The following is a 144179-nucleotide window of genomic DNA, read 5'->3' as shown; positions in this document are numbered from 1 at the left end:
GATCACAGTATCATAGTGTAGCCAATTCAGAGATTGAAGGTTCTGTGTGATGTGGCCTCTTTTTTCTGATCCTGTGATGAGCCTAGCTGCTGCATTCAGTGTGGCCTTCAGCAGTGCAAGTTGTGTTTTTGGCAGGCCTGCAAGGGTAGAGTTACCGTAGTCTAGTTTCGGTAGTACAAGAATCTGAACTGCTGTTTTGAGGTCTGTAGGGGGAAGGAAAGGTTTAAGTGTTGCAAGAAGATGAAACTGATGGTTAGCTTCCGTGGTGGCAGCACTGATGTGTTTAGCATGAAGAGTGCTTTGTCCAAGGTTATACCTAGGGATTTAGTAGAGTCAACGATTTGTGAGGTGCAGTTAAAAGCAGTAAGGTGTGGAAGCCAGTCTTTTATATTAGGGGCACTCAAAGCGGTATGGTACCACAAAATAAACTATCCAAACAGTAAGGACTTGTAAGGAGCACTGTTCTTGTTTATTGTAGAGAGTAAACAAACAGATAGTCTTCTGATACAGATGAGATACAAATTAGTGTTCTTTGTGGATGAACAGCCAACACGTGTTTCGTCACTTCATGACTTTTTCAAGGCTTTTCAGAATGCATGTAGGTATTCATTCCTTTGCAAACAGCATAGTCCAAGGGTAAATTGTCCAATGGCCAAAGTCGGTTTAAGAGGAAATCATGATTGATAGTGTCACATGCTGCTGACCGGTCAAGGAGAATTAGGAGGCATGATTCATTCTGGTCAAGTGAACGTAGGGCTTCGTCGACAAAGTGTATTAAGTTGGTCTCGGTGCTATGGCCTGGTTGAAAACCAGATCGACGCTGGTCAAGGAGTTGGAATTGCACAATGTGATTTCAAAGCTGTAAGTGTACACATTTTTCTAAGAATTTGGCCAAAGTTGGGATGTTGGTGATAGGGGGGTAATTATTGGGATCAGACTGGTCTGAGTTGGGTTTTTTTGGGGGATAGGAGAAACCTGGCCACTTTTTAGGCAGCTGGGTAGGGAACCTTGAGTGAGTGAAGCATCGATTATCATGGTCCATAATGGGAGAAGTAGGTGAGTTAACTTATCGTGGAATGTGGAAGGAAGAGGATCGTTGAAGTGGTTCGAGTATTTCAGAGAAGTCAGAAGATTGAATATGTTGTTTTTGTCAAAGGTTTTAAAGCTGGACCAGATGGCATTATTTTTACGTAGGGGTTGGGGGGGTGTTTCTCAGGCATACTTCCTGATCGAGAAATGTGGGGAATAGGTTGGGTTCATGTGGTAAGAATTTCAAATTGTTCTGGATATTGGTGGTTTTCTCTGCGAAAAAGGAGGCACATGTTTCACAGATTGAAAGTTTTTTGTTGTCTGAGGAGATGGATTTTCTTTTTAGGATCAACTATTTTTTGATTATCTCAAACTGTTTTTTTGGTCGGTCTGTGGTCGAGTCTGATTAATTTTTGAAGAAAGTTGCTTTGGCTATGCTAATGTACCTATTGTAGGTGCTGCATCTTTGTCTTAGGAGTTTAAGATTGGGCAGAGAAAGGGCATGTCTCCAAGCTCTTTCTGCGAGTCTGCGGTGTCGATGTTCTTCATTAAGGTTACGATTGAACCAAGGGTTGGCACTTTTTGACTGGATTCTCTTAAGTTGTTTGGGGGCAAGGGTGTCCATGGTATTAGACTTGGAATTAATGTAATGACCAATGAGGTCCTGAGCATCTTGCATGCAGGGGGTCGGGAACAGGATGTCGTTACTAAGAGCTGGCAAGGAGGGTGAGTTGATGTTACGGGTGTCACAGACCCAATGTTTGGCTTTCACAGGTTGGCTCTTAAATATAGTTGTTTGTTCTGAGAGAAGGAAGGTGATGAGATGATGGTTAGTCCAGTCACAGGGAACGATGGATTCAATTTGTACTTTATTCTCTTTGACAATGACTAAGTCTAGTTTGGTGTGGGTTGGACTGTTGAAGATTTGGATATGGCTGAAGTCTTGGAGAAAGGATTTAAAACTGTTCACAATACGGTTGGTGAAGTTGCTAAGAAACATCTAGTTGTTAAAGCCCTCATTGTTGGAAAATATAACCTCCATGATCTGTTCGATGAACTTGTGGTTAACTCTAGGGGGGTGGTAGAACATGTGAAGGGAGCAACTTGAATTATCATTGGTAGTGATGTTGACCCTGATGTATTTGCAGGAGTGGAGTGACAGCCTGTGTGATTGTTTTATTGAAAGTGGGGACCTGTATATGTAGGCTAGGCCGCTTTCAGAACGACTTGAGCGGCCAAGTCTGATGATATTGTGACTGGGGGAAACTGATAAGTCAAGAGTTGGAGCTGAAGAATCGTTCATCCAGGTTTCTGTGAGAATGAGGATGTCCAGGTCGTGGTTAAGTATAAGAGCGCATTTGTCGGCAGCTTGTTTAACAGCTGAGCAGTAGTTACATGGATGTGTTGTAATATAGCTATTGATTACACGAGGAGACCAACCTAAAATCAATTTCCATGTTCTCAATGTGGTGATATCATAGAAATATATAAACATTTCTTTAATGGAAATGAAAATTAATACATTATATATCTCCGGGATCGCAACTGAAATAAATAGCTTCAATTCGGGAATGCAGTGTAAGCCAAGTTAGGGCCTTTAACCAAAAATTCCTCACAGCCAGAGTAGGTTCATAAAAGTGGCTCATACTGGATGATTAAAGTATGGAATCCCATCTGGAGTTCTAGAGTCAGTGATAGTCTTTTAAAATATGTTGAGTTCAACCTTCATACATACATGTACTTATCACGCCTAGTATGAAACAGACATTAGCTGACAAAGCATTACAACTCTTCTTCAGACTTTGTGTTTAGTGTAATTGGCATGCACAGCAGATTTCCTTTACGTTCATGAAGTAATGTGACCATATTTTGGATATAGTTAAACAGAAGGAGTGACTGAAAATCTCACAAGATCAAATAATACTGTTTTTCTGAGTAGCATTCTTGCATTGCTAAATGCCAAGTCCTGGACGTGATTGGAATCAACTATTTTGTGATTAAATCTAGTGCCTTTTCTACTATTCATGAAACTCCAAGGCCTATGTTATAATTCTGGCTTTGGCAGAGTACCAAAAATATTTTGATTTGGGTTAAATCACTTTCCCTCCCTGTGACTCATCATATATATATATATATATATATATATATATATATTCACTGAAAAAACCATAGGTTTCACACATGTTATAGTTAGTGGAAATTTTACTGATAAAAAACCAATGAAATTGCCCCGTTATAGTTAGCGCAGGCAACTATAACTCACGCGACCACAATCCTCTGCTGATGCTAATACAGTATTTAGACACTTATTTGCCCATGTCTTCTTCCATACATTTTTAGCTATACATATATTACAAATATTTTTTTTTCATAAAGACACATATGTCATCAGCAGAGGATTGCGGTCGCGTGAGTTATAGTTGCCTGCGCTAACTATAACGGGGCAATTTCATTGGTTTTTTATCAGTAAAATTTCCACTAACTATAACATGTGTGAAACCTATGGTTTTTTCAGTGAATTTGCAAGGTTTTTTAAATGCTAATTCCTAACTATAACGTGTGTGAAACCTATGGTTTTTTCAGTGAATTAGTACGGTTTTTTAAATGCTAAGTTTTTTTCCCTTATAATAAGCCCTGTACATTTGGTGGCCTACGGCCACCAAAAGCACAGGGGGTGGGGTAAGTGTGGATAGTGTTTTTTTCCATTGTAATAAGCCCAGCACATTTGGTGGCCTTCGGCCACCAAAAGCACAGGGGGCACGCCAAGGACAACACAATATACCTTTATTGTGTCACACAAACAGAACTACGCGTTTCGGCGAAGCCTTTGTCAAGTTACTGACCTGTGCCCAAATTCCCCTAGAAATACAGGTCACGGTTCATAGACATAGAAGAAAATAAACTTCACGAACGCTCTGTTCGAAATGAAAATGTCAAATACATTCATAAATCGTGACTTGTCTATATACAATTGGAATTACCACTTCATAGTAATACTGTGCAATTTTAGTACCGATTAACACAATAAACCTAAATTTAAATATAATTATAATTGTTTTAAGGCAAGTGCCTGAGCCATTCATTATTGCACATATTTTTTTAAGGAGACACAGAGCCATTTCGTGATCCATTTGATTATAAGAAAATTCGAGATGAACCTAAATGTAAGGCACCAAAGAATTCATGTCAAATACAGAACTATAGACAATGAATAATTGTTATTATCTGTAAAGGTAATGTACCCACAATAAACAATGTCTAAATTCAGTAGCAGCGAGAAAATCCTGAGGGTAATGTACCCGTACAATATGCATACAATCAAAAATGATCATGGTGCATCGAGCTATTAACAAGTTCAAGTATAGACCCAAACTCCAATTAATAGGACGTAGGGACGCGTGCATAAAATTTAGGTGCCAAACAAGCTCATATGATTTCCCAAGTTATATCGGGGGAAGGTACAAGTGGGCAGATATGTCAGTTGCTGTTGGTGAAGTGTGAGGGACGACCCTAATTAACCCAATAACTAATAAAAGAAAACTAAGTGAAAAAATTAAATTAGTAATAGAAATAAAATGAAATAAAATAAAATAGAGATAGGTACAGAAGGTCTCTACTGCTATGCTAAGCCTAGCTAATAGTTAAGAGAGACTGCCAGTATTCATCGATCAGGACACTAATCTCGTGCCATCCTAAGTCTGTTTACTCTATGATATCAATTAAAATGATAGTGATATTAAAAAAGAAGAACACTCAGTGTGGTAGTACAGAGAGGAAGCGGATAGCACTATCCTGAGTCAGTTAACCAATATGGGTTGCTAATTCCTCCCCATAATTCATCCCGTTAGGAATTTTTGCATTAAGTTCAATAATGTACTTTGACTCTGTAATCCTTAAGAGTTTTTCCCGATCCCCTCCTCTAGGAAGGGGTAGGATTCTATCAATGCCAAAGAATTTGATCAAGTCAGCATTGCTTTGATGTTTTTCCTGATAGTGCCTCGCTACGGGGTAGTTCATATCCATGTTGGTTACAGCCCTCATATGCTGTAATATACGGGTTTTTAGCTGCAGTTTAGTACTACCCACGTAGTTTAGCCCGCAAGGGCATTCCAGGACATAGATAGTATAGTCACTGGTGCAGGTGATGAATTTCTTGATAGGCTTTTTCAATGCTATGTTCTTTCCAACAGTATAGCTATCCCGATTATTGCTGTGTTTACACGCCTTGCAGGAACCACATTTTTTAAAACCCTTGGCTGTTCCTAACCAGTTTGTGCTGTTAGATGCGTTTTGATAACTATGTACCAGTTGGTCTCTCAACGATTTAGATTTTCTCTATGTTATCGCTGGTGTTACGCCTATTTCCGAGCCTATTATGGGGTCCGATTCCAGCAAACCCCAATGTTTGTTTATCAGGTACCTTAGGGTATTGGATCTACGGTTATATGTTGTAATTAATCTGGGTATCCCTTTGTTTTTCCCTTCTTTTTTGTTAGATGAAAAAAGTACCTCGGCTCTAGGCATGTTTTCCACTTTTTGACTGGCAGTGGCAATCACCTTGGATGCATAGCCTCTTTGTTCAAATCTCCTCTCCATAACCCGTTTTTCATTTAGGAAACCTTCTTTGGTGTTACAATTCCTACGAGCTCGTAGGAATTCCCCATAGGGGATACTGTTCAATAAGGGTGTAGGGTGATTACTAGTTGCGTGTAGCAACGTATTCCCCGCGGTCTCCTTTCGAAAAAGGGTGGTCACTATTTGATTATTTACTATGTCAATGGAGATATCCAGGAATTCGCAGTGGGAGTTGCTGATAGAATGTGTGAAGGTGAGGTTGAGATCATTTTGTCCCAGAATATTGATGAATTCCTGTGCTAAATCCAGGGGTCCATCCCAAATCAGGAACAGGTCATCAATATACCTGATCCAGATTGGGATGTGTTGTACAAATCTTTCATTCTCCTCCACCCACACCACACACTCCTCCCACCATCCTAGGAACAGGTTGGCTAGGCTAGGTGCAAAGGAAGTTCCCATCGCCGTGCCGGACTTTTGGCGATACAGTGTTTTATCAAAAACGAATATGTTTTCCTCTAGGCAATACAGCATCATCTTTTTCAGCATCAGAGTATGTTCCCATAGTGACATGTGTCTTTCTTTTAGGAAATGCATGCACGCCTCCACACCTTTTTGTTGTTCTATACAGGTGTATAGGGAACAGACATCTAATGATATCATGTGGTAATTACTTTCCCATGTGATATCATGGATTCTTCGCAAGAAGTCAGTGCTATCCTTGCAAAATGATCTTAATTTGAAGACAAAAGGTGCCAAAAACAGGTCTAAGAATATCGATGTGTTTTCTAGAAGTCCACCGTTGGAAGACACAATAGGTCTCCCCGGTGGTCTAGTAGGATGTTTGTGTACTTTGGGGAGCAGATAGAAACAAGGGACCCGTGGATTTTCATTCTTAAGCCATAAGAACTCATCTTTAGATAACAAACCATCCACCCTCCAGCTTTCCAACAGTGTATGATACTTGGTAATTGAGGCCCTGTAGCTTTCCCAACTTATCTCCTCATAACATGACGTATCCTGTAGTTGTCTTAGAGCCTCACGATTGTACTGGGAAACATCCATGACAACTACATTCCCCCCTTTATCAGAGGGTTTAATGATTATGTTGGTATCACTACTTAACGCTCTTAGTGCTTCCCTTTGTGTCTTGGTTAGATTATCTTTATATTTTCCAGTTTTCTGTTCCTTTAGTTTATTGATTTCCCAAATCATAGTCTGATTAAAAGTCTCACTGTTGTCATGCGGCACATTAGGATTAAACTTGGACTTGGGTTTTAGTCCTGTGCAACAAGTTGCATCGGTCTGATATCCCAGGTTCATCAATATTTCACTTTTTTCCTTCATAGACATTCCGGTCACATCTTGCTCCATGTAATGTAAATTCATGATCAGATTTGCATCCTCAATATTCAAATTGTAATTGTCTTCTCCCAGCATTCCGTTTGTTCTTGGTTTAGTTTTTGAATTCATTTTGAAAATCTTCATCAATTTCAATTTACGAATATACAGGAATAGATCGATACGTGTATTGACAAAATCCATATCCATTGAGGGACAGAAGGAGAGTCCTAATTGCAATAGTGATATTTCCTCCGATGTTAGGATCCTAGAGGACAGGTTGATTACTGATTTGTTGTTCTGCTCCTCCGTTGTGGGTATGCGCAGTCTTGAGTTCGTTCTGCCACCTCGTCTTTTCCTTAATCTGATTCTTTTCTTGTTCCTGTTCCTCTCCCTCTTTTTGCGCCTCTTCCTCTTCCCCTTCCTCTCTTGGATTGTGGTCTTTCCTCTTGATCCTTTCTCTGTTTCAAAATCTGAAACTCGTGTAGGAAGGTTAATGGTCGTGCTCCTAAAGGGACACTTGGAGCCTCTGTGTCGGAAATTAATTCGGAACTGGAACCAGTTGATATCAGTTCTTGTTGTCTCTGTCTCTGGATGGTATGTAGATTTCTCTGTGCCCAGTCAAAGCGTTTAGCATATGTGAGGATACGACCCTCAGCGTAATCCTTCTTATCCCGTAGGAATTTCCTCTGTTTTTTGGCCTTAATGGTATCTTCATAAGATTTTAAGTTATTTTCCAGCTGTTTCAAAAAATCTATGACAATCTTTTCAGTCTTGAATTTATCCAGTTCTTGTCTTAACTCCGATAACTCCTTCCTGGTTGTTTCTAGATCGATTTTGGCATACTTAACCAACATTTCCAACATGCCTTTGCAGGTTTTGGCCATAAAAAGGGACCATTCTTTCAGTAATTCCGGATTTGGATTTTCGTATGTTGGGATAATGGCAATCCTGAGTCCTCTAGGCACTCTATTCACTTCAATATAGTTGGTTAAAGATGTTATCTCCCACCATTTATTGATCTCTCGCTTTGATAACTTTTCAAGTTGGGATAATTTCTGTTTTAGTGATGGTTCCGTTGTATTACCACTGATACTCGTCGCTGTTGGGACATTTATATTGTCCAAGCCTTCATCAAATAAGGATAGAGCTTCGTTCCTTCTCTGAGTTTCCCATTCATTCATGTTATATACTTATTGTATATTTGTATCCAAAGTCCATTCACAAAACAAGTCCTACGGCACCCTGTGTAGGATTATGTGCAAGGGTGCTGCGTCTGCTTCCCAATTGTTGCAATATCGGTAGCTTAGGCGGAAACCTATATATATATATATATATGTACCTAAAAGTCATCTCACCAACAGACATAGAGCTCCTGAGCCTAACACTAGCAAAAATAGAATCATGGCTGTCCCAACATCACCTCAAACTGAACCCACAAAAGACAGACTTTTTTTACTGATCTCAGCCCCAACAGCATTATACCATCCAAACTTGGCTGAAAGCCAGCAATATCTTCACCTGCCACCAATCTATTGTAGACTCCACAAAATCACTCAGTTTCTACTTGGACAAAAACCTTCACCTCCAAGTGCATATAAACAACATAGCCAAAGGAGCACAACTTCAAGTCCGATTACTTCAAGGAGTCAAACCCTTCTTTCGGACTTAGACTACGGAAATGCTCTTCTAACTGGGATACCTAAACCCCATTTATGCCCATAAAAGCTGCCCTCCACTTTGCTTCTAGACTTGCATCAAATGTAAGAAGATTTGATTACATCACATGCATCCTGATTTCACTAATATGGCTAACGATTGAAGTCAGACGTATCCTGCAACTGACGTGCATTGTTTACAAAGCCCTTCACACAAAGACCCTGATCTACTTAGATGGAAAACTGACCATTTCTGGAGGCCAGTGCCTCCTGCAGAGCAACAAGAACCTCCTACTGGAAATACCACCCTGTAAAAGAAAAATAACCTTCAAACAAGCCTTCTCTGGATGCGCCCCCAGCATCTGGATCAACATTCCCATTTTAATCAGAATCCATACCTCTTTTAAAGTCTTCACAGTGGAGATGAACAAAATACTCATCCAACAGTTTCTCCTGAATGACCTCACTACTTTCCTGCAGTAGCATATGCTCTGGATAAATCAAAACTAAACAAAGGACCACCCCTATATAAAAATTAACTGAACAACTGAGCAAATATAGATAAACTTAAAATCCTATCCTATATCCCACCTGCACATGTCAGCCTTAGGATTGTCTTCTCCTAAACTTTTTTCGTTCCTCCTCCATTTTTGCTGATCTTGTTTTGCTGGCCTTATTACTCTACGCACTTTACCACTACTAACCAGTGCTAAAGTGCATGTGCTCCCTTCTTAAAACATGGCAACAATGGTTCATCTCCAATTCATGTTTGGTGTTGTTAGAAATGGGATTTCTGGTTGGCCAGGGCTTGTGCCTAAGCCAGGCAGAAACCACCACTCTAGTCAGGGCAAGGGAGCTACACGCCGAAGATAACCCCTGAAAGTGTTTGCGCAACACACACATACACAGCAACAACACACTAGGCACACTACAAAAGAAACTCCACACAAGGTTATATAAACAAAATAGCCTTTGTATTATCGAAAACACATTAGAATCATAATCATGCAATATACACTGTGCCAACTGGCACCAGGCAGAAATTCACAGGGGATTATATACATGACCGGGCCAATCGGGCCACGGTCAGAACCATTAGAAAGCACACAGAGCAAAAATAAAATAACCAGTAACTATTGGCAAAATACTGTACTCAGCATTAGCAACATAAACGCATTATGTCTGCATCACAATAGGCATAAAACACATTATGCATAAATCACATTTAGGAGTGCACCGTAGTAACACTCCCTAGGTGCATACATCACCTTCAGCATAAACACATTATGCAATCGCATTCATTTAGGGCCTTGCGCCCTACCAGTACACACAAGTACCCAAAATGTCTCCAGGCCGACTGGCAATTTTCTGGGGCTCAAATGCCCTCTGTCCCAAATGTCAGGGCTTGCAATTATAGGGCCTCTCAAGTAGCCTTATGGCTGCCAAAGCAGCAAATCCAATGTGCGCAATGCACTGGGGGCGGGGGAGTGTATCTCACTCCTTCCTTTGCTCTCAAAATAAACATGCCCCTGTCGTTGCAGCTGCCCGCTCTCTTGCAGTGCAGCTGTGAAGCAATTAGCGCCAACAGGGCCTCTAGCTGCCTCTGCAACTACGATGATGTGCGCAATGCACCGGGAGCTGGGGGGTGCATTTCATCCCTTCCTTATCACCAAAAGAAATGCCCCTTCGTTGCAGCTGCCCTCCAACAGGCGGTGCAGATGTGGTCTTCCCAACCTGGCACCAAAGTTGCCCAATTGGAGCCCCACTCACCAGGGCTGTTCTCCCGCAGCATGCAGCCTTCATCCGGGACTTCTCCTTGTCCCTCGGGCCACAGCAGAGGCAAGTCCACGAGGCTCGGCTCCCTCTCGCGGTTGGAGCACCGTCCCCAACCAAGCCGGATCTTGCCTGGCTTCCCCTTCTGGTTGCCCAGGGAGCCCGCGAGGCTCCGTCTCGCTTCTCGTTGGCCCTCGGACTTCCTCCTCTCGCAGCAGTATGCAGGGCTTTCTGTCTTCTGAGCAGAGCCCCGCCCAATGTCAGGCCTTCCACTGCCTGACTTCTGGTCAACTGGATCGGCACCTTCCAGCGCAGGGTAGACTCCTACCTGGATTCTCCTTCGGTTCTGGGGTATTCAGTCCACACCCCAACCAGGCACAGCCGCCTGGCTTCCTCTTTTGCCGGCCGTGCTTCTCTTCTCCGGCTCAAAAGTGCGCGGTAGGCTCCCGCCTTTACATAAACACAAATGCAGGGTGGGCTCCCACTCCACCAAGCATCGGCAGTGTGGGGTGGGCTCCCGCTCTACATCTGGGAATCACCACAATGCGGGGCAGGCTCCCGCTTTACCAGGAAGCACGGGGGAATCCCCACGCCAGGATTCCCTCCAGACACGTCGCAGCCTCGTGCTGCAGGCCACCCACGCTTCTCCCGCCCTGGGAGAAAGATATAGCGCTCATGAGGCGCTCAGTCCAGAAAGCAGAGCTGGGCCCAGGCAGGCCTGCTCGTGGCAGTTCCTCCTCGGGCCCAGCAGTTCCAGTACCCAACACAGCACAAGGAAGCACACCTTCATGGGGTCACAGCCCCAATATTTATACATTTGCTATTTGTTCTGCCCTGGCACAGGGCTTGGGGGAACCAGCCTCAACTGGTTCTGGGGGTGTTGAAGCACTCTGTTTACCAGGTTTCCACCCTCCTTTGTCAGATGGGGCTCGGTCACACCACAGGGGGGCGGAGCCAGCATTCACCTAGGCAGGCACAGTCCTATTCAAGGACTACTACTCCCACTACTCCAAATGCAGATCTGCCCATTCAGCCTAACGCTGACTCACCCTGCCCTCCCTGGAGCCACACACCTCACCAGCCCCTGTCACTCTAGAGCCAGACATGCAATATATATCAGGTAGGTAGACACAAAGCACGCATAAATGCCAACTTCTAAAAGTTGCATTTCTAAAATAGTGATAATAAATCTGCGCACACCATTGCGCAGCATTTATTATTACTATTCCAAACATACCAAACTTGACCACGCTGCTCCTCTCATATCAGGAATTACCACTGAAACACTTATCAGGGAATCCCCAATGCATTCCTACGAGAGGGCAGCCTCACAGCAGTGAGAAACCAAAATGGCTGTTTGTCACTACCAGGAAATGTCACACATTTAAGGTACATCTCCTACCTTTTACCTACAATGCACTCTGCCCATGGGGCTAGTAGGGCCTACCTTACGGGTGACTGACATGCAGTAAAAGGGGGTCACAGACGTGGCACACACTTTAGGTGCCATGTCACAGTGGCAGTAAGACTGCGCGCACAGGCCCTGCAATGGCAGAGGCCTGAAACAGGTTTGAAAGGCTACTTTGGTGGGTGGCACAATCAGCGCTGCAAGCCCACAAGTAGCATTTGATTTACTGGCCCTGGGTATTGAACAAAGCCAACGCTGACCCTGCCCAACCATCCAACTTTAGGCCTATCTCCCTACTTCCGATATATTCCAAAATTTTGGAGAAGCATATTAATTCTCAACTCACACAGTTTGTTGAATCCTCCAATTTCCTACATAGCTCCCAGTCCGGATTTAGAACTGGTTTCTCAATAGAGACAACCCTACTGGGTGTTACGGAAATGCTGAGACATCACTTGGATATGGGGGGCACAGCAGCCCTCATATTACTCGACTTAAGCGCCGCTTTTGACACGTTGTCTCACACTGTGTTAATAAAATCTCTCCAATCCCTCAGTATTTCTGGCTCAGCACTGCACTGGTTGACATCTTTTCTTACCAATCGCACTTTTCAAATTTTTTCTTCTGCTGCCAACTCCAAACCTCACTTTTCCCCCTACGGGGTGCCTCAGGGTTCTATTCTCAGCCCGCTGCTTTTCAATATCTATGTCAAACCACTGGCGACCATTACAGAGGAGGCCGGGTTGTCCCCTTTCTCATACGCGGATGACACCCAGATTATCTTCTCGCTTTCTACTGAGAAGGTGTCTGGTCCATCAGTTCTTCAGGACGGCCTAGGAAAAATTGCAGCATGGATGCAATTTAACATGCTCAAACTTAATGGCGATAAGACTGAGGTCCTAATTTTGGGGGAAAATAAAGATCTATGGGGTCCCCAGCATTGGCCTACTGAAATGGAAGCCCCACCCCTGCCCACCCAACAAGTCAGTAATTTGGGCTTTATTCTTGATGATCAGCTGTCTATGAGACAGCAAGCAGTAAAGGTTGCGGCCACCTGCTTCACTGTATTAAAATGGCTGAAAAAAATTGTCTGGATGATTCCTTGCTCCACCCAAAGAACTGTGGTTCAGGCTCTTGTGACCTCAAGAATAGACTACCATAATATCCTCTATTTAGGGGCTAACAAAGATGTATTACGGAGGCTACAGATGATCAAGAATGCTGCGGCCAGACTACTATGTCGAATCCCCAAAGCTACTTCCATATCTAGCTATCTACGCGATCTTCACTGGCTGAAAGTGGAAAGCCGTGTCAAGTTCAAAGCCTTGAGCTTTCTATTTAAGATCAAGTTTGGCACTGCTCTCCATTATCTGCAAGCCTTAGCACAGCCTTACCAACCTTCATGCTCCACAACCCAAGAAAAGTTTCTGGTTCCCAGGGTCAGACTTTCAAGGATGGGCGGTCGCTCGTTTGCCTTTCTTGTCCCTACCTTGTGGAACACTCTTCCCGCACCCCTTCGTCACTAAACAAGCTTTGCAAACTTTCGCAAAGGTTTAAAGACATGGCTGTTCAACTAATAATACCATCACTTTCTTTTCCACTCTTCAGGCTGGCACTGGGAAACCATTTTTGGGTAGCTGTGCACCTTATAAAAATAATTTAACATAACATATCTGAGATACCACTTTACAAGGGACTGACGGGTAAATTAAATACGCCAAACAGGTGCAGACCAATCTTACCATGTTTACCACAGAGAGCACACACACTTTATACTGGACAGAAGTGCTAAAGTGCCCAGAGTCCTAAAACCACCAAAAAGGCTAGGAGGAAGGCAACAAGTTTTACTAATTAAAACAAACTAAACCTATTTACAAATTATAGTCAAGGTCTTGTGTGCACCTAGTAAGGGGCTCTGCCGGTCACCTGATTCATAAGTGAACAATCAAAGTCCCAGAAGTGTATCCAGGAATGCCAAGTGCACTACTTACAAGTCACTGAAATAGTGTACAGAAAGTTGACAAAAATTATTAAACATTTTTGTCAACTTTGTGTACACTATTTCAGTGACTTGTAAGTAGTGCACTTGGCATTCCTGGATACGCTTCTGTGATTTTGATTGTTCACTTTTAGAAAGTTGACATTTTCCTGCCTAAGCCATTTAGTGCTTGTCGCTTGTCGAAAGTCTTGGGTGTAGCTGACAGCTGGGCTTCGTGTACTCCCTCTAGAGGGCCACACACAATACAGAACTTAGGTGTGCTAGGATGGGCCATCACTGGCAGTATGGGAGGGCGGAGCTGGAGCCAGCCCTACTTACACTTAAATAGGCTGTGTCCTGCCTCCACACAAAGGGCTGCATACCTCCTGTAGTTAGGCTGGAGCAAGGGCAGGGAATGCAGGATGCCTGGGGAATTAAAATGGAAACCTCTAGAAGCTTTTACTCCCACTTCAAAGGCACAACTGGGTATAAATAATGAACCTCATACACCAACTTTTCAGTACAAGTCTGGACCTGTGGATACTCTGCCAGGAAGAAGGATTGCTATGCTGCTAAATGACTGCCACTCTGCTGGACTGCTGCCTTACTGGACTGCTGTATTGCTGTGCTGACCTGCTGCCCTCTTGCCTGGGTGAGAAGAACTGGACCCGCACCTCTAGAACCCAGGACCCCCAAGGTAACTCCAAGAGCTAGTGTGCAGCCCTTCTGTTCTGAGCCACAGGGACATAACTGGCTCCCAATCACCTGAATCAGCACCCAGGTCCAGCTTGGGTAAGCCACTGACCCCCCATGTGGCCCTGGAGACCGTTGGTGTGGTCTTAGAGAGGTTGAAGTGAAGTTTTGGGCTGTTTATGTCCATGAATGTCCCCTGTGGTGCTGAATCCTTGTCACTCACACACCCCAGCAACGCAAAGTTCCATCAGCCCGACTCTTTGCAATACAGCATCGACTGCTCACATGTAGCGACACCGTGAAGCACCGGCCTGACCCTCTGTAACGCCAACAGGATCTTCGAGCTACAGTGACGACCACCTGCGACGCCTTGCCTGCTTTTCTCACTGCATCGATGACTGCCCACGCTGCTTCCCTGCTCCTCACTGCCTCTTCCACTGCCAATCTGACTCTTGGTGCTGGACTGTGAAGGTAACTTTTCAGCGAGGCTAACCTGGTCCCTGTATCCGACCCATGCTCCATCACGGACATCTTGAACTTGTGACTTTCTCCCGGCCTCACACGATCAGTTAGCTGCAGTTAGAGATTTGTGCTTTCTGGCACTATTTCACCCTAAAATATTTACAAATTCAAAATTTCTCTTCTACTGATTAGATTTTTATTGTTTTGGTCTTGTATTATTTATTAAACTTTGCTCTATTTTTCTAAACTGTTGTAGGATCCTTTTGTGGAGTGTCTTCACTGTGTTACTGTTTGAAGTGTTGCACAATTACTTTCACATTGCCTCCCGGTAAGGCCTGACTGCTCTGTTCCAAGCTACCAGAGGTCTGAGCACAGGTTTATTTGGTGGTTGCTTGTGACTTCACCCTGACAAGGATTGTGGTTGCTACTTGACCAGGGCTCACACCCCAGTTAATCAACAGCCCAATTTCTTACAATGACCCTAGCATAAAATTAGCACAAAAACAAACTGAAGACCTACCGACCTCAGGGTACTGCTAGAACAATGATGACCTCTTAACACTAGAATGGCACAAACATGGATTTATGAACCTTGGGGCTCCAAATTGAACAACCAAGACAAACCACATCTGACCACCCAACCACATACTGCAACAGATCACACTTCAACACATCCACCTAACTATACCGTAACTTATAGACTTTTGCTGTCCTCAAAACCTTTCTGGCCTATGTTTCTCACAGAAAACGGAAAACTATGTTGTTTTTAGAATAGTACGCTTGCTCTTAGAATACTATGCAACTCTGACACAAGCCCCCCAACTCCAGCACAGCAATGAAAATATATTTTGACACTCATACAATTGCCTCTATATGACTAACAAAAGAAATGTTTTTGTATTTTTTATGGAGTTTTATATAGCTCAAACTTGGCCCGAAGGTATCGGGTATCAGAGCGCTTTACACGAGCGCCAGTTGCGTTACATGAGGACACATTCATTTTTGATAGGCACGGAGAGATTAGGTGATTTGCCCAGAATCACAGGCTGTTCGGTCCTTGCCGAGACTCGAACCCGGTTCCCTAAATGTTGTATAACCTCCCTTGTATTTGTAAAGCGCTCTGACACCTCATACGGCGTAATAGTCCACACTATATAACAATTCTCAAATAAATAAATACACACACACACATATATATATATATATATATATATATATATATATATTCACCATACAATTTCCTCCTTGGAAATAAATCAGCACGCACTCACGGGTTCTGAAATTAATATCCCAAATTTCCTTTATTCAGCCTTAAGCATCCAAAATTGAGGGACAACCAACGCGTTTCGCTATTAGCCGATAGCTTGGTCACGGTCAGTGAACCTAATTCAAATCACCCAATAAAAACAAGGTAATGCAGTCACGTGGTTGGATGATGTCACATCTCTGTTTCCCATGGACCTATGGTCCTCGTAGTTTGCACATCTAGGTTATTTTTACGCCAATTCCTAATGTATTTAACAAGTACTGTCTTTCTATCATAATACATTTGTTATCAATCCTTTGTGAGGAACACATCCGAAATATTATGTTTGAAAAACACAACCATGTTGTTAACATTCTAAACCATTATACTCTGATTAGCGAGAAATTCTACCCATCTCCGTATAATATGTGTTTATGTCAATGTTCGGATTTATACCTGTGTGCATCTTAAACCCAAAGAGTCTGTTGCCCATATTTTATAAAACATTGTTGGTTTCTGTTTATTGTTTTAAATTATCCGGTGGTGATTTAATTTTTGTTCGTATGAACAGTGGTCCATATGTTAGTAATTCCACTCCATGAAGGAGGGGATCGGAGCTCCGATTTTTATATGGCCGACACCATATGCGGTATCAGGTGATGGTGTGAGTACACTTTCACCGATTGTAAGCCCAGTTACAGTTATATTGATTCGCCCTCTGGTGGGCTTTCCCTAACTGTATATTGTAGGGGCTAATTCCAACCCAGACTTGTAATTGATTAGTTGTGGGACAACATGAGTTATTAAAGAATTGATGCGTTAATAATGTGGCGACTGTGATGTGCATACTACTACTTATCATTCTGACAGTTTAACATCTACACCGCCTCACTTTCTTCATACAGGGCAACTGTATAATCTGAATACACACATCATCATATTAAAATCTTACAGATGAACATATAATTCTTCACTTTGGTGTAGGCCCCATGGGGTATAGGTCCTAAAGTTCAGAATTTGTCGTGACTCTCGGCGTCTTAAGTTTTTTTCGCGATCTCCACCTCTCTCATGTGCAGGGATTGTCTCTAGAGCATAAAAACAGAGTAATTTCCAGTCACCTCCATGATGGCTGTCCATATGTTTAGCAACAGCGTTGCTCCTATCCTTGTTGACCGTCGCTCTTACGTGTTCTAGGATCCTCTTTTTCAGCTCACACCTGGTACTGCCAATGTATTTCAGTGAACATGGACATTCAATCACATAAACTACGAACTGGCTTTTGCAAGTGACGAGTTCTTTTATTTGCCATTTTTTGTTTTCCGGAAGTGAGACCTCTGTCATGTTTCTCGCAATTTGGCAGACCTTACATGAGTGGCACTTCTTGAAACCCTTGGTTATTAACCATTGTGTTGCCTTCTTTTTAGTGTTGTCCTGATGGTGACTGTGCACGAATTTATCTCTTAAGTTTTTGGCTCGACGGAACGTGATGTTGGGATGTTTGCCCATGATTTCACTTACCACTGGGTCTAGTTGCAAAAGCTTCCAATTCTTGCGTAGGATATCTCCTATTTGTTTTGCTTCTTTAGAATGATCCAAAATTAGTCTCACAGGGGTCGATTGGTTGGTCTCTGCGTTCTTTCCTTTATAATTTGGGTCCAGGATAGTGAGTCTCTTCTTATCATTTGCACGCCTCCAGCATCTTTGGATGATACCTTTTTTGTATCCACGATGTTCAAATCTCATTGCTGAATTTTTGCTATGTTGTTCCCACTCATGTTGTTCCGAGCAAATACGGCGTAGCCTCAAAAATTCTCCATATGGAATGTTGTCCTTAACTGATGTTTTGTGGAAGCTATTTGCATGTAAAGTTGAATTAGTGGATGTTTCCTTTCTGTGTAGCGTGGTTTCCAACTTGTTGTTTGCGACATAAATCTCTGTGTCGAGGAAAACAATTCTTTCGTTGCTGATGTTATACGTGAATTTGATTTTCGCATCCGTGGAATTGAGAATTTTAAAGTATTCCTCGAACTCTTGTGCCGTGCCATCCCACACTATCAACAGGTCGTCGATGTATCGCAACCACTTCATCATTTTTTCCACATATTTATCATTGTTTGTATGCCATGCTACCTGTTGCTCCCACCATCCCATAGTGAGGCAGGCATATCCTGGGCTGAAGGAAAAACCCATCGCGCATCCCTTTATTTGTAGATAGATTTCTTCTCCAAATAGAAACACATTTGGATCATGTCTATCAACATTTGATTATGATGTTTGAGTTTAATGTCTCTTTCTTTTAGGAAATAGCTACATGCCATCAGACCAATATCGTTCTCAATGTTCGTGTACAGTGATATCACGTCCATCGTGATTAACATGTAAGATGATTGCCAAGGTAATTCTTGCAGGTGTCTCAGGAGATCGGTTGTATCTTTCAGATATGAGTTCAAGATGAGCACAAAGGGCATCAAAAAATGGTCTATATAACTGGCTACAGGTTCCAACAGTGATCCCTTTGCGGACACTATCGGTTGGCCTGGTGGTTTCAGGGGTTTTTTATGCACTTTGGGTAGGAAATATATTGTCGCTGTAATTGGATGTTCGGTGACCAAGAATTTTCTCTCATCCTCATCAATTAAATTCTGTTTTTGCCATTTATAAATTTCTTTATCAAGATTTTGGTGTCCGCTGTACTCATTTTCGCCCTCTGCCTCTTCCTTTGGGCCTTGAAATTGGTTTTGATTTTGTTCCCAGAATCTTTGTTGTAGGACCAATCTCATGTCCCCTAAAAAATTCCTCGTGGTTTGTTCCTCACTCGATTCTCCATCTATATCACTTGCTCCTGTTGATGTCAATGATGTGAGACTCGTCGTTCTTTGTATTCCCATTTCTACTTGGCCTCGTTCCTTGAAAATGTCAAATGTAATATGCGTCCCTGTGCGTAATCCTCCTTGTCCCTCTGAAATTTGGACTGTTTTCTGGTTTTTACCACCTCCTCATGTTTGTCGACATATTTATCTAAGTCCTCTTTTAGTTTGGCTATTTCAGGATTCATTTCCATTGTAGCCAGTTCTTTCTCTAAATTTGTTAGCTCCTCTTTAATTTTCGCTAATGATATTTCAATGTGCTTTACCAGAATGGCTATCAAGCCCAATGAGGAGTTTAACACGTAATCCCCCCATTCTTGTAGCAGTTCATTGCTGGCATCCTGTTGGCTGGGCATTAGAGATATTCGGAGTCCTCTTGGGACCCTCCGTACCTTCAGATATTTGTTTAATGTTGTGAGTTCCCACCATTTATTGATTTCCTTCTTACTCAACTTTTCCCACATTTTGAGTTTACTTTGTATGTCCGTTTTTTTATTAGTTTCTGTGTTTCGTTCTTTACGATTAGTGCCCTTTGATGATGTGTCCTGGTTGAAGAAAGAGGCCAGGTGTTCGTTGCGTTTAGCATCACGTTTTTCCATCTTTTATTCCCTCAAATTGATTGGAGCTACAAACCGTTCTGGCTGTTGCTACCTACGTCAAAAAATATTTTGTTTTTCAGAGCGGTAACAATGTTATGGGATTTCCGAATCCGTCCATGAGAAAGAATCCTCTGCTCCTGATTTGAAATATCCGCTACTCCTACTTGGTGTATAACATTGCGGTACTTTAGCCAGTGCAGTCAAATTTGATTCTCTCTTGAAACGGGAATAACCAGTGATGAGGACGATTGTGTCCTACTTAAACTAAGTGGATTGCTGAAACCAGCGTGCCGCATGCAGCATAGAAAGCTTACCTCCACCCTACGATGTCGGGTCGCCGTCTTCCGCTGCTACGGCTCTGAAGGTTTTCATCCGCAATTCCACCCCAAAAGGATAATCCAAACTGGCGTTCACCGGGTCCTATACCCCATGGGGCCGAAACCAAAGTGAAGAATTATATGTTCATCTGTAAGATTTTAATATGATGATTTGTGTATTCAGATTATACAGTTGCCCTGTATGAAGAAAGTGAGGACGGTGTAGATGTTAGAATGTCAGAATGATAAGTAGTAGTATGCACATCACAGTCGCCACATTATTAACGCATCAATTCTTTAATAACTCATGTTGTCCCACAACTAATCAATTACAAGTCTGGGTTGGAATTAGCCCCTACAATATACAGTTAGGGAAAGCCCACCGGAGGGCGAATCAATATAACTGTAACTGGGCTTACAATCGGTGAAAGTGTACTCACACCATCACCTGATACCGCATAAGGTGTCGGCCATATAAAAATCGGAGCTCCGATCCCCTCCTTCATGGAGTGGAATTACTAACATATGGACCACTGTTCATACGAACAAAAATTAAATCACCACCGGATAATTTAAAACAATAAACAGAAACCAACAATGTTTTATAAAATATGGGCAACAGACTCTTTGGGTTTAAGATGCACACAGGTATAAATCCGAACATTGACATAAACACATATTATACGGAGACAGGTAGAATTTCTCGCTAATCAGAGTATAATGGTTTAGAATGTTAACAACACGGTTGTATTTTTCAAACATAATGTTTCGGATGTTTTCCTCACAAAGGATTGATAACAAATGTATTATGATAGAAAGACAGTACTTGTTAAATACATTAGGAATTGGCGTAAAAATAACCTAGATGTGCAAACTACGAGGACCATAAGTACATGGGAAACAGAGATGTGACATCATCTAACCACGTGACTGCATTACCTTGTTTTTATTGGGTGATTTGAATTAGGTTCACTGACCGTGACCAAGCTATCGGCTGATAGCGAAACGCGTTGGTTGCCCCTCAATTTTGGATGCTTAAGGCTGAATAAAGGAAATTTGGGATATTAATTTCAGAACCCGTGAGTGCGTGCCGATTATTTCCAAGGAGGAAATTGTATGGTGAATTCGTGACAGCTTGGCTTTGCTGGGTTTCGCACCGGAAAATAGAAGCACCAGGGGTCCATAACATGGAGCCAGTTTTGTGCAAACATATATATATATATATATCCTTCGACAGCTCGCAAACTCCTTTTCTCCTGCAAGCACGAGCCACACGAATCCAGTTAACGTAATATTTCATTTATTTCACGGGCAAAACAAAGACGCGTTTCGAGCACACTAGCTCTTGGTCACATGACCGTAAGTTCCGGGTTCAGTCCATTTAAAGTAAACAAAAGACATAAACAACAGACTTGTAATTACATTGAGTCTCCCAATTCAATGAAGAGAAATCTGAAGACAAAAAAAAAGAACAATATTCACTTCAATTGCTGCACAATAGCGTAAGGTCGGATCAACATGATCTTAATTTTCTTAAAGCAGAAATTATCTGTACAGTTCACAGTCACAGTGTTCATATTGGAATGGAATGCATATAAAGTTAACATTTCTCATTCTACCGTTTTTTTCAAACTTATAGTAAGTATAATAGTTCAAAGACTTTATCCTGAAGAAATATTCATTCAAATTAGAAGAAACCATCAATTTCATTGCTCCAAAGTCCCAAGATATTCGTGGTATAGTACCCTGTCATACTGAGCTTATTCAGAGTAAAAGGAAGAAAGAAGAATTAATATCATATATCTAAGTGCCTACCCGATTATCCCCACTATGTATTCACACAAAATCTATAAAGGTAAATGTGCACATATCATTAATCATGAAAAATTATAATGAATAAGGATGACCCTTATAACCTGATAATGCAACAACAAAGGAGACGGTGGTTAAAGGAAAGCCACCAAAGACTCCGTGCTCGTATCAGTTAACGGTAACGATAGTGTTTGTAAGCTTCCAGGTCCAATCTAGAGTGAAAAAACAAAAATGGGGGATACAGATTAATGCATGTGGCAAAATTAAGAACAAATAGCAGAAATTCATGTTCCAATACCAAAATCCAAGGAAAAGGAGACTCGCTATATATATATTCACTGAAAAAAACATAGGTTTCAGGCCTGATATAGTTAGGAATTAGCATTTAAAAAACCTTTGAAATTCACTTAAAAAACAATAAGTTTTAGGGGTGTTATAGTTAGCTGGACATTTCACTCGAACAAAACCATTGAAATTCCTCCGATATAGTTAGAAGTACTAACTACATCTCGCGCACCCGAAATCCACTGCTGATGATGTCACATATTACATCATTCATGACATGGTCAGTGACCTCACTGATGACATCTCAAATTACATCACTGATGACATCATCCAGTGAATGTGGTTTATAAATATAAATATCTGGATGGAGGATTTAGTAGCAGTGTGATTGACTATTTACTTGACTAATTTATAGTGTCTCACTAAATATATTGGATAGTGACTAAACTGTGTGAATATCTGTATTACTTTGTCAGTTGTTGTGTAAACTGCTGCACTAGTTGGTTACTAGCTACGTGAAAGTCTATATTATTTATTGATTAGTTAACTGAGTATTTGTATGGGAGAGTGAATGTGTGTGTGGTTCGGTGGGGGGTGTGTGACTGCCCAAAGATGTGTGAATAGTTGATTCAGTAGGTATATGAAGTTAAAACTACATGTTATAACAGTTGTTTGGGTGAGTGAATATCTTTATGGGTGTGGCGATGAGCAAATATATGTCTCAATGGTACATGTCCATCAAACTAGAAAAATAAAAGCCAGTGTATGTGTCAGTTGTTGTATATAAATAAGTATACATAAGACTCAGTGATTGTATGAGTGACTGTATGGATAGATGTATAGTTGTAATAGTGATTTTAAAACACACCAAGTATGAGCTATTATCTATATGAATAGATGAAGTGGTGATTTTATAAGTGTATAACTAAGTAAAAGTAAGTATGATCCATTGTTTGAATAAGTGAGTAGGATGACTTCATAAGTGATTAGGATGTGTGCTGGTGTGTAATGTAGATATAGGTGTATAAGTATATTTGATAGTGTTCTATTGATCATTGACAGCATGTATGAGTGAGTCTATAGGTAAGTGATTAGATGTGTGTATAGATCTAGGAATCACTGAGTGAGTGTTTAGAAACTTGTATTGGTGTGTCAATGGTTTTAAATCTGGCACTCTCTATTTTACCGTGAGTGATGAAAGGTTATACTAGTGTATGATGAGGTGTATCTGATTGTCACGTGGATTATGTCATCAGTGATGTCATTTGAGATGTCATCAGTGATGTCACTGACCATGTCATGAATGATGTAATATGTGACATCATCAGCAGTGGATTGCGAGTGTGCGAGATGTAGTTAGTACAACTAACTATATCGGAGGAATTTCAATGGTTTTGTTCGAGTGAAATGTCCAGCTAACTATAACACCCCTAAAACCTATTGTTTTTTCAGTGAATTTCTAAGGTTTTTTAAATGCTAATTCCTAACTATATCAGGCCTGAAACCTATGGTTTTTTCAGTGAATTTCAAAGGTTTTTAAAATGCTAATTCCTAACTATATCAGGCCTGAAACCTATGGTTTTTTCAGTGAATTTCAAAGGTTTTGTAAATGACAATTTTAATGTATTAATTGTTATACTGATTTTTTTATACTGATTTACTACATTGTTTAAACTGTTTATTTTTAGATATTTTATTTTTGTAATTACATTATACATTACAATACAAAATATACTTTCTCAGAATGAATTACTTTAGTTTAAATAATTTGCAAATAGGCAATAAACTTTTAAGTACAGTAGTTACAGTTGTTGCAATGGGCAACACAATTTCAAACACAAAGCAACATTGAGCTCAATGTGAATTTCTAGTCAAATGCAATTAGTTACTTTATGGATTACTTTTCTAACCACAGGACTGGATGCTAGATTCAGTCCTTGGACATCTCCTGTAAAGTAAAAGCATTTTGGTTACAGTAGTGATTTTTAAGGATTATTATTGTATTCTAAAAGTTGACATAGAAACATTTTCACATAGAATCACCGATGTTATCCTATGGCAAAAACTTCCCTTAGCAGGTAAGTAGTGTTATTGTTATTTTTTCTTACTCAGTGGTGGATCCTGGATCCAGCACAGGTGAATCTCCTGTAAACAGTTGAAAGAATGTGTTTAAGTCATACAGACGATTTTTTAGGAATATTTTTAGTTTGTGAAAATAGACAGAAACTTTTCTAATTAAAAGCACACAATGGATTCCTATGGAAGGAAATACAAGTTACTGGTAAGTACTCTTAGAATTATTTTTCAGGGTCAGTGCTGGGCTAAAAGATGCAGCCCTGGGTTCTCTCCTGATAACAGGTGAGTAAATTGGAATTCGTAGTTTGGCTGATTTTAGAGATATATTTGTACGTTTCAAAAATGGACACTTAGAAAGTTTTCTGCTGAGAACCACACAATGGATTCCTATGGAAGGAAATACAAGTTACTGGTAAGTACGCTTAGAATTATTTTTCAGGGTCAGTGCTGGGCTAAAAGATGCAGCCCTGGGTTCTCTCCTAATAACAGGTGAGTAACTTGGAATTCGTAGTTCGGCCGATTTTAGAGGAATATTTGTACGTTTCAAAAATGGACACTTAAGAAACTTTTCTGCTGAAAACCACACAATGGATTCATACGGAAGGAAATACAAGTTACTAGTAAGTACGCTTAGAATTACTTTTCAGGGTTAGTGCTGGGCTAAAAGATGCAGCCCTGGGTTCTCTCCTGATAACAGGTGAGTAAATTGGAATTCGTAGTTCGGCTGATTTTAGAGATATATTTGTACGTTTCAAAAATGGACACTTAGAAACTTTTCTGCTGAGAACCACACAATGGATTCCTATGGAAGGAAATACAAGTTACTAGTAAGTACGCTTAGAATTACTTTTCAGGGTTAGTGCTGGGCTAAAAGATGCAGCCCTGGGCTCTCTCCTGATAACAGGTGAGTACATTGGAATTCGTAGTTCAGCTGATTTTAGAGGAATATTTGTACGTTTCAAAAATGGACACTTAGAAACTTTTCTGCTGAAAACCACACAATGGATTCCTATGGAAGGAAATACAAGTTACTGGTAAGTACGCTTAGAATTATTTTTCAGGGTCAGTGCTGGGCTAAAAGATGCAGCCCTGGGTTCTCTCCTAATAACAGGTGAGTAACTTGGAATTCGTAGTTCGGCTGATTTTAGAGGAATATTTGTACGTTTCAAAAATGGACACTTAAGAAACTTTTCTGCTGAAAACCACACAATGGATTCATACGGAAGGAAATACAAGTTACTAGTAAGTACGCTTAGAATTACTTTTCAGGGTTAGTGCTGGGCTAAAAGATGCAGACCTGGGCTCTCTCCTGAAAACAAGTGAGTAAATTGGAATTTGTAGTTCGGCTGATTTTAGAGGAATATTTGTATGTTTCAAAAATGGACACTTAGAAACTTTTCTGGTGAAGACCACACAATGAATTCCTATGGAAGTAAATACAAGTTACTGGTAAGTACGCTTAGAATTATTTTTCAAGGTCAGTGCTGGTCTAAAAGATGCAGCCCTGGGTTCTCTCCTGATAACAGGTGAGTAAATCGGAATTCGTAGTTCGGCTGATTTTAGAGGAATATTTGTACAATGGTAAAGGAAGGGGGCGGGGCCTGAGGTGACATGTGGAAACACGCCCTGTGGCGCGTTTTAAGTTGGGGAATTAATTCCTCTTCAATCCTGCAGTCCCCGGGGGGCCAACTAGCCCACCAGGTACTTCCAGTATGCATCAGGGAGCTGCGTTGCAGAGAGGTGTTCAGAGACCACGCCCCTTTTTACAACACTCTGCAACGCAGCTCCGTGGCGCTTCCTGGAGGTACCTGGTGGGCTAGTTGGCCCCTAGGGGACCTCTGGATTGAAGAGGAATTAATTCCACAACTTAAAACGTGCCACAGGGTGTGTTTGCACACATATCACCTCAGGCCCCGCCCCCTACCTTCACCACTGTGCAAACGCGCCCCGTGGCGTGTTTCAAGTTGGGGGATTAAGTTCCCTTGAATCCTGAGGTCCCCTGGCGGCCAACTTGCCCACCAGGTACCTCCAGTATGCGCCAGGGAGCAGCATTGCAGAGAGGTGTTCAGAGGCCATGCCCCTTTTTACAACACTCTGCAACGCAGCTCCGTGGCACTTCCTGGAGGCACCTGGTGGGCTAGTTGGCCCCTAGGGGACTTCTGGATTGAAGAGGAATTAATTCCCCAACTTAAAACGCGCCACAGGGCGTGTTTGCACAGTATCACCTCAGGCTCCGCCCCCTACCTTTACCACTGTGCAAACGCGCCCGTGGCACGTTTTAAGTTGGGGGATTAAGTCCCCTTGAATCCTGAGGTCCCCCAGCGGCCAACTAGGCCACCAGGTACCTCCAGTAAGCGCCACGGAGCTGCGTTGCAGAGAGGTGTAAAAAGGGGCGTGGCCTCATTAAACCTCTCTGCAACGCAGCCCCCTGGCGCATACTGGAGGTTCCTGGTGGACTAGTTGGCCCCCAGGGACCACCAGTATTCAAGGGGAATTAGTTCCCCCTCTGCAAACGCGCCAGGGGGCGTGTTTGCAGAGTGGTGTAAGGAGGGGGCGTGGCCTCCGGCCCGATCCCGTTTTTTTTTTCCTTCTTTTTTTTTTAGAAGGGGGGCTCTGTACCCCCCTTCTTTTTCTATTTTTTTGGCCCTGGGGACCCCATCCCCCAGGGCCTGACCCCAATTTTTATATATGAAAAAAAAAATCGGAAAGGGGGCCTCTTGGCCCCCCTTCCGAGGCCATAATTTGCCCCGGGGATCCCATCCCCTGGGGCATGGGCCTTTTTTTTTTAATGAAGGGGGGCTGCCTAGCTCCCCTCCTCTGGCCACTTTAAGGCCCCGGGGACCCCATCCCCCGGGGCCGGCCATTGTTTTATTTATTTATTTATTTTTTATTTAATGGGGGAGGGGGGCCACGTGACCTGGCCTCTCGCTGGAGACCGTGGGGGGGGGTCCCCAATCCCCCCACGGTCCCAGCCGGCTCCCCGCCTCCTGCGGGAGCCGGCATTGCTTTTCCACATGGGGAGCAGCTAACATGCTGCTCCCCATGTGGAAAAGCAATCTGCTTTGCTTCATTGAAGCGAGAGCAGGTTTCCCTGTTCTCACTTCAATGAAGCATTGCAGTTTGCAATGGTAGGGTGGGAGCCGCGAGACTCCCGCTCTGCCATTGCAAACAGACACTGCAGGAGCCAGCCTTGCGGGGTGGCGGTTCCCAGGGCCAATACAAGGCTCCAGGAGGGGTCCTATCCTCACTCATGGCACCCTAGTTTCAGTACTCTGGTTTCAACCAGGACCAACCCACCATATTTTTGCACCAGAGGCAGATAAATACAGATATTCTGTATAAAACTCTGTGCTCTCCTTGGAACTAGGTCTGTGCCGTATAGAATTACTGATAACAAAAAACATTACCTTTTCGAGATTCACTTTATATATAGAAAGCATTTAATTTAAAGTAACCCTTGTAAGTAATAGGAAACGTATCTTATCTTTCTAAAATTATCACAAATAAAAAAAAAAGAATCTAAACTACAAAAGCTCATTAAAATGGTTAAACAATAGGTATTTCTTTGACGTAAGCCTTTACGACGTTGGGGACCGGATCGTTTAACGACCCACGGTTAACAAGGTCTTGTTATTAGTGCGTTAGGGCTTCTTGACATTCCAGGGTTCCTATATAAAAATGTTAATATTGGGGATGCAGCTTTCCCTGTATGGAAAGCAGTGTGTACTATGTAGTTTATAATTCATTACTTATGTTTTAATGTATGATTGACTTTTAAATATTTATGTTTGAAAAGCTTTATTAAAGAAATTGATAATACAAAGATATCAGCAGGAGGTGAAAAAAGAATGAAAATAAAAGAAAATATAAAAATATTAATCAAGCCAATATCGGATACAAAGGGCAAAAGCAATTTGTAAAATTTTTGGGTAAAGGGACGAAGGGAGAAGAAGGGGAAGGGGGGAAATAAAGAAATAAAAGGGAAAAAAGAGGAAAAAGTTTAACAGAGCAATATAAAAACAGTACATTTATGGAATCAAATTAAATGCTGCAGATAAAGCAAAAACAATGTTCAATTCAAAAAGGAAATAATATGATCACAAAGAGGCCCTGTAAAGAAAGATAGAAGAGAGGGTAGAAGAATGGAAAAAAGATACATCTTCCTCAAGGCGGTTTAAAGTTTTCCGAGTTGACATGTGAGAAATTCTTAAAAGCCAGCCGATCCAAATATGAAGTAAGAGGTAACCAGAAGAGATCCCTGTTGTGAGTGGGACTGGAGGAGAAAGCAAAGGCAACATCAAGTCTGTGAAAGTGACATAAAGTATTCCACCAGTAACGTATGGAAAGCTTGGTAAGGGATTTCCAATTAGAAGAGATGTGTTGAAATGCAAGAGCAAGCATGAGATCAAAGAGACCATGAGAATGTGGAGGGAGATCTAAAGAATCAGATAAACTACCAAGAAAAAGGAGAGGAATAGAATATGGAACTAAGAAAGAGAATATACGAGAAATGTACAGCCAGACAGTACGCCAAAATTGAGAAACTACTGGACATAGAAAAAAGAGGTGAAAAAGATCAGCATTAGGAAAGCAACACGTCCAACAGTTAGAGTCGGGTAGGCAGAAAAGCGTGCTAGAGAAAGGGGGGAAAGATAAAGTCTATGATACAGAAAGAATAAAGACTGTGTGACTTTTAAATATTAATTTGCAATTTCTCTGCGTATTTGATTTTTTCCTGAATTTAAGCCACCGTGTGTCAGGCTCATAGTTGAAGTCTTCTTTCAATTTCCCTCCATAAATCTTCCAACTTACATCGTTCTGGACTGCACATTCATAAAGTGTGAATTGTTTACATCCAGGTTTCTTTTTTTTTGGTAGCTAAAAAAATCTTTCAGTATGTTTATTTTGCCCACTTTGTGTTCTTTTCATCCATCAGTTTGCCTATATTATGAAATACTATTGAGTGGGAGACCTTTCACACGTGACAATATCTGAATATGGTGTAGGCTTCCCTTTTCCTTAGCAAATGACCTGTTTGTTGACATGGATTAGATATTTCACTAAGTGGACGTTCGCAGTTTACAAATCCGCAAATCTTTATCTCAGGAAACACCCCCAGAAGCAATGAATAATATGATTGGGTAAAATGTGTTGCTAACAGGACACAGATCCCAGTGACAAATATTAAAAACACAAAATAGGATATATTAAACTGAGGAGCAGCACATGAAAAAGGTAGCGCGCAGAATGCCCAGTCCAGTTACGCCTTTTGGGAATTGTGGATGTAAATTATACAAGGACTTCAAGTTTTACTGCATGCCTCACATTTTGTTTTTTAAATCTGAGGCCAAAAAGGAATCACTAGCAGGGACACATTTCTAAACTTTAAAGCAGTAACCTATCTATACAATACTTGTAATATATATTTTAGTGGTTTTGGCCCTTTCCAGCCAGTTTCCATTAGGAATATTTAGTTCACATGAGCACATATCATCCATGTGTCCCAGACCGCACCCCACCACCATTTAGGAAAAACAAGAGTAAGGCAAATTGGCATAAAATTGGGCAGGCGAGGTGGTCCTGGCTGTCCTTATCTAACTTTAATTTATATGTTTCTATTAACTCTGTTTTCATTACATAATTCCCCATGTTTGTATCCCATAGTAATTGCATAATTTTTAGACACGGTATGTACCATATTTTTAAACCTCAGGGAATGGCATCTGTGTTTCCTTTGTTGCCACAATAACACAAGAACATTTTTTTCCTGGAGATGCATGCCGAGACTCAGAATGTTTCCTGCTCAGTTAACCATAAAAATAATTATTCCTATATGTAACTTACTTGCCATTCTGGTTGGCACATAGGTTTGTAGTTTATTTTTATGTAGAGTGTATACCCTACGCTTTTCTCCTTTCTGCTGTGAATATTAGGAGGCATTGTTCAGTTTGATTGTACTCAATGTGTGAAGCTCAAAAGAAATAAAGGCTGAGTTAAACCTTCAGAATTTGATTTAACACTTGCTGCTCATCCACAAATCTTTGCAACAAGGTATGTGGCTGTGGCTTCCTCAAATCGATTAGGCAATACTCATGCATAAGCATTGCTTGCATTTTGATGCTTTGGCTTGGCTCATGCACCATTTACAGCATATGCGTGTGTATGAAACAACACGTGCATGCCCACCAATGCAATACAAGAGTTCATGTATGTAAGAATACCTTCCCAGTTATAGCAGGGTAGGCTTAAACATACACATACTTTCTTAGGGCTCACATTTCCATTTGATATGAGGCCTGGGGAACCCGATAGTGACCAGAAAGGGAGAGATGGATGTCAGCATAGGTAAATATAGGGAGGACAGGTCATCCACTCACCTGCAAGCCTGCAAGCCTGCAATCCTTGAGCTAATTTTTATCGGAAATAAGAATAACCTTTGTTGTGGTACATATTGTGTGTAAAGTGTTCTTTGCGTTAATAAGTGTAGTTGTAGTGAATTGGATCGACGCAGGGGACAACACCTTTGTGTGTGAACCATCTGGATTTAGTTGTACTTCATCTGGGAGGGATGAACAGGTTGATAAATATTTGAGGGTTTCACATCAACCAGAGACACACAATCCATGCAAAATGAAAGGCTCAATGCTTCAGAAATTTGATTTTTTCGGCCACAGTAATGTTATAAGCAACACCGTTAAAGTGCTATTGCAGCAGCACTGAGAATCTGCAACCTGAGATAATCGAAGCAAAAGTGAAGCAGTATGTACGATACAACCTAAAGAACTTAACACCGCAAGCCTATTTTTGCCTTTTAAAAGTGAGTTTCAGTGATCCTGGAACTCAAGATGAAATCAGCCACCTCTGAGGAATTTGCCCATGTTGAGTACGTAGAACCTTTTTGTTTACTTGAGTACTCGATTCTTCATTGCATCTATATTTTGTTATAATGGAAGTCCAGTGGCCATAATGTAGATCATAAAAAGGTTTATTAGATCTTAGTTACAAGTAGGTAAATAGATAGCCCCACTACGAGCAGCATCCATGCTGCTCAACCTATATCTTCAACCGGCACTCAATCTCACTCAGACACTCTCAACATTCTCCATGACCTCACACACTGGCTGATCAGCAGGGACTTGGAACACCCTGGTAGGATGCATTATGCTACAACACCTCCCTATGCTGCCCTTGGACTGAATCACACAGTGATGCTATTTACATCTATCTAGATTTTATTTAGCCTCACAAATGAGGATTTGAAAAGCTACAAGGTATGTTCCTCTGCTCCCCATCAGCAGAACATGTGTCTACTGGTGCTGGGAGGTGCCACACAACAACAACAACTCATGGCAAAGGTCACCTCGCTGCTGTTGTTGAAGGGCGTAGCCACCTGCAGTGACTGCAGAGTCATAAAAACAAGCCAGCACCAGCCTCCATCTTGTGCCACCTAACATGGACCGCATAGCACGAGAATATCTCTCAAGCCCCAAATAGCGGTGGTTGTCGCCCATGAAGAGATAGACACTTCTACACCAGCAGTTCTCCACCAAGCTGTGGAGATGGTATGTTTTGCCACTCTGCTGCTCTGGCTTGTGGAGTGAAAAGGAGTGGGCGTGGCCAAGGTATGTGACTTGCAGGACCTGGCAATGATGGGAAGCAGCACCATGTGCTCACATTTATAGGCAACTTGAGGCTGCAGGTGGCGGTGCTAACCAAGTATATTTGATTGCATGATCTCCTTTGTACATGTGTGTACTACCTACCACATCACAAAATATGAAGCTGGACTTCTTCGCCTTTAGATGCTTGGTTCTGCTAGATGTGGAGTAAAAGGAAAGCAGGCAAAATGCAATTTTTCGGCATAACTGGCACTCTAATAAACAAATGGCTGTTCAATGGAAAGAGCCAAAAATGGGAATGGCACTTGCAAAAATGCAATGGGTCAAAGGGGGCTGCCCCGTAACAATGTTGTATGAATGGAGTTGGAATGAGACTCTGGCTGACGAATGCCGAAAGAGGCTGACCGAAAGCACCTTTATGTGAGACTGTTGTTATTACAGGAGGCTGGCAGACAGCTTTAGCTATCGCTATGCCAGACCTAAAAACCGTTCATTTTGAAAGAAACTTGACAGACCACCTCTCAGTCTATCGGAGACAGAACTATTACACCTACTGAACATAGTTTTTTGTTACATAAATTTACCCTGCTTTTGTGGCAGTCATATTTAGGGCCCATTTGTGCTTAAAGCCTTCTTTTTACATCTGAGTCCCATTTTTTGTCTCTTCTTCATCACCAAATATACTTTATTTGATCTTATAACGACCATAAAAGCTATGTACAGTTCAACACAAGAAAAGGATAAAAATGCAGTTAAATGATGGGCCAGAATTCACATCTCTGAATACCCATGGTGCATCCTTTAATGCCCCCGACATTGCTGGCAGGATGGGAGATGGTTTGGAGTAGGCCGGGCGCCTCCATGATGCCCGATTGAACACCCTGGAGGTCCTGTGGCAACAGTGGCTGTGAGAGATCCTGTGGTATGAGGCCATCTGGCCTTGCCAGACTGCCTGGGCTGCTTGCACTCCCTGCATGGCGTCTCAACGCCTGTCATCATGCTGACTGGAGCGGACCTGGTGCCACATTGAGGGACCATGCAATCACGTGGGTGGACTTGGAAGAACCGCTGCAACTACAGGGGCTGCCTGTGGTAGCCTAGATACACAGCCCAACTCTCCTGCTTGCCGGAACAAGAACACTGATGGATACTGGTAGGGCGCTATAACTCCTGCTGCTCCTGCCGCACTTTGGGCAGTGGCTGTCCTGTTATTGCGACTCAGGCCTGCCCTGGGGGCCTACTATACGTGCCTTGCCTTGTTGCCGCAGCCCCCAGCTTCTCGACCTCTCGTGCATTGGGGCTCCTGCTGCTCCCATGCACTTTGGACGGCTGCTGAACCAAAGCCTGCCTGGAGGGCTTATTGATCTGGCCTCACCGATGCGACCTGGGCTTGCCAAACCTACCTCTCCTGGCTCCATTCCTGGTTGAGACGGCTGCCGCATGGACTTCCTGGGCTTGATCAGGTCTAAATAAACCTGCGCTAGCTCTCCATCACTGGGCTGATTTGTGTGCCTCTTCCCTGCGGTTGATGGCTCTGGTTTGCGAGAGCCTGCCGGGCATGCAGCGCACCGATTCGAACACCCTTGGTGCTGACGATACCCCTCCTTTACTTGGTATGCCTAGCCACCGGGGACAGCCTGCCGGGGCACCCCTTCAGACATTGTGCACGGTGACCCAAAACAACGCAAGTTACCATTTGAAAAGCCCAAAGCCACTGACGCACCTGAGACTGTACCAGATATGGAGGCAGGTGCAGCTGGGGGTCCCGGTGCCGGGTAGCTGTCTGCCACTGATGCCATCTTGACGAAACTCCGAGCCAGCTTTCGCGCCATAGATGCCAGGTTTGACATCATCACTGGCCTACTTGATCATGTGGGGGTGCAACTGGACCATCAGAAATCTTAATTGGTCAACGGGGTACAAGACAAGGTTGTCCATGCTCTCCTTTATCATTTGCCCTTTACATACAGCCCCTGATAAGGAGAATCAAGGGCAATATAACAATTTTATTGGTCTGTTTTCAGGGATGGGAAACCAAAATCTTGGCATACGTTGATGACCTGGCAATTGTTACTCCTGATCCAGAAGGGGCTGTAAGGGAAATAGAGTTAGAGGCAAGGAAATTTGGCCATCTGTCGGGGTATCTATTAAATCAAAACAAAATGCAAATTGTTATCAATGGTAAGATACAACTGGAAGATAGGAGGGTGGTGTCGAATGCGGTTTACCTGGGGGTTAATGTTACATCAGATAAATACTTGAGAGTAATTTAGATCCATTGATTAGGAGAACGAAGATAGATCTTGGGAGAATGAAAATTCTCAGGCTTACCCTAATTGGGAGGAGTAATTTTGCTAAAATGCTATATTTCTTGAGGGCCATCCCCCGGGGTTTGAGGCTTACTGGTTCAAGGTCTTAGACCAGATGATCACAAGGTTCATATGAGCCTACTCTCGTCCCAGAAGGGCATTGGGCATTTGATACTCCCGAAGGAACATGGTGGATGGGCAGTACCAAATTTTCGATTGTATTATTGGGCCACTGCTCCCCAACAGATGCCTATAATGTTGTATGGTAAAGAAGAAAGAGGATTGGTAGCTGTTACCTCCTGACAATTTATGAATTATCGATAGGAGAAGAGGCTAGGGGGTTTCTCTTGCACCACCTAGACATTGGATATTTCAAGAGAGTAGGCTTTAAAACGCTTATTTGTGCATATAGAATATGGTCTGCGGTTCGTACGAAAGAGGGAATTGGCCATTTCAATTCAAATACTTAAAAAAATACCTTTACCTGACATTTTTAAGGATTCATATGTCAAACGCTGGAAAGAACGTGGCCCGTTTACTCTCTGAACATTTGTGTGGGATAGGGGTGTAATCATGTTTGAAGCCATTAAAAGAAATTTGATCTAGGACATAGGGAATTTTTCAACTATCAACAGATAAGGGATTGTTTAGGGAAGAAAAGGAGGGCTGTTAAGTGGGTTCTCCGGGGTTTATTTAGTGGATGAATTATAGAGCAAAACTCTGCAGTTGGTCTTATATATAGGAAGCTGGATAGCAGGATGGTCGATGGCATAGATAAACATACTAGACGTTGGCATGAGTCGTTGCAAGTCGAAATTAGGGAAAGTGAAAATTCACTAGGCCTCGCTCACTCAATTTTAATGTCTGCCGTTCTGCAAGCTCAGCATTTTAAAACGTGGTTTAATCTCTATATCACTCTGGGGCAGATTGTTAAATGAGGAGGGGTATCTAGTACGAACTGTTCTCGTTGCCAAGTTTATGGGGTGGATCGTATACATATGTTTGCAAGCTGTCCTTGTTTGGATGGATGAAAAAGAGACATCAGTAGAATCCTGGAGACGAAGATGGGTTCGCAGATTACAATTACTCCACAATTAATTGTATAAGGGGTTCAAGAGAGAGATGTTCCCCCATGCCAAGCCTTCATATTTCTTGTAATGGCAGTATTAAGGCTTTGTTTGGCTACAGCATGGCTCAACGCTGTGCCTCTTTCGTGCCAGCACTGGATGGCTCAACTACTATCTATCTATCATATAGAAATAGCAGACAACACTAGGAAAGGTAGAGCGGCAAAGAAAAAAGGTTTACAAGTCTGGGCACCGTTGAAGAAATGGATCGTGGCAATGTCGGAGAAAGGGAGGAATAGTGGAAGTGACGGTAATGAGTAGCTGGGTTAAACAGAGTAGTTGTGCAATATCTAGGAAATGTGAAGGAATGTACAGTGGCACTGTATTAGGAGTGGTAGTTATGAATTTGGGGCCAATTCTGAATTGTCATCTTTTATGCCAACTAAGATATATATGCACTTTATATTCTTACCAGTATTCAACTGATGATTGTATACTGATGAAGTTCTCTGCTTGGAAGGGGAGAATGGGGTTGGGGCATAGAGGTTGTATTTATAAAGTGAAGTCAATCACGATTGTTTAAAAAAAAAAGAAATCTCAATTGGACGGTGCGGAGGAACGCATATTTGGCCTAGAGGTTGGCGCCGCCACTACGGCTAAGCAACTGAAGAAACTGGAACTTCACCTCCAAAATGTAGCTATCAAGAATGAAGATTTGGAGGCACGCAGCTGCCACAAAAATATCCGCATACTTGGTGTGGCGGAATCCGCCAACACGGGGTTCCCCAACACATATATCCCTCAGCCCATGCCCTTCACCTGCGCACCTCCGCAGCCAATATTCGCCAGGCTCCTCAGCTTACGGGACCGCGATATTGCCCTAAGACTAGCACGTGATCGAAGGCCTACTCCAATACTAGCGATCTATGATCTCCCTTTTTCCAGACTTCACCATGGTGGTCCAGAGGCAACCCACAAATTTGCTGACGCCAAGTCAGTGCTTTGGAAGCTGTGACTGCTAAGGAATGCTTTATCTGGCCTGCCTTCAGGTGAGCGTTGATAGCAAAGCCCGCTCTTTCGACACTCTGGTGGAAACCCTTTCATTATGTAAACGGTACGACAAGGAACGCTCTCCTCCTAGACGCAACACGCCGGACCGCTCCCCTCCTGATCTGTACGTAACAGCTAGTATTGACTTATTCCTCTTGGATTGAAGCTACCATTTGGTCCTAGATCCTTATTTTTGGTCCCCTTGCATTGACTACTGTGCATACTGTGTGAGAAACCCCGCTGCTGTTCATGCTGCCGTATCCTGGATTGCACTTCACTGGTGACAATATATGGCCCATCTCTACCTCTGCTTCTTTAAAGACCATCGTGCAAGCGGGGCCAGTCTTCCGTAGCATTGCTCCCCCCTGAGGTGTACACCACCCTGGCGACTTTGAGGGGTTTTGTTTATTTGGGCACTTATACCAGAATTCGCTAGGCATGGTATCGCCTACTGTGGGTGGGAGCAGGGGGGCTGGTTGTTGGTGGGTTGTTTGCTTTTGTAAGTTTGCATCTTTTCAGTAGTAGAGGACACTGTGCGCACACAATGCTGACACTGAGTATACTATTAGATGGTAGTGACACGTGATACGTGACACTGGGAAGTCCATGGTGGACTTCACGTTCCTTTCAAGGAATATTAGAGGCCTCAACAAGCCCCACAAGGAAAAACAGGTATTGCAATACCTGGCTTGGCACAGCACACAGCTAGCCTTATTGCAAGAGACACACCTTCCCCCAGCGAACTCCCATGTCTTCGCTTCCTCGTGGGGCCCCCACCAATTTTTTTCCGGCTATAGCTCATACTCGTGCTGAGTCTGCACGTTAATGCAAAAGACTTCCTCTTCATTCCACTCACAGCTTCCTCAACGAGGACGGTAGATATGTTCTCATGGCTGGAACTCTGGCAGGACTGCGAGTAGTGTTGGTTAATGTATACACAACTGATAGAGCGTTACGTTATTCTGAAATTTGTAGGGGTGCATCATATTCACTGTTACTCCGCACCCACATATTAATCGACATAGTTTAGGTGTGCCATAGAAGTGTATTGTTAGAATTGTGTAACATAGGTGTGATTAGAGATGTAACCATGCTTTTCATGAAAAGTAATGCTGCAGATCATTGCGAATGTATTTTAGTAAACGCATAATGTTTGATTTTCATGTAATGCAATGTGTTAGATTAAACATGCGCCATGTTAAAGTTGCACGTGCAGTTTGCTTATTCACGTTTAAAGAGTAATGAGCTAATGCTTAGAGTGTGATTTAGTAATGTGTTTAACAGTGTAAAGGCCTGATCGCATATACGTTAAGAGAAAGGCCTGTTCATTTTCTTATGTTAGCTAAAAGTTGTAGGCCGAAAAATGATTTCCCTTGGTAAAGGCTTTGGGAGAATAGAAAATCTAAGAGAAGAGAAAAGTTTTTCGTTCCCATGTTTCTGTTGCAGGTGCAAGGACATTTAGCTTGTTAGAGAGACTAGGTCTTTGTTTTAGGAGTTAGGATGGTACGAGAAGCCAACAGGGGAGTACATTGGAATGTGCGGATGATACTTTCAGCAGAGAAGGTGCCTGGGACCCAAGGTCAAGCTAACCGTCGTTGGATGGAGTACAAGTTTCACTGGAAAAGTACTGGCTGAAGAGGTGTGCCGAAAGGCGTGTTCTACGTTTTTGGGATTTTGTATTAGGGACAGTGCCCCTTTGGGTTGGGCAGTTGAGGTCTAGATGGGAAGCTAGAAGGAGCATCTTAGAACGAGCTCTGACTAAGTGAATGTGCTTCTAAGGAAGTCTTCACTTCTGACACCTTTTTATTCTCTTGCCTGGGAGGGAAATGCTAAGTATGGATGTCACTTTAGAGATTGGACTAACCATTGTTTTAGTGATGCTTTTAGAATTGATTATCCTGTTTATTCTGAGTCGTATGAGACTCTTGCGTAGAATTTCCTTTGTATTAGTGCCTATTTATTTCCTTCACCTTGTATTGAGGTGTTTGTATGTGCATTTATTCCTGGTTGTAATAAAATCTTTCAAATTTAGATTCGGAGTCAGTGGTTCTTTGGAACGGAAATTTAATTTGGTTAATTATGTATTGAGATTTGAATTTTCCCCCCTCTACTCTATTTAGCAGATAAAAAGATCCTGGCGACCGGAGAGGATTCTTGGAGTTAACCAGGTAGGCAAGAATCCGGTCCTATCACCTCCAATATTGACACTCCTGATTTTTTTCAGTCACTCATATCCCTGATAGCGCACATATACGATGACAACATTATAGTGGGCGGTGACTTTAACATGCTACTTGATCTCCGGTTGGACACCACTGCTTCCGCACCAGTGGGTAAGCCACGTTCGCTGTGTATCCTCCGCAACCTCTGTGATACTTACATGCTCTGTGATTCCTGGAGTCTGCATCAATCCTCCACGCGGCAAACACATTTTACTCCACACCACATGATCCATGGACCCTCATTCACTATTGGCTTATCTCTGACACACTTGCACTGTAACTGGGCTTTGTTTCAAGCCTTGCGCACATGCTCTCTGATCCCTCTCCTGTCCAGATGGTGTTGCGCATTTCTATTGGAGGGGGCTTGGAAGGACAGTGGCACTTCAGATGCAAGGCCTTGCATAACGAGCTGTTCCATTCTGAACTCCACTCCACAGTTGTTGAATACTTTGAGTACCAATGCGGGTTAAGTCACTTTGCAGGCCACACTTTGGGAGGCTTCAAGGCAAATTTTCGCAGCATATGTATCTCTAAACACTCGTAGGTGCTGCGCGACATACGCAGGAGCCTGATCTATATAGAGGCTGAGTTGGCACAGCTAGACGGAGCAGACGCCCATCACAGGCTACAATTACACAGACGTACTACCCTGCTGGATGAATATCACAATTCTGCTGAGTGGGAGGCACACTTTTTGGGGAAATACGCCAGGGTCTGCCATTATGGGGAGGGGGAGTGGCTGGGCTGCACATTGGCTAGACTGCTTTGCCCACTTAGAGGTGCCTCCTACATCCCAGAGATGCAACTGGCTGATGGGACGTGGGTGACTGACAAAGGAGATGTTCTAGCTGCATGGCTTAGCTATTATACACACCTTTACACCTCCAATCTGGCTGGGGGCACTGCTGATCTGGCAGCATGACTCATGGAGATAGCAATGCTTTGGATCATGATACCCAGCAGCAGTTCCTTAGTGAGCCGATTTCGAGTGAGAAGATAGTGCTAGCAATCGATTTACTCGACAGGTCCCAGGCCTGGATCGACTCACCAAGATCTTTTATAAAAACATAAAGCACCTTTTGGCTCTCCACTTACGTGCCATGTATGTGAAATCAGTTGAGGCTGTGGTACTCCCCCGTCATTGCGAGAAGCGGTGATTACCTTGCTACTGAAACCAGGCAAGGATCCGCAGTCCAGCAGCTCCTAACAACCCTTGTTGCTGCTCAGTTTTGATAATAAGATACTAGCTAAGGTCCTTGCCAACTGCCTTTCTCTCCTGATGGATCAGATCATCTCCCCATCCAATCGGGTTTTGTCCTACACGGCTCCAAATCCTTTTACTTTTGCATGGTCTTCTTGGTGCTTAGTAGAATCTCCCACGACAACCCGGCCGCCGGAGCCCTGTTGGACGCAGAGAAGGCCTTTGATTCTTTGGAGTGGCCCTTCCTGCGAGCTACACTCCACAAACTGGGCATGTCGCGTGGTTTCATCTCACTGATCAAGCTCTTATATTCCCAAACTGTGTTCTGGATTCGGGCCAATGGCTCACTTATGGCCCCTTTTGCCGTTACTAGTGGTACCCAGCAGGATTGCCCATGTCCCCATTTCTCTTCATCATTGCCATTGACCCCCTGGTGTTAAATCTCCAGGAGAAACATATACATTATGATTTCAGTTCAAGTCTGGCCCCCTGCTGCTTTCGCTGCATGTGGAAGACATGTTGTTATTCGTACACAACCCTGCTGATAAGTTACCTCCAATGCGTCCACGAGATAATGAGATTTGGTGGCTTTTCCGACCTACATATCAATTGGGCCAAATCGGAATTGTTCTCTCTTACGAATGCCACCGCACCTTTGCAATGCGAGTTCCCCCTGATGTGGTGCAATGGTCCGGTTAAGTATTTGGACGTTTTTCTGCATCGCGACAAGGAGCAAGAAATATGGCTGAACTATGGCCCAGCCATGGATAAGTTAACCTCCCAGGTGGAATGGTGGCTCTGTCTTTCCCTCTCAATGGCGGGTTGTATTGCGGTCATAAAGATGTTTGTTATATCTTTTTTTAAACATGTCCATTGCACTTACCAATTCCTTCTTTGCTTCGCTGAAGAGTTTACTACTGAGACTTATTTGGGCTGGCCAGCATCCCTGGATTGGCTGTGACATTCTCGTAATCCCATATGAGCGCGGTGGGTTTGGCTTTCCGCACTTTCACTTATATTACCTTGCCACGCTGTGTCAATTCACCCACTATTGGTACCATGCAGATGTGCGCCTACCCTATTCCAAACCGAAAAGAGACCATGCTGCTCTGATGCCCCTATGCTCAATACTTCCGCACATGCTACCCTGGAGCCCACGGATAGCCAAACATTATCCACCACCAGCTGGGCTAGGAGGAAGCTTATCTGTTTATTGGGAGGAGGGCTTCTTTATTCCCAAGCACTGCCTTTATTTATTTATTTATGAAGTTTTATATAGAGCAAACAAGATCCCGAAAGATATCAGAGCGCTTTACAGTAGTATGAAAGAGAGGACATGAATGAGGTATCAACATCAATTGGGAAAGGAAAATAATACAGTAAAGTGATGAATTCAAACAACAAAAGGGGGCAAAAATATGCAGTAAAGAGGAGCCATATCAAATGGAGGTAACCCTGGTCATAGCAACAAATTCAAACAGTCAAGTGAGCCTAGCCACTTAAGGTAGGAATTGCTCATCAGAAATCTCTTAGCTTCCATTTTGAACTCCGTCGTCGAGGAGAGTCTGCGTACTTCCGGTGGGAGAGAGTTCCATATCTTTGGGGCAGCACCAGAGAAGGCTCGGTGACAAGTTCTCTTTTTGCTAAGGATGAGAGGTTTCAGGAGGTAAGTTGTGGTGCTTCTTGAAGCTCTCTCCCCACAGGATAGTTCAAGTTTTTGCGCCAGGTACCTGGGAGTCTTGAAGTGGATGGCTTTGTGGGCCAGAACTGCAATCTTTAGCAAAATTCATGCTTAAAAGGGTAGCCAATTGAGAGATTTTTAGACTGGGGATATGTACTTGTTTCGTTTGGAACCTGTCACCAGTCTAGCCGCAGTGTTCAGTGAGGCCCTTAATGGAGCCAAGGCGTATTTGGGAAGGCCACAGAGGGTAGCACCGTCATAGTCTAGCCTCGGCAAGACAAGCGCATGGACCACCTGCTTGAAATCACTTTGTGGAAGGAAAGGTTTGATATTTCTCAGAGTCCTCATTAGGTGATTTATTCCCTTACATACATTGCTGATATGAGTATTCATATTCAGGTGCTTGTCCAAGGTAACTCTGAGAGATTTGGCTGAGTCTATGATGATCGGCGTGCAGTTGAAGGCAGTGAGGTGAGTCAGCCAGAGATCTAGCTTGGGGAGGTGGTTCGGAGGGGAGATGAACAGGAACTCCGTTTTGGAGGTATTGAGCAGGAGATTGTTCTTGGTTAACCAATTTTGAGTAGACGTTAGGATAGTGTTGAGTGAGATGATGTTATCCTGGGATGAGATTTTCAAGTATAGTTGTGTGTCATCGACATACATGTGGAAAAAAATGTTCGTGGAGTATAGTGAGTTAGCAAAAGGTTCCAAGAAGAGGTTGAATAGGATAGGAGAAAGGGCGGACCCTTGGCGGACCCCCATGAGAACTGGAGAGGGCTGGGAGAGAGAGTGGTTTGCCTTGACTCTTTGTGTTCTGTGATGAAGAAAGGATGAGAACCATTGTAGCACCAGATCGGAGAAACCCATTCTGTTTTGCAGGATGGATAGGAGATTGACATGATTAACTGTGTTGAAAGCTGAGGACAGGTCAAGGAGGATAAGTAGACAGGATTCATTTTGGTCGAGCATTTTCAGAATGTCATCCATAATGTGTGAGAGGGCCGATTTGGTACTGTGCTCCTTCCGAAAACCGGATTGATGCTGGTCTAGAAGTTGATAGTTCTCTATGTGAGCACAGAGTTGAGATTGTACACATTTTTCTAGGAGTTTTGCTACGGTGGGGATGTTGGAGATGGGACGGAAATTATTGAGATCGGATTTATCAGCGTTGTTTTTTTTAAAAATAGGTGATACCTGAGCTGCTTTTAGGCAGTCAGGGATCATGCCTTGAGATAAGGAAGCGTTTACAATCCTAGTCCACTTGAGATACTAAGGCAAAGGTATTCACAGGAAGAAGGGGAAGAGGACTCCAAGTGAGAGATCGAGAGAGTATTTCTAAAGATACAGGCTAGGCCCTCACCCTACTTCAAGGCTATGTCTAGCCTGATTGTATCATGAGTGGGGGGTACTAGGACGTCTAAAATAGGAGTGGAAGCGGGATTAAGCCAAGTTTCAATGAGGATGATAATATCTTAATCATTGTGTTGGATGAGGTCGAAGATATCTGAGGAGTGTTTACTGGCTTATCTGCAATTTAGCAGAACACATTTGAGATGTAGTGGATTAGGGGGGGAAGGAGTCTGGGTGACGTTCATCCTGATGAGGTTGACAGTATTGCTGCATCTCAGATTGCGGGGAGGTTCTCTGTAAGGATTGGAAAGGATAGAATGAATTTGCCTCGTTGAGGTCGTGTTAATTTTAGAGCAGGTATTGCTAGAGTTGAGACTGTCATGGAGATCAGTGGACGCCGGGTGGGTCTCACTACTTTTGGGGCTGGGTGGGGAGTTTAGAGAGGGAATAGAATTCGAGATGGGGTTGGGAGGGAAGATAGGAGAGGGAATAGAATTAAAAAAGGATGGGGCTAACAACTGACTTCTGTGCTCGCTATCACAAGTAGTGGCTCTGGGCCAGTTTGTAGAGGTGAGGAGAGAGCTGATCATGGGGAAGAGATCATTTGAGAGGGCTTTCAGGTCATGTAGCTCCGAAGTGAGATGGCTCAGCTGTAGCGATATATCATCTAGGCGCGCCACCAGGTCTGAGTGTTGGGCGAGGGGTGTAAGGTGTGAAGGAGGGGCTACCAGCAAAGGGGGGAGATGGGGAAAGCCTGAGAGGTCCGCGATGGTGGTGGGTAATTCATGAGGAGGAAGATGAGCAGTAAGTATTAGAGGGTCTTGTAATGGTGAGGAAGGAACCTTAGCCCGGAGGGAGAGGTCAATGTGCTGAGCGTTGGTTAGAATAGGGGCCAAGGAGGAACGTTGCCAATATTTGATCGGCGAGGAGATTGAACCCAACTGACTATCAGCCGTCTGGCTTGGAGTTCTCGGGGGTTGACATAAACCAACCGGGGACGAGGCAACTCTGGGGTCATCTGTCAGGGAGGGGTTTGGGGAGAGTGGAGAACTCAAAACTGTTAAGGGGGGAGTACTGGATAAACCCAGCGAAGAGGTAGTGGTTGGGTAGGGGTCAGTGGGGTCAGTGGGGTTGCCGTAGACAGCTTTCCTGAGATTGGGGTACACAGTGGCCATCTTAGCTGGGTTGTCATTAGAGGCTTGTATTAAGATGATACCGTTATTGTAGAGGGTGATGGTGGTGGAGGCTTTGAGGAAGGGCGAGGGAGAAGTTGTTAGTTTGAGACCATGTGGGGTATTCTTAGCTCCAGTGATTCACAACCTGGAGTAGAGCACAGTTCGCCAGCAAGCCCGCTTTCTGATATAGAAGATGTGGTCATTAACCCGAGTACCCTTGTTAGTGCAGAAGTAGGGGTTGGATATCAGAGTTTCTGGACTGGCTTTGAGTATTCGATGTTTATGTTTTTTAGCCGCATTTTTCGAGAGGTTGGTTGGGTAATTGATGATGAAGGCGTTGAAGCCATTGGGATCAGGACTTATCTCCATATTGAAAAGGAATCCTAGTGAGAAAGATAGCTCGTAGGGGAGAAAATGGAAAGGAGAGGACGCGGTATCTCTCCTAGACCTCTCGGTAGGAAAAGGTGAGGGGGCGTGAGGGCAGAAAGTTGGGGGCGCAGAGATCTTGCTGTGCAAAGCCAAGGATAAAAGCAACCTAATCAGGACATTGGAGAGGTGGGATGCTCCTCATGTAAAGCAGGCATAGCATCGATACCGGTGTTGAAATCTGAGAGTGAAGCTAAAGCACCAGGTGGAAACCAGTTTTAACAACAGTTAAGGTCCTTAGAATGGTGGAGTGCGCCACATGAGGTGCAATTAGAGCATCCAGACCGTTTGTAATGCCTGAGAATGAGGCAGGTAGCCCCAGAATAAAGACCAGTAGTCAGTTCAGGGCTTCATCAACCAATTTGGACTTGTCACGAAACACTAGATAGCGAGGTACACAGACTGAGTAAAGTAACGGATCCACGGGCATCATCACAGCTGATTACCGGCCTGAGCAGCCACTCATACAAATTCAAAAGGGAGGGAAAAAAAAATCATGGTATCTGAATCGATGCCCTTTTAATGTCAGGCACTGCAAGGCGATTGTAGTGTCTTTATACCGCCGCCATTTTAGGGTCAGGTAGTGATCAGAAAGTGAGTCATAGATTATAGATCTCCTTCACTAAGGCAGAAAAAAATAGTGTCTCTAAAAATATAGTGCCTTTGTCGGATAACCATTGGCTCCCCATGACGCAGGAGAAATTGGTCCACCACACATTGACACAACACTCTTTACACACATTAGGTGACCTCTTTCCAGACGGTCACGTTCTTTCACAAGCTGATGATGGTCATTTCGCTAATGCCACCTATGTGGACCACTGCGTTTTGCGACCCCTTCACAGCGCCCTGCAAGCCCTGATCTCATTATATTCATTGGTCCCATAGGAGTTCATCCCCCTGACACCAGTTATCACTGACAGGGATGGTGGCAGGTTGGTCTCCAAGCTGTACCGTGCTTGTGTGGCTCTCCTGCTGATGGAAAACTTAAGGACACTTGGGAAGCCGAATTGGGGCACCCCCTAACCGACAAAATTTGGTTTGCTTGCCGACCCCAAACACACCTCATTTCACCCAACCACCTTCATAACCTCATACATTACAAATGTTTACGTATCGCCTATGTCACGCCTAGCGCTCTGGCGCACTTAGACCCCACAAGATCCTCTAGCTGGCCAAAGTGCCATATTGCTGGGACTGATTTTGCACATATGACATGGGCGTGCAGTCATATCGAGTCCTTTTGGTGTGCCATTTTCGCCCTACTAGCCCTGATGATTGATATTGAGCTTGAACTGGATCTGCTACTATCAATATTGGCCTGTATTCAGGATATTCTAAAGGGTGTCCAACGATTTACCGCTATTGCATTACTATTAGCTAAGCGTGAAATTGATCCCCTTTGGGAGAGTAGACATTTGCCACCTGCCAAAGCCTGGTTAAACAGCCTAATGTACTGTGACACTACCAGTGAACTGTGTGCCACACTTCAGCCTTAAACCGCCAGTGCAAAGGACATTTGGCAGCCCTTATGGGACTACCTGCAGGCGTCGGAGTCCGCAGAATTGAACTCTTGACCATAGGTGTTGTCTTTATGTGTCTTTTGTAGGACTTGTAGATCCACAACTGTGAATGCCTGATGTGGTCTGCTTTCCGACTTTGTCGGGTTCCTTGCCACGTGTAACTCTCATCCATGTACCTGGACTCTCTGTTATTATTGTATCACCCACCGTTACCAGTGTCCTCTATGGTGGTTTGCAATATTCCACGCACTGTAATACTCCCCATAATTTGGGGTTGTTGTTGGTTTTGTTTATGTCATGACAAAATGATAAATAAAGATTTTTAAAAAGTACAGAACAATTAATTTGATGGCATAATTTCTCAAAATATTCATGGACACAAAATGTCTGATTAATAAATATATAAAACAATCAGGAAGCTGCACCCACAGGTTTCTGACCTCTTATGGGTTCTTGATTTTCTCACCACTCCACACCACCACACCGCCCTCCACATTTTTTAAAGAAATTTGAGATCCACACTACCCAAATCTGACTGACTAAGCTAGGCCCCTCTCCAACTCGCAGCAATGTGTGGCTTTCATTTCTGTCAATCCAGAATGATTTCTGATGTCAAGTGCCTTCCAGTTAATTCTACAGTAGCTACAAGTCACGTCTGACTGCAGGTCTTCTGACCCACATTTCAGAACACACCTTGCAAGTAAAATTGCGGTTGAAGTGCCTCCTGGGTATTTCTGGTTTCTGGCACATAGTCACAACTTAAAGTGGCTCATTGGACATGATGGGCATTAGCATTCATTTCTGGAATGCTCACTTTACAGCAAAGCACGCCAGCTCCCAGCACAGTAAATCAAGTTTCTAGTTCAGTGTTCAGATGTTGAGCTTAGCAGACAGCAAATTGCATAAATATGGTTTGTTCCAGACTGTTCAACAAAATACTGTGTTGCCAAAATGTAGAAACAGAATAGTTTAGATATTATTTTATTTTCTTAGACGCAAAGTCTGAATTAATGCTGTACAGAGAGGGGCGTGGGCGTGGGCTTTGGCCTGAAAGAAGTGGCAGCATTAGAATAATATTTAACAGATTTCTGCATTCACTCTTAGGCTTTTATTTGATTTGAAAAAAGTTTTATATAGCGCTGACTAGACCCGGAGGTATCAGAGCGCTTTACATGAGGATCAGTGAGTTACAGGTTACAAAAATAACATCAGTTACAGTTACAAAAAGTACATCAGTTACAGTTATAAGAAATCACATCAGTTACAGTTACAAGTATAGGCATAGGAGAAGAACATGAGATGCACAATAACAAAAGGTTATTAGCGCGTAGTATATCCAAGACAACACATTTTATGAGGAATGGAAGGAAAAGGGGTAAAGGTAAACAGGGGAAGAAATGCTGATAGCCAGGTAGACCAGAAGGGGTAGAGTATTTCAGGGGAGACAAAGCAGTCAGAGCAAAAACAGAAACAGACAGACAAGACCATGAAGAACCGTTAAAAACAATGTGCGATGTCCGGCTGGGTAGGTGACGGCTGAGGGGTGAACCAAAGCCAGACTCCTCTATAGCTGCATAAGTCAGCTCCACTGGGTAACGGCCAATGATTCTCGGACTCCGCTGAACGCTAGCGCTGGCTAGACCCGGGGGTAAAAAAGCGGTTAACATAAGGAAGTTAAAACATTAAAACAGCGGTTACAAAATTACAATTAGATTCTGGACACGAAAATCAGGACCCAAAAAGACCAAGGAGATCTGGGAGTCCACATGAAGGAGACAGGAGCGGAGAAAACGATGAGACGAATGTCTGAAGTCTGGCTGGGTAGGTGACGGCCATAGCGGTGTGCCAGTGCCAATCTCCCCTATAGCTGTCGGTGCAGCTCCACCGGGAATCAGCCAAGTGGATTCGGGCTCCGCCGGAATAGAGTGAAGATAAATCAGCAATGCCATTTATCCTGGTAGTGCATCAGGACCCCCTTTATCTGATGGGACAACGTCCCTCACCGGTGGGAATACCTTGGCGGGCGCCATTTTAGGGTCAGGCTCAGAGAGTTCCAATGTAAAAAGTAGTTGCCAAGTTAAAATAGGGGATTAAATAAGGCACCAGAAGGTTCACAAAACCCACATTGATAGCCATTTTGGCCGAATTCAATTGGGACATTTTTAGCAGCACTAGAGATGTTCTATACAAATTATTTTATAAGCAAAATAATCTATGCAATTAAATAAATAAATAAACAGCATGTAGTTTATAGGACCAGAGTTTGTTTATTTTAGAACCAGAGATGCTTCATATTACACTATTATTATTAATATTAATATTAGTAAAATTGTTTAGTCTGTGCCACTCTAGCTATTGTTTCTTTATAGTGTTGTCAATAACACACACGCCTCAAAGATTAACTCATTGAGGTATTGTGGTGTTCTGCATATTGCATTTCTGTGTTCCTTCCTGTTGTACTCTTTATGGTATAGAATACTGGGATTGTTCTGTCCCTCTATTTAGTGTAATGTTGTTTTGGAATGTATGGGAACAGAGTATTAGAACACCAACTTCAGTTGTTGCCAATCCTCTGGGCCTGTTAGACCTATGTACCTGTTTCTGTAATTAAGCTCCTGTCTAACTTATCCTGCTGTGGACAGCGTCTTTTCATTTGGCAACTGGCATGGGATCTGGAGGTCTCCTATCTGGCAAGTGTCTTCCTACTCAAGTCCTGCTTCAATAAGGTACTGTGTTTTGTTTCCTCTTTCCAACGGGCCCAGGTATCGTTTTTTTTCTTTTTCCATCTCCTTCACTGCCTATGAGGACTCTAAACTATTTCCTCATTTTTGGACTGGCGCCCACTTTGTCCTCGCGCATGTGTCTTTATTCAAATCTCTTATGAGGAGCCTCATGAATGCATCCACACGCGCTAGTATTTGTGTTCAAACTTCACTGCGAGCAATCTCTCGAGCGCTTACACATGCGCTTTACCTTTCAGTGAGGCTGCCCTGACGTCACAAACTCTGGTTTCCTTGGACAACACAGCCCGACACAACAAACCCTGGTCTCCTGGGATACGCACTGCCTGTCTTTGACCGCTTGCATCGCCATTTTTCATCTCTCTCCATGCGTCCAGCCGTGGGAGACCGCTCCAGCATTGACACACTCTCTGTGACATTTTTTTTCTCCTGACTTACCTCCTTACAGCGCGTCATGCTGGACATTACGTTTGGATTCCCCAAACTCCGGACGCCTTCTCCACAACCAGCTCGCATTAACGACTGGGATATCGCTCCGGTCTTTCCTGTCATCTCGTTGTATCACTTCCTGTGTACAAGGTAGTGCACGCAACCTCTCTTCAGAACTTGTGGATTCAGTAATCCACACACTTCCTTTGTACATGTGCTCGGTTGCTTAGCATTCTACAGCTACAAGAACATTCCTGAGATAGCACCAGTCATTACTGCATCGTTTTCTTCTGCATCTCCAACATCTGTGAATTCTGTGATTCACACAACCGATCCAAGCCTCTAATTTGTCATCTTTCAAGTGTGTTTGTGAATTCAGTGATTCACTCACTTATTCTTGGGCTCATCACTTCGCACTGTTTCCATTATGCATATTTTGTGAATCCAGTGTCTCACGCATTTGTATCCAGTTTTTCTTTACTATTTTTCTACTGCTCCTCGTTCTTCCTTCCTTCACACTCATTTGCTTCTCTGTCTTTCTCCTCTTGCTTCGTTCTTTTTCTTCCTGAACTGTTTATCACTGCACCATGCAATCTGTTACTCCTCTGAGCTATTTCTTGCAGGATCCAGGTGAACCACCACTAAAGTGGAGGTTATGGTTCAGATCTTCAAATGCTTGCTTTGGAGCCATTGATGGCATGAAATTCAAACCCGATAGGAAACGCAGTCTTCTCTACTATTATTTAGGCGTAGAAGGCCAGAATGTTTTTGACCACCTGCCAATATATTCTGGTCACGACAGCGGTGACATGGGCGAATACCAACTAGCTCTCAAACAACTCAGTACTTATTTTGAAGGCAAAGTCAATTTAGTTGTGCACAGACACACGTTCTTCACCCGTGTCCAAAATCCAAATGAATCCATCGATACTTATGTCACCGCGTTAAAGGTTCTAGCCAGTTACTGTGATTTTGATGATTTTACCCCTCAACTAATAAGTGATCAAATTGTCTGCAGATGGTACTCCAAGAAAATCCAACAGAAACTTCTGTCTTGTGAGAATCCCTCCCTAGATGAAACGATTGACATTGCGAAGAGCATCGAATGCTCAGAATTGGATTCAAAACAGTTAGAGTCAAATACTTACTCCTCAGTCGCTGCCGCAAATTCCTTTAGTAGCGCTCGACAGCTTACCAGCGATGTCAAATCTAAAGCTAGTAAGGACCTAGTGGACAGAAATAATAAAAGTATGACTCCTGCACGGAACATATCTGGTTTCCAATGCTTCAGGTGTGGCTCTCTTTCTCACCTTTCCAATTACAGAAATTGCCCTGCCATTGCCCAAGAGTCCTGGAAGTGTAAGAAAACTGGCCATTTTGGGAAAGTTTGTAGGGGTGGCAAACGTTTTCCTATTAGAAGTGTTCAAGAGTTTGCTGTTACTGAGGGTCCTGAAAATTTAGAAAAAGGGTCGAGCAGTTGTCTTTATCTGTTGTTTCGGTTGAATTCTTGGAAAGCAATAATATACATACTGAAAAGAGATATGGTGATTCTTTTGTTCAAGTGTCCATCCAGATTCATGACATTCCTCTTCTCATTGACTCTGGAGCTAGAATCACCATTATTTCTATTGATAAATACAAACTTGGTCTCACATGGTTTTGCTACCCCCTGATGTCATCACTACTGCATTTGAGGGTAGCAGGATTGACCTTGCTGGTTACTTTTGGGCCGACATTTCTTTCCAAAACAAAACCATCTATGGTAAAGTTTATGTTGCCTTGAAAGGTATCAACGTTTTAGGATGGTGGCATCAAGCAGAATTCGGTATGATCATTAGACCAGGTCAGAAGAATCCTGTCTCCTTAATAAACTCGGTTTCCCATTCTACTCAATGGAAACATAAACTTGAACCGATTTTTGAAAATAAAATTGGAAAAATCAAGAACTTTACCCATTCCTTAAGGTCAAAGAAAGTGTTCCTCCTGTTAAGCACAAACTTAGAAATGTCCCACACAGTGTAAGGAACGACCTCTCCATAATGTTAAACAAAAAGCTCAATGATGGTATAATTGAACGTGTTGATGCCACTCTCTGGTTGTCTATCATCGTTTTGGCCAAAAAGAGGTCTGGGGAACTTTGCTTATGCATTGATTTAAGATCTCTCAACAAAGCCATTTGGGTGGAGAATTTTCCTTTCCCTCGCATTGACAATCTTATCACTGCCGTAGGTCGGTCCAAATGGTTTTCCAAACTGGATTTACGTTCAGCCTACCATCAGGTAGTTCTAGATGAACAATCTCGCCATCTAACATCATTTGTAACACCTGATGGAACATTTAAATTTTGCCGCATGCCATTTGGACTGGCCTCGGCAGCTTCTATGTTCCAGAAAGTAATGACAAAAATGTTTCCCAATGTTCCCAATGTTGTAATCTTCCAGGATGACATTCTAGTGCATACGGATACAGAGCTAGAACACAATCAAGTGTTAGATCTAGTCCTACAAACGCTCCAAGGTAATGGTGTGACTTTGAGAGAAGATAAATGTATCTTTTCAGTAAACAAAATTGAATACTTAGGTCATGTCCTTACCAAGGATGGAGTTAAACCCAAACCTAGTATTGTTAAGGGTATCGTCAATGCACCACATCCCGTGGACAAAGACCAATTACGCTCTTTCCTTGGTTTATATGAATTCTATTCCAAATTCATCAAGAATTTTTCCAGTCTCACTGAGTTTTTTAGGAATCTTTTAAAAAGAGGTTCAGAGTTCATTTGGACGGCCACTTGTCAGGAGCATTTTGTCCAAATCAAAGAATGCATCTTGTATGCTCCAGCTCTCCAATCCTATGTTGAGGGTCGTGATACCTTTATCACTGTAGATTCGAGTGCCTGGTATGGGTGCCTTCTTATCCCAAATGGATGGTGGAAAGGAAATCACTGTGGGGTTTGCATCTAGGAGGATCAAAGATGTAGAGTGGAGATAATCTGTGATAGAGAAAGAAATGCTGGCTGTGTGTGGGGCATTCAAAAGTTTAAGTCCTGTTTGGGGAATGAAGTTTTGGTTAAGGACTGACCTTAAACCTTTAGTGGACAGTCTCTCTGGCCTCAAGATAAAGAAATCTATGGCTAGACTGGCCAGGTTGTCTACCAAACTGCTGGAGTTATATTTTTCTGTGCTTCACATCTCCGGTGGAAAGTATGTTAAGGCGGACTTCCTGTCCAGGCTTCCTGAGAACAATTCTGAAATGAATCCCGATACACCTGAAGACATTGAGGAATGCATCATTGCCAATGTTGACGACACTGTCATTTACCCCGACATGTCACTTTAGCAGGATGCTCTAACCAATGATCCCATCTTGAGACAGGTCATAGATTTTGTTATCAAAGGTTGTCCCAAGGAGAGATCCCTATCCATTGATTTACAACCCTACTGTAAAATCTCTGACGAACTCTCTATTGAGAATGGTTTATTGGTTAGAGATAGCAAGCTTATTCCTCCTGCCATTTTCAGAGTAAGAATAATGTAAACTGTTCACTCTGGCCATTTGGGCATGAATGCCACCAAGCGCAGGATCAGAAATGACTTTTGGTGGCCCCGCATGGACCGACATTGATTATATTGTCCTGAATTGTGTCCAGTGCTCCTATGGTGACAAGCCTCTGACCACCAGTACGCCTGTACCCAAACCTGTCCCGTGTCCAGCTAGAGTTTGGCAAAGAGTTGCTGTCGACTTTCTTGGTCCTTTTCATGTCTTGCCCAACTACATGAGGTACTTTATTGTTCTAATTGATCATCTTTCTAGATGGTTAGAGGTAAGAAGTGTTTCTCAACCGAATTCCAAGTCTGTCATTCGTTTCCTGCAGGATGTCTTCTCTAGAGAGGGTGTCCCGAAGGAATTATTAACAGATAACGGGGCGCAATTTACCTCTGTTTCCATGCAAGAGTTTCTTGCCAAACTAGGAGTGAAACATCTACATACCCCCCTCTATCACCCTCAATCCAATGGAAAAGTTGAAAGGTTCCATAGGGTGCTGATTGAATGTGCGCAAAGCACTCTTAATAGCAATGGAGATTGTGAGACGGCTGTGATAAACATGATTTGGGCTTATGGGAATACTCCCCACTCAGTTTCTGGTGTGATTCCCTTTTAGTTGATGAGGGGCAGAAACGTTTCTTCTTCCCTGTGCCCCTTTTGGAAACTCAGAGCTATTGAGAGTGACTGACATGTATCCTCTGAGGCTTCTAGGGCTAAGATTACCTGTGACAATTTTAATCATACCAAATATGAAAAGATCTGTCACTCAGAGAAAAGGAGAGTGGTTAAGTTTGCTGTCAGGGTCAAAGATCCCTTGTTACTGCAAAAAGGAAAGTCCAAATTTAGTGAACCGTGCTGCATTGTGGAGATTAAGGGCCATGCTGTTCGTATTAACAGTGGTCAATGATGGAATGTTTCATGCCTAGCCAAGGTCACACAGTGTGGTAATGATTCAGGTTCGCAGCCTATGAATTCTTCTGATTCTAACTTACGGAGAAGTTGTAGGGCAAGAAGAGTTCCAAGCAAACTTCGTGATTAGTCACTGTTTCTCTTACTACATATTTTTTAAAAGGGGGAACTATGTGGTGTTCTGCATATTGCATTTCTGTGTTCCCTCCTGTTGTACTCTTAATGGTATAGAATGCTGGGATTGTTCTGTCCCTCTATCTAGTGCAATGTTGTGTTGGAATGTATGGGAACAGAGTATTAGAACACCAACTTCAGTTGTTGCCGATCCTCTGGGCCCGTTAGACCTATGTACCTGTTTCTGCAATAAAGCTCCTGTCTAACTTACCCTGCTGTGGACAGCGTCTTTTCAGGTATCTAACTGGATAGGTCATGTTGATCCATAACATGCTTAAGTCTGGGTGATAAACTCCGCTACGCTCGCAGAGTTTGCAGAGTTTTCCACACTCAGCATTACACAGAGTTCCCGGGGTGGAGTTTTTTTCCTCGCTCGTGTTCGTCAAAGTCAAGTTGGCGAGCGCGAGTGAGGAAAATCCACCTCCCGGCGAGATTTTTCCTCGTTAGCAACCGTCAACATCAAGTTGGCGAGCACAAGCGTTGAAAATCAACTTCCGAGAGAGATTTCTCAACGCAGGCGGTCAGATTTCTCATTGCCAGTGGTCGCGTATGCTCGCAACCGCTCGCGTCGAGAAACCGTCCCTTCCTGTTGAGAAAGCTGCTGCTCGACTAAAAATCTACATTTATAAAATTGTTCATATTATAGTTTGACTATACTCTTAATCATCATGTATTCGCTAATAGCATTATCTGTATACTATACTTTTTAAAAGCAACAGTTCAGTACCCACATGATTCCACTGACTTCTCCTATGAAGGCTTGCATTGATTATCGAGTTATTAATAATATTGTACATGCTGGAGTTCTTAATCCAAATTGATAACTCCTTGTCAAATAATGAAGTATAATGAGATCACAATCTTAATGGATAACTCACGGTGAAAATGACAAGGTTCAAAATAAAGTTTGTAATCTTAAGTGCTCTTGATTAAAACAAAGAATGTGAATAATAGAGTTTGTATCCTAATACATGGCAAGAAGTGTAACTCTATAAGAATTTAAACTTTTTAAAATAATATAATATTTATATAATGCAACAGCTGCCTCAAGGGGGAGTCCTGATGCTGAGTAAGAAACACAGCATTTTTGACAAGAATTAATCAGATTGAAATGCATGACAAAAACTAAACAGAGTGAAATAAAGAAATAAAAAGTTTTCAACAGTTTTTTTTAAAATTCAACTCAAATGGAATAGCCCTAAGTGCAAGAGGTAACACTTTCCCGAGTTTGGATACCAAGAACGCAAAATAATGCCCACCTTTTCTGTATCTGTGCACCTTGGGAATTTGCAGTAACACTGTTGGAGGAGTGCAAGGATTTGGTTGGACTGTGGTTGATGGATCTCTCTCTCTCAAATAGAGGGGATCTTTCTTATAGAATGCCCTGTATGTTATCACAAGACACTTAAATTGGATGCTATTGTGTACTGGCAACCAATAGAGTCTATTCAGCAGGAGGAAGAAGAAATGCCACTGAGGGATGTTAAGAACATATCTGGCTGCAGAGTTTTGGACCACCTGACACCAATGTATCGTGTTACCTGGAAGATCTAAATATAAGGCACTAGAGTAATCTTGGCAGTGATCTGTAAATGAACAATCATTTTACAGGTTTGATTAGGAATTTCTCCAGGATTTTCTTCAAACATCCAATGGAATGTATCGGTTGCATGAACTATGTATTATGATTTCCTAACAGCATGCCACAGACTAGGAGAGACAAAGTCTTGAGAGACTCTTATGACTCCATGTAGTTCTTCTTGCCTTTACTCAGGTGTTTAACATAGAGTGTCACTCTGATATGCAACACTTCTTTATAGATGGCACCCACAATCTGCATACCCCTCCACCCTCTTCTACTCTTGAAGGCATGCAAGTTCAGGAACTTTAGTGCAGGATCTAGTAGCCCCTTAAACAACAGATAAGAATGTAGCATATATACATCAGTGACATATTAGTCATTTAAAAAGACATGCAAAGTGAAGCTCAGGAGTTTCAACAATGGTTATGCACACATGTTCCACACGTAAAGGAAAGCATGTTCTTCACCGCAGCCCAACAACAAGCTACTCTAATGACATTGTCACTGTCAATCCCAGCATGGACAATGATTTGAACTTCTATCAATGGGGTCTATTCACAAAGGCATTGTGGAGTATGTAAACAAACTGAGCAGCTTGGTCAGTGATGATGTTAACAGGTAGCCCAATAAGTCAAAATATGTGTTCCAGAAAAGTGTTTGACTGTTCTAACGCTGTGGCCATTTTGTGTGGGGTAAGAAATGTCCCTGCTAGATTAAGACATTTACCACTACTAGTAAACTGCTGTCACCACATGAAATAGGGAGTTCCAGAATAAAATCAATGGAAATAATGGTCTAAGGCTGTTACAGAGTACGGGCGGGCTGCAACAATCCTACTGGTCTGGTGTAAGAACTCTTAGCATGAACACAGGTTGTGCACTGAGATATAAAGTTCGTCATCATTGAGACAAAAACAACTCTATCCTTTTCCACCTGCTTCCCCAGGGACTGCAGCAGGCAATGATGCTTGCCCAGCCCTCACCCATTGCAAATTATGTTATTTCACTTGTAGTTACCATCTGTGATGAGGACCAGAATCTTTTCTAGCCTTATAGCCCACCGTAGCGTGCTATATCGGCTATTAAAGGCCCGCTCTAGCGTTAAAGGCCCGAGCCGTAGGCGAGTGCCTTTAACAAGGGAGCGGAACTTTAATAGCCGGTATAGCCCAGCTACGAAGGTCTATAAGGCTATTAGAACATTCTGCCACTTGAGGGCAGAATGTTCTAATAAATAAAACAAAGGTGTCCTGGAGCCCGAGGGGGTTTAAGGCCTTTGTTCACAGCAATAGCTGTGAACAAAAGCAACAATGGAATGTCGCTCTGTGGGCCTTTACCGGCCCGTAGAAGCACGGAGCCCTCCATTGTATTCAATGGAGTGCTCCACATTCCAATGTTCTAATAAGGATTATAAACTATGATCCGAAGGTTAAAATAATGATAACATGCACTTTGGAATTATTCTATATGAATATTCTATAAGCGACTGCGTTACGGGTAATTACACGTTCTCAGTGATACAGTATTGCAACATCATAGGCTTATTAGATTCCTAATACATTGCCCCATATTAATACTCACAAAGAATTATTTCTAGTTTGAGGACCACATCTAAATCCAGGATCGGCTGTTCCTGTGCCCTCCGTATGGTGAATCTGTATATAAAACATTTTGAAACAGAAGTTATCTTTGACATTAGCAGCCCCTTTAAAGAACACACAAGAATGTGGCATAGATACACCAGTGATATATTAGTCATTTAAAAAGACATTGTAAGTGAAGCTTAGGAGTTTTGACAATGGTTATACAAACAAGTTCCACACTTTTGCATCACTTTAATCATGAAAAGCGAACAAACAATGCTCTGGACCTATCACTACAAGGTAGGGGTCCAACTAGTGTATTCACAATCTACTGCCAAAAACGACCTCCTAAGGGTTGAAAGCTATCACCAGTGGCATTTGCTAGAGAATCTACCAGTAGGACAACTCCTTTTGATAAGGAGGAATTGCTCTGATGTCAGGGGTCTCAATCTTTTCTGTAATAAGAGCTACATATGATCAATGAAAATCATCCTGAGCTACTAATACTAATAGTGTTATAATAGTGACCATACCTGGCAAGGTAACATTTGTAGCCGCACCATTCACAATTACTAGCTATGATCACCTCAGTGCATCAGGCAGGGTGGCGACAAGTAATGAAAAACAATTCTTTGTCAGATAGGAATGCCTTTACTTACATAGGTAATTCATAATAGCTATAGCTTGAATGGCCCTGGTCTCAAGGTAAGACAAGTGCTAAGCTTGAAATGTATTTTGGAATCCCACCATTTTTTCTCCAAACATCAGCTCATGAGTTCTGAAAATACACAAATTTTCGTCTAGAATACACAACTTACAATTTTGATGTACATGTATTAATTTAGCCAAGCAAAATCTGCTAATTTTGTAGGCTGGGTTAGAGACAGGAGAGCTACTTACAGGTAGGTGGAGAGCTATCAGTAGCTCGTGTGCTACCCGTTGTAGAAGCCTGATCTAGATTGATTTTAATTTGTTTATAAGACGGGATGATGTGTAAGGGACCAATATGTCAAGCAACACAACTCAACAAATGTTATTGGGAATGCTGCCTGTGATGCGGAACTCTCCCTGAGATACTTGCAGTACTTGTAAACAAATAAAACACACTAAGGTATGAGATCAGGACCAGATGTACGACCATACTAAATTGCGACTCGCAATTTGCACTCAATTGCGACTCGCAAATTGCGAGTTGCAATTTGGAAAGTACAACAGTGGCAGAGACACTGATTGCGATTCCCAATGGGGTCGCAAAATGCGAGGCTCATGAATATTAATGAGCCACTCGCAATTTGCGACCCCATTTGGAATGGCTGGCCCTCACAGGGATGGTGGCCTGATGGGCTCAGCAGACCTCCATGTCTGGGACTGCTTTTAAATAAAGCAGGTTTTTTTTGGTTAAAATGCAGCCCGTTTTCCTTAAAGGAAAACGGGACGCATTTAAAAAAGAAAAATGAATCATTTTCGTTAACTTTTTTAAGGGCAGGCAGTGGTCCCTGGGACCACTGCCTGCCCCTAAAAAATTGTTTCCCCTTACATTTGCAAAGGGGTTTTGCGAGTGCATTACCACCCTCTTAAGAGCATGGTAATTTGCGAGTGTTTTGTGACCGCAATTGCGGTCGCAAAAAATTCATACATGACTTTGGGGTCACTATTAGGAAGGGAACACCCCTTCCTAATAGTGACTCAGAAAACACTATTTTACGAGTCTCAATTTATTTGCGACTCGCAAAATAGTGTTTGTACATGGCCTACAAGGATTTAGCATGCGCAAACTGGTCACAAACCCATTAGGGCCAGATGTACGATGGGATTCAGCATGCGCAAACGGCTTTGTGACCCGTTTGCACATGCTAAATCCAGTCGTGCATCTGGCCCTAAATCCTCCCTGGCAGCAGCGTAGTGCATACCAACTGTAATAGTAATAATGTGAACTATATAATTACCTGCACGATTACATGCAATGTATGTTATATGTCAGTATAACAACCAGAAAGATTCCAAATTGAATCATAGCGATCAAAAGCGATATTAGGGGGGTGGAGGAGCCTAGCGCGCAACCAAGATGGCCGCGTAGGCACAGGGCTCCTGAGGGCCTCCGCAACCTCTCACGTCTATCCTGAATAAATCCTGATTCTATCGACGGGCTTCTACAGGCGAACATAAGCGGAGGTGATACCCGTTGTCCAAATTTAAATCGGACTTCAGGAACCGGGATAGCATTGGCTTCAAGTTGGCGGCCTGCTCCTGGCCTTGCCCCGGACTCGAATTGGCGTGGTGCCCGGGCGGAAAGTGAACAACAACGGCATGCAGGACCCGGGCTGGTGTGTACCCCGCACTTTCACTTTCGGTTTCGGGTCTCCTCGCTGAAACTGGCTGAGGGACCCTGGCTTGTCAGCGACACATCGATAGTGGGAAGATTGGGAATCCTGACTGGATCTTGGACACTAGTCTGGCCTACACTTCGTGATTGCCGAGGCTCATTAGATCGGATGTCCGGGGATTACTAATCGTGTTGGTGGACGACAACCTTGGTGGCCCTCAGACAATGGCGGCTAGATCAGACGGAGATAAACAAAAATCCAAGACGACTAGGCGGGGAGGTTATACCCAAGCTAATAACATGGACCGCTATGCTCAGTCAAAAGGATCCCCTGGTGGACTGCATAAGTCACCGGAGAGATCCAAGGATGGCCCGGGATCGTCCACAGAATTAACATTGCAGGATGTCATGGGTGCCATCGACGAGATGAAAGCTGCGGTTAGTCAGCAGTTAGACACCTTGGCCCATAAATTGGACACGGTTTTGATCGACGTTAATCTAGTCAGAGCGGACCTTTCAAAAACGAACAAAAAGGTCAAATCCTTGGATCTGAAAACGTCGAGCCTGACAACAGACGTGTCCGACCTGCAAACCGAGGTCCATAATTAGCGGACATCCAATGATTTATTTGTCCGTCGGCTGGAGGACTTTGAAAGTAGGGCTCGGCGGAATAATGTGCGCATAATAGGGGTGCCAGAAAAATCGGAGGTTCCTGCGGCCGACCTCTTCGTGGAAGACCTCGTCGACTTTCGCCAGACAATGTCTTTCTGCAGGAAACGCATCTAATTGGGAATTCTTGCCATGCTATGAATAGGTGGGGATATCGTCTCGCTGTTCACTCCGGTTTCACTTCTGGCTCGAGGGGGGTGGGCATCTTGGTTAGAGCCTCTCTCCCGCTGGAGGTGGACGATATAATCCATGATGACAGAGGGCGGTATGCTGCACTCGTAGGATGATGGGAGGACAGAACTGTCTCGCTGGTCTCTGTGTATGTCCCACCAGGATTGCAGACTGTAACATTTGCCGATTTAGGGTGCATGGTCCTGGGACTCCCGGGGGGGGTTCTGGTGCTGGGGGGCAATTTTAATTCTGTCGTATCCGGTAGAGCGGATCGTCACCCTCCCAGGGATCTCCCTGGGGCACAGACCTGGCTGAGTGGGTTTATAGATACCCTCGGACTGATAGACTGCTGGAGATTAATGCACCCGGGACAGGCGCAATACACTTTCCACTCAGGAGCTCATGGAAGTCTATCGAGACTTGATTATGTCCTCATGCCGGCGGCCCAAGCTGTGATGGTTAGGGAAGTAGGACATCTGGCCCGGGGTATTTCTGACCACTCCCCACTACTGTTGCACATGAAGGTCACCCCCGGGGCTGAGGGGAGGGTAGCGCCGATTAACCCTTGGTACCTGCGTAATCCTAAAATCCGGGCAGAACTGGTCAAGTCTCTCGAACACTATTTCAATGAAAATGTGGGGTCAGTATCATCTGCTGTCTCGTTGTGGGAAGCCTTCCAAACGGTGATCCGTGGGCAAGCCCTTTCCCTAATTTCCCACACCAAGAAAAGCAAGATTGAGGAGGTGGTTCGCCTTGAGAATGAAATAGCCGAGTTGGAAGGGGACCTGGAGCTGGGTGTTACGAATGATAAGTTGCACGTTCTCAGTCTCAAGCAGCTTGACTATAGAGCGTTGGTCACCGATGCCGCCAAAGTGATGAGTAGAGAACAACAAGGGCGCTTATACGATGTGGGGGATAAGGCTGGAAAGTTGATTGCATGGTTGGACAAGAAAGAGAGAGCGAGTCGAGTGGTACCGGTCATTGAGAGAGCGGATGGCGCGCGTGTGACTGACCCTGTGGAAATTGTTGAATGTTTTGCGGATTATTTCCGCGAAGTATATTCTCCAGTCTCGGATCGCCCTGAGGATGACTCTCATCTACTGCTGAGAGATATTGCGTTGCCGTCTTTGTCGGAGGAGGATAGGATACTGATGGATGCGACGTTGTCGCCTGATGAGATTGCTTTGGCCATTCGCTCGGTCGCTTCCGGCAAGGCCATGGGTCCTAATGTCCTTCCCATCGAACTGTATAAACTGCGTCCGGACAAGATGGCACCTCATCTACGTGAAATGTTTCTTGAAGCACGAGAAGTGGGCTCCCTCCCCTATGATCAGCGTCTTGCTACAATAGTCGTGATTCACAAGGAGGGGAAGCCGCGGGATCGATGTATCTCTTATAGACCCATCTCACTGTTAAACACTGAGCCCAAAATTCTACCTAAGGTTTTAGCTAATCGTCTGGTTAGGGTCGTTGGCGACTTGATCTATCTGGATCAGTCTGGTTTCATACCTCACCGTAACACGGCTCTGAACCTGAGGCGTCTCCATGGAGTGCTCGCCAGAGCGGCGTACATACGTGATCCGGACATTTTGGCGTCTCTGGATGCGACAATGGCGTTTGATACTCTAGAATGGCCTTATCTTTGGGCGGCGCTCGCGAAATTTGGTTTTGGCCCCGGGTTTATCGGTTGGGTAAAGTTGCTATATGATGAACCATTGGCTCAGGTGGTAGTGAATGGCAGAGTGTCGACACCCTTTGTGTTGGGAAGAGGCACGCGGCAGGGTTGTCCGTTGTCGCCTCTTCTCTTCGCACTTGCCTTGGAACCTCTGGCTGCCTGGCTCCGATGGGAGCCCTCATTGCGGGGCATCCGGTGGACGCCTGAATTTGAGGACCGCATCTCTCTTTATGCGGATGACACTCTCCTGTACCTCACATCTCCCCGGCAGTCTTTACTTGTATTAGTTGATGTTCTAAACTCATTTGGTCATAACTCCGGCTTGGTCATTAACTGGACTAAGTCATGCGTCTACGTTCTCTCAGGTGATGCTCCTCTCCTCCCGCGTGGCTGCACTATCCAGATTTCGCAGTCGGGGTTTAAATACTTGGGAGTCTTCATAACATTAGACCCTGTGGCCCGTTATGAGCGGAACTTACTCCCCCCACTTCAGCAACTAAAGGCCAACGTTTCGGATTGGCGACGGCTTCCGCTTCCGCCGCTCGGACGTGCGGCGTTGTTTAAAATGATGTCGCTACCACGATTCCTGTATGCACTGCAAAACACGCTTGACGTTATACCGGCCTGCTATTTCCGTGAGGTGGAGAGTTTGCAGAGGCAACTGTTCTGGGACGGGTGATTGCGTATCGCTCTCACAAAATTGACACTCCCTTGGTATGATGGGGGTATTGCACTCCCCGATATCAAGCGATATTATTGGGCATCCCAATTGGCGGCGGTGAATCACGGGATGTACGGACCGGCCCTGAACCCGGCGTTTGAGATGGATAAAATGTTATTGCCTGGTGGGGATTACAATAGGGCACTTTATTCGAAGTCTCCCGGTGTGCAGTGGACAGGCCCAACAAAGATAGCAGTACGTGTGTGGCATGCTGCGATGGGATGGAAGGACCGCCTGACTCGAGCGACTCCGCTGTATGCTTCAGAAAGGCTGGGCTGTTTGTGGAAAACAAAAGGATTTCAGAAATGGGATATGATTGGCATATGTAAGGTGAGTGATTTTGGGGGGAAAGGGAAGTTTAAAACGTTTGAAATGCTGAAAGTGGAATATAAGCTGAACAATAGGGAGTACTTCCGGTATGCTCAGGTCCGCCATGCGTTGTGTTCGGTTTTCCCTGATGTTGCTGCTATCCCGGAATATTCCCCATTGGAGGACAGGGTGCTAGATGGTTACGTGCCTGACAGCACAATCTCCTTGATTTATAAAAAGCTTATAAACGAACGGGCGGACCTGTTGACCCACCTGAGGGAGGTCTGGGTAGCTGACGGTTTGGAATTAGATGATGAGGACTGGGTATCGACGGTGGCCTCCCCGAGGAAGGTGGCAATTCCGGCCCGCCTTCGGCTCGTACAATTGAAGATACTCCATAGAGTGTATGTCACTGGATCCCGCCTGATGCGCATGGGTTTTTCCGTGGATGGACTGTGTAAGCGTGGCTGTGGTTCGCTGGGTACTTTCCTTCACGTCATATGGGAATGTCCTGAGGTGGCTCGCTTTTGGAATCGGGTGCATGCGGTAATGGAAGAGGTCACACATGTCGCTCTGTTACCAAAAGCTAGAAGGTGTCTGCTGAACGTGTGGGAGCCCAATGAATTATGATGTGGCACAGACGCAGTGGGCGACTTTGGGGAATATGGTGGCTAAACGCGACATCGCACAGTTATGGGGTTCTCAGAGGTCACCCACGATCTCGGTATGGAAGGAGAATATGGACTGGTGCATGTTTAGAGAAAAGACGGTGTATGTGGCGAGAGGCAAGCCTAGGAAATGGACTAAGGTGTGGGGTCCGTGGAATTCTTATTGCGGAGACATCTGTGCCCCTCCTCTGGCGATAGTCTTGGATGTTCCTTTGTCCCCCTAGCTGAACATTCCTAATTTGCTATGTTATGAGTATGTTACAGTTTGACTTTTTCTCTACGCCCGGGGCCCCCCCCCTCCTCTGTCACAGACCGTTCATGATTACTATATAAAGTGGACTTTCCTACCCCGGGAAGCACGTACTGATACTTATAATTCTTATTACCTTGTTTGTGTGAAATGTTTATAAGTTTTAAATTAAAAGAAGAAACCGTCTTAATACTGTTATTCGGATACAACCGCTGCCTTCACTCAGAGTGCGGATGGGCTAACGGGATCTCTTGATTGACATGTCTGTATAACGGTGAACTAACTCTTCTCGTACTACTTAGCGGCCGGCCCAAGTGGTTGTAGGCCCATGTCTGTAACTCTTTGAAGTCAAATAAAGGTTTCTTATAAAAAAATTAAAAAAAAAAAGCGATATTAGGTGTGCAAGATTAACAACAAATCTGGTCACATTCTTTAAATAACAAAAACAGAAATCAGAAGATGATTGTAGGAGGACAGTCATTGAGCAGAATAGAAATAAAGGTAATGACACAGCAAGGCAAAGCCTATCATTGGATAAAGAACAGAGATGGATCTATAAGCTGTCCTTAGATAGGAGGGGGCGAATGATAAAATCAAATGGCACACAGTTTCCCAACGCCATTAGTATTGTTGCAAATAAAGAACTTAACAAAATGTCATATTCAGAACTGAATCAAGGATTAAACATTTTAGTGGGTAATAGAAGGGCTATATTCACCAATACAGGCAAGCTAGAAAATGACACCTATACTTTGTTCCCAGCAATAGTTACCAGTGAGGTATACCAGTTTAAAAAAACCTGAAATGGTTCCAGAAGACAATAACACACGAGACAGAGCTTAAATTTATTGGAACATGATTATCACCATTGAAACACAGTGGGTTCTTCAAAAACAGTTGCATCTTATCTGTAGATAAAGGATCTCTTACAGTACATTTTTGGACTCCGAGGGGCTACACATACAAGCCCAGAGACTAAGAGGAGGGCTAATTGTTGCTAAAATAGGCTAGTTAGTGACACATTTATGTTTATAAATAGCCCAAGAAATGCTGCTGACCATACATCGTAGACTACCTTACACACAATAACTGTGGCAGATTTGGGTTGACAGCGTATGTGACAATGCTGTTGGTAAACATGATGAAGCAGCATGCTGACACTCCCCTGCGTGTGATGGTTCATTGATAAATCTACAGTCTGTGTGACTCTGAGACCGTGAGGGAAAACATGTTGTCTGGTGTTGCAAGCTTGAGGTACAAGGTACACTCTTACAGGGGACTACCAGGTAAGAACCTCTTGACAACTTGAGAAGGAGGACCTCTCGAACACTAAAACATGGCAAATTAATCTTCTGCCTTTCAACCTATAGTGAGGGTAATACCCACATGTAGCTTCTTCCCAATATCCCACCCCTAGACCCTTGGATGAACTAACCAAAACATAGACTAGGTAATAAAGCTAACACACTGCATGACATGTTTCATCACACGTTTGTAGTGTGGGGGATGTGTGATGGTAGCTAAAAGATAACACTCAGACAACATGGAACCAAAAATGAATGTTCCTTTTATAAGCATTGACAATATATGAATTATGTGTTGTGATTTTGAAATATTTGGAATTTGTGTTTTCCTTACAGTGTGTTTACTGATTTGTGATAATATTGTATACCATTTATACAACATACTTACAATTAGAAGAGCAATAGTGGGTAGAAGTGAAGGATAGGGGGTAGATTAGATCCTGAGGAATGCCTTTGGACTTAATGGGTGTTAGGAATGGTTAGAACCATGTTGACTACTTTCGCATAAGACAGGTAGAACCCTAATAGCTCAGTTCTGCAAGTTTCGAATCTTGTGATAGTGATAATGATTGGATATCCATTTTAGTTGCATAGAAATACTCCTGGAGGGTACATGCAAACATCAAACAAACAAAAAACAACAAGGAGTTTTTCTGAGCTTGCCTAGCCACATTCAGTCGCAGGTGAGGAGTGACGGAATTGGTGAAACATTCCACCTAATGTGGATGAAGGGTCAACATCCTTTTTAATTAAAACCTCTTAGACAGGCTGGCAGCCGATGAACATGGCCGCCGCCTAAGAGAGCTCCAAACCTCCAGAGGCTTCCTCGAACATCTGAGCACTCATCCGGACCTGAAACCACCTGCAAACGGCGGTGGAAGTATCGGAGCCTCCAAGGACCACGTTGAACTGCCCGCAATGCCGCAACTCGACAATCCGGCGAAGTTATGCCGAATGCGAGAGGTGCGGCCTCAGAGACACGCCGCCACCGGGGCCTTTATTAATACTTGAATCCACCGGGCATCAACAACATCGTGCTCTCTATGGTGCACTTAGGCGGAACGTGCTGCGACTTAATCCCGGAGTCCAGGACTTCCCAAAGGGGCCCTGCCGGCCGCAGGCCAGACCCGAGCCCCGAGGTGAGGCCCCACCCCACGGTGGGCAACGCAGAGACAGTGCACCGATCGCATCCCCCAGGCAAATTTAGAGGCGCTCACGCTCAGGCAAGAGCGTAAAGGCGGAACACAGCTGCCTCTGAATGGTAGGTCCTGCTACCAACGAACCACACCTACACTGAAACAAGGGCGCAGATGGTTACGCAGACCCCCTACTGACTGGCTGAAACGGGTCGCAGGGCCCGGTGTGGGGAGTGCCTGGCCAATAAAAAGCTTGTTAATGGTTGGCCGAGACCCGCCGGCAACCTCCATTACTGCATAGCAGGACGGTGTCCTCAGACGGGAACCTGCCCTGCAGCACAGAATCACTAACTCTGAGGTTCTGGTGCCCGGAGATACACCACACGACTGCTCCTCAGGGGGACCCAGTGACTCTATCAGTCCTCCCCACAGTGCCTGTAGGCCAAGATGAGAAAGTGCACCCACCTACATTGATGATACACCGCCGACGAAGATACAGTGGTGAAAGGCCCCCACACCACGGACCGTGCAGCCTCCGTTGCGGTGATGTCAACGCCATAACTAGCGGGTAGGAAACCCGACAGGCCGCGTGTAACACAGTGTTGCACTGGCAGGCAAATGTGAGTACTACCAGCTAGCGATCTACTACCAAATATCGTCACTACGAGATAAGACACAATGGGAGGCCGTGGCTAATGCGCGACCAATCAAAACAAACTTGAGAAATAAGCATACTCTAAACCCACTCAAGACCTTCAGGATCAAACCACTGTCGACGCGGCAGACAAGGGGCCCACGGCAGAAAAAGAAATCACGTTGCAGGACATAATGACCACCCCGAACAAAGTACACACGTCTTTGGAATCCTGCATAGACGCTGTCTCTACTGAACTCTCATTTATCTGCGCAGACTTTAGAAAACTTTGCTCGCGAGTGACAGAAGTGGAAGCGACTCTGTGTGTCAATACTACTTCCCTGCAGAAACAAATGAAACATCTCAAAATGAAAATAAATCCATGGCAGCAAAACTGGACGATTATAGAAGTCCGAATTGTGGGAGTGCCTGAGGGAACGGGAGGCCGCGCAGTGGACCTCTTCGTAGAATATCTGATCAAGAATCACTTGCAACCTCAGGGATTCTCCAACTATTTCTCAATCGAGCGGGCCCATCTTGTGCCAGGGGGCAGACCCAAACCGGGTGCGCCCCCTCGGCCCATACTGGCCCGCATTTTCAACTTTCGTGACGAAACCTAATTCTCCAGACAGCAAGAGCTGCCCCTCCAGTACGGTATCAACAAAGCACAATTTCCTTTTTCCCGGACTACATGGCGGCAGTAGCCAAACAAAGGCGGAGCTTCATTACTATAAAGCAAGAACTCCGAAACCGTGAACTTAAATACTAAATGATATTCCCTGCCAAGTTGAGAGTGGAGGCTGATGGGAAAACATGGTTCTTCACAACTTCGGAGGAGTCACAAGACTGGCTTGAAGAATGGCGACAGGTCTCGCATCGTGGAAGACCAGGAGGAAACACCAACCGAAATGCGACGGGGCCGGCCTCTTCAGAACTGGAGGAAACAACGGCTGCGACTGAGGTCCAGGACAAGGAGAACTGAATAGAAACAAGGCTTTTCCCTCATCAAAGGCTAACAGACAGTGACACATTCCTTAGTGGTGACATGTCACTAGTTAGAGGACTAAGAGATTACTATACCTAGTTATACGAATGCCGTGTCATAACGACCTGTGACGGAACACACACAGCTGCTCACTGCAATTGAGATACCTCCAGGAAATGGTCACAAGCAAATTACAAAAACTGCTTAGTATGCACCTGTGACATTCAGGCTTATTGCAATAACTTCCTGTGCAATCCTGATGTGGTATATGTGTTTAAGAGGTGGCCCTGGTGGGACCAACGAAGGAGCTCTCCCCCCCTACGAAGGGACTGGGTAATAAGAAATAGGCACTCTGCAAAGTTGGGGAGGCGGGTAGTTTTTAAACTTTCATGCAGGGAGGGGGAGGGAACGAGTGTTAATTTTGTACGTTTTTGTTTAATAATTTTTTTTGTTTTACACCTTGAGTCCACTTGTATAGATCCTACATTTGCGCACAAAAGTCCAGATCTCTTTGCATACATCTTTAACATCACCCATGACACTGCCCCCTGACCCAACTGCTTCTGCACCAGTGTGTACACAACACCTGCCTCTAAAATCCTTGAACATAAATGGTGTCTGGGATAAGCTGAAGAGGGGACTAGTCCTGCAATACCTAAAACGCAAAGCACCAGCAATAGTCCTACTACAAGAGACCCACCTAACTGGGACGACTTGCAAGGCACTTGATAGATGGGGCTTTAAATTAGTGGTCCATTCTGAGTTCATCTCGGGGTCACGAGGGGTAGGGATTTTTAATAAAAAACACAATACCCGATTATTATTAAACACATGTACATAGATGACCAGGACCGATTCGCTGCAATATCCTGTCAATGGGAATCGCGCGTGGTCAACATAGTGACAGTCTATATCCCCCCCGCACTTCACTCTTTGGCATTCCCAGCGCTCAGCGCGTTCCTGCTTCAGCTTCCACAAGGGGACCTAATCTTAGGAGGTGATTTTAATGCAACATTGGATGACACCCTAGACCGGACACCCCCTCTGCAACAACATCAGACACATTCCAACCTGGCAGACTTCCTTGACACAATAGGCCTGGTGGATATCTGGCGACTCCGATTTCCACAAACACGCCAATACACATATCATTCAGGCGTACATAATAGCCTTTCCAGAATAGATCACATACTGGCGCCGGCGGGTGGGGTAGGGACGTTCGCAGACGTGACGCACCTGCCAAGGGGCATTTCGGACCATTCACCTTTTTATATTATGTACACGTAGCATACATCAACACAACGCCGAATATTCCCTATATACCCCGGGTATCTCAAAAAATCCTAAGATCTGGAAAGGACTGACTGACACCACCAAACATTATTTCAGTGAGAACAAACCCTCGGTCTCCCCCCCAATTACTCTGTGAGAAGCATATAAAACTGTTCTTCGTGGACAAGCGATCTCACTCATAACAGACCACAAAAGAGAAAAGACTCAGACAGTAGTGACACTCAAACAGGAGGTGAGTGACCTGGAGAGGCTCCATGGGCAGGACCCCTCAGACGCAAACACGCATCAACTACACCTCACAAAACAAGAGTATAAAGACCACCTATGGGAGGAAGCGAGGGCGCGACTGTCCACTACCCTGCATATGATCTACGAAGTTGGAGATGAAGCTGGCAAGATTCTTGCCTGGCTTGACAAGCGAGACAGGGCAGACAGGTGGATTGCAGAACTCCAACTCCCTAGGTGAGAAGTTACAACAAACTCCCAAACAATAACAGACCTCTTAGCGCTTCACTATGAGCAAGTATACACTCCAGTAATTAAAATAACACAAGAAGAAGTGGAGGCATTCCTCCGGGTCATCTGGCACCCCAAGCTCCCAGAGGAGGAGTCTCACTTGCTAGATGGGGAGCTCTCCACAGAAGAGATATCGATAGCGATTGGAAATATCCAATCAGGAAGGGCCCTGAGTCCGAATGGTATCCCTATAGAGTGGTATAAGCGAAGTGCGACTAAGATTATGCCCTATCTTTTAGACATGTATAAGGCCAGCCTGGAAAGGGGAGAACTCCTAATAGACCAAGGAACAGCCACAATAGTAGCCATCTATAAACCCGGTAAACCTGCTCAGGAACGTGCCTCATACCGGCCGATATCCTTGATGAATGCAGAAGCCAAGATACTGGCCAAGACTTTGGCCAACAGACTCATGCCGCACCTATCCACGTTAATTCACCCGGATCAGTCGGGGTTCATGCCAGGTAGAAACACGGGCCTAAAGCTAAGACTCCTCCATAACGTACTGGGACGCAAACACACCATACAAAAAGAAGCCATTATATTATCTCTCAATGCACGAATGGCTTTTGACACACCCTAATGGCCCTTCCTTTTTGCCGTCCTCACACGAATGGGGTTCGGACCGAAATTCTGTTCCTGGGTCAGATTACTATACACAAATCCCCTTGCCCATGTGGTGGCCAGCGAGCATAAGTCCAAAGAGTTTCCACTGAACCGAGGTACAAGACAAGGCTGCCCATTGTCACCGCTTCGTCTCACCCTTATACTAGAGCCCTTGGCGTCCTGGATACGGTAAGATCCAATCATTCGTGGGCTCCGTTGGACTGAGGGAGGGGAAGATCGCATCTCCCTATATGCAGACAACATACTCCTTTATATGACCTCCCCTAAACGCTCCCTATCTAGAATATTGGATATATGTGGCTCCTACGGGAAACACTCAGGATACACGATTAATTGGAGTAAGTCCGTCTTGTATATTCTGAGAGGGCTGCCACCAATGCTGCCCGCCGGCTGTAATGATAGCAGATAATAGCTGCAAATATTTAGGAATCCATGTCACCCCTGACCTGGAGGTCTTCATGACTCTGAATCTTCAAACACCCCTGAAACGGCTCCAAAGAGACACCAAACACTGGCAATCATTGCCATTAAAGCTACTAGGAAAAGCGGCACTTTTTAAAATGATGGCGCTCCCTAGGTTTCTTTACACCCTCCAAAATACTCTGTTCCTAGTCCCCCCATCCTACTTCCGAGCCATAGAGGCAGAAGTCACCAAACTACTCTGGAATAACAAACCAGCTCGCATAGCTATGTCGAAACTATTCAGAACTTGGTATGACGGTGGCATCGCACTCCCGAGTATACAGACGTACTACTGGGCGTCCAAACTGATAGTGATTAACCACTGGTTGCATGTCCCTCACACGGTCCCGGCCTATAGACTTGATAGATTGGAGCTGGGAGGGAGAAGGGTGTACCAGGCACTATATATTAAAACCCAAACCCTGTTAGGTCCCATGAAACACACACTCCAGGTATGGAACACAGTACTCAAAAGGTTGGAATGGGACAACAAAATCACGCAACCGACGACCCTCTGGGAAACGGGCAGACTGGATAAGCTATGTAAGAATAAAGGTTTAAGCATTGGGACAACAAAGGGATGTCAAAAGTGGGAGATCTCTGGGTCCAAGGAAGGGTGATCCCCATTACGCAACTTCAAGACCAATATGAAATGGCACCCAGGGAACGAGTCCGATACCATCAGATCAAACACGCCCTGGAGGCCTCAATCCCCCCTGACACTAGTCTCCCTGAGGCCTCACCATTAGAAGATAGATTGTTGACAGAATACATGGACACGAAAGCCATATCCCTGACATATCGTAAAATTGTTAATAATCTACCCAACTCCATGTGAGTTCTTCGAGATAAATGGTAAGAGAAGGTGGGTGACTTTAGATGACACCGATTGGCAGGAACCCTTAGCATCCCCTAGAGAAGTAGCGATCACATCTAGATTACGCCTTGTACAGCTTATCCTCCATAGGATTTACTATACTAGAACCACCCTCTACAAGATAGGGAAAACTGACAGCCAACGCTTCTTGCGACAGTGTGGGGCGCCCGGCACTTTTTTCCATACAATTTGGGAATGGCCCGAAATAGTGCCATATTGGAAATCAGTTATGTCCACCATCACGAGAGTGAGCAGGAGCCCAGTCCCACCAGAACCCAAACGCTGCCTTCTGAATATATGGGAGGCAACGGACCTTAACTCCGTGGCACAGACCTGGGCAACACTGGGAATGACACTAGCCAAGAGGAACATTGCTAAACACTGGGGCGCACTCACCATCGCGACTGTTACGAAATGGTGTAAAGATGTGGATATGGCTATGGTGGCAGAAAAAACTGTATATATACACAGAGGATGCCCAAAAAGTGGGAGCGCCTGTGGGTTGGATGGAACACCTATGGGGGGGCATATGTACGCTGCCAGCAATAAACTGTGCAATAGAAAACAGCTAGCAGGATCTGGATACCAACTTATATACTTAATGTGGACTCAAGAAAATTAAACTTGCTGTGCACTATCGATGTGATGTGATATGACATGATCTGTATAGTGGAAATACCACCTGATCTATATGTAAACTGATGTGACTTCTGTACCACCTGATGTTAATAAATAAAAAAATAAAAAAATTATAAAATAAAAACTCTTAGACAAAATAGCTCCAAATTATTTCACAGCCTATAAAGGGGAAAAGGAAGTAATTCCTCTTCTTCAGACTCAGTTTTAGGACATGGTAGTGGGGTGGTCATAATGGAGTTGGAGGTCGTAATGGAGTTAGGAGGATGTACTAAGGGCTAATTTTCATCTTTCCCCTTTTTAACTGTACATCTGGGAAAGGTTCTTCTTACCCTATTGTGGAAATCAGTTCTTGAGTGTATGTTATGTTAGTTATGCTTACTTGTGGTTTGCATGGAGATTTTGTGGTGTATAAATGGGGTGGATATTGCATCTTGCCCAAGATGGTAGCTCTATTAATCAGGTTCAAGGGCATTATGGTTTCTATGCCCATGGGGTAGCAGTTGTGGCCTGCACCTTGGAACTACATTGTTTTACACTTCTATGCTATCTGGGGTGTATTCCACACTCAACTCAGCTCTGGAGCTGACTTGGAAGAATGTTCTGGCTGAAATCAGTTTTGCTGGCTGACCAATTAATTTCTTTGTACTGCCCCTGAAAAGTTCAATATCTCTTGAAAGTTCTGTCCTGTGACATCTCAACCCACATTCCTTTAAAAACGTGATGCTCCTTCTGACGTCAGTGTAGTATGGCCAGAAAAATACCTTTGAAGCTGTTTCATTCTCTTGGTGACTAACTATATGGGAATCTTTATTTATGCATTAAAGAAAGCCTAATGAAGCCAGTGACGGTTGTTCCCGCCTAGCCTAGATGGTTTAATACTGAATGTTACTCAGCTAACTCTAACCCTAGAAACATTTTGGTGGCCAAGCCTAGGATTCAGGCCGAGGTTACAAATGCACGTAAAGTTTATAAAAACACGTTAAAGGGAGAACTAATGACCTGCTAATGGCAGATTTGGAACAGTTGGAGGTTGTAGCGGTCCACAAGAGCAGCAAAATGTTCTGGAGTTTACTTAATAGTCTAAGTCAGAGGGATGCCCCGGTCAATATGCTTTGATGCAGCATTACTAGTAGTGAGTGGGTTTCCTACTTTCAGCCTATTTATCAAGCAAAGGAGGATGTGAGGCTAACCCACTTGTTACTGAGCAGGATGGAGGGTGCTACATGTATGTCATTCACATTAGCCAAAGTCACCATTGATAATAAGCAGAGTCCAGGGGGCAAGGCCCCCGAGCCGGATGGTATGCCCATTGATCTGATTAAGTGTAAAGCAGAGGTCTGGGACCCTCTGCTTTCCAATATGTTTAACATCTTTCTGAGCAACAGGTTACCAAACTCATGGTCTTACTCTGTGCTGGTTCTGATTTTCAAGAAGGCTGACCCAAACACCCCCAGGTGTTATAGACCCATTTCACTGATTGACAGCGCTGTAAAGATTCTAGGCAGGATTGTGTTTTCTCGCCTTAAACTCTGGTCTAAAGAAAATAAAATACTTAACTCCTGCCAATACCTTCACTAAACAGGGTCCCCCACTTTCTATACGCCTACCAAGCATCCCAGTTATGCCATATGATCGAGTGGCTAAAAGGAGGGACGGGCAAGCATTGATACTTCATAGACCAACATCTTGCAGCCCGTCCACTAGGTTCCATGGGTGACTAAAGGCACAAGAAGACAACTCATGTATGTCTCCCCTGTTACCAGAGCAACATTGGCTGGGGCCTTACCTCCCCTCTCATACTCTTTACAGACAACACACCTTTCACGCCAGGTATGTCGACACGGGACTGCCAGATCTGGAGGAAGAAGGACTGCTTTTGCCTTCTGGATTTTTATCTAGAGGGCTATGTGAAAACATGATGAAATACGAAAATGGAATTCCTGAGTCCACGCTTTCACTACATCCACATCCGGCATTGGGTCACACATAGTAGCATTAAAGCATACATCATAAAGGCGCTGACAACCTTTGAGAAATTCCTACAGTGCCTGTCCTCATCCAAACATCTAGTCTTCAATATTTATAGCATTCTTAATACTTTAACATCTGCATGTAAATCACTCTTTCAGCTGCAATGGGAGAAGGATCCTAACATCACATTGGGTACTAAACAATGGCAAGAGATATACCTCTCCACTAATTCTTTTGATTATCACACTCAGAAATGAAAACCTTTCGAAAGTTCTGTTCTGCTGGAATCTTACTCCACATCACCTCCACAATATCAATCCCAGTGCCTTTTGGCGCGGTTGTGGAGAAATAGACTCCATCTTGTGGTTGTGCCCTCGCCTGGGTGACACTATCTCGTTCATGCACTCTTTCACTTTGAGAAAGGCTCTGACTGAAACGCGTCAGTGCGTTTTTGATAAATAAAGCTTCTTGAATCGCTTCCTGGAGTTCCTGTTGTCATTTTGGTAGTCTGACAGATGCTTTTAGCATATATATATTAAAAACCAATGTGACCTCTGCAATTACCGATAAAGCAACTCCCTACAAGCTGGAAGAGGCAGACTAAGAAATGAGATTTGTAACCACCTATAGTTGCCAACACAAGAAAATCAGGACCATAATCAACAAACACTGGCCCATTATACAAACTGATATGGTCTTAAACAAACTGTTTCCGACTCCCCCCTACTTTCACCTTCAGGAAACCTAAGTCTATGCATAATGCCCTTGTCAAATCCAGCCCTGAGCTGATTAGTAATTCAGTTCAACCAAAAAATATGTGGCTAGCTCCCCGCAATGGTTTTATTAAATGCAACACATGCAGGGCATGCAAGTTTGGGGTCAATACATCACAATACACCACCACAGATGGCCCCACTACCAGTAAGCTCAAGGCCAGATATACGTGTCGCACCGAATATGCAGTCTTTGTGTTGAGCTGTACCTGCGGGCTTCAATACGTGGGCAGCACAAAATTGCAGGTGCACGTACGTATTCTGCAACATCTCAGAGCCATAGTTAATTCGGATATGACTTATCCGGTGGCTAGACATTTTAAGGCTATCCATCATAACACACTAGAGGATCTGAGATATTTTGTTATAGCTGCAGTACCACCAATGAGAAGGGGAGGAAACAGGGAAAGGGTTTTGAGACAATTGGAGGCCAGGTTCATACTTGAATTAGATACCTGCACCCCAAATGGACTGAATAATGGGGAGGAATTATATAACTTTTTATAATTATTTATGGATATTTATGATTATTTAAGGTTTTCTATTTATCAGGGTTTTTCAGTCTTTATTTATTGTAAACATGAAATTCTTTTTATAATAAATTAATATTAACTGGTTTTACTATTTAACTAGTTTTATCACAATTCAAGCGGGCTACAGTTTTAGTTTTTGAGTGGTCATATATAAATTGGCATACTACTTACCTGACATCTTAGATGAGTATTAATTTCAACTAAATATATGTGTTCCAATGTAAGCAATCCTGATTATGTATTGATTAATAAAACAAAGAGATAAGAAAAGAAAGAAAAAAAAAAGAGGGGAAAAAAAGGCCAAAATCATGTTATTGAAAGGTTACCAATGGATTCAACCAGGAATTTTTTGTTTGTTCTTTTTTAACGGTTTTGTATGCAAAAACTATTCAATTATTATTTATTAATTGTTCGCCCCATGCTGCTATATTTATTTGCTTATTATGTATGTAAATTATTAACTAGTTTGTCTCAAACATGCTTTTTAGCGGAGTATGTTTTCTATTTTCACTAAGTCACATGACACTTACATGGTGAGGGTGTTTTAAAAACGAAAAAAGAGTGTAATCTGGTCATGTGAACAAGTCCACTTGTTGGGTGAAACGCGGCATCTGCCATGTTGATCAGTGTCAGCAATTAAAGAAGATATTACCTGCACCTAAGTGGTGTCCGTGTCCCGCTTTTCAGCCAGCTGCTGTTGGGAAATTGATGAACTGCATATATATACACACATATATATATAATTGTTTATCTATTTTTTATTATTTTTTTTTTACTTATACTGGGTGCTCCCTGGTGTCTGGACAAAGCGCTAATCCTCTCTGAAGAGCTCTGAGACCAAAACACTGTGTCAGGGGTTGCTTTTACTCATTTCAGGTTGGCTTGGTTGGTATTTTACCAATTCAAACCTGAAATATTGTGCCTGGGGTGGTAAATGGCTTTTGTCATTTTACTGCTCGGCATGGACAGCACTGTGCTAGTCCTATGCTTAAAGACTTTGCTGTAGAAATGGCAAAATACTTTCTCCCTTTCTATCTCGGCGTGGATAGCACTGTGCTGAGCCTATGCTTAATGACTTTGATAGAAAAGCAGACATATGAGGTGAGCAGACCTAGAGTGTAGCTGGTGTTGAGAGTGCTCTTTACAGGAGCTGTTTTCCACCTAAACTTGAGAACTACCCAGAATTATCTGCTTCTTTGTTTGCATAATTTATGCATCACTCTATGCCTGAAAGGGTATTGTTTTGACTTATACTGGGTGCTCCCTTGTGTCTGGACAAAGCTAAACCTCTCTGAAGAGCTCTAATGAGAGTGAAACACTGTGTCAGGGGTTGCTTTTACTCATTTCAGGTTGGCTTGGTTGGTATTTTACCAATTCAAAGCTGTAATACTGTGCCTGAGGTGGTAAATGGCTTTTGTCATTTTACAGCTCAGCATGGACAGCACTGTGCTAGTCCTATGCGTAAAGACTTTGCTGTAGAAATGGCAAAAGTCTTTCTCCCTTTCTATCTTGGCGTGGATGGCACTGTGCTAATCCTATGCTTAAAGACTTTGATAGAAAAGCAGACATTTGAGGTGAGCAGATCTAGAGTGTTGCTGGTGTTGAGAGTTCTCTATACAGGAGCTGATTTCCACCTAAACTTGAGAACTACCCAGAATTCTCTGCTTCTTTTTTTGCATAATATATCCATCACTCTATGTCTGAAAGGGTATTGTTATATATATATTATATATATATATATATATATATATATATATATATATATATTTTGTTTTTTACTGAATCATTGGAGATGTCATGAGTGATGTCACTGACCATGTCATGAGTGATGCAATATGTAATGTCATCAGCAGTGCATTGCGGGGGCACGAGTTATAGTTAGCTCAACTAACTATAACGGTCAAATTTCTCTGGTTTTGTCCAACTAACTATACCTCCCTGAAACCTGTGGTTTTTTCAGTATGTTTCTATAGTTTTTTAAATGCTAATTTCGAACAATAACGTCCCTGAAACCTATGTTTTCTTCAGTGAATTTCTATGGTTTTTAAAATTATAATTTCTAACTATAACGTCCCTGAAACCTCGTTTTTTTTTAGTGAATTTCTAAGGTTTTTTAAATGCTAATTTCAAACTATGCCTACATAGGTGGGATATGTGCAGAAAGAGGAAGAACGACACAGAAAGAAGCAAGAGAAGTACAGAAAAAGTCAAGAGAGGTGCAGAAAGAGGAAGAAAGGTGAAGAAAGAAGCAAGAGATGTGCAGAAAGAACCAACAGAGGTGCAGAAAGAGGCCTACTTTGACTGCACCTTACAACAGACTCATAAAAAGTACCCTAATCACTAATCCTTCTCCGAAGATGTCTTAAAGCTCACTTTTCTCTTGAAGGTTCACTATTAATCGACTGCTCAGAATGTTAGGCCTACCAAATATAAAACAACAATCCAAAGCATATCAATGTTTTAAGTCTGACCAAGTTTATGAAGGTATGCATGCGTGTCTATGCTTTTACCTAGTGACATGTTACATTGAAATAACCATACAAACACTTGAATACCTGTGTTTCGAGCGGCATACTCTATAAATTTGTGTAATAAAGGTGTATGCATTTCTTTCTGCTCACAATACAGGGCACATGGGTATTCAAAAGTATATTTGAGGGGCTCTATAACACATATATACATAAGACATGTCTGCTTGTGCAACCAAATGACAGAGCAGAACTAAGAAGATTTGACTACCTATGAGAGAAGCTACATGCTTTTTAAGCTACCATCTTCAGATGCATAACACATGTAAGAATACATGTGCAAGTAGACAAATACCTCAGTCACGAGAGCATGCAGACCTTTAAACTTGACAGCTTGTACTTCCCATTTGAAGAAAGCAACAGGCGAGAAAAGTACAGATAGGAGCAAGAGAATTGCAGAAAACAACAAGAGAGGTGCAGAAAGAGTAAGAAATGTTCAGAAAGAGGCAAGACAAGTGCAGAAAGAGGCAAGAGGGGTGCAGAAAGTCACGAGGGATGTAGAAAGAGGCAAGAGGGGTGCAGAAAGAAGCAACAGAGGTGCAGAAAGAAGCAAGAGAAGTGATGAAAAGGACAACAGATTTACAGAACCAGGCAAAAGAAGTGCCGAATGAGGCATGGGAAGTGATAAAACAGACAAGAGAGTTGCAGAAAGAAGCAAGAAAGGTGCAGAAAAAAGGAAGAGAAGTGCAGAAAGAGGCAAGACAGGTGCAGAAAGAGGCAGGAGAGGTGCAGAAACAGGCAAGAGAAGCGCAGAAAGAGGCAAGAGAGGTACAGAAAGAAGCAACAGAGGTGCCGACGGAAACAAGAGAACTGCAGAAAGAGGCAAGAGAGTTGTAGAAATAGGCAAGAGAGGTGCAGAAAAAGGGAACATGGGTTCAGAAAGAGGCAAGAGAGGTGCAGAAAGAGGGAAGAAGGGTGCAGAAAGAGGCAAGAGGTGTACAGAAAGAAGCAAGAGAAGTGCAGAAAGAAGCAACAGAGGTGCAGAAAGCTACAGAAATAAAGAACAGAGGTGCAGAAAGAGACAAGAGGGGAGCAGAAAAAGGGAAGAGGAGTGCAGAAAGAGGCACAAGGGTTGCAGAAAGAATGGACAGAGGTACAGAAAGAGGCAAGAGTAGTGCAGACAGAAGCAACAGAGATGCAGAAAGGGGGAGGTGGGGTGGAGAAAGAGGCAAGAGAAGTACAGAAAGAAGCAACAGAGATGCAAAAAGGGGGAACATGGTTGGAGAAAGTGTCGCGAGAGGTGCAGAAAGAAGCAAGAGAGGTGCAGAAAGAAACAAAAGAAGAGCAGAAAGAAGGAACAGGGGTGCAGAAAGAGGCAAGAGGGGTGCAGAAAGAGGGAAGAGGGGTGCAGAAAGAAGCACGAGTGGTGCAGAAAGATGCAAGAGAGGTGCATAATGAAGCAAGAGTAGTACAGAAAGAAGCAAAATAAGTCCAGAAATAAGTAGCAGAGGTACAGAAAGAGACAAGAGGAGTGCAATAAGAGGGACGAGGGTTACAGAAAGAGGCACGAGGGGTGCGGAAGATGCAAGAAAGGTGCAGAAAAAAGCAAGAGAAGTGCATAAAGAAGCAACAGAGATGCAGAAAGGGGGAAGTGGGGAGGAGAAAGAGGCAAGAGGGATACAGAAAGAAGCAAGAGAGTTGCAGAAAGAAACAAAAGAAGTGCAGAAAGAAGGAACACAGGTGCAAAAAGAGGCAAGAGGGGAGAGGGGTGCAGGAACAGAAAGAGGCACAAGGGTTACAGAAAGAAGGGACAGAGGTGCAGAGAGAAGCAAGAGAAGTGCAGAAGGAAGCAACAGAGGTGCAGAAAGAGGGATGAGGGGTGGAAAAAGAGGCAAAAGAAGTGCAGAAAGAAGCAACAGAGATGCAAAAAGGGGGAACAGGGTTGGAGAAAGTGGCGAGAGGGGTGCAGAAAAAAGCAAGAGATGTTCAGAAAGAACCAAAAGAAGAGCAGAAAGAAGGAACAGGGGTGCAGAAAGAAGCAAGAGGGGTGCAAAAAGAGGGAAGAGGGGTGCAGAAAGAAGCACAAGTGGTGCAGAAAGAAGCAAGAGTAGTGCAGAATGATACAACAGAGGTACAGAAAGAGGCAAGAGGGGTGCAAAAAGAGGGAAGAGAGGTGTAGCAAGAGGCACGAGGGGTGCAGAAAGAAGCAAGAGAGGTGCAGAAAGAAGCAACAGAGGTCAGAAAGAGGGAAGAGGTGTGGAGAAATAGACAAGAGAGGCGCAGAAAGTAACCAATGAAGTGCAGAAAGAAGGAACAGAGGTGCAGAAAGAGGCAAGAGGAGTACAGAAAGAGAAGAGAGATGCATAAAGAGGCACAAGGGGTGCAGAAAGTAGCAAGAGAGGTACAGAAAGATGCAAGATAAGTGCCGAAAGAAGCAGCAGAGATACAGAAAGAGGGAAGAGGGGTGGAGAAAGAGGCCAGAGAAGTGCAGAAAGAAGCAACAGACATGAAGAAAGGGAGAAGAGGGGTGGAGAAAGAGGCAAGAGGGGTACAGAAAGAAGCAAGCGAGGTGCAGAAAGAAACAAAAGAAGTGCAGAAAGAAGGAACAGAGGTGCAAAAAGAGGCAGGAGGGGTGCAGAAAGAGGGAAGAGGGGTGTAGAAAGAGGCAAGTGAGGTGCAGAAAGAGGCAAAAGAGGTGCAAAAAGTAGAAGAGATGTGCAGAAAGAGGCAAGAGAAGTACAGAAAAGAATGAAAGGTGCAGAAAGAAGCAACAGAAATGCAGAAAGAGGCAAGAGAGGTGCAGAAAGAAGCAAGAGTGGCTTGCAGTGGTCTGAAGCCATGGTCAGTTATTCAGTTTTGCAAGATGTTATAGCTCTCATTAAGAAATGTTCACCTCGTGAGAGTATGGTGTCAGCACCAGTTATGCCTTATTGGAAGTTATTAGATGAACCTTATACAGCACCCAGATCGCTACGATCTCAAAATGAGAATCTAGTCCGCATCCCCAGATTCAAAAAAGCCCGCACAGGAGGCCGACAATTCTCCGTTCAGGCGGCCAAGGGCTGGAACGCACTCCCTCGCGCCCTCAGACTGGAATCCAACTTCCTTGCTTTCTGCAAAAAACTAAAGACCCATCTGTTTCCCAACTAACACCCTTCGGTTTCCTCCCCTCTCAATAAGATTCAAGTTACATAGCGCGGGGATGCCCTTGGGTCACCAGGCGCTTTAGAAATCGCTAAAATAAAATAAATAAATAAATAAACTGTCTCTTGAGTGGTAAGGATGTAATTATGAGAGGCGAGAGATTTGTGCCCCCGGCTGCCCTTAGATTACACATCTTTAAACGTGCTCATGAGCGTCATTTGGGCCAAGGCATGACTATCACTCTGTAATTTGTTCACAAATCTCTGCTGATCTCAGCTGCCCAGTTAAGGGTAATGATAATATAGACCTGGGATGGTTTGATAGTAACTGCTCTCTGGCTAACAGAAGGCTGAAGGCTGCTTTACGTTGTAAACCTATCAACAGGCCGATTATTGCTATGCTGAGGAAAGATTATGATAAAGCTTTGAAAACTAGAAAGCAAGAGATTAGAGAGGAGGCTTGGGCGGAACTAGCTTCCGTGGATGTTCTTAGAAATAGTGCAAAGTTCTGGTCTGTGGTGAATAAACCCTATCTTAGCGACGCTTGTAACGGCCAATTAGATTGCGGAATAGGGGAAGATTTATGGTGTACCCATTTTAAGTCAGTCTATGAAGGGGTTAGAAATGGGGCACAGCCCCCATCCTCCTCCGTTGTAAATCAATATACTTTAACGGTTTCTAAGACCGAGGTAGTCGAGGCCATTGAAAAGATGACAAGCAACAAAGCCCCGGGCCCGGATGGTGTTCCGGTTGATCTTTATAAAACTGACCTTGAGACTTGGTCTGTGGTTTTAATGAATGTTTTTAATAGGATTTGTGTTTCAGGCATCCCGGATACTTGGTCTGAATCCGTGATTATACCCATTTTTAAAAAAGGTTGCAGGGGGGATCCTAGTTGTTACCGCCCTATCTCCCTCATCGATTCTGCAGTCAAAGTCCTTGGGCGTGTAGTTTTGGGGAGACTATCTGCGTGGTTGGAGGATAATGAGACCCTATCTTGCCTACAATATGGGTTCAGAGCAGGCCGAGGTACTATAGATCAAAGTCTGAACCTATATTTATTAATAGGCAAATACACTATTGCCAAAAAAGGGAAATTATATCTTGCCTTTATGGACCTGTCCTCGGCCTTTGACCGAGTAAACCGGTCAAAGCTATGGGATCTGCTTCTTAAGTGTGGCATTGATGAAAACATTGTATTTTTCCTGGCTGATTTACATAGGGATCTCACCGCCACTGTTAGATATGACCGCCTGGGCAACTGTACTAGTAGGATTGGAATTTCGAATGGTGTTAGACAGGGCTGTATTCTAGCCCCCCTGCTTTTTACTTTATATATTAATGATCTAGGTGCTGTTTTGACCAAATCGTGCAAGGACATTCCTAGAGCTGGCAAATTTTCTATTCCGGCATTATTATACGCCGATGATGCCGCCTTGCTAGCACGTACTCCTGTGGGTCTGCAACGGTTGCTGGACTCATTTGCAAATTTTATGAAAGCACTTGATCTCAGCGTGAATTTTTCCAAATCTCATGTTATGATTATGGGGTGTAAAGTAAAAAAAGCTAAGAGCTTGTATTGCGAAGGGCATGTTTTATCCCGCGTCAGTAGATTTCCCTATTTGGGGGTTATCTTTGATGATAGTCTTAACTGGTCTCCGCAATTGGCGGCTAAGCGTAATACTTTTGTTAGATCTACCTTAGCTGTATTAGACTTTGCCCGCAAATTGGGGGTGAAGCCCATGCATGCCATTTTGAACATTTATGTTGCTAAATGTCTTTCTATAGCAACGTATGGGGCTGAATTATGGGGAATTAAAGATGTAAAAATTTTTCAAATAGTTGAGGACAAATTTTTAAAATCTATTTTATCTCTTCCTCAGTCAACCCCTGCCTTTATTGTTCATCAGGAATGCGGGTTAGACCACCTTGTGGACCGTATTGCTCTAGCGCCCATGTTAAAATGGATTACAACCTGGCTAAACCCTGATTTGGAATTAAATCACGCAATTTTAAAGGATTGTTTATCTCTTGAGTATGGCACCTCCATCCCCTGGATAAACTATGTTAAGAATTTATCAAGAGAACTAGGTCGTCCAGAATTATTTGATGCTCCTGGCAGTCTAACTAAGGGGGATTTAAAATGGGTGAAAGTTGAATATAAAAATCGGATAACTTTAGAAAGAGAAGATAAGGAGCTACTTAAACCTTCAGTCAGGGCTCATCAGTTATTAATCACCTCAAACAGTATTGAACCCTACCTGGTCATTGTTAATAACATGAATCATCGTTTTTTACTTACCAGGTTCAGACTGAACAAATTTCATCTTTTGCTCACCGATTCCCCAGGGTGGTCAAGGGAGAAGGACCTGGGAATCTGTTCTTGTGACGGTTTTTCCCTTAAAGATACAGTGCACTTTATCTTCTTTTGTAAATACTTGGCTCCCATTCGTAAAAAACATATCATCCCCCTTATTAAGGAGAAAGGTTTTAGGCAAGTTAAACCTGCCCTTTTATATTTACAATTGCTGGGATCAACGTGGGAGATCTTTAATATTGCCAAATTTTTAGCAACCTCAATGAGATTAAGGAAGAAAATTTCTTGGACATAATCATTATTTGGGTAATTCATGAATTGTAACCACTACCTTGTATGCCTTTTTAATTCATTCGTAGTGTTTTAATGTTAAATGTTATTTATATTGTATGTATATATTTATATGCTTTTATGGTTTTTGTTATGAAACCGAATAAAGTAATTTTGACTGACTGACTGACTGACTATCAGGTGCATTAAGCAAGAATTTTGGTGGCCTGCCATGGATGATCAAATCAGAGAATGGGTGGCTAATTGTACTCTATGTAAAGAGAGTGAGAAGAGACTTAAAGTTGTTCCTCAGAGTTTTATGGGTCACATTGAGGATCCTGGTGAGCCATGGCACACTATTTGTCTTGATTTCATTGGTCCTCTTTCTGAACTTTCCCTAGATATGCGATTTGCTGCTGTGGTTGTGGATGTACCCTCCAGATGGTTGCATCTTGAGTTTTTGAAGGATGTCACAACAAGTCCAAAATTTGTTTGTTAGAGACTTTGTTTTTGCTTGAAGGTATTCCTCAAGCCTTACTTACAGATAATGGGACCCAGCTTACCTCGGGGGAGATGCGTTGTTTTTTGTGGTGTGAAAAGGCGAACCGACTTATCAAAGGTACTTTACAACTTGCTTTAGCCAATGGATTGTCTCCCAGACGTCTTGTTCAAGACATGTTGTGAGCTTATTGCACGACACCTCACAGTGTTACCTTCAAGTCCCCATTTTTGATTATGAGAGGGGGTTTTCCTGGCTCACGTCTTGTTCCATCTTGGCTCAGGAATTGGGTGTCTTCTGGAGGTGAGCGTACTTTTGAGATTTTACCTTCTAAGATCTCGGTTGGTGACTGGTTCAAACTGAAATCTGACAGGATTAAAGGTGGTCTCACTAAGTTCAAAGGACCTTGCTGAGTTGTCAGTATAGGAAGGTATTTTGTTGTCATTGAAGGAGGAGAACGTTGGAATTTAAGCAGAGTGGCTTTATACCAGAAAGGTGGTTCTGTTAACAAGTGTTCTATCGACAATGAAGGTTGTTCGGTGGTTATGTTTATGCCCGATAATGTTGTTGAAAATGACTCATGTTCTAAAGTTGTTGAAAATGTTTCATGTTCTAATGAGTTGTTTTCTTCCTCCCAAGGAATCAGGGGGGAGAGCCACATTGGTTTGTCTAATTCTCCTGATGTTGAGTTGTCTGATAGAAGTCGCAGACCACCAGTCTATCTCCAGGATTGTTAGATCATGAATGCTTTTTTATGTTTTCTTCTTTTCTCTCCTTTCTTAGTTTGTTTTCCCTCTTTTCTCATTCTCTTCTCCGTTTTTGTTGCTTCTTCTTCCTTCCTTGTTTTATTAATTTCGATAAGGGTGAGGATGTGTTGTGATGCTACTTATTGTTAATACTATATTATTATTGTTTTTACCTTTGCTGTAGTTCCCGTGCTCTCTGCGTTCTTTATTCATGTACTTTGCTTGTGATCAGAATGTGAGGCTGATGGCACTCCATGATCGACAGTTGCAGCTGGCTTGTGGAGGTGGTCGGATGCCAGGTTGTGCTACGAGTAAACTTCTTCTTCATAAACAATGTCTGCTGGTCTTTCCTTGAAGGATTCATCATAACACACACCATTAGTACCAATTTAACACCCACATTTATCAATAAGTAACAGGTGACCATTCTAGGTCTACAAAGGACCTTCCACCATGCTATAACACTTGTCGCTACATTTTTGTTCACGTTTGAGCAGTTTGAGCTAGAAACAAGGCTTTTTTTGTTCAAATCTGCAGATTAGGCAGCAGTTGATGGATTATGTGGCTAATGCAGAAAATGTATAATTGTACAAAAGTTGGTGCAGCCAAACAGTTGCATAATTCCAGTGACCCTACTCATAACTCTGACTAGGTCCAGAAGTGCTCCTCAGTGATTCCTTCTTTTATTTGTCTCATCGAGTTCATAGTTTAGCTTCTATGGAAACGAGGAAGACTAAACCTGAGGTTGCCACTCCACAACACAGACTACCATACCACAAAATTACCCTCCATAACACATAATCCCACTCTACATAATTCCTATACACTAAATATCACATACTTTCTATCCACATAATTTCACTGCACAACATACCACATAATTCCACTACACACAATGCACATCCACTCCCCTTCCAAAAACATTAGTAAAAAACTTTTACATATACAATGCCAATAGCTTTAACTCTTGCAAATGCGAGACCTATTAAACCACAAATTCTTCTTTAACTGGTACTCACGTTTGCAGAGTGGTGGAGAAAGGGGGCTGGTCCTCCAACCAGCGCTCTGGAATTCCGCTGTGTAGGACTTACAGGACTTACCAGGAGGGCTTCTTGGCCCCCAAAGTCCCTCAGGAGTAAAGTAGATTTCATCCCCCAACCAGTACCGTGCCAGGAGGTGCGTTTGCAGAGTGGTGGGGAAAGGGGGGGGTGGCCTCCGAAGACCTCTTAGCAATCCTCCTGTGTGAGACTTAGTGGAAGTAACAGTAGGGGATAGTTGGCCCCCAAGAATAACCTTGGGGGACAACTACCCCATTATTACCTCCAATAAGTCGCAAACAGCAGCATTGCTAGGTTCTCATACCAGGCCATGCCCCCACTCTGCAAACACGCTCCCTAGCGCGCTCTTGGATGGAGATTAAAGTCCACTTCGCTGCTGGGTGTCCTTAGGGGCCAACTAGCCTACCTGATACCTCCAGTATGCCCCAGATAGTGGGATTGCTGATAGGTGAACACAGGCCACTTCCCCTTTGTCCACCACTCTGCAAACTCGCCTCCTGACATGCTCTTGGTTGGGGGATGAAGTCCCCTTGTCTCCTTAGAGTCCCTGGGGGCCAAGTAGTCCACCAGGTACCTCCAGTAAGCCCCACACAGCTGGATTGCTGAGAGTGGTCCGAGGCCAAGCCCCCTTTTTACACCACTCTCCAAACGCGCCTCAGGATTGAGCGGACTTAATCCCCCAATTCAGAATGTGTCAGGAGGTTTTCTGAAATGGGGTATTTCTCCCTTCTAAAAATATATTTTCCCCCATGGCCTAAGCATTTTTATTTAAAATAAAAAACAGGAAGAGGTCTGCATGGCCTCCCTTCCCTGGGCCACTATTGGCCCCGTAGACCACATCCCCCGGGGCCTGGCCTCATTTTAAATAAAAAAGAAAATTCCCAGGAGGGGGATGCGTGGCCCTCCTCCTCCGGGGCCGGCCCTCAACATTGGGGACTACGGAGGGACCCCCAATGCCCCTGCAGTCCCAGACGGCTCCCTGCCTCCGGCGGGAGCCAGCATTGCTTTTGAGCAAGGGGAGCTGCTAACATGCAGCTCACTTTGCCCAAAAGAAATTCTGCTTTGCTTCTTGGGAGCGAGAGCAGGTTTCCTGCTCTCGCTTCCAAGAAGCAAAGCAGTGTTTGAAATGGCAGGGTGGGAGCTGTGCTCCAGTCCTGCCATAGCAAACGGCAACGGGACATTGCAGGAGCTGGCCCTGGGGGGGTGGCGGTCCCTAGGGCCATCTAGGGCTCCAAGAGGGGGTCGCTTGGTCCCCCTCCCTACTGATTATAGCCCCGGGGAGGTGGTGGTCCCCGGGGCTGGGGGTTCGCAATGGACCCCCACATTTTAATCAATAGGTGGTGTTTTTGAAAGTAGCACTGGGGAGGTGGTGGTCCCTGTGGCTGCGGGGGGACCGCATGGCCCCCCGCATTTAAATCATGTAGCCCCGGGGAGGTGGTGGTCCCCAGGGCTTGGGGGGCCCACAAGACCCCCCGCCAAAAGTGATTTAAAGCCCCGGGGAGGTGGCGGTTCCCAGGGCTTGGGGGGGCCCGGGAGGCCCCCCGCCATAAAATAATTAAATGCCCCGGGGAGGTGGGACAAGATGTCACAAGATGGCTGCCAACACTTTCTGGTTTGGAGTGTTGGCAGCCAATCAGAATGAAGCACATGATAGAGAGGGTTCGCGAATCCTCCTCAGCCCTCAGGTATCAATGTTTTTTTTTAATTTCTCAGGAACTACTGAACGGATTTATACCATTTAAAGCAAAGAGTGCATTCTGGGCCAAGAGCTACCTCTCTGCCAAATTTGGTGTAATTCTGTTCAGCTGTTCGGGCTGCAGCCGCGACAAAACTTCCTATGGAAATTAACATTGAGAAAATGCATTTTGGGACCCCCTTTTTCCCCAGCCCCTGCTTGACAAATCACCCTGAAACTCTCAAGACAGGAGCTGACCGGAGCGGGCCATTCGTTTTGAAAATTTCACAAAGATTCATCAAACGGCGCCAAAGATATTGGCAAATCAAAAAACACTTTTCCTATGGAAACTAGGTCCTAACTATAACTACCTACTGGCGACCGCTAGTAGATAATATATATATATATATATATATATATATATATATATATATATATATATCAAGACGCCAGGTTGTCCCCAAAGAAGCGCTTCACCCGAAGAGGTATAAACACAAACCACCACAGGCAGCAATGACTCCAGCAGGCAGCAGGCTCCTCGATCAGCCATACGCAATTCGAGCCGCTTGTGTGCTCTTGTTCACTGGCAATAACTGACGGTAGTCGGGGTAGTAAAGAACATTGCTTTTATTTCATGTGAGAGTCCCGCCCCCATGGGCGTCATGCAGCAAGGCTTTATGGTTAAGTTAGTTTTCAATCATGCTGCTCGGACTACGGCGTTCATCAACCCAGTGGACTCCGATACTGCAGTCAGTGTAAATATGCAAATCCCGGTTGGGTGAGTCACGTGCCACCATTGCTGACAGCCACACCAATATCTTCCTGTGGCTGAGGCCCTCTCCGTCCCAAGGAGTGTCCGTGATTCCAGGCACTCAGGGCCCGCCTGAGGCAGTGGAGCGCTTCGCGGCCGGACCAGCCGCTATAAATCAAGACGCCAGGTTGTCCCCAAAGAAGCGCTTCACCCGAAGAGGTATAAACACAAACCACAACAGGCAGCAATGACTCCAGCAGGCAGCAGGCTCCTCGATCAGCCATACGCGTTTCGAGCCGCTTGTGTGCTCTTGTTCACTGGCAATAACTGACGGTAGTCGGGGTAGTAAAGAACATTGCTTTTATTTCATGTGAGAGTCCCGCCCCCATGGGCGTCATGCAGCAAGGCTTTATGGTTAAGTTAGTTTTCAATCATGCTGCTCGGACTACGGCGTTCATCAACCCAGTGGACTCCGATACTGCAGTCAGTGTAAATATGCAAATCCCGGTTGGGTGAGTCACGTGCCACCATTGCTGACAGCCACACCAATATCTTCCTGTGGCTGAGGCCCCCTCCGTCCCAAGGAGTGTCCGTGATTCCAGGCACTCAGGGCCCGCCTGAGGCAGTGGAGCGCTTCGCGGCCGGACCAGCCGCTATAAATCAAGACGCCAGGTTGTCCCCAAAGAAGCGCTTCACCCGAAGAGGTATAAACACAAACCACCACAGGCAGCAATGACTCCAGCAGGCAGCAGGCTCCTCGATCAGCCATACGCGTTTCGAGCCGCTTGTGTGCTCTTGTTCACTGGCAATAACTGACGGTAGTCGGGGTAGTAAAGAACATTGCTTTTATTTCATGTGAGAGTCCCGCCCCCATGGGCGTCATGCAGCAAGGCTTTATGGTTAAGTTAGTTTTCAATCATGCTGCTCGGACTACGGCGTTCATCAACCCAGTGGACTCCGATACTGCAGTCAGTGTAAATCTGCAAATCCCGGTTGGGTGAGTCATGTGCCACCATTGCTGACAGCCACACCAATATCTTCCTGTGGCTGAGGCCCCCTCCGTCCCAAGGAGTGTCCGTGATTCCAGGCACTCAGGGCCCGCCTGAGGCAGTGGAGCGCTTCGCGGCCGGACCAGCCGCTATAAATCAAGACGCCAGGTTGTCCCCAAAGAAGCGCTTCACCCGAAGAGGTATAAACACAAACCACCACAGGCAGCAATGACTCCAGCAGGCAGCAGGCTCCTCGATCAGCCATACGCGTTTCGAGCCGCTTGTGTGCTCTTGTTCACTGGCAATAACTGACGGTAGTCGGGGTAGTAAAGAACATTGCTTTTATTTCATGTGAGAGTCCCGCCCCCATGGGCGTCATGCAGCAAGGCTTTATGGTTAAGTTAGTTTTCAATCATGCTGCTCGGACTACGGCGTTCATCAACCCAGTGGACTCCGATACTGCAGTCAGTGTAAATATGCAAATCCCGGTTGGGTGAGTCACGTGCCACCATTGCTGACAGCCACACCAATATCTTCCTGTGGCTGAGGCCCCCTCCGTCCCAAGGAGTGTCCGTGATTCCAGGCACTCAGGGCCCGCCTGAGGCAGTGGAGCGCTTCGCGGCCGGACCAGCCGCTATAAATCAAGACGCCAGGTTGTCCCCAAAGAAGCGCTTCACCCGAAGAGGTATAAACACAAACCACCACAGGCAGCAATGACTCCAGCAGGCAGCAGGCTCCTAGATCAGCCATACGCGTTTCGAGCCGCTTGTGTGCTCTTGTTCACTGGCAATAACTGACGGTAGTCGGGGTAGTAAAGAACATTGCTTTTATTTCATGTGAGAGTCCCGCCCCCATGGGCGTCATGCAGCAAGGCTTTATGGTTAAGTTAGTTTTCAATATTTTTCCCCCATGGCCTAAGCATTTTTATTTAAAATAAAAAACAGGAAGAGGTCTGCATGGCCTCCCTTCCCTGGGCCACTATTGGCCCCGTAGACCACATCCCCCACATCCCCCGGGGCCTGGCCTCATTTTAAATAAAAAAGAAAATTCCAAGGAGGGGGATGCGTGGCCCTCCTCCTCCGGGGCCGGCCCTCAACATTGGGGACCACGGAGGGACCCCCAATGCCCCTGCAGTCCCAGACGGCTCCCTGCCTCCGGCGGGAGCCAGCATTGCTTTTGAGCAAGGGGAGCTGCTAACATGCAGCTCACTTTGCCCAAAAGCAATTCTGCTTTGCTTCTTGGGAGCGAGAGCAGGTTTCCTGCTCTGGCTTCCAAGAAGCAAAGCAGTGTTTGAAATGGCAGGGTGGGAGCTGTGCTCCAGTCCTGCCATAGCAAACGGCAACGGGACATTGCAGGAGCTGGCCCTGGGGGGGTGGCGGTCTCCAGGGCCATCTAGGGCTCCAAGAGGGGGTCGCTTGGTCCCCCTCCCTACTGATTATAGCCCCGGGGAGGTGGGGGTCCCCGGGGCTGGGGGTTCGCAATGGACCCCCACATTTTAATCAATAGGTGGTGTTTTTGAAAGTAGCACTGGGGAGGTGGTGGTCCCTGTGGCTGCGGGGGGACCGCATGGCCCCCCGCATTTAAATCATGTAGCCCCGGGGAGGTGGTGGTCCCCAGGGCTTGGGGGGCCCACAAGACCCCCCGCCAAAAGTGATTTAAAGCCCCGGGGAGGTGGCGGTTCCCAGGGCTTGGGGGGGCCCGGGAGGCCCCCCGCCATAAAATAATTAAATGCCCCGGGGAGGTGGGACAAGATGTCACAAGATGGCTGCCAACACTTTCTGGTTTGGAGTGTTGGCAGCCAATCAGAATGAAGCACATGATAGAGAGGGTTCGCGAATCCTCCTCAGCCCTCAGGTATCAATGTTTTTTTTTAATTTCTCAGGAACTACTGAACGGATTTATACCATTTAAAGCAAAGAGTGCATTCTGGGCCAAGAGCTACCTCTCTGCCAAATTTGGTGTAATTCTGTTCAGCTGTTCGGGCTGCAGCCGCGACAAAACTTCCTATGGAAATTAACATTGAGAAAATGCATTTTGGGACCCCCTTTTTCCCCAGCCCCTGCTTGACAAATCACCCTGAAACTCTCAAGACAGGAGCTGACCGGAGCGGGCCATTCGTTTTGAAAATTTCACAAAGATTCATCAAACGGCGCCAAAGATATTGGCAAATCAAAAAACACTTTTCCTATGGAAACTAGGTCCTAACTATAACTACCTACTGGCGACCGCTAGTAGATAATATATATATATATATATATATATATATATATATATATATATATATATCAAGACACCAGGTTGTCCCCAAAGAAGCGCTTCACCCGAAGAGGTATAAACACAAACCACCACAGGCAGCAATGACTCCAGCAGGCAGCAGGCTCCTCGATCAGCCATACGCAATTCGAGCCGCTTGTGTGCTCTTGTTCACTGGCAATAACTGACGGTAGTCGGGGTAGTAAAGAACATTGCTTTTATTTCATGTGAGAGTCCCGCCCCCATGGGCGTCATGCAGCAAGGCTTTATGGTTAAGTTAGTTTTCAATCATGCTGCTCGGACTACGGCGTTCATCAACCCAGTGGACTCCGATACTGCAGTCAGTGTAAATATGCAAATCCCGGTTGGGTGAGTCACGTGCCACCATTGCTGACAGCCACACCAATATCTTCCTGTGGCTGAGGCCCTCTCCGTCCCAAGGAGTGTCCGTGATTCCAGGCACTCAGGGCCCGCCTGAGGCAGTGGAGCGCTTCGCGGCCGGACCAGCCGCTATAAATCAAGACGCCAGGTTGTCCCCAAAGAAGCGCTTCACCCGAAGAGGTATAAACACAAACCACAACAGGCAGCAATGACTCCAGCAGGCAGCAGGCTCCTCGATCAGCCATACGCGTTTCGAGCCGCTTGTGTGCTCTTGTTCACTGGCAATAACTGACGGTAGTCGGGGTAGTAAAGAACATTGCTTTTATTTCATGTGAGAGTCCCGCCCCCATGGGCGTCATGCAGCAAGGCTTTATGGTTAAGTTAGTTTTCAATCATGCTGCTCGGACTACGGCGTTCATCAACCCAGTGGACTCCGATACTGCAGTCAGTGTAAATATGCAAATCCCGGTTGGGTGAGTCACGTGCCACCATTGCTGACAGCCACACCAATATCTTCCTGTGGCTGAGGCCCCCTCCGTCCCAAGGAGTGTCCGTGATTCCAGGCACTCAGGGCCCGCCTGAGGCAGTGGAGCGCTTCGCGGCCGGACCAGCCGCTATAAATCAAGACGCCAGGTTGTCCCCAAAGAAGCGCTTCACCCGAAGAGGTATAAACACAAACCACCACAGGCAGCAATGACTCCAGCAGGCAGCAGGCTCCTCGATCAGCCATACGCGTTTCGAGCCGCTTGTGTGCTCTTGTTCACTGGCAATAACTGACGGTAGTCGGGGTAGTAAAGAACATTGCTTTTATTTCATGTGAGAGTCCCGCCCCCATGGGCGTCATGCAGCAAGGCTTTATGGTTAAGTTAGTTTTCAATCATGCTGCTCGGACTACGGCGTTCATCAACCCAGTGGACTCCGATACTGCAGTCAGTGTAAATCTGCAAATCCCGGTTGGGTGAGTCATGTGCCACCATTGCTGACAGCCACACCAATATCTTCCTGTGGCTGAGGCCCCCTCCGTCCCAAGGAGTGTCCGTGATTCCAGGCACTCAGGGCCCGCCTGAGGCAGTGGAGCGCTTCGCGGCCGGACCAGCCGCTATAAATCAAGACGCCAGGTTGTCCCCAAAGAAGCGCTTCACCCGAAGAGGTATAAACACAAACCACCACAGGCAGCAATGACTCCAGCAGGCAGCAGGCTCCTCGATCAGCCATACGCGTTTCGAGCCGCTTGTGTGCTCTTGTTCACTGGCAATAACTGACGGTAGTCGGGGTAGTAAAGAACATTGCTTTTATTTCATGTGAGAGTCCCGCCCCCATGGGCGTCATGCAGCAAGGCTTTATGGTTAAGTTAGTTTTCAATCATGCTGCTCGGACTACGGCGTTCATCAACCCAGTGGACTCCGATACTGCAGTCAGTGTAAATATGCAAATCCCGGTTGGGTGAGTCACGTGCCACCATTGCTGACAGCCACACCAATATCTTCCTGTGGCTGAGGCCCCCTCCGTCCCAAGGAGTGTCCGTGATTCCAGGCACTCAGGGCCCGCCTGAGGCAGTGGAGCGCTTCGCGGCCGGACCAGCCGCTATAAATCAAGACGCCAGGTTGTCCCCAAAGAAGCGCTTCACCCGAAGAGGTATAAACACAAACCACCACAGGCAGCAATGACTCCAGCAGGCAGCAGGCTCCTAGATCAGCCATACGCGTTTCGAGCCGCTTGTGTGCTCTTGTTCACTGGCAATAACTGACGGTAGTCGGGGTAGTAAAGAACATTGCTTTTATTTCATGTGAGAGTCCCGCCCCCATGGGCGTCATGCAGCAAGGCTTTATGGTTAAGTTAGTTTTCAATATTTTTCCCCCATGGCCTAAGCATTTTTATTTAAAATAAAAAACAGGAAGAGGTCTGCATGGCCTCCCTTCCCTGGGCCACTATTGGCCCCGTAGACCACATCCCCCACATCCCCCGGGGCCTGGCCTCATTTTAAATAAAAAAGAAAATTCCAAGGAGGGGGATGCGTGGCCCTCCTCCTCCGGGGCCGGCCCTCAACATTGGGGACCACGGAGGGACCCCCAATGCCCCTGCAGTCCCAGACGGCTCCCTGCCTCCGGCGGGAGCCAGCATTGCTTTTGAGCAAGGGGAGCTGCTAACATGCAGCTCACTTTGCCCAAAAGCAATTCTGCTTTGCTTCTTGGGAGCGAGAGCAGGTTTCCTGCTCTGGCTTCCAAGAAGCAAAGCAGTGTTTGAAATGGCAGGGTGGGAGCTGTGCTCCAGTCCTGCCATAGCAAACGGCAACGGGACATTGCAGGAGCTGGCCCTGGGGGGGTGGCGGTCTCCAGGGCCATCTAGGGCTCCAAGAGGGGGTCGCTTGGTCCCCCTCCCTACTGATTATAGCCCCGGGGAGGTGGGGGTCCCCGGGGCTGGGGGTTCGCAATGGACCCCCACATTTTAATCAATAGGTGGTGTTTTTGAAAGTAGCACTGGGGAGGTGGTGGTCCCTGTGGCTGCGGGGGGACCGCATGGCCCCCCGCATTTAAATCATGTAGCCCCGGGGAGGTGGTGGTCCCCAGGGCTTGGGGGGCCCACAAGACCCCCCGCCAAAAGTGATTTAAAGCCCCGGGGAGGTGGCGGTTCCCGGGGCTTGGGGGGGCCCGGGAGGCCCCCCGCCATAAAATAATTAAATGCCCCGGGGAGGTGGGACAAGATGTCACAAGATGGCTGCCAACACTTTCTGGTTTGGAGTGTTGGCAGCCAATCAGAATGAAGCACATGATAGAGAGGGTTCGCGAATCCTCCTCAGCCCTCAGGTATCAATGTTTTTTTTTTAATTTCTCAGGAACTACTGAACGGATTTATACCATTTAAAGCAAAGAGTGCATTCTGGGCCAAGAGCTACCTCTCTGCCAAATTTGGTGTAATTCTGTTCAGCTGTTCGGGCTGCAGCCGCGACAAAACTTCCTATGGAAATTAACATTGAGAAAATGCATTTTGGGACCCCCTTTTTCCCCAGCCCCTGCTTGACAAATCACCCTGAAACTCTCAAGACAGGAGCTGACTGGAGCGGGGCATTCGTTTTGAAAATTTCACAAAGATTCAACAAACGGCGCCAAAGATATTGGCAAATCAAAAAACACTTTTCCTATGGAAACTAGGTCCTAACTATAACTACCTACTGGCGACCGCTAGTAGATAATATATATATATATATATATATATATATATATATATATATATATATATATATATATATATATATATATATATATATATATATATATATATTTATTTATTTACATTTCAAGCTCCTTGTCAGTTAAATCGCACTGGAGGAAAATAAGGGGTGTAACGCGATTCTCCTTGGTGTCTTAGGACTCCATGCTGAATGAACCGTAAAACTTGATCCTTGTAAGCTTCTCACTGTATAACAATTGAAATGAACGTCCACCTCAAGGATGTGGGTTCACCTTTTAAAATAGAGTGTTTCAATAAGCCTATAAATTTATGGCTTGGCTCCTTATTCTTTGCTTCAGCTTTGCATTCCTCATTTCCTGTCCTAATCTAATATTTATGTGCACTAATCCCTCTTTACAGAGTTTGACTAATTCCTCTCACGTGTCCTTTCCCAAAGCTACACTACACTCGGCCCCGTCTGAGATGCGAAGTTTGAACCTTGTTTTGTGAATGGGTTTCCGTCACTGAGTACTTAATGGCGTTGGGTTGACACATGGCACAAAACACCGACACCTGAAAGTTCCCACAGCAAAAAGCATCTTTTTGTAACTTTATCATTGCTGAATTTCAGTGCTTTGCAAACAGCCTCAGAAAGGAGACAAAAGATCCGGCTGTGGGGATTATTTATGACGTGAGTACCTGGTCTGTTTATTTGTGCTTTTTAGGTATGAGCTTTGAAAATAAGAAAAGAATCTTCTGATAGAGCATTAAATTAATCTACCTTAAGTACCTCCCGATATGATGTGAAATCCAATAAATGTCATGCTAAATAAATATAAAAATAAAGAATCAAAGTTCTAAAACAAACTAGAAATCCTTAACGCGGAAGGTAGTGGGGGGCAGACAGTGGGAGGTGTCAGTTACATCAATGCCAGGTGAAGAGTTTAGCTGCATAAGGCTAGCATGGTACTTTCTCACCAGAATGAATTCCAGTGATTTTGGGTCACAGATATAAAACTCAGCAGAGCTTCCACTGTCCTTCTTCTCTGTATGGTCGGTAAAATCAGAACAATCGTGATAGTTAATAATAATTCAGTTTGCGGTATGTTTTATATAAGGTAAGTATTATAAGAACATCAGTGCTTAATTTGAGCTGGTGGTTTCTGGTGCTTGGCTCCGGCACTTAATTGTCAACACCAGCGCTTGTGACAGTCCACCACAAATTGGCGCTGAGTGGAAAATGTACAGATGACCACAACAACAGGTAATTTATTAATTCAATTTACATTCAAAATGACTATTATCTGCCACCCAAACAATTCTTATTGTCACACTTGTAGGAGTGTGATGGGTAGTAGTTGTGTTGTTGCTATCATTGGTAGCATGGCAAGGGGTGGTGCAGGCTGCAGTGGCCTCTTGACGGGAGCACTTTTTTTTTGTTTACAAATCAAGCACTGAAGAGTTTGAAAAATGTCTGAGAGCCAGGGGCATAGCTACCAGTGGCGCAGCCGGTACAATGCACAGGGGCCCAGCGGTGGAACGGGGCCCAACAACAACAGCTTCTGGAGCCCTGAGAGGGCACCTAAATAACCCTGCTGAAGTTACGAATGTGAATGATTTGTTTTGTGTTATATTTGCTGAGCGTTCAAAGGCAGATGTCAAATGTCAGGCATTGTCTTCTGACAAATTGCTGCTTATTCTTTTAAAATGGAGACTAGTGTTTATTTTCCTTTGGTTTACTGCAAAGTGTGAGGATTTTGTAAAGTGAACTATCTGAAAACATTGCTGTATGAAAAGAAAGGCTATACGGTGTTGTTTTCTTCTACACAAAACATATTGTAAGCACCTATAAATGAACTGTTCAAATATTTCAAAATAAATAAACAGGAAAGCAAATATGAAGTGTTTTTTCTAATTCCAATGATGGAAATAAAGATTATAAAAGGGTAAAAACAAATCAAGATACTTTACTTGGTAATGCACTAATGCCGAATATTTGCTGAAACCTAATTTCCACATAATAATGTCTGTGCGTTATATAGTTTTATCAGTAAAATTGGATGTCTGTGCAAATTTAGTGGTCATTACAATGGAAAACGTGCTGTCTGTAAATGATTGTGGCTACCACACCGTGCTTTAGTAATATATTTGCGACAGTGTGCTCTTAAATGCAACGCCGTCTACACACTACACAATTGCCACTCTCTTGGTGAATGGATGTGGCTCATTTGCAACACTTGTTCTTTGTGTGATGCTTGGATTTTCAGAATCCCTATGAGTTCAGAAATGTAATATTGATGGCAGCACCACCAGTCCCTATGAGTTCAGAGATGTAATATTGATGGCAGCACCACCAGTCCATATGAGTTCAGAAATGTAATATTGATGGCAGCACCACCAGTCTATATGAGTTCAGAGATGTAATATTGATGGCAGCACCACCAGTCCCTATGAGTTCAGAAATGTAATATTGAAGGCAGCACCACCAGTCTATATGAGTTCAGAGATGTAATATTGATGGCAGCACCACCAGTCCCTATGAGTCCAGAGATGTAATATTGATGGCGGCACCACCAATCTGAAAAATGTTCCAGCATCACTGCCTACTAGAACTGGAGCTCTTACAGCACTGACGTCTTGCTGTTAGTTCCAATCGATTCCCTCAGCTGCATGAGTCAGACTCCGAGTAGCAGAATCTACTCAAGCACCTGTGGAGGGATTGCGAAGGCTCCATTGTGCGCACATTGCATGACCAAGCAGTGCACATGCTCACTTTCGTAAATGCAGAGTGCGACATTCGACCCTGGCTGCCTGATGTCGTCAATGTTCAAAGAAGAAGTTATGCCCATTCTGCTAGGTCGCTTTTGAAGACAGGACAGTCTCAGTAATCATTGCGTTCAGCCTCATAGGTGGAAAGGAGACAACAGCAGTTAGTAAAAGAACATTGCTTACTAAGGGCAGAGTGCTGGAACTTGAAAAATGAATGATTTGTGGGTTGTTTGTTTCATTGTATGCTAAAAATGCACATGAAAATGTATACAACTTCTTGGGGTTGCTAATGCACAGTTCTTCCTTATTGAAACGAGAAGTAGGAACAGTTATACTTTTGAGACCCATGGAAACCGGCCAGGATCTCGGAAAACAAGATGTTGTTCCCCAGAGTGAAATATTGAGAGAGGTTGGAACTCCAGTAACTGGTATATACAGTACTTCAGTAGAGATGGGTGAGCCAACAAATTTATAGAGGGCTGAGTTCAGACTCAGCCTTTTCTCTAAGAGCCCAGACGAGACCTGAGCCATGGGAACATTGTTCATGGAAATCATGCAACAGATATTATGCAAAAATAAGATAAAGTGTCTTCAAAATTCTGAAAAGTATATTTCTTTAACAAGCGTTTCACCTTAGTACATTACATTATCTCACTGTGTTGAGAGGCATTTATTAAAGTGATAGATTTGAAACATGAGCTTAAAATCATTCATGCCCCCACTCTGGCGGCAATACCATTAGTGAACTAAGAGACAAGTCAGTTGTCATGTGTACCCTATACGTGGACTGTATTCTTATTTTACAAGGAGCAACATTATAATCCAAACACCAGATAGATTTTTGTACAGAACTCATCCGTCCGTATTTCAAGATTTTCCCAAATACAGTAATGAAAACATAGGAGGCAAATTAAAATAAAAGAATTGCCTACGATCACAACATTTGATCAAGAGGCCAAGCAAGTTTGATCCCAGGTTTTGTGGTCTCACATTGTGCAATTCAAACACTAGAATGGTATCCCCTTCTCACTCCTGTATGATGTCAAAGTTTAATGCGTTGTCTTTCATTCTTGGTGCATGAGGGTCGAGCGTGGGACGCAAGCAGAAGTCACTGGAAAATTCCATTCATTTTGGGCTGGCAGGCCCTTGAGCACAATCAGAGGCTAGAATCTGGCTTGAGCCTTGAAGGCTCTATCCTTTACTCTGTGTATTCAGTGCCTAAAATAAGCTTTGATTCTGCTGCCAGTACAATACCTGTTTTGTATGTGAGGATATATTAGCTCTCTCTGTTCATGACTATTTTGTACCTGTGATGCGTGTGACGGGAATGCATACACACACAGGCTTAAACTGCTGCTGCAGATACTGCCCATGTTCTGTGCTTGTGAGGGAAGCTTGTATTGTTTCTCAATCAATCAATCAATCAATCAATCAATCAATCAATCAATCAATCAATCAATCAATCAATCAGGTGTCTTGTAAAGTGTGACTACTCTACCGTAAGGGTCTCAAGGCGCTGGGGGGTAGCTTCTGGTCCAACAGGGTGCTGTGGTACAGTTGAAAAGCCAGGTCTTGAAGTCCTTACTGAAGTCGGGCAGTTCCAGATAGGTATGTGTTCTGTGGGTGCGATGGAAATGTGTACTCCTGCCTGGTGCTGTACCTGTTTTGTGTGTGGGAATCTTGCTATGCGTGTGAGTCAAGCTTGCACTCATACACCCCAGTGCTGTTGTTTACACTTGTACTGAACCTGACATGCTACTTGTTTTTTGTATCTAAGAGAGGCATTAATGGTGCTGCCCAGTGGCACACTTGTTCCATGCCTTTGAAGGAAACTTGAAGTGGCCCTGCAAATCCACCCTTGCTCCATGTCTTTGAAGCAAGCTTGTACTGGCTGGCCCTGCACTACTGCACTTGTTCCATGTAATTAAAGCAAGCTTGCACTGGCCCTGAGTACAACACTTGTTCCATGTCTTTGAAGGAAGCTTGCACTGGCCCTGAGTACAACACTTGTTCCATGTCTTTGAAGGTAGCTTGCACTGGCCCTAAGTATGACACTTGTTCCATGTCTTTGAAGGAAGCTTGCACTGGCCCTGAGTACAACACGTGTTCCATGTCTTTGAAGGAAACTTGCACTGGCCCTGCACTAGCACATCTGTTGTCTTTGAAGGAAACTTGCACTGGCCGGCACTGCAGTATCACATTTATTCTACGTCTTTAAAGGAAAAGTGCACTGGTCCTGCAGTATCACACTTATTCCATTTCTTTCAGGGAAGATTGTGATGCCCTTGACCAGTGCTGTATGTCTTATGTATGTGAACCAAGGACCCCCAGCGCTCCTGCTCCCTGTGCTCTATCTATTTCTGTGTGTTTTAGGTCTGACCAAAAGACTATTTTAGCTGTCTCATCAACCTCATGTTTTCTTAAAAAGAATACATAATCTTGTATAGAGAAAAGGGTCTTCCTGTAAGCCCACTTCAGTTATTCATCAGACAATGTCATTCACATATTATTTCAGCCCTTCAGAACAGCATACATACAATTGGGCAGTGGATCAGCCTTCTTCAGTCACTGGCTTTGTTGCCAATGTTTGGTTCTGTCTAGTAGATAACCGCTTGTCTTTAGGATGTCAGGTAGTCTAAGTAACAGCATTTTGCCTGTTTACTCTGAGTTACTGTACATTGAGAGACTTCCGGCCTCATGACATATTTCCTCTAGTTCATCCCCCAGCAGCTCACCTGCAAATGCAGTCTAGTGCTAATTAGGTAAGGACAGTGCCAGCAGCTCTGGTGCCATTTCTACTGGACAACAACTTTCTTATGAGGGGCACCAGTCATCACTTCAAAACCATGCCACCAACTTGCAAAAGTATTTTGCATACTCTGGCATTCCTTACTATTCCAAGATGGCAGACCAGTGTGAAGCTTTACGTTTTAATTTTTTAATTGAAGCTCATGCCCTCCACATTTAGTTTGCATATTTTTTCTTTTGTTTTTCTTTATTATTTTAGCTTATGCTTTCACTACAAAGAAATGTATGAAGAACAAGGAGACCACCGTAGTAGGACCAGGGGTGGTATATATTGTTGAAAGGAACAATGGTCTAAAGGAGGCCTAAGAGGTCCTCGGGTAGTCTAGGCTACTTATTAATGCGCACAGTTTTAATCTAAGGGAACACTTTCATAGGGAGTCCAAGCTGGACTCAGTAAGCAATGTATGAAGGGACACAGGGTTTTGTAGAATGACATCACATTTATTAGCAACATAAATGGAGTGTCATTCAATTCTTTACGATAATAGTTCTGGTGCTCACACGAAAAAAGTGCATGAAGTGAAAGTGCTTAGTGACATTAAAAACTTTAGTCACAGCTTCCCCACTTGACCAAATTGTGTGCTCCTAGGCATTTTATTTCACTTCCCCCTTTTTTGCATTACCACATATGGGGGCCTTAAAAAACATGACTTTGTGATGTGCCATGTACAAAACACGCACCCTTGTTTGATTTCATAAAATATAATCTTGTCCATGCATAATAACAACTCGGGCCACCCACAGAGTGCACATAACAACTGAATTGCCTCTTAGTTCATTATTGGCATTGTTGTCAGTATGGGTGGAAGCATTAATGTTTTCTAAATTCATGTTTGAAAACTTTCACTTTAAAAAAGACTTCCCAATGCACTGATTTAAACCGATGTACTAAGGTAAAACAGAGGGCTATACTTTGAGTATCACTGATGGTACGGACAGGACTGTAACCTTTCTGCACACATTGCTTGCATTTTATAAATGTCATGTTGCATTTTTTGATCTGGCAACCAACCCATTAACTCAGAGAAATCAAAGAACAACATACATTATTTAAGTGCCTGTATACTCGCTTGGGTGATTAGTGCACTATCCAAATCAACATAACATAACATCATAAGGAAATCATAAAGAAGGCACTTATATTAAATCAGTGTTTAATTTGTAAAAATAAATAAGTACCAGGGGCCTCACCAGGAGGCCACTGCAGCTTGCACCACATATTGATCTGCCAGCTTTGCTAATGACCGTAGCAACACAATACTAACCATTACTCTTCTACAAGTATCACAGTTCCGACTATACCAGGCCCGCTATAAGCTATAAGCTATAAGAATGGCTTGGGCGGTAGGTATTTGTTATTTTAATGTATATTGAACTTATAAACAGCTGTTGTTGTGCTCATCTCTAAATTAGACGAACAGCGTCACCATGTGGCAGACTGTCATAATAAGTGTTGGTGTTGACAATTAAGTGCTGGTGCCGAGCATCAGAAACCACCGGCTCAAATTAAGCACTGCATTAAATGTATAATGGTTTCCTGCCTCCCTAAAACGTAGTTGCTAACATTAAATGTAGAAAACAGATATTTGTTTCCTGTATTTGAACGAGAAGCAGAAGAAAATAGAACAAAACACTTAGTTAGCAAAATAAGTCATATCGGTTAACAATCTCCAATGAGTGTGCATATCTCAACCTAATGTTTTGCCCACTCTGTGAATTTTCCGGTATGCCCCACTTCTGGAGTTGCTCAAGCATCAAGTTGTCCTCCTTCTGGGAGACAAAAATCTGAAGGTGCTTGGGCTAACACTTCAAAACTACTGGTTCTAACCAAGGGTTCGCCCTCTGCTCTACTGGAAAATGTGGGTTAGAAAAATATAGACATGATGTCTGTGATATTTCCAGTGGATTAGAAGTGTTGTTTCAAAATGTTTGCTTTATGTTTTCCTTTCTCACCTTCTATGCACGTGGCACTAAAAACAAATAGTAGTCACTTGTTTTTGAAATATAACTGAATACCCAACTTCTGTTATCTAAGTGATGTAAATAGCACATTACTATTAGCCAATTTATGATATTCAATTTACGGACCTTTGGAAAAATGTCCAACTCAATGAGCTGAATCCTTTCCCTCCCACCACCCCTCGCTGCTCCCTTTGTTTGCAATTTTGGCTTCTTGTGATTGTGCTGATTTTGGCAAAACCAACATTTGGATCAATTCACAAAGGCATGTATGAGAATATTTACGATGTGTGAATAAATGCCTTTCTGAATTGGCCCCACAATTTCCAACTCCTTGCTAGTTAAACGAATGTTCCCTGAAAATTTCTGCTTAGTTCCCATTTTTTATGTTTTGTGGCCAATTCACAAACGCATTTAAGAGTAGCCGAATTAGTGCTACAGGACGACTACTAAGAATACTTTTCTGAATTGTCCCTCCCAGTGCAGGGCTGAGCATGAGGACCTTCTGGATGCCCATCACGCTTCATTAATGCAAGATGAAGTGCAGTTTCAGAGATCAATGATGCATCTGCTGCTACTTTACTTCATGTGTGCATACAAGTATGTATATGGAATTTCTATATAGAAAATCTGGCCAGAAGGCAGCAGAGTACTATTCACAGTCAAAGTCAATGGGTAATTAGAGAGGCAGCTGGGTTGTTGATGGTTAATGCATTGTGGTAGAGCATTCTTCAAAGAGTTGAGTCTTCAACTCTTTACTAAATTGGAGCAGTGTTGGAGTGGTCCTGATGGCTACTGGGATGTTGCTCCATATCCTGAGTTCATTGATGGAAAAGGCCTGCTGTATTTTTTTTTTTCTCTTTTACACTTCTTAGTCTGATGGTGTAATTGTGCGAGGAGGTACCAGAGATGGTGAACCTATCTGCAAGATGTGGCTTAAACCACACTGACTTAAAGCACTGGCTGCACATGATCAAGATCTGCATGTCTAGCTCTTATCAGAAACTCAAGCTAACCAAAACATAATTCCTGCTTTTTGCCGAGAACAATAAAAAAGCAACAGTAGAAACCTGGCTCAATGACAAGAGCTTGGATGGATTTGAACCCCACCTTTTACTTGGATTCACTCTGGACACTGACCTTACCAACAAGGAGCTCATTGCCAAAAAGCAAAGACAGCCTTGTACCAGCTCTCTATTCCAAAGAAACAACCTACCTTCCAGAAAGCAACTTCAGAACTGCTCTTCGAGTCAGAGTACTTCCGCATCTGGATGACCGTCACCTCCCAGACTCCACGCTGGCACCCCTTCAGGGCATTGTACACACAGTACTACACATCATTCAGTGCCTGAGGAAATACGATCATAGCACTTTCATGCTGATGGAACGCCACTGGCTCCCCCTTGCCAGCATGCACCCGCTTCAAAATCAGCTGCATCATTTACAAAGTCATAACAACCAGTTGCCTTGCTTATCTTTTTTTTGTGTGCATTGATAGGAAATGAAGTCCTCTTGTTTGGCTTTTGCTTTGAAAATGTAGTTTTAGTGGGAAACCAGTGATGTTGCTACCTGTTTCGATGGATAAAAGAAAATGAAGCCCTCTAGCATGGCTTATTTTTTTTTTTAATGATGTTGGCAGGAACCAGTGATATCACTTTGTCAGTAATGCACCTGTCCCTTTGAGGGAGAAACAGGCTATGGACTCGGACATAGTCCACCAATCTTCCCTTAAGAACTTCACGAGAGGTGGAAAGATACCAACCATAACCTCCTTGGTCCATACAGAACAAGGAGACAGGGGCATGGGGTGAGAAAAGATGAGAGAGCAACACACCACACCAGTGGGAGGCATGTCACAGGAGCGCCACTCTACATGCCTGGAAAGGATGGCATTATAGTATGAAATCTGAGTCAGAGTTGAAGGGCCTGAAAGCACAAATGGCACACAGAGTATACAGACAGGGATGGTGTGGAATTCCCTGAGTACTTCAGAGGAGACATTGGTAAGGATCCCGCCCAGAGGCCTTGAATCACCTGGAGCACTGTCTGGTGAAACAGGCGCCAGTGATGGGACAAAGGACAACCAAGGATCATGGAGCATACAAATCTATCAGGATCAAAGGTAAGACAACCTGTGAAAGTGAAACATGAACTGTGTTGAAAGCACACAACAGTGAAGAACAATTATTACGGTGACTAAGTAAGCAATAGTGGGAGTTCTACAACAAGCAGAAAGTTGCCAGATACCACCTTGCTTGTTTGTGACTCATTTATTGTGATCAGGAGATTCTGTATTCCCTCTATTAGCCTTGACCTGGAAATGTCCATTCTTAACCTTTAGAGTGTGAGCCACCTGCCAAGAACCGGATATCCACCATCTCCAATCTCTCTTGGTCTTTCGTGATCGATGAAACAATTTTAAAATGCTTCTGATGAACCAGCAGTGGTGTTAATCCCGTAAGTATTTTTTTGCTCCACAACTGGACTTGGTAAACATATACATTCAATACCAAACAATATTTGCAAATTAAATGTAAAACAAATTAGTCTTTGCAATAAAGACTGACAAGTTTTATAATAAAAACCATGAAGGTTTGTTGAAAGATTAAAGGCATTACAGAAAGCAAACAAATGACAAAATATGTGTTAGTCATTTGTCATATTGAAGCATGAAGCTCAGAATAAAATGCAAATCATGAAATAGCAGAACATATAATAAGGCATCTCAGTGAATAGGTCACAAATCAGAGATCAGAACGTCAGAGCGAGGTCTTCTAAAGTTCATGGGAAAGTGAGCCCAACATCTTCTGTGTAAGACTCATTTTATAGGGTAAATTACAGTAAGCGCTATACATTTGGTGTGAATATACAAAGGCCCAAATATCCCACCCAACCATATTATAGAAAGAACAATACAGTTAAAATCACATTAGTTAGCACTGTCCCACAGACTTTACAACACAGTTGCAATGATGCTCCTGTGACACCTTACAGTTAGTACAAGATCGGTTGCAGTCAAGGTCAAGTTCTTATGAGAATGACCTTGTGGTCTTAGAAGGTGAAGCCTTGAGAATCCATTCACTTTGCTAACACTGCATGAGAATGAAACTTGTGAACGAAGCATCATGTTGTACTTTAGAAAAAAAAAATCATAACAAATTAGCAATCATGTGCAGAGTGCAAGGTGGGGAAAGAGAGATATCTAAGGAGCAGAAAAGAGATGGCGACAGGCAGCAACTACCATTGTTTGACATCGAGGCCTACATCATCAGTGTTAAAATAAACACAGCTTCACAGCAGATTATCTTAACCTCTTACATGCTAGCCACCATCCATACTCCCTCTCCAGTGCATCCATCAGCCACTGACCAATGCTTGGGAGGGCTTTAAAGGAAATCGGGATACTGGGGAAGTGCTTCTTTTTATCATGTGAAATTATGTAATCTCATTGGAATTGAAAGTAAAATGAGCTAATCATCCCCCGGCCCACGAGCACTGATTTTCATGAGAATGATAACGTTGCAGAGAGAAGAATCTTCCCGTTCCAAGTGTCTCTCTTTAGTGGATCCCTGCTTGGGAATTGCAGCAGGAGGACGATCCCCAAGCATGGATCCACCCACTAGAAACCAGGGAGTAGGTTTTGAGAGGGGTACAGCCCCCTGCCAATGAGCTAATGCAACAAAAGACTTTCTGCCTCCGGGGGGGCTCACTTTGCCACTGGATTCAAGCAAGCCTGGCTGAAGATGGCTGAAATGCCAGAAACCGGTCCTAGGAAGCTTGTTTCCGGTCCAGGGAAGGCATGGCTTGGCAGTTCGGGCTGGACTGTTCACATGAGGCACAGGGTCAGACTGATTTGCATATGGCCATGTCTGAACTGGGGTGGCAGAGTGGGCTAAAGAATGGTGATGGATCAAACCCAGATCTGTTGACTGGGTGTGAGTGTTTGATTGGTTCTGATGCTCCATCCATCACCACCCCCTTTTGTACTGCTTTGTTCGCCATAAGTTGGCAGGGTATGCTCAGACGTGAGTCCCTTGCTCACTTTGCCACTGGATTCAAGCAAGCCTGGCTGAAGATGGCTGAAATGCCAGAAACCGGTCCTAGGAAGCTTGTTTCCGGTCCAGGGAAGGCATGGCTTGGCAGTTCGGGCTGGACTGTTCCCATGAGGCACAGGGTCAGACTGATTTGCATATGGCCATGTCTGAACTGGGGTGGCAGAGTGGGCTAAAGAACGGTAATGGATCAAACCCAGATCTGTTGACTGGGTGTGAGTGTTTGATTGGTTCTGATGCTCCATCCATCACCACCCCCTTTTGTACTGCTTTGTTCGCCATAAGTTGGCAGGGTATGCTCAGACGTGAGTCCCTTGCTCACTTTGCCACTGGATTCAAGCAAGCCTGGCTGAAGATGGCTGAAATGCCAGAAACCGGTCCTAGGAAGCTTGTTTCCGGTCCAGGGAAGGCATGGCTTGGCAGTTCGGGCTGGACTGTTCCCATGAGGCACAGGGTCAGACTGATTTGCATATGGCCATGTCTGAACTGGGGTGGCAGAGTGGGCTAAAGAACGGTGATGGATCAAACCCAGATCTGTTGACTGGGTGTGAGTGTTTGATTGGTTCTGATGCTCCATCCATCACCACCCCCTTTTGTACTGCTCCGGGGGGAGGGGGCAGATAGGAGGGCTTTGCATCCAATCTGGCACCAGGTAGTAGGAAGCTATCTAGACACCAAGGATTACTTTTTTGAGGGGAGAACGCCCCCCCTGGCAATGGGCGAGTGCTCTACTCTCCTCCAGCCGGAAAGGTTTTTCTGCCCCCTGGGGCCAGATAGGAAGGTTTTACCTTCAATCTGCCCCATGGGGGTAGATAGCCTACTAGATACCACGGTGTTTTTTTTTTATTTTAAAAAGGTGTGGGGCAGCCTACTCAGGCATTGGTCTGAGCCCCCTTCCTAATATGTACTCACTCTTTTCTGTACACCAGAGGTTAGAGAGAATATTTGCCTCAATTTACCCCATTGGATGGGGGCAAAAAGTTCACAGAATTTGAGGAATATTTTTTATAAAATAATTGAGTGCGAACTGCCTCGTGCTGACATCAAGTTCCACTCTCATCCCCAGGGATCAAACCACCATTGACCCTGGTCAGATTTGTTCCCTTCGTAGGCACTAGGCTCTGCCACACATATGTGCGTGTTTTTATCAGGGCAAATGGGTGAACACTGGTTGGTAGGATTTTTGTGGGTCCCTGAAGATTCCGGATGTTTACGTCACAGAAATCTAAGGAAAAATGTCCAATTTCAGGTTTTCAGGGCATTGTGGGTAAGAAAACTTCATGGGATCCATGCAAGGCTTGCCACCATGGACTCTCCTGGATGTCAAGTTTTCAGAAATGTCTGAGTTTCGTAGGTTTCTCTGGGTGGCCGCCAAGCCCGGCTCCAAATACTGCAGCTACCACCACTGTCAAATCAGGCCATTTTATAAATGCTGATGTCTTCAAATTACATTGTAGTCACTAGGCCCATCCACACAATTGAGGTACCATTTTTATCAGATGATGTGGGGGAACGTTGTGTGTTAGGAAATATGTGGCTCCCCGCAGGGTCCAGAACTCTCTGTCACAGAAATGTGAGGATTTTTTTAAATTTTTTTATGTTTAAGGCTTCTGGGTAAGAAATCGCTATGAGATCCACGAGAAGCACATCACCCAGGACATCCCTGGATGTCTAGTTTAAAAAAATGTCTAGGTTTGGTAGGTTTCCCTCGGTGCCCATTGAGCCAGGGCCAAAATCCCACAGATACTCCATTGCCAAAACAAGTCATAGGAAATGTTAATGTCTCCATATTGCGTTTTAGCCGCTTTCCTGTTGAGTGCGCTAGGCCCACCTACACAGGTGAGGTACCATTTTTATTGGAAGACATAGGGGAATACTGAGTGGTAGGACATTTGAGGCTTCCTGCAGATTCCATCAATCAACCAATCATCGCATTTATATAGCGCGCTACTCACCCAGAGGGTCTCAAGGCGCTGGGGGAGGGGGATCCGCAACTGCTCGAACAGCCAGGTCTTGAGTTGCTTCCTGAAGGCGAGGTGGTCCTGGGTCAGGCGGAGGTGGGTGAGGAGGGAGTTCCATGTCTTGGCGGCGAGGTAGGAGAAGGACCGTCCCCCTGTGGTGGCTCTTCGGATGCGGGGGACGGCGGCGAGGGCGTGGCTGGTCGATCGAAGCTGGCGTTTGGGAGCGTAGAAGTTGAGGCGGCTGTTGAGGTATGCTGGGCCTTGGTTGTGTAGGGCTTTGTGTGCGTGGGTGAGGAGACGGAAGGTGATTCTCTTGTTGACCGGGAGCCAGTGCAGGTCTCTCAGGTGTCCGGAGATGTGGCTGCGACGGGGGATGTCCAGGATGAGTCGTGCTGAGGCGTTCTGGATCCGCTGGAGTCTCTTCTGGAGTTTCCCAAACAGAAATGTGAAGAAAATTTGTGTTTTTAGACTATGGTTGAGGTTTGCAAGGCTTCTGGGTCCGCAGAACTGGTGACAGCCACACTGGTCATGCAACCCTGGACTCCCCTTGATGTCTTGGTTTCAGAAATTGGCAGGTTTGGTATGTTTCCATAGGAGTCGGCTGACTTACTACCCAGAATCCACAGCTACCCAAATTGGGTCAGTTTTCAGTGGAATAAGTGAATGTGCGCATGTTGCATTTTGGGCCCTCTTTTTTTGCAGGCACTAAGGCCACTTACACAAGTGAGGTACCATTTTTATTGGAAGACTTCGGGGTGTTGGTTAGGGGGAAATTGGTGGCTCCCTGTAAATTCCAGAACGTTCTGTCACTGAAATATGAGGAAAATGTGCATTTTTTAACCAAGGTTTGAGGTTTGGAAGGGCTTCTAGGGAAAACCTCGGAGAGCCATACAAGTCACATCACACCTGTCTCCCCTGGGTGTCTAGTTTTCAGAAATGTGCAGGCTTGTCAGGTTTCCATGATGGTAAAGTGGTCTGAGTCGCTCTTGAAAATGGCAATACCAGAGCTGCAAGGAGATCTTACAATCACCAGAGCTCATAGAATTCCCGCACAGCAGAAAAATCTGAATGCCAAATATCCACGGACAATCTTATTGAACGTCTCGGATTATAGAGTTAAGGAAACAATTGTAAGTACAGCAATAGCAAAGAGATAATTTTCCACTTCCGAGATTCAAAACTTCAAAACAATTTCTGATATGTCTGCAGCCTCTGCTCACAGACGAAAGGACTTTATTAAAATGATTGACTCCTTTAAGGATAAAGGAGCGCAAGCATCAATCGTCCAACAGTCTAAATTGAAAGTCCTGGCTAAAGGAATTTTTTTTATTTTCACAGACATATCGGATGCTAAAACTTTTCTGGAAGAACTGAGCACTGTGTAAGAAAAGGGATTTCGTAGTTATAAGTTGCCTTCTGATCTTAAAAGAAAGTATTAGGAGAACTGTTAATGGTAGGAAGGGCGGTTATGAGGTGAATCGGGAGTCGCAAAAGGATGCACCCAGATGGCATCCGGAAAAAAACAGGGAGATAGAGGGAATAATGGGACCAGCGGGGATTTCTCTCCATCGGGGGAGAGGGGGAAGGTGGAGGGGGGAAGCATCTAGAAAAAAGAGAGTTCTTGGAAAAAGTTTTAATGTGTCAGAATACGGATAGATTTTGCATAGAAATATATTATATATCTCAGTCTGAGAATACATTTAGGCTCTTTAGGCTTTTTTTTTTGCACTTTATTTGCTTGCTGCTATTACAAACTGCTGCTCTAGGCTACATTTGCTCACTAGATGGATAATTTTAAAGGAGTGGTTTTACAGGATGTTAAGTTGTCAGCTAAAGGACAATTGTAGAATGCAATATAGGTATAGGTATAGGCTTTACCACATGCCGTGTTTTAGCCGTCTTTGAGCGTTTTTGCTCAAGTATAGTTTGCACAATTTGCGTAATTTGCACTTTAGCTGCTGTAGGTATCGATGCTCTACTGCATGCTACATTTTTGGCCGCTGCCGAGGACGCTGCTTGAAACATAGCTTGCACAATCTGCATAATTTGCACGGTTGTTGTAGGTACCTATGTCTTACTGCATTCTATGTTATTGCTGCTATCAAGAGCTGCTGTTTAATGCATAATTTGCACAATTCACACAATTCGCACAATTTGCACCTTAGTTGCTGTAGGTATTTACGCTCTACTGCAAGCTATGTTTTTGTTGCTATCAGAAGCAGCTGTTTATTGCATAAATTGCACAATTTGCATTTTTGCTGGTCAATTTCCAGGAAGAGATTTTATTGGAAGGATTTCTATGTGTCTCATGCCAATACTTTTATCAGGGTCAGAATTAGGAGCAGAGCCAAGGTCAGGGAGGTAGGTTCAATTGGTCATGAGGAGATATGCGTCTTGTACGCTTTTAGATGCTTTCAAAATATTCCATAAAGCACAAGAATGATGAATAGGAATAAATTAACAATCCTGTCCCTTAATGCTAATGGCCTTAACAACAGGCGCAAAGCCTATGCAGTAGAAAGTTGGCTCAGAGGGCATAACCCCGATGCAATTTTTCTTCAAAAGACGCATTTTCAAAGCTTGTCAGGTGCTAGTAAAATCTTTAAGAATTGGGCAGGCTTCTATTGCTCATCTGTCTCAGGCATTGCGCAAAGGAGTGTGGTTATTCTTTTAAGTAAGCACGTCCAATTTCATGTTAATGGATCATATTCTGATCCGGGTGGTAGATGGACTTTTGTGCATGGAAAATTAAATCGGCTAAACCTCATACTGGCTACGATCTATGCACCAGTGATAGATGACCCACTCCCTATCTTACAATTAAAACAAGCTTTATCGTGCATACCTGGACAGATCATATGGGGAGGAGATTTTAATTTTTTTACAGGACCCCTCACTTGACTCGACAAAATTAGAACATAAACAAAACAAACCGCAAGTTGCTATCGCTCTGTCTAACTGTAAAACTGACCTAGATATTATAGATAAATGGCAATTTAACAACCCAGCTAAACGTGGTTATTTGTGCTACTCAGCTAAATATGATACAGCATCAAGAATAGACTTTTTTCTGACCTCCCACAATCTTGAAGTTAGCAGTTATGAACGCCTTTTCGGATCATGTCTTAACCGCTCCACCGCGGCGTGAAAAAGTGGGCGGGGCGCGTCGGCCAACGGACGTGCGCAGCACTAGCCGGGTAGTGCTCGCGACGGCAGTTGGCCAACGGAAGCACGGAAGGGGTTAATTAAAATGGAAATTGCTGTAGGGAATACGGATAAAGGTACAGCAAGAAGATGGTATTTCAGTAAACTTAATTTAACAAATGATTTATGGTGCACAGAAATAGATGAGATCATGGCCTTTTTCTGCATAAACAAAGATTCAGCCCCTATTAATGTGATCTGGGAAGCTTTTAAGGCTACGTTAAGAGGCATAATTACCTCAAAAGATAACCCGCAACAAAGAGCGAAAAAAGAGGAGAGAATCATGTTGGAAACAAGATTTGCTCGCGCAAATCAGGAAACCATTATGAATAGGGGCCCAAAAATTAAGCAAGAATTATCAGAAGCCAAAACACAAATGAGAGAATTTTACTATGGGTTAGGTGTTATGGCGAGCAGGACTTAGCTGCAGACAGTCTATGCAGAGACGTTACAGACTACGCGGCTTGGCCAAGCATAGCAGTGCGGTGGCTATTCCTCAAACAGAGACAGTATTTCAGATACTTGCACATCGTTGTTTTTAGACATTTTAAACTGTACCAAAATTTTACCTGTGTTGTGTTATTTTGCACATTGTCATTGCCAACTCCTCCCCGGTGTTAGTTTTCAGCCCCAGGCACCCCGGCCCGTCACGGCAAGTGCCGGTTGAACGGAGGGTGCACAGGAGGCGAGAGCGGTTACACTTCCGGGCCAGGGAGCATTTCCGGCGCTGAGCGGTCTAGTTGCTCAACGCCTCTTGTCTATTTCTACTCTATGGCCAACCGAGCGTGCAGCGGACGCGCGCAGCGGGCGCGCCGTCAGCTCGCCAAAGGCGCGCTAAAGGCAAGCCCGTCTGCGCCCGTCCGCGCCTCGACCGACCCCAGAGCCGACCTACCTGCTCAATCACTGCCTGCTCTATCACCGTCGATCCCTAGGAGTATAAGGTACACTACTGGGGAATTGTTGCAACTTAGCCCTGACCAGCGCTGTCAAACCTTAGATGCATTAAATGAAACCAAGCTATGCCCGAGATGTCTACTCCCATTTGAGTATTCACATAGCAGAAGAGCAACATCGCTCCCCAACTGCCCCATTAGTCAAACTGAGCAGTACAAAAGGGGGTGGTGATGGACGGAGCATCAGAACCAATCAAACACTCACACCCAGTCAACAGATCTGGGTTTGATCCATCACCATTTTTTAGTCCACTCTGCCACCCCAGTTCAGACATGGCCATATGCAAATCAGTCTGACCCTGTGCCTCATGGGAACAGTCCAGCCCGAACTGCCAAGCCATGCCTTCCCTGGACCAGAAACAAGCTTCCTAGGACCAGTTTCTGGCATTTCAGCCGTCTTCAGCCAGGCTTGCTTGAATCCAGTGGCAAAGTGAGCAAGGGACTCACGTCTGAGCATACCCTGCCAACTTATGGCGAACAAAGCAGTACAAAAGGGGGTGGTGATGGACGGAGCATCAGAACCAATCAAACACTCACACCCAGTCAACAGATCTGGGTTTGATCCATCACCATTTTTTAGCCCACTCTGCCACCCCAGTTCAGACATGGCCATATGCAAATCAGTCTGACCCTGTGCCTCATGGGAACAGTCCAGCCCGAACTGCCAAGCCATGCCTTCCCTGGACCAGAAACAAGCTTCCTAGGACCAGTTTCTGGCATTTCAGCCGTCTTCAGCCAGGCTTGCTTGAATCCAGTGGCAAAGTGAGCAAGGGACTCACGTCTGAGCATACCCTGCCAACTTATGGCGAACAAAGCAGTACAAAAGGGGGTGGTGATGGATGGAGCATCAGAACCAATCAAACACTCACACCCAGTCAACAGATCTGGATTTAGGCCCAGATCTCTGTACTGGGGTGAATGTATGACATTGTTCTGCATTCTGTCCATCAATTGTTGATTTTGCATTTGTCACCCCGAGTGGGAAGGGTATGCTCAGACGTGAGTCCCGTGCTCTCCATGCCACTGGAATCAAGCTATCCTGGCTGATGAGGGCTGAAAGCCCGAAACCGGTCCTAGGATGCTTGTTTCCAGTCCAGGGAGGACCTGGCTTGGCAGTTCGGGCTGGACTGTTCCCATGGGGCACAGGGTCAAGACTGATTTGCATATGGCTGGGTTCAAACTGGAATGGCATGGTGAGCAAAAAAACGATGGATTTAGGCCCAGATCTCTGTACTGGGGTGAATGTATGACATTGTTCTGCATTCTGTCCATCAATTGTTGATTTTCCATTAGTCAAACTGAGCATACGTTCACTGCTGGGTTAATCAACGCACGTTCTTTAGTTAAACACAATACAGAAACAGCCTTTTTGATAGAAGTTCAAAAACTAGACCTTATTTTCATCACTGAGACCTGGGCTGACGATGCCTCAGATACAGATCTATCACTAGCAATCCCAGTGGGATACTCTATCACGAGGTCAGACAGAAAAGGGAAACGGGGTGGTGGCTTAGCCATTATCGCCAGGAACAAACTAAGGATCCTGGGCTCTGAACAGGGCAGTAATCCTAATATTACTACAAACTATACATTTAAGGGCCTTTTGATTTATAGACCACCTAAGGCGAAAACTCCTCTGACACAACTCCTCAGCCCATTTCTGGAATCCAGTGTGAAAGGATCTGACTTCTCCATTTTGGGAGATTATAATCTTCATCTGGAGAAAAGCGAGGATTCTGGTACAGCTACCCTGTGTGAGGCAATGTCCAACGTAGCTATGGCTCAGATTGTCAATCAGAGCACCCATATAGCAGGGCATACTCTCGACGGGATTTTCACTTCTAACCCAGACATTAAAATCTTTGATATCCTAGAGGTTTCGTGGTCGGACCATAAGGCCATTTTATTTACTATTGAAGTCAGAAAGACCCCCAACTTAGTCAGTCGTCCCACCAGAAGCACATATCATGACTGGAGTAGGCTGGATCCCATTAATTTAAATAACCAGCTCACTCTCACTACTCCTAAACTGACACCTGATAGCAACATTGCTACCGGTCAGATATCAAGTTGGATAAAGGAAGCCATTAAGGTACTAGTTCCTTTAAAAGAAAACACCTCTAGGAGAAAAACACCGTCCCAGCCGTGGTTCTCAGACACACTTAAGTCACTTAAACAACACTGCAGAAAGGCAGAGAGGAGATGGAGGACCAATTATGACCCTCTTCTTAAAGCCGATTATAAAATCTCTCTATCCCTCTACAAAAAAACATTTTCTTCAAAAAATAGATGAGGCTAAGAATTCAAACAAAGAACTATTTGCTACTATTAAAAAGCTAACTAATATTGATAGCGAGAAACAGGTAACAATTAGCTCTGATTTTTGTGACACTCTGGGCCAATTCTTTGTAGACAAAGTGTCTACAGTGTACGAGTCTTTTATATCGTCCGATAAGGTTTCCCCTAAACAGTTACATAAAGCTGCAACACCCACATCAGAACGGGCTCCCCGTTTTCAATTTGTCCTACCATCTACAGAACAAATTCTTCATACAATTAAAATGACTAAATCTGGGAGCCTAACAGATCCATGCCCCCCGAAGGTCATGCATCTTTTCTCGAAGTTAGCGAGTGAACAACTATTCATCCTTTTCTCTCATGTAGTTCAATCCAGCCACTTCCCTGATACATGGAAAACCACTTCTGTATTACCTCTTCTAAAAAAAACAAATCTGGACCCACAGACTCCTGCAAATTATAGACCCATTGCAAGAATTCCTTTTGCGGCTAAAGTGCTTGAGAAACTTCTGAATAAACAACTCTCCTTATACATCTCAAACTCGCTCGCCCTAGACCACTCGCAATTTGGCTTTCGAGAAGGACATGGAACAGAAACAGCACTTATCTCAGCAGTCGAAGAAATAAGGATGATCCTAGACGCAGGAGGGAAGGCCGCCTTGATTTTATTAGATCTCTATGCTGCCTTCGATACGGTGAATCATTCTATACTGCTCTCGCGTCTAGAGGAAGCTGAAGTGGACGCACCGGCCCGATCTCTGATTTCTTCATATCTATCTAACAGAACATTCACGGTAGAACTTGGGGAAGCAAAATCACGACCTTTCAGCTCGCCCTGCGGTGTGCCCCAAGGATCCTCCCTTAGCCCCACTCTTTTTAATCTATATATCAAGCCTCTCGCTGCTATCATCAGGAACTGTGGTTTTACACCTGTCTCATATGCGGATGACACCCAAATAGTGGTGTCAATTGAAAACAATGATATCAGCGGAACAGCACAAAAATTTCATAATTGCATGAGTCAAGTTGCCCAATGGATGCAGAACAATTGTCTAAAGTTAAATGGAGACAAAAGTGAAGTTATGCTGCTGGGCACCGGTATCGACACCTGGTCTCCTGAATGGTGGCCATCCAACCTAGGCCACTCCCCACAACCAGTAAATAAAGTGAAGAATATAGGCTTTACTTTAGAAAATAAATTAACGTTTGAAGCTCAGTCCAACAAATTGGCATCAACAATATGGTACATTCTGAAAATGATTAGGAAGCTCCTGCCTTACATTCCATTTGACTCTCGTAAAACGGTAGTGACAGCTCTGGCCTTATCGAGGCTGGACTACGGAAATGCCCTGTATGCAGGGATGCAGGCTCAACATTTAGCCAAATTACAACGTCTGCAGAACGCAGCAGCAAGATTGATTCTGGATATTCCCAGGTACGAGCCGATAACAAAGCTAAGATAATTACACTGGCTTCCAATAGATAAAAGAATAAAGTTCAAGTCAGTCTGCCTGGCTTTCAAGGCACTACAGGGGATTGGACCTCAGTTTCTTAAAACTCACTTAAAACTATATGTGCCTTCCCGGAATCTTCGCTCTAGCCAAGCAACACTAATCCAGACTGCAAGATTCAAACAGGTTAGGTGGGGAGGGAGAAGTTTTCTGCTGCATGCAGCACGAACCTGGAATCTGCTCCCAACCTCAATAAAAAACATTCCCTCTATCCTAGCTTTCAGGAAAGAGGTAAAAACCTGGATATTCTCATCCATTTAGACACAGCCAAGACACTCTCCGGTAGTTTCTGTTTACGTTAGCGCCATGACGCCTACGGGCATGCGTGCGCTTTATACATTTTTTAATCAAATCAAAATCAAATCATGAAGATAGTGAGTTCACAGGGAAACTGTTAGCCTGGCAGGTAAAAGAGAATCAGATGCGCAATAGGATCGAGAGTATATGGAATGAAGAAACTCAAACACACTCAAGTAGGATACCGGATATAGGTGAAGCTTTCCTCAGGCACTATAAGGGAATTTATCAATCGAACTAGAATGCACCTTCGGAATTGATTCATGGCTTTTTTCGCGACTTGCCAGTCCCTATTTTAAATATGAATTTTCGTGGGGAATTATTAGCTGATTTTACTAAGGAAGAACTTGATGCAGTCATAAGCTCCTTGCCTAATTGTAAAGCGACGGGGGAAGATGGCTTTCCCGCGGAATTTTAAAACAAATTCTCTCCAACTCTAAATACTGAAATCTTAAACTTAGCGAACTATTTACTATGAGGGGGTGACCCGCCGTTATCTTTTTGCACAGCAGTATTGGTCAGCATTTCAAAGAAGGATAAAGATAGTGAAAATGTAAACTCCTATAGGCCTATAAGCCTTTTAAATGCTGACTATAAAATATTTACAAAACACCTCACTAATAGGCTAAATAGAATGGTAGGTTCACTTATTGAGAGGGATCAGTATGGTTTTGTAGCTGGGAGACAGCTACATACCAACACAAATTTTTTATTAGAAGCATTGGATTTTTTTCACGTAAATAAGACTGAGGCGCAGGTCTGGTTTTTAGACGCCTAAAAATCGGTCGATCTAGTATCATGGGATTGTCTGTTTTTGATTTTAGAAAAATTTGCCTTTCCAAAGGAGTTTATTCATTTAATAAGGCAGCTTTATACAAATTCTCAGGCACAAATTCTAATCAATTCGGTGAATATAGGCTCATGTCAAATAAATAGAGGCACTAGACAAGGGAGTCCCCTTTCTCCGATTTTATTTGCGTTATTTATTGAGCCACTTGCAATAGCAATTAGACCAATAAAGGCGTATATGGCTCCGCTTCAAGGTATGACCAATATAAAACTTTACGCCGACGATATAGTTATTTTCTAAAACTCAAAAAGAAAAAAATCAGTTAGAAATCATGAAGAGTTTTTCAGATTTTCAAGCAATAGGAGCTTACAAAATAAATAAGACTAAAACAGAGATTATACTGTGTAATTGCTCTGTAGAGTCTCTATTGCTAGAATTTAGGGATGTTTATGATACTCGCCCAAAGAGATATCTAGGGATCTTTTTATGGAGAGAATTGAAGATCTATTCCATTTAAACTATACTCCGGTGTTGAAAAAAGTGAACTGTTATCACGATGGAACCAGCTCCCACTATCAATAATGGGTTGAGTAGCATTAATTTGCATGTCTATTCTTCCACTTTTTAGGTCTCGCGCCTAGCGTTGCAGTGCACAGCACTGCTCGCGCAGCAAGAGTCCTTTTGTCCGGGGTTCAGAAATCAAGCCTGGAATTGCACTCGCGCGTGCGTGTGTTTTTACTTTCCTGTTCTGCTATTGGCCTTGGCGTGCATGTTTGTTACTTAGACTACACGCAATAGGCCAAAGGCAGGCGCATTGCTCTGCCCATGGCCTATTGGTGTCTATTACGCGCACCAAAGGCCATGTGGTTTCAATTATCGTGCCCAGACACGGGCGCATTAATTGAAACCGCACCATTCGCGGCTTTCAATGTTTCCAAAAGCGATCGCTTTCACTTTTGCGATCGCTTTACTTGTGGCTTTGCTGCTTTAAGTGCTTAGACTCTCTAGATGTTTCTGTTTTTGTTTAAGTTAGCTAATACGTTAATAGTTTCATAACAGCAGCTGCATTTCCGCTTAGTTCACTAGCGAACGGGCTATTGTACCAAACTGCGCTTCCTTGAGGGCTAGCGCAGCGATGTATACCTGGCAAGTGTTTATGAGGAACGATATTAGTCTTTTAACGGCCGTGTGTTATTTTCCACCATTACATTGCATTCTGGGGCGTGTAGTTTTCGTTTCTGGTTATGTGTACGCCTTGATATTGGCCGTTGGCTAACGGTCCAGGACTGGTTACAGGGCGGGTCCACTTGCAGTCTTGCATGAAAAACGATCGCCAATATTTTGGGAAATGGCTGAAAAGTAATGGTTTAGAATGCTGCTTTGGTTAGATTGTCCACGCTAAAGATGCACACATTCCTCAAAGAAACCAAGCAGGTGGCGATGTGCGCGGCGCTGTGCAAACGCTCTGATGAATTACATTACTGATCTTAAATTATAGATAAGAAACTTTATTTTTTTTAATGATGTCACAGGAAGCGGTGATATTGCCTGTCAAGGACATGTGTATGGTGGTCTGTGCAGCCAAGCTTTGTGCTGCCTGCATGGGTGAAGGCGAGGTTAGCTTCTGTTAATGGCGGGTTAGCGGCTTGAGTGGATTGGGGCAGCTGTGAGGGACAGCTGGGATCTGTGGTGGGCCCTATGTGCGTCTTGGTGTATCTGTGAAGTTGTGGGTGTCGATGGGTGAGTGGGTTGCAGAAGGGATGGCATGTGAGGAAAGGAAGGCACTGAGAGCCCCCTGAGAGAGAACAATAGAGAGAGGCAAGGACAGTGACGCAGGAGTCTACGTTGGTGGATAACAATGCCACGCGTGGAAGAGTTTTGGGGATCAGCCTTGCTCAAGTGTGTTTCGTGCAAATACCTGTGGGACTTTCCAGTCAGGATCTTGGAGATCTTGTGTGCTGCATGAATTCGCTAGCACCAGGCAAACTACAACTGGTGTAGATAGCTAATTAAGCAGCTTTCCCTTCTTTGGTGCGGATCAGTTTCAGGCCTTTGAGGCTACCCCTGTGTGTAAATAAATGTAGGTTTGACTTAAACCTGAGTCGGACAACACCAGCGCTCCAGATATTTTGCTGCGCAAAGTTCTGAAGTCTTGCTCACCGGCTGCTATTCATTCAAGCCAGATGGTTCTCTTACCTGGGTACACAGGCATCAATTTGTTTTCTTCAAAGGGTAGCTTCTAGTCATTTCAGAGAATGAATGACTGTGCACAACAAAGCTAAACATGTCAGCCTGGGGAGGAATGGCTTATCCAAGAACAACTGACTGCGTGATAGTGTGGAAAAGGCTGCTTTAATAAAACAGGTGCACACGCTTTATACCTACCTTGACTCTACCCTTTACATAGTAACTCAATCTGGCCTCCCTATACATTTTTATAACTATCCAATCCTCCTCCCTTCCCCTAAGCAACTCTTCCCAACCAAACACAATCCAGTTCCAACTCTCCTGACTCAAACTCCCTGCATCCAAACCTTGTGTATACAGCACTATTGCCACTCATTCCATTAATAAAATCTGCCCCCCCCTAAACTTCAACTGGGTCTAAACAATAACTCTTGAACTTGTGTACCAAGCTGACACCAGAAAACCCCTCATCCCCCCCACATAAAAAACGTGTACATTGGCAACCGGCAAATGCAGCATCTCCACCAAAACACTTCGTACCTGCATCGAATACAGCCCCCCCCCCCGATAGATGGACAGATGTACCCTGTTGTCATAAAAAAACTCCAGCAACTCATATTTGATATCAGAATGTTCCATAAATATCAATTTCTCCGCTTCGCAAAACTTCTGCCGTTCTCTATTCCCTTTCCTTTGTTCCCTGTCAATAGCCCAGGTTTCTTTGCCCCACCAAACTCCTCTCAGCATTAACTGTCAGAACAACAGTGGTACCAGACCAAAACACTTTTATTTGCATCAAATCTTCCTTATGTTCTTCACCAGTCCTTTTAACTGCACTAAAAAAATGCCTCCCGGGTGCAATACCAGGAGGCTGCCCTTCACCAAAACATTTTGTTGTTGACCTTCTGTGCCACCTTGCTGACTGAATGTGCCCCTCTGGGGACCAGACTGAGTAAGCATGTGCTCCACCGCACTTGGAGCAATCAAGCCGATATTAGCAATGCTCCCACAAACAATGTCTCCAATTGCTACCAGGGCACGCCAGCTCCCCTCTTGACCCCGACCTGCCCCACCCAACCCTACCTGGGTGGGCTGCCCTCGCAAGGGCTTGTAGGCCAGCCACTCATTTTATAAGCCGATGGGGCTAACCGCTTGGGCGTCATACTCTGAAGAAACAACTCATTGTCTAGCTGTCCCCAAAACTCCATCTTTCATTTCAGCGTGCACCACACCTTCCGCGGATCTCTGCTTTGGTCTCTCAACATGTGGGCCACACGCTGGATGCAGGGCCCCCTCTGCTAGCAGGTCCAACCATCCTGCCTCCTTTGATACCTGCAGAACCTGACGCACACTCTCTGGTTAAGCCATGACTAATTCAAAATTTCTAAACTGTGTATAAAATCCACTGTACAAAAAAATGTTAAACTGTCCCTACCAGCCGGGCTGTTAAAGAAAGAGTTTGGAAGAGGGAATTCATTGATATTTTCACTCTACTGGAACATGTGCGCAGGGGGGCAGGCACATTACGGATAGCCTAGCCGGGCCCAGCAAAGAGAGCAAGGAAAGGAAGATGATCAATAGGTCTCGCATTTACACGAGTTTGACCTATTGGCATTGTAAATGACAATGGCTTTTATTTATGTTTCAAAAACCAATACATAAATAAAAGGCAATGTCATTTACAATAAAAATATCTCAAACTCTCACAAATGCGAGACCTATTGCATTGCAAATGCTTGTTAATTTTCTCTTTAGTGCTGCCCGTGCCCATTACAAGCAGCCTATTTTAAAGAGATAGATAGCATGTTTTCTTCTTTTTTATGGTCTAATAAGATACCGAGATTGGCACTTAGCACATTAAGGTACCCTGTTGCAGGGAAAAAGATCTTAAAGGAATATAATATTAATGATCCTACTAGAATAACCAAGTACCCTAAAAAAGTATGCTATAAGACCCTCCAATGGACACTTAAACAAAAAACCCAATTTCTAACATTTTATAATATCCCGAGATTTAATAATTCAGCTAGATTGTCCCTTTTTTTCATGGGGGAAAGGTATTTTTTAGAGCCTAGGATTTTAAAGGAGTGGGAAGAAAATGGATAACTAAAGATTCGCGATTTCACTACAGGAAATTGCTGGAAGTCATGGCCTGAGATAAAAATGGGGCTTTTACACACTAAAACAATTTTGAAGTGGTCATTCATCAGAATAAAACTCTTGCTGCAAAAATTTGACTTTAAAAACGCATCCGCTAGAGCAAGATTAAGTGAAGCCTTTGATTCCCCGACTCGACGGAAGATTAGCGCTTGGGTTAAAATTATTGATGAAAATAACCCTCTCTTGATATATGAGAAAATCCGGGATAGATGGTGGAGAAGGGAAGGGATGCAGGTCTCAAAATTTACCTGGGATAGAATAAATAAATTGAATGCATCAACTCTCAGAGGTACAAACTTCAAACGCATGCAGTTCTACTCAAAATGGTTGATCTATAGACCCCTTCCTTTCTCCATAAGATATATACACAGATTGAGGACAAGTGTTTCCGTTGTGCGAAAAAGGATGGCAGCACCTGGCTACATATTGTTTGGGAATGTCCAAAGATCAGTCATTTTTGGGAAGGAATAGAAACCTATCTCAGAACTATCCTGGACCCTTCTATCTCCCTAGGTGTAGATATTGCGGTTCTGGGATGCTCTCCTAATATTACAGCACAAGAAGAATGCCTGTATATTGCAGCATTGGTAGCAAGATCTCTAATTTTACAATGGTGGCGATCAGATAAGGTACCTCCTTTTCAAGCGTGGAGAGCGAAGTTAGGCAAAATCAGAGAACTGGAAAATAAATATGCAATAAGATCAGGCTCCATCAAAAAGTATGAGAAACACTGGCGTTTATTGGGGACATAGGTTATAGTTAGGGTCAGTTTCAGAATGTTGGGTCGTGCTCATCTCCTAGGAGGGAAGGTATCTATTTCTGTATTAAATAATGTAGTAAATTATTTTACATGTTTGCTTTATCCTTCATAGGCCTATGCCTAATTGTCCAGCATGTCGCATCTTTTAGATAGTACGTCTCTTTTGCAACTATGTGTTGTGAGAGACCGATGAGATATGTTCATTCTCAAATATTTAGCACTTTGCACCTTTGAAGGTATTTATCTCTGTATCAAATAATATATCTGTGAGTATTCTGATCATCTTGTATCATGCATTCGTATTCAACAGTCATGTAGTTTTGTAATTTGCACGAACTCTCAATAAAAATATATAAATAACATTTTAAAAAAGTTTCCCAGGATGCTGGCTGAGCTACAGCCCAAAGTCTGCTGTCACAAGCAGAAAAGCTTTGGTTTTGGGTGTAGAAATTTGATCTGACCATGTTATGTTTTGGGCCTTTTCCTGTCACTGGCATTAAGCCCAACCACATAAGTGAGGTACCATTTTTATTGGGAGACTTAAGGAAATGCTAAGTGGTAGATATTTTGTATCTCCTAGTAGATTCCAGAGCTTGTCCTCAGAGAAATGTGAGGAACATTTGTGTTTTTAGGCGCAGTTTAAGGTTTGCAAGGGCTTCTGGGTAATCAAAACCTTGTCACACCACCCTGTACACCCCCAGGTGTCTAGGTTTCATAAATGTCTGGATATGGTGGGCTTTCCTGGGTTTTGACTGAGCTGTGGCCCAAAATCTGCAGCTGCCCATGTTGTAAAAAAGGATGAATTCTGCTGGGTAAAATATGCCGTCTCCAGGTTGCATTTTGGTGTGCAAGGCCCAACCACACAAGTGATGTACTATTATTATTGGGAGATGTGTCGGAACACAGAATAGAAGGTCATTTGTTATTACCAATTGGATTTCGCTGCATTTGTTTCAAAATGTAAACCAGTATGCTAGAAGGAAGACATTTTGCAAAAGTGCCCTCTGACTCACATGCAAGTATGGGTACCCATAAATTCATAGATGTACAAATAATCACTGCTCCTAAACTTGGTATTTGGTGTACATTTCAGAAATACATAGATTTCCTTCATACTCATTTTTCAATCTTTATATTTTACCATATGAATTGCCAGTCATGGCTGCTGCAGGTAAGAGCAGTGAAGCAGTGGGGCCGGCTGGGGGGATTTCAAGAGACGAACAGGGGAGAAAATTAATTGTTTATTTAATTTTCCCTCGTGGTCGTCTCTCGAAATGCCCCCCAGTCGGGCCCACTGCCCCACCGCTCTTGCCTTCAGCAGCCGCAACTGTGGATTGCTTCATACTCGTACACACAGAAAAAACATTGTATAGTGCAGCTCAGTTGTTGGCTCTGGGTCTGCCGGTTTCTTGGAGAACCTGAAAATCTTATATATCCCCGCAACCAGAATGGTGTAGCGGACATAAATGTATATTGCTTTTGTAACTCAACCATCATACCAGGAAGTTATAGATGGAAATGTTGTCACAAAGGGCTCACTTTCAATATTTTTTATCTCAACTGTTACTTTCTTTGGGAAGACCTTGATGGATTTACACAAATGACCCTTTGCTGAATTCAGAATTTTGTCTACTTTTGAGAAATGCGTAGTTTTCTAGAATCACCCATAAGTAACATACCTGTTTTTACTGAAAACTGGAATTAAGTTTAAAACTCAGAAATTAGGAAAAATGGTCTTCCAAAACTGTGTTAAAAGTGTTTTTTTTTATTCAGCTGTGCTTGTTCCTGAAAGCTGGCAAAATGGTGATTTTAGCACAGCAAACCTTCAATTTTTAGGGGAAAAACAGGCACTTTCTTGTGCAGCACTTTTTTCCTATTTTTCCCCAAAACACCAACATTTAGCTATTTTTTGGCTATTTCCTCTGTCGCCTCCATGGGAATCCACAAATTCTGGGTACCCTTAGAATCCCCATGATGTTGGAAATAAATTACACAAATTTAGTGTGGATACCTTATGTGGTGAAAAAGGCATAAGCACAAAGGACCTCAAAAAGCCAAAAAAGGGGCTCTAGACTGGGTTGGAAAAGCCTCAGCAGTTATGGGGTTACATTCATTACATCAATCAACTTGTGGTAATACAATTATGCAATTTTGTTAAAACCAGCTACACCATGATCTTTGAACACCCAAACCAGATACCCTTTCACTTGTCTTCCCTTCCTAGTGTGGTCTTAAATGAAATCCTGACACACTTCTTATGCAAATGGATGATGGTAAATGCAGTTCTATCACTTCATGTGGAGCTCAATAAAGGGAATTCAAGTCCTCTTGCCTGGCTTCTCTTTAAGATGGTTTTGGTGGGGAGTCAGAGATGTTGCTTCCTGTACAGATGGATGATGGGAAATTCATCTAAACATAAGTCGTCCTGTACCACGTTGAATGATGATGATGGTGCCATCGTTTGGCTCCTGTCTTTCTTTGTAGACATCTTTAAAAACATTTTGTACTTAGGTGTTTACTAGTGTATTAATGTTCAAGGTAGTTCACACTGCTCTTCAACTTCTTACAGTAAATAATAATGATTCTGTGTATAGCACACAGTACGAACTAAGTTGTCTCCAAGCACTTGAATAAAGAAATATATTATTTTCCACCTCAATAGGGAACTTGTTTATATCATCGGAATTGTGAAAGGCTGCATTGGCCCTACTGGGCTTTAAATGTCTACTTTTAATGTTTCTGCTTAGGCACCGAATTATCTTAACCAGTTGTATGTGAACCTGAAGAAAAAAACTTTTAAGGAAACCTGCTGTGTAGAAACCTTGTCAACAAACCTGTTTCTTCGCTTTTTTCAATTGAATGATGTTCCCAAGAGGTTGTGTCCATCCTGGTGAATGTCCTTCATGTCAGAAAATACCCTGCACTCTTTTCAGGATCTCAGAGATCACGTGGTTCTCTGTTGGCTCTCTCTGTCTGCCCTTCTTTTTCCCTACCCCATCTGTCTTCTGTTCATGATTTTCCTACAGCACTGTTGTTCTCCCTTCTTCTCGTACCACTTAGTTTTCTTTTTGTACCCCTGATGTCTATTGCTGCCTCTAACCTTATACTTTACCCTACCTGCACCCTTTATTTCTACCACTTCCTGTGCCCTAGTTTCTCTACTCCTTGTCTGTACCCATGTACCTATCTACACCCTCCTATAGCCGTGTGACTCTACAACTGCATAATCCTAGTACCTATCCCCTACTTGTATCCTTAGGTATCTAGCCCTGTCTATACCCTAATCTCTCTACCCAATACTAGGACCCTGTTAGATTTGGGTGTCTCTAGTTGGCACAGGTAGGTACGTGTGATAAATAGGGACCCTTGCCTCTAGTCAGGGTAAGGGGGTACACTCCTAAAATAACCCCTGCTCACCCCCTTGGTAGCTTGGCACGAGCAGACAGGCTTATCTCAGAGGCAGTGTGTAAAGCATTTGTGAACACATACAGTAATCAAGTGACAACACTACAGATGGACACCACACAGGTTTTATATCAAAAATAAGTATTCTTTATATAGATTTAACACAAGACCATAAACGACAAACATCCACAATACTGTTACTTAAAAATGGTAGTTTTAGATTAGTTCTCTTTAGTTCTGAAATGCGACACTTTTAGTTCAATGTACCTTTAGATGCAACACGCAGGATAACGAAAGTGTTGCAAGGACGGTGATGCTTTGAAGATTTTGGTGCAAAGACAGAAAGACGTGAAGATCTTCCTGATGCGGCACGCTTCTCCGATGTTGCGAGAAGACTCGACTCGATGCGTCAGCTGCAGCGGTGGTACCCTTGTCCAGTGATGCGACAACAGCGACTTTGGCGGTGACACTCTTCTCCGACGATGCGCGACGCTTCCGCTCGATGCGACAGCTGCAGTGGCGACACCCTTGTTCAGTGATGCGACTGCAGCAGCTCCGACGGCGACACGCTTCTCCGTGGATGCGAGGCGCTTTTCTTGATGCGGTGCAATGTGACAGCTACAGCGGCGACATCCTTGTTCAGAGATGCGACGGCTGCGACGGCGACACGCTTCTTCTTCGTTGCGAGACTCTTCTCGTGATGCGGTGCAATGCGACAGCTCCAGCGGCGACACCCTTGTTCAGCGATGCGACGGCAGCGGCTGCGACGGCAACACGCTTCTTCGGTGTTGCGGGACGCTTCTCGTGATGCGGTGCAATGCTACAGCGGCGACACCCTTGTTCAGTGATGTGACGGCAGCGGCTGCAACAGCGACACGCTTCTTCTACGTGAGTCGCGCTTCCAGCTGCTTGCGACACGCAGTCCCTCAGAAGGCCCAAAACAGCAGCAGGCACTTCCAAAGAACTCTGGGGAGCTGGGGGTTGAAGTCTGTTGTCCCTGAGACTTCAGCAGGATGCAAGCTCTTTTCCAAGCCCTTGGAGATCCTTACACAAGTTGAATGAAAATGCACACAAAGTCCTTTCTCCTGTCTTTGGCAGTCAGGCAACCACTGCAGGCTAATCCCCCAAGCAGCACTTCAGCTTAGGGAAAGTCTCTCCTCAGTTTCTTCTGGTTCCACTCCTCAGCAAAGGTTTCTTCTTGTTTCCCAAAGTGATCTAAAGTTCTTGGGTTTGGGTCCCAATATTTATACTAAGTTTTCCTTTGTTCTCTAAAGGCAGAGAGGCCTTTGCCTAGTCCAAACCAGTTCTGGTCAGTCCTGGAGCACTTTGTTTACATGACTCCTTCTTTCCTTTCAGAGTGCAGGGCAGAGACATCAGACGCACCACAGGAGGTGGAGCCAGCATTGTGGAGGGAAGGCACAGCCCTATTCAGGTCCCAGGTGCAACTCCTCCCTCCCATCTAGATGCAGATCTCTCTATTCACCACTGGGCTGCCTCACCCTGTCTCCTGGAATTCCCCAGCCCTGTCACTCAAACTCCAGACAAGGAATACACAGCCTAGCAGAGGCAGGTTTGAATGGTTAGACAAGAAAATACCTACTTTCTAAAAGTGGTATTTTCAAACACAGAATGTTAAAACCAACTTCACTAAAAGATGTATTTTATCATTCTGAGTTCAGGCATACTAAATTCAAATTTCTACCATGTTCCCTGAGTCAGTTAGGATTATAAGATGTAATAATCAAACTGCCGATTCTAGCCTATGGAGAACAGATATCCTTGCAATAGTGGCTGTAATTCACTATTAGAACATGCCACACACACCAGGGCATGTCCTACCTTATACTTACAATGCACCTTGGGCCTACCATAGGGGTGTCTGATATGAAGAAAAGGGAAGGTTTAGGGACTGGCAAGTGGGTGCACTTGCCCAGTCAGCATGACAGTACCAGACTGCACGCAGGCTCTGCAAGGGCAGGCCTTAGACACACTTTTAAGACTGCTTCTGTGGGTGGCACAACCAGTGCTGCAAGCCCACCAGCAGTGTTTGGATTACCAGCCCTGGGCACTCCTGGTGCACTGTACTAGGGTCTGACAGGTAAACCAAACCAACCAATCATGGAACCACTAATTCACACATTCATTTACAATAGGGAGCACTTGCACTGTGACACTGGACAGCAGTGGCACAGTGCCCAAAGCATCTAACTCCAGCAAAAACACATGAGGCAACAGCAAAAATTGGAAGGGAGACCCACGTCAAGGTGCCAGGTCTAACAGACCCCCATAGGCGTTACTCTAGTATAGAAACTACTAACATTTGGTACTTCTACCTCTTAGTAGCTCCACCTGTGCCTATGCCATATTACTTCTTTTCCTACAGGTACAGTCCTTCCTATTTCTACCACACCTATACCCCTTACCCTTGTACCTCAATACCCATCCTCACACGTCTTACCCCACCTTTACCCTTTATCTCTATGCCTTTATCTTGTACCTCTATCCTGACCATCACACTACTACCCCTGGCTATAAACAATTACCATTACACCAGCATACACCTTTCAACAATTACCCCACCTATCAACTCCTACATCTTAGGCTACCAAATTTACACTTGGTAGACTAAGGTCTTACCTTTGCATTCATATCTCTCTCCTGCCGAAACCCCAATACTGATAACTATGCCATCCCACCCAGGCCTTTCCTAATACATTGACCCCTACTATAAACATTGTACCACTACCCCACCTATGCTCTACGTACTCTACTGTTACTTGCACCTTAATGGCACTGTCGCAACCTGTATCAGAGTATTTTCCCTTTCCCTTTTCATCTATATGCTCCTTGCTCCCTTTTTTCCTTACCTGTTTTGGTCCATTTTCTTGCGCCTATTTTTCTCTTTTTCTTGTTGTGTTTTTTCTAGTTATTCTGTAACAGCTTTGTGGAAAGGGGTTTTCTTCGTTTTGGGAATTCACCAAAATGGACTTTCACCAGTCTGGGCTAGTAAGGCTGATATTCTGTAGTGTGGGTTTCTTCCGAAATTAGGTGCAACCATCTTAACCAGTGGTTACCTAAGCAGAATGAAACATGGATAGGTAAAAAAAAAAATCCTCATTTGTTCCTTAAAAATCTGGATACAACTGAATCTTCACCTGTAAGATTTAGTAAATGTGCTGCTTGTCAACTCTGCCTTTATTTCCTTCGCCCTTATGTATTCTATTATGATGGCTTGGTCCACTACCGCTCAACGCATCTTTCTCGTGGCGAGCACTGGGTATGAAGTAAGCTGCACCTTTCTTTTTCTATCTTGAATTGTTTTATGAGTTTACTGAAAGGGTGAACAAAGACCTAATATTTTCAGAGATATTGCCAGCCCTGCCAACTAACAAGCATGTGGGGTTAGAGTAACTTGTTGTAATACACGTCTCTCATTGAACTGTTAAGTCACAAATTATAATAGCTCCTCTGTGCAATGCTTGAGGTGCTTTATGCTGTGGTCTCTTGCAGCAGTGTATAAGCAGCATGAGGCCTGCAGCAGTTTCGAGCTGCCCCTTGCAGTCTGTTACAAAGCCAAGCCTAAAGTCAAGAAGAGGTGACTGTGGTTGCCATGAATACAGCAGTCATCGTTGGATCACACAGCCTCCTCATGGCATCTGAACCCTCAGTGGACAGCACTGTAGAGACAGTCCAACCAGAACAAGACAGCAGACAGAGACAGCCACATGTACACCGCTAGAGCCAGTGTGGCTGCAGCATGAGAAAGAAACTTGCACTCATGTAAGTTTTTGAGTGCAATGCACCTGTCACCAAATTGAAAGCAGCAGGTGGGAAAGGTGGGTTTCTGGGGACACTGAACATCTGTGTACCACACAAAGAAGAAAATGCACTACCTACATACGTGAAGGTGCAGTAACTAGCCTCATAGCGAGAGGCTTCTGAAGGTCCTGTTCACTCACTGTTTGTGCCCTTTTAGTTCAGGGGTTTTCCAACAGTTTCCAGGTTTTCATCATTCAAAAGTCCTTTGTGAGATTTTTTTCCTTCAATGGATGTCCTTGTTTGGTAACATTTGAAATAAAAAGAGAGGGGTCCCACTCTCCAAAGGGACAGGACACCAAGGTAAGACACTTCTGTCAAAGGCAAAATCCCTTTGGGCACCTTTATCAAAGCATACAAATACTTTCAGCCACTGAGCATGCATCATCCAAATCATCAGCATTCAATCGAAACCAACAAAAGTGATATAAAAGTTATTTATTTTAGTATATGGTTCTCTCGTAATAAAATACAATTTCATAAAATCACATCATCAATGTACATCAAATAATCAAAAACAGATATAAAATATTTAAAAAAACAATTAATTGGGGATATAAACATCAATCTTGTCCAAGCAGCACACCAGGTTTAATAGTTTGATATACAGAGATCAACACTTTTTCATAATTTTCTTTTTCCTTATTATTAGTGACCCCTGGGAATGCTTGGGTGCTAGATGAACACAAAGCAAGCAACGCTTTTCGTTGGCACAGTTCGATTCACCACCTTCTTCAGGCTTAATGTGACAAATCAGTATTTCCCCATATATCTAAAAACAACAGTATATGAAAAAATGAATTAAAAATACAAAATACACTCATTTTACTCTTAAAATATATCTTATTCATATAATGTCTTACTAAAACAAACAGATGTTAAATAAGCATTTGTCATTCTAATAAATATTTTATATCACAATATTGGTCTCAAGCATGATGATTCAACAGTTATCCAAGCCATCCTGAAAAGACAGTAACATACATACTCATATACACATTATTTCACACATACCCACTCGTTGGCATAATTATCAATGATCAAAGAAGAGGGGGAAAGTTATTTCTTCCTTTACAGTGGTGATTAGACACCTTCAAACCGACCACACACGATCAATGAGGGTATGGCAGATATGACCAGCCTAAGAAAAATAGCAGGATTTTTTTAGTTTTAAAAATATTATCTAGCACCCAAGCATTCCCAGGGGTCACTAATAATAAGGAAAAAGAAAATAATGAAAAAGTGTTGATTTCTGTATATCTAACTGTTAAACCTGGTGTGCTGCTTCGACAAGATTGATGTTTCTATCCCCAATTATCTGTTTTTGATTATTTGATGTACATTGATGATGTGGATTTTATGAAATTGAATTTTATTACGAGAGAACCATATACTAAAATAAATAACTTTTATATCACTTTTGTTGGTTTCGATTGAATGCCAATGATTTGGATGATGCATGCTTAGTGGCTGAAAGTATTTGTATACTTTGACAAAGGTGCCCCAAGGGATTTTGCCTTTGACAGAAGTGTCGTGTTTGGTAACACACACAGTGGAATGTCACTCATACACACTGAAATCATACACATGTCCCACATAGGCGATCTGTAAACTTGGCAGCTATGTTTTGCTATTGTATTTTAGGCCAGACTCAGAGATGGTACTTTTGCTGGTTGTATATGAAATAGAAGTCACAAAGGCCTCAAGGAGTAGGATCAACTTCAGTAGCACCTCTATCTGATTCATGCATTTCAAAAACACATTTGAACATCTCCATGGTTGTGTCCAGATTCCATGAATAATTTAACTTATTACCTATATTGTGAGCCTCTGGTCCAGTGCCACACCTAACAAAACAAAACTAATTTCCACGTACAGTAACAATTGCTAAGAAAACCGTCCCTATTTAATCAAAGTTCAAGAAACTCAGAAGCAGACTGTTCTCACAACATACCCGTTAGCATTCTCCAGCAGGTAGATAGATAATCTGGCAAAAGGCTGGAATAAACAGAGTAAAGCTCAATACTTTGGTGATGCCAGTCATTACCCTTTTATAGTGCCTGCACAGGTAGTAAACAGTACAGTTAGTGTGCTCACCTCAGTGCATGTGTATTACCCAATACTTGCAGCATGCTCCCAACAGCAATACTATATCAATGAACATGTCTCTTAAACCTATTCACAAATTGCAGATTTCTTAGCCTGCAATAACTGAACTACATGTTTTATGAACTAGGGGCCTGATGAGCTAACATTCCATTCACAAAAAGTGGTCCCAAATTGCACACCATTTTTATACAAATAGACTTTGGCTTTTAGGTCAGTTTGCATGAAATCAACATTAGCAGTGGGTCACAGAATGATCTACCTAATTAGTATTCATTATGTTGAGAGGAATTTGTGACCACATTTAAATGGGTGCAAACATAGGGATGATAACCTGAGAGGGACAGCAGACTACGATCCCCAAGTTTTCATTTCTAAACAGGAAACTCCTGTTTGAAACAACCAAGATACCCCCAATAAACTCAGAAACAGAAGTCTGGCAGAGCAAAGCATGGTTTTCTAGCAACCACACAGTGGTTACACACAAATTGTTTTGGCATCTTCTTTCCCTCCTTAGAAGTGCGTCCCAAGGGTTAGATGTAAAACCAGCATACATGCCTGGCTTTCACATTCAAGCAGGATTTCACATTGGAATGTCAAAGAGGATGCTCTCAGCAATTGGGGATTCTTTGAAGTTAATCAAGTTCCTGGGCACAGTCCACTGTCCATCCTATTGAGGGAACAACAACACCTCCCCACACCCAAGGCCGTTAGCCTGTTCTGGGAACAGTTTTCACATTCATTAAGGGGGCTACTCAGCTGTCAGGTGACAGTTAGAGCTTATGCAAATAGGCCTCCTGAGGCTTTCGGCATCGAAAAGGTAACTTTCCAAAAGTACTCTTTCAATGATAATTATTAAAAATCCAACCTCAAAAAGCCATTGGCTTTTTTATTAACTTTTAAAAATAATTGTTACATTATATTTTCAGCTAGACTTATTCCGTAGTTACAGTAGTAGTATTTATTATTGAATTCCAGTGTTTTCCTATGGGTCTGCCAGCCTCAATACCAGGAAATTAGGTGTTGAGGCTTTTTCACTGTGAGGACATGTTTAAAATAAAATTCCTGCATTTCCTATAAATCTTTAAAAGGAAGATATGGAGCTTTCTAAAGGGTTTATTTTGAGTGCTCGGATTGCAGTTTTCACACTGCTTCACTGGTAGGCTTGAATCCATGTTTTACACTGTCAATCTAGTGAACTACGCAGTGTACAAAATTCTAAACGCAGCAAAAATATAGGGGCCAGCAAAAGGCAAAAAATGTGTGTGACCACTCAGAAAAGGCAAATTCCTTCCTACACCTCTCAACTGATCAATGCTGGCTGAATGTCCTGCCAACAACCACACTATCACAGTAAGTACATAACATAAGTCTACATTGGGCAGACAGAAACACCAGGAAGATGAATGAGGGGGTCCTCATTTTATATGGAGTGATGGGTGGAAGGTGGGATATATATAAAAAAAACATCCTACAGAGGTATCTGAATGGGAGATGGAGCTCCTAACAAGTGAAACATAGGATGAGAAAAGAAAATTAGGAGGTAATGTTGAAAAGTGTTTTCTGCACTTTAAATTGCATTGCACTTCATATTGTGGTCATATTGGGTACATCCCTGAGCTGTACAAACATATGCACAACTACATGCATATAAATTATGAACAATCCAATTGTGTGCTTGCTGGGCTTTTAGCATAGGATTAATGTGAATCCTCAGCTATACACTATTTTCTGAACTACCGCAAGCAGTTACTACTTGCAAGTTGCCACCTGCCTGTTTTTTAACCAGCACAACCGGTATGTTAATGTCCTGGCTGGCACAAAAAAAAAAAATCACCGAAAGCCAGCATTTTTAGACCTTCTCTGTACATACTTCAAACAGCGAATATAAATAGAAAGCACTTTTATATGTGTTCTAGAGCTGCGTTAACGATCCCTGACTAATAATTAAAGGAAATAAAGGCAGATAAGTCATGTTACCAATAAATATATACAATTTTGTTTAAAGTCCTACTTAATATCATGTAGGGCCTTTGCAGACTCTCAAAACAACAAAAAATGGCCGGTATTTTTCTCTTGCAAAGGTGGCAACTCTACTTGTAAGGCAATAGGTGTACCAATCTTTGTAGACAGCATGTGCCTGAATTGCAGTGCTTACTTTGCAAAATAATAAATGCCAGGACTCTCGTCAGGAGGCCATTGTAACTTGCACAACACATTGCCCCTGCCATTGTGCCAATGATAGTAACAACACAACTACTAACCATCACACTCCTACAAGTGTGACAATTCAGGCTATTTCAAGCCCCCAAAGCTATAAGAATAGCTTGGGTGGCTGGTAATAGTCACAGTTAATCTATTTTGAATAAATAATTAACTGTTATTGTGGCCATCTCTACATGAGCCAGACAGCGCCACCATGTGGCAAGCTGTCACAAGCGCCCGTATTGACAATCAAGTGCTGGTGTCGAGCACCGCGAACCCTCGGATCAAATTAAGCACTGCTGAATTGGCAAAGACGTCTAACCACAAGCATCAGAAACTTCTATATCCAGGGCTTTAAGTGGCCCATGTTTCACCGGTGGTGAGCACCGGCAGTTTTTTAAAGGGGGCCTCGAAACGGGTCCCTATCGGCCTCTGTTTTGTGCCCTAGCACAGGTGGTCCGTTTTTTCCGGACTGCAGTGACAGCAGGCTCACAGATGTGCGCGTGCTCACACTGCTCACTTCTCACTAGTGGAGAAGTTACTGCATGACGTCCTGCTAAGTGAGCGTTGTAGGGGAAGGGAAATCCTTTAAAGAGAGTCATTTTCTCTCTGGATTTCCCTTCTCTTTTTGGAACTCAGGAGCAGCAACATTGTCGTGGTGAAACCAGGGTTTTTTAAGCCAAAGCTTTTTCAATAATATATACAAGCCATAGATGATGGTTATTTATCTTATGCAACTACCACCATTGGCAAAGCCAATAGTCCTGACTTGTTGTTGGTATGATGTTACTTGTTATATCATATATCTGGATGCAATGACAAAAACAGCAAAATACAAGTCGGGTGGCACACAATGCTAAGCACAGATTTTTAGTTTGCGTGTTTTAAGCCACGCCCTAAATTACATTGGCCACGCCCCTTGGCTTTAAGTTTTTTCATCCCACTTAAAGCCCTGTCTATAATAATCATACGACCAACCGTTCACTCACAAAAAACAGCTTATGAACTACGGCTCAACTATTCCTGATTCAACTTAAACCACGTAATACTGCCTCCCGGTCTGGGAGGGGGGGGGGGGGGGGGCGGCTGGCACGGGAAGAAGGATTCTGAACTTTGCGAGACCATAGCAACGGCAGATCGTGGGTTGTTCACAACTCCCTATAACGTAAGTTAACGTAACGTGACGTAACATAACAAAAAACATCTACTAATAGTCTATATCTGACCACGTTCTGACATGTATTGACCGACTCCTTTTGAAAAGAAGTGCCTTGTCCAAGGCTCGACAGCGCCTCCCCGCACACAGCACTGATTATAAAGGCAGCGTCTCTCTGTGACACCTCTGCTAAGAGCACGTGGCTTTGATGAATCTCCTAGTAGCGCACTGAAGGGCGGATATGCAACCGTAAAGCACTTTGAGAGCATTACGGAATGGAAACATGTCCCTGGTGCAGCACATGGTGATAGCAGCCGTGAAACCGCAAGCCTCGCCGCAGATCACGTGAACTTAGTTTTACAATGGGAACTTTGCTGCATACACTTGAGATATTTTTAAAACAGATGGAATGGATTACGATTATGATTTATCATTTTTTTTATGATGGAAGATGCAACTTTTTTTTAAACAGTGGGTTCTGTCTGCACCCCTCTCTCGGGGCATAGGATGTTAACGTTCCCCTCCCATTTGGTGGGATAGAAACACCGCGTCTGGCTTTAAATCAGTTTATTTTATCGTAATCAGCCACGGCTCCCAGACACAATCCTTCCCTGCTTCACCACAGACCTCCCTTTCAGGCAAGTTGGACCACTCGCTGAACCGTTATTTCTTTCCACATTAAGGGCGATTTTTTCCACTGTATCTACAATTTCAATAGGCCGCTCCTCTTGAAAATTATTCTCGTCTCTCCCATAAGTGGCTATTTTTGAGGTTGCACAAACCAAAACAGAGACTCAAGTGTTTTTAAACGTTAAACAGTTACACAAAGCATACACGGATGTATTTACAAATATGTCACCATGGCCAACCGACCTTAATCAGCGATACATCTGAAAAGTGATTGTGTACAATGGATTTCAGGAAAAGCTATGTTCTGAGAAGCGTTTTAATCAAAGTTCCCCTGAATTCTTTTTTCATGTGGAAAACTAAGATGTTTCATTCAGTATAGTTGTGAACTTTTTTTGTAAAGTTAAAACATTTGTTTTGAGCGGATGCTTTACTGATCACTGTCAAGGGTGAGTCTATTTTTTGATGGACTTTGTTTTCCCTTTTATAAATGTTAGACCTGGCATCCTTGCTGTGGTTTCCCCTGTCATTTTACCTCTATCTCCTGTATTTTTGACTGTATAATGGACTTAGTTTTTGCTGGTTTGTTTACTCTCAGCACTTTACCACTGCTGATCAGTGCTGAAGTGCAAGGGCTTCCTGCGTAAATTATGGTTATAATAGGTTATCCATGATTGACATATTTGATTTACTGGTAAGTCCCTAGTAAAGTACACTGTGTGTGCCCTGGGCATGTAAATCAAGTGCTACTAATGGGCCTGAAACACTGCTTGTGGCACCCACAGGAGTAGCCCTGTAACCTGGTCTCTTACCTGGCATTGAAGAGTCTGTGCATGCTGTTTTAAACTGCCATGTTGACCTGGCAAGTGGAACCACTTGCCAGGCCCTAACCGTCCCTTTTTCTACATGTTAGGCACTCCTAAGGTAGGCCCAAGGTAGCCCAATGGGCAAGGTGTAGTGTAGGTAATTTACATATCCTGATAGTGAAATATTGCCAATTTCGTTTTTCACTATTGCAAGGACTATCTCTCCACTAGGTTACCATTGGAGCAGCCTTGCCACATCTTACAAGCATAACTTTAAATTGGGAAAATATTGCGATTTGGAGTTTGGGCACTCTGAACTCAGAATTTAAATACACATCTTTTGGTAAAGGTGGTTTTTAAATTGTGTGTTTGAAAATGCCACTTTTAGAAAGTGGGCATTTTCTTGCTTTACCATCCTGTGCCTCTGCCTGTCTGTGCAAATAATATCTGGTTTAGGTTGACAGCTGGGTTGTATGTGCATGCACTCTAAATAGTCACACAAAGTGAGCTGAGGAGTGCTCTGCATATCCTGTTGGCCAATCACCAGGCTGATGGGCCTTCCTGAGCTAGACTGGTGGGAAGATTTGTCACTGACAGCTGTGCCTGGCCTTTCACAATGCTGGCTCCACCCCCCCTGTTGTGTGTATGGCGCCACGACAGGGCAAGACAGAGGTTGTGCACTACAAAGACTATCCTTTGAAGGTTGCCTACTTCAAAGGACAAAAGAGGTGTAAGTATTCGACCTAAAACCCCAGACTTTTAAAACACGTCTTGATCCAGAGGAAATTCTGCCAAGAGGAAGAGCTGGAGTGCTGTCAGGAACAGTACTGCCCCTTTGCTGTGTTGCTTTGCTGGGTTGGGCTGCAGTTGCTGATGCTGTCTCGGAGAGGACAAAGACTGGACTTTGCTTTAGTATCCTGCTTAAGAAGATTCTCCAAGGGCTTGTGTGTGCTTGCCTCCTGCAAAGAAGTCTCAGGGCCATCAAAGACTTAATCTGCAGCATCCCTGAACTCCACTTCTGGGAGTTCCGACCTGTCAAGTGGGGGCAACTCCAGTTCGGGGCCCTTGGAGGTGGTTTCTGCTGCAAAAGACTTCAAAATTGATGCATCCCCTTTCCAGTTCTTTTTTTCCAATGCAGCACTGCAATGTGGGAGAAGTTTCCATGTACCACTGCCCTGATGCTGAAGAAAATGGCACAGCACCTGTTCGCGGCTGAAAGAACCGCCACAGCCCGAGTCCATACTTAGTCTCTGGTGTACAAGACCCCTGCTCCGACTTCGGTGCAGGCCCTACTGTGCAGCTGAAAAAATCAATGCATCACCCGTCTGTGGCTGGAGGAGTCAACGCAGCGCCTGTCTTGCCACCACCGCATCGACTCCAGCACTCCAGGATTTCCACGAATCGCACCTGTTCACCAAGATTTCCACCGCACCACCCGCACCCAGAAACGTCTTCAGATTTTGATGCATTGCTTCTCCACACAGTCTGAAACCAATGCAACACTTCTCTTGCGTGCAGTAGAACTGACACATCACTTCCCCAAGGACTCAAGAACCGATGCATCACTGTGTTTTTGCTATGCTTCTCTCCTTTGCGGCTGTTTTTTGACTTGGACTTTGAGGCATCAAAGGTATTTTGTTCTAAAATCACCACATCCATAGAGTTCTATGGACAGAATTGCTTCCACCTTAAAAAAGAGATATTTTGACTTCTGTATGTTGGATTTATGTTGTTTTGGCCTTGTTTGGTTTAATTAAAGATTGTTTATTGTTCTGAACTGGTATGGTGTCCATGTGTGGTGTATTCACTGTGTTACTGTTTGTGTTATGTACAACTACTTCACACATTACCTCTGAGATACACCTGACTGCTCATGCCAAGCTACCAAGGGGGGAGCGGTGTGATCTTAGGTGTGACTCCCTTACCCTGACTAGAAGGAAGAGTCCCTACTTGGACAGGGTGTACCCCACTGCCAACTAGAGACCCCCATTTGTAACAGTAAATATATTGATACATAAAAAATAGCAACAAGTAGAAAATAGAACAAATGAGATAGAGTGGGTGAGTGAGAACAACAGCACATGAGATAGATAGATAGATAGATAGATAGATAGATAGATAGATAGATAGATAGATAGATAGATAGATAGATAGATAGATAGATAGATAGATAGATAGATAGATAGATTAATTTGAAAGGGACGGACCCATAAGTTCTGGACCTATTCTAGAATCACAATCCAATAATTCTTTTTAGCAGCGTGGAAGCGTAGGGGGCAGAAAAATCATTATTAGTGCCTATCAATTATACAAGAAATCTTTCAGACACATAGAAACCACCAACAACTGTGTAAGGTTAATTAGTTTTAATACGGAGCCAAAAATAACTGAACATACAGACACCTCAAGATGAGAGTGTAGAAATAAATCGGAATCAGCATAAAGCCAAATCTCCGTATCCAGTTTCGACGATGTAACGTAAGTAAAACAATTAATTCAAGAAATAAGATGCAGCGTATCAGAAAGCATGAGTTCAGATTTTACTGCATCAAGGGTTGAGGAGTATGGTGCATCAATCTATCCCTATTCTATCACTAAGATGACATCCCTACTTAGGCATCTTCAGAAAAAAAGGAATAAAAGGTGTCAGCATCTGGAATCTTCCTAAGAAGTCTCTCCACCCTCGATAGATCCATTAGTATAAAGCTATTGAGAAAGAGCTTGTTCTAAGACGCTCTCTCTCCGAAGTCAAAGGAAGAAGTGGGCACTTTCCCTACTCCCAACATCGCATTATTTCAGGTATTTTTCCAAGAGTCTTTGACAGTCATGCCATCTGTTTTGGGTACAATCCTAAAGGTAGTTTTCCATGGGATAATGGTGTTCTTGTTTTGCAACAGTTTGTCCTTGGTTCCCCGACCTCCTGTGTGAAGCACAATGGCCTTCCTTTATCTACTCAAGTTTATGATGTCACTTCTTCTCTCCTTGCCTGACTAGTAAAACAAAGACATTATTCTAGCTAAAAAGAGCGCCTCTTCCACCTGCACCACAAACATGAGAAATAACAAATTCCACAGCACACATGAAATTCAGCTATTAATTCTAAATTGAGAGTTTACAGAGAATTGCATTTCAGGCCTGCAACATTTAGCTAACATAAGAAACCAGCATATGGACTTTACGAATTTGCATAGGAAAATAAGGCACATTCAATTAAGGCATTTACCTACATGAAAAGTGACATGATTAATAAGCACATTTAGTAAATGAATAATTGTCAGGTCCATAACACAAGGCCATGTTTTCTGATAGTTACATTCACTCTCTACGGTAATTTCCCATGTTATTTTTAAATTGCCTAAGGACATCACGTTCAAATTAATACATTTCACGATTTTAACCTTTCATGTTAATACAAAAAAAGATTCTATGCAGGTGCGCTATACACTTGTGATTATAATGCACCCCTACATATAAAATGCGATTTCTGCTACATCAGATAGATTAACTTTTGTCACTGTCATCATACAATCAATAATTGATTATGGCAATGCCATCCTTCTCTGAGCTCTGAAGAAACAGCTACCTGTCCCAACCAGTTCAAAATGCTACATTACATCCAATATGTGGATTCAAAATCACAGGACTTTTGCTTATGAGAATCTGTCATCCGAACCATGCCTCTCTTTCACTGTGGTTACCAATTTATAACTGAAACCTCATTCCTTCACTGCTCCCATGTATCTTCTGTAGACCCTCACCACCAATTTACTATGGTCATATACCATGCTGTGTTGCTTTGTGAATGAGTTTGTGTGAGGTGAAGCACCCTATTGAGACAGTGAACAATTTTGTTCCCATATAATGCAGGATGAAACAGAAGCAGCATTTCTGTTTAGATACAAGTGGTTACCCAGGCAATGATAATTGACCAATGATGTGTGGGAATGGAAGTTGTCAATTACTGCAACCAGATTCTCCATATGGAATAGTGGGCCTTATTTAGAGTTTGACAGACAGGCTACTCTGCCACAAATGAGGCGGATGTTCCAATCCGCCTTATTACAAGTGCATTACTGCCTTTGGAACTTGTAATATGGGGTACGACGGTCTACCCAAAATATTTGTTGGGGTATTACTCTTCTAAAATTTAACTGAGGCCCATTGGCAGTATTAATGTTTCACAATGATCACTTTAAGCTAAAACCAGTACAACGAATAGATCCTACTTCAACAATGTAAAAAACCAGTGACTAATTCTTCCTAGTTTGTTTCTCATTCTACCAAAAGGTCATTGTGATGACCATTTGTATCTGCTTTCTTAGAGTTTAGTGAGAGCATTTACCTGGGTATCTTCACATATCTGTACAATTACTTCTTTGCGTTCCAAATGAGAAGACTAAATCATTATGAGACACTTTCGAAACTCTGTTCTTCCAGCCTAAAAGTCTCTATTCTTGTTGTCTGGGTGAAACAGAGTAAAGCAAAGTGTTACAATACAGTGTTCTATGATCACCTCAGTCTTTGGTCGACAAGACCGTACGCTATGGTCTTCCGTGATTGTTGGATGTTAGCTCTGTTGCTTAGATGTTGTCCTGGCGTTCAATAAGTATCAAGATGGCGGCTGGTGTATTCGCTTCAGTACTCCTGTCCACTGGATACTTTGTCAGTCTCCAGGTGCAGGGGGTTGGGTGGCCCTTACCCAGTTTTCACAGACCATAAATCATGGTTATTCAACCAGTGAACCTTCCATTGTTCATCTCATTCTATGTACATCAGTCGGGCCAAGATGGGTCTTTTAAAATGCACCTTACTGGGAGTATAGCCATTGTATTCCATTTAAAATCACATATAGTATTGCATAGAAAACTGAGAGCAGTAAAAAAGAGTGAGAATTTGGGGGTCTTGTTTCGGTTTTGGGGTTAGGTTTGCATTTGGGACTGAGGTTAGGGTTGGGTTCAATGTGGTGGGTGCATTGTGTGCGACTATCTAAAGGGTTAGCGCGAGACATCTTACTTACTTTGAATATTTAACAATGCTTTGCACTTAGGGTTTTTTTCTAAGCTGTATATTAGGTGGGAAGTTAATTAGCCACCACTTTACCTATTGTGTACTGTATAAACGCAATCATATCAATAAGTGACATTATGGTTTTGGAAGAAAGCAAAAGCTTGACAACTCATGACATTGGTAACTCACAATAATCAAACTTCTGTTGGCACACTCCATTCCTCTCCATTGTTAAATGGAGGCATTCAGGTGCTGTTACTCACATTGTGAGCCTTCCCTGTCACTCCTACCACTTCTTGCTACTCCATCAACCTCCCATTACTGATTTACCCACCTCGCTGTAGCTGCAGAAAAACTTAGCTTGTTCTAAACTCTTTTATTTTAAAGCAAGACTGTCACAAACATAAAGTTCTTACCCAAAAGACAGCTGAAACCCAAAATGTTAACATATTACTTTTCGATTAAGATATCAACTTAGTTCTCGCTCACAGTTAGGATTTTATGTCTTTCATATGTACTCTAATACAGACGATTTTGTCATTGCACAGTTTGTTAAACTATTATGTTATATCAATGTGTTCTAATGCAGAGAGTCTCTTGGCACTACACAAAACATTACAGGGGTGCTGGTGATGAACAGCACATTTTTTGTGCCAACAAGAGTGTTTTAGAGCTCTCAGTCGTGCACCACCATAAACACTAACCCAAAGCCTGAGCTCACCCAAACACCTGGAGGTGACGGTGCACAATAAGCACTATCTAACAGTTCTTAAGGCGCTATGATGTGGCGGTTGTGTCAAAATCACCCAAGTATCGCAAAAGTGTGTTTTTTTAAAACATGTATGATGGTGAGCAACATGGATGTTCTGGGTAGTGGAAGCATCACAAAGGATACAGTTGGGGAAAATAACACAGAAAGCACCAGTAGGGAAAACAACACAGGCTGTAGGTGGAGGACAGAAGCAGCATGGAGGATGGGGAGAGAAACAATGGGGAGAGAGAGCAACGTGGAGTGGGCGACGGAGAAGCACACGGGCAAAAAAACAATGCTGGTGGAGAAGTTCACAAAATCAAGTGCAACATGGAGTAGGCAGGAGATAAACATATAGGCAACAGAAAGCAACACGGAGTGCAGCCAGAGGAAAAAAGTACATGAGAAAGACAGCTGGAAAACACATTCACTCTCAGTGTTTAACCCCAAAAAATGAAATAGTGCTTGAAAAGCAAGCAGTGGGAGGACATGAGTATTGCACCCATGCTCCGGGGAAGAGACAAACACAAGAAGAGTAAGGAAATCCCACACTACCTAATGAAGAAAAAGTAAGAAAATTAGAGTGATAGTAAAGCCAAACAATGGAAAGCAATGGCAGGCTCTAAGCCCGCTGTAAATTGCCAATACCTCCTTGCTCCCTTGTGCTGCCTGGTAGGCAAGACCTAAAAAGTACTCAACTGAGAGACGGCTCCACATGTGCAGTTGAAGCAATCACTGTCAGCACAACAAAACTTGCAGTGCGATTGCTGAGCACAGGAGATCATGTTGTGCTGTTGTACTAGGTCATGGTTTACAGGTCCCGCAAATATAGCAGGACTGTGTATTAGACCAACACTAACTTCATAAAACCGTGACTTAAAGCAGTCCTTAACAACTGGAGTATTAGGTTTAAGTCATAGATGGATCCATCACCTAAATGGAGTCCAGAGAGCTTTAAATAATCTGCATTGGGTGGTCGGACCACCTATGATGTCCATTTTGGGGTCCAGATGCATGTTCCAGATCTTGATAACCCTGGCATAGTGGCGACTGATGCGTACTTTGACATCAATTAAAGTTTACCTGTCTAACAGGAATTACACGGCTTCCGAGATGAGTGCTCGAATGTGAATTCTAAATGTTCTGCCAATGGCAAAGTGAAGGAGCAACAAGTGACTTCTGGCTGGATTCGTACAGTTGGAGATCTGGTCCAGGAGACGATTACAGACAAAAAAGAATTAAGCCCTCCTACTGTGCCCCAGTGCTGTTCAAGGTACTCATACTGTGATTTTGCCATTTCTTGCTGGTTGTAAACAGGAAGAAATAGTTTCTGTTGATCTAATCAAGCTCAATCATGTGGCCAGTCCTGAACAGTAGGCCACAGGTGTGCCTGGGAAGTTTCTTAGCTCCTCTCTTTACCCTGCAAGAGATCCATCTACATGTACTAAGTAGTCCTAATTTAACTACTCCTTGGCTGGGGCATTCTACTTCTGATGCTGAACTAGCACTTGTGCCTGTTTCTACTTCCGCACCAAACACCAAAATTATATATTATCAACCACCTTTGGAGATACCAACGTGCTCTCCTTTTCCTCATAAGGTTCGGTTCCTGTTTTTGTTCAGACTGCCTCTGGATAT

Source organism: Triturus cristatus, chromosome 4_1, assembly GCF_964204655.1.
Source record: "Triturus cristatus chromosome 4_1, aTriCri1.1, whole genome shotgun sequence".
Lineage (NCBI taxonomy): Eukaryota > Metazoa > Chordata > Amphibia > Caudata > Salamandridae > Triturus > Triturus cristatus.
This window is presented reverse-complemented; position numbering follows the sequence as displayed.